This window comes from Lemur catta, chromosome 6, assembly GCF_020740605.2.
Source record: "Lemur catta isolate mLemCat1 chromosome 6, mLemCat1.pri, whole genome shotgun sequence".
Classification (NCBI taxonomy): domain Eukaryota; kingdom Metazoa; phylum Chordata; class Mammalia; order Primates; family Lemuridae; genus Lemur; species Lemur catta.
Window position 1 is genome coordinate 80842423 of NC_059133.1, and position 144179 is coordinate 80986601.

The window sequence follows — 144179 nt, forward strand, 5'->3', positions numbered from 1 at the left end:
AGAAATAGAACTCTGATCCACATTATAGGAATTCTTATAATGGAATTATCATCAAGTGATACTATCTTCAGAGTTGCAAATTTGAGATCAGGGTTTGAGAGAAAGCAAACAGTAAAAGAATTTAAAAGGGAAGACTCTCAGTTTACTTTGGGGAGTGAGACTTAACAGTGCTTTTAGAACCCAGGATACATTTCTGAGGATGATCTACAAACCCTGTCTGTAGACCCTCACTGCCTGTGCTTTTATGAGTTTGAACCAATTTGAAAAAAATAAACAGTTTAGTTCTACCAGGCATTCAGAGGTTATTTTAGGAGAGCTTTGGTGGTCTTTGGACATATTTTTCTTCATTCTGTTTTTTTAGGATGGAATGACAAGCTCACTTTTCACAGTGATTATGCTCTGTCTTGTCTATAAGCACATGGGTGAACACACACAAACACACACACAGTCAAAACATCTCCATAGCTTGCTACCCTGATTCATATGCTTGCCTAGAACTTTTACTTGACATCTTATAGGTCCAGTATCTTTAACATAATACTGACCACACTGGATTTTCATCAACAGAGAAAGGGAGTGGGACATTTCTTTAGTGGGCAGTTGAGGGTCATTGGTGGGCTTGGCAGCAAATTGCAGAGGAGAGCACACCCAGGTCTTTGGGTACAACATTATATGTGATAAGAGAGTACTGAAAGTCAAGAAAGCACATTGAATCTTACAGTCAGGGGATATGAACAAAGGGAGCAGAGGGAGGATCAACAGTGACAACTAAAAGGATACTGTATTTCACTGCTGCTCAGGGAGGAACGATTACCTAGGGGTAGATATTTATTCAAAGAAGAAGCATTGTTCCTGATTAAAAAAAGAGGGAGCCAATAGAAACAAAGAAGCAAGAAAAGAATGTCTTGTTTATGCCCAGGAGACAATTATCAGTGTTTTAAAAATACTTTCCCTATAGTTAATAAATTGTTGTGCAATAACAGTTATTTTTGTCTATTTGGAGCAAGTTCATCTACATCACTGGTAAATTATTTTGTGTGAAAATTTATAGAATAACTAAAATACTAGAGGAAATAATCTGGTGCCTTAACTACTGGGATCCTTTACCCAAGGAGCTGCCACAGAGTTTTCTAAACATTTCCCTTATGGAAAGCCATCCAGAAAACTTGGATCAGTAAGTCCTTCAGCCTATCTTCTGAATATAATTGGAATGTATTCAGATATTTACTGCCAGTGCCACCACTTCTATCCAAGCCATCGATAATAGCTTGCCTGGACTATTGTAGTGACTGTTTGGCTCTACTCTTCCTTCCCCGGGGCCAGCCCTTTCTCCATATAACCACCAAATAGGCCTTTTAAAAACACAAATTTGAATAACTTATTTTCCTGTTTCACACCCTCCAATGGCTTCCCATTTCCAATAGAATACAATCTAAACTCCCTGCTGGGCATACAGTGCTGTACATGACTTTGCCTCTGCTCAGTGCTCCAAGTACATCCTGTTCCCTTTGCCCTCAGCGAGTATAGCTTCCCTTCTCCAGCTATGCCTTCTAGTTTTCTTTCACCCTGGGGCTTTCGCACTTGCTGTCCCCATGCTTGGAGAGCTCTGATCTAGATATTCACACAGTTCCTTCTTGTAGTTTGAATTGCAGTTCAGGCATTAATTATTCAGGGGTCTTCCTAGTCCACCAGCCCCCAAAATGTAAACCCCTGGGGACCCCCAATGCCATCATTCTGTTTGTTTTTCTTCATAGCACTTTTATCTTCCTGAAATTATTTTGGAATAATTGTTAAATTGTTTCAGAAGCCTTGGATGATCTTGGCAAGAAGATGAAATGGGGAAAGGAGGTGGGTGGGGGCAGGAGGCAGGCATGGGTCTGGGGTGCTTTTGGACATACGCAATGTGATTATTTTTTCTTTTGAGAAAAGATGGGATATATAAACCAGGTTAGGTTATTTTTTTTTTTTTCCAGAGTATGGTTCTCTAAGGCTTTGAACCTTCTGAGAGTTTATACATACTGCAACAAAAGAAGGAAAGAGAACATGCAATTCTCTACAAAATTATTTTAAGGCTCTCTTTCTTACGTGTTTGCTAATTTAACTGCAGGTATTGAGAGGCAATGTAGTGTAGTGCTCTGAAGCTGGGCTACTCTTCTGCTTTCCAGCTGTGTATGTAAACTTGGGGCTGTTAAAGCCTGTGTTTACCTAGGTGTCCTGCTCCTTAAAAGTGGGACAATAAAAGTACCCCTCTCAAAAATTTGTTGAGAGGCTTAAATTAGTTAATACATCTATGCTCCTAGAATGGCCTGCAGCACATAATAAATATTCAATAAATGTTAACTATCATTATTACCAGGGAATAAAAAACAACCCTGTCTCTTGGGGCCAAGAGAAATGAAAGGTTGGAATTCCTATTTCTACTCCAGATGAGGTGCCAGGAGGGAGTGCAACCTGCCCCTCACTTTTGAAGCAGTTCCCGGGGTTTTGTCCACAGAGCTTCTCTGTGGGCAGACATTTTGGGGTCTGTCCTTCTTCAAGCTTCTTAAATAGTTGAAAACAATGAGAGATGTCTCACCAACAGCAGCTGAGGAGTAGTACAAGTAACATCTGGGACATATTAAAAGGGAGTGTAGAAAAAAATGTTCTAACTGATTTGGTTGCTAAGTGTTCACTCTCTCAAGTGCCCCTCGCAGCATTCTAAATATATGTGCTAACCAGACCCAGCAAAGGAAAAGGATTCCCTCTTAATCTTATTTGTTGACTTGTTTATTTTCCTTCTTTCTTCAACCACAACAAACAAAATTCATGAGTAGGAATCTCGACTCTTTTTTATTATGATGTCTCTAGAACCTAGAAAAGTATTTGGTATAGGATGAGCACTCAACAAATACTTTTTTTTTTTTTTGAGACAGAGTCTCACTCTGTTGCCTGGGCTAGAGTGCCATGGCGTCAGCCTAGCTCACAGCAACCTCAAACTCCTGGGCTCAAGCGATCCTACTGCCTCAGCCTCCCAAGTAGCTGGGACTACAGGCATGCGCCACCATGCCCGGCTAATTTTTTCTCTCTATATATATTTTTAGCTGTCCAAATCATTTCTTTCTATTTTTAGTAAAGACGGGGGTCTTGCTCTTGCTCAGGCTGGTCTCGAACTCCTGACCTTAAGCAATCCTCCCGCCTCAGCCTCCCAGAGTGCTAGGACTACAGGCGTGAGCCACCGTGCCCGGCCAACAAATACTTTTTTGAATGAAATAATCTGAGCAAGTCTTTGAAGTAGGTGCTGCAATTATCCCATGGTACAAATTTAAAAACTGAGGCTAATGAATGTGTTCAAGAGCATAACTAGTCTGTGCTAGAGATGGCTTCAGCCAGTGCTTTTAAACATCCCATAGCATCCCATCATGCTTCTGCCTTTAAAATGTCAATCCAACTGTTTTTTCTACTCCATTCCAAATTCCACCTGTCTATGACCACTTCATTACTTTACACAGCCCCCAATCTATCACTCAGCCAATCCAGCTAGAAAGTTACTGATAGAATAATATGTAGACATTGGTTTTCTCACATCAGTCCACTGTTCAAAAATGTCAGTGGCATCCTATAGAAATGAATATTCTTGTCTATGTCAACTCTGTTCTCCCAGGTTTATTCTTGTTTTGGTGAGATCTTTTCTTAGGTTATTCAGATATGCTGATAATTGAACTCACGCTTAAATATATATGCATCTTAATTTACTAAATGAGTAAATTAATATGTTGTTCTTTGCTTTACAAGAAACTTGTTAAAGTCTTCTTAATCATGAAAGACAAAAACTAAGAAAACTGGGGTTCAGCAAAGTTAGGTGACATTAACCGAGATTTTTGGTAGTCTTTTGATAGGATATTACAGTTGGAGCCAAGGTCACATAAGAGTTAACTTTTAAAAAAAATAGGAAAAGAAACAGAAGGAGGAGCTTTTGGTTCCAAGTGACTACAGTAATCTTGGAACCTGTTTCCAAGATTAAAACCTGTTTCATAAAACCCTCAGAGCCAAAGAAACTACCAAAGGATTAAAACTTATGTAAACAAAGATCTTTTTATTTACAACTCCACTTCTCTGAAGAACAAGAAGCTTCAGCTTACACATTTGCAGTGTGTTATTCTTACTGATTACTCAGTATGTAATTTTTTAAAAATCTGATGATTTTACTGTGTAGAAGCAACAATGAATGGAGCTGTTGGTGAATGCTAAGGTAAAAGTCGTTCATTTATTTGGGTTGTTGTGGGTTGCATTCCAGTCAATTTTGCTTGGAAAAATACAAAGTAGATCTAATATGGATAAAGTTATGAATATAAGATTCTTTCAGTTTTCTAATTACCTTGTCTATACTTTCCTGATAGCAATGGCAATTCTATTTAAAGCAGGATGTGTTTTGTGCAGTAGTAATAATATTGTTTGATTACTCTGACACACAGATATATACTTGGAGTTTTCAAATATGTATAGTTGTTACAAGTGCTTTGGAGTTTTAGAAGTCCCAGAAGTGAGCCTAAATGATTCTGGATAATGCTGTTTTCCTCCTGCTTTGTCATTGGCCTAAAAGGTCCCTTTTTGTTTATCCAGTTCTTCCACATTCATCCTTCAAATTCTGATCAAGCCCCATGTCCTTGACTCCAGAAATCCTAGAGCATTAGTGTCAGATACATACCAACACATTTAGCACTCACATGTACACATTTCATTGGAATTTTCTTTCAAAATTAAAAAATGAGAGTGTTATTTTAAAATCAAGTAACACAAATATTAAAGGAAAAACTCAATTTGGTGCATATCATTTAATGTTTTTTCCTATGCTCATGTAAAACATATATAGTTATGTGTAGTTATATACGTATATTCCCCCCTACTTTTATTCACAATCATAGGATCATCATTAGAGACATGACTTGTTGCCGTATTCATTTAACTATGAACTATGGACATCCCTCCAGGTCAGCATGGATATCTAAATCATGCTTTGTCCATATTTCCTTAGATAGGAACATTGATTTCTATAGAATGGATTTTCAAAAGAGAAATTACAGAAACATTGTCCACTGCAACTCACAGCCTCACTGCTTCTCCACCCCATTCCATTATATGTTATAATTTTTAAAAATGTTTGTTTATTATATGAAAAAATAGGGGTATTGTATTATTTTCCATTGCATTTCCTTGGCTACTAGTGAGATTTAGGATCTTTTATTAAAAGATTTAAAAAATTTGTCCATTTGCATTTCCTCTTTTACAAACTCCAGTTCATACATTTTACCATGTTTGTTCTTCTCTTTCCAATTTGTAGGAATCCATTTTTTTTTTTTTTTTTTTACATTAGAGATAGAAACCTTACCTCTCATATATGTTTAAAGTATTTCCTCTATTTTTTTTTTTTACCTTACGGTATTTTTTGCCTCTGTGTAATTTGTATTATTATAAAGTAGAGTCTTCAAATTTTTTTCATTATAGCTTCTGTAGTTTTTGTTTTTAATCTTTTGAAAGAAGTTTTTCCTTACCCTAACATTTTTCTAATGTGTTCAAAAAAATTTTTTTATGTTAAAATCTTTAATCCATTGCCCTGTTTATATTTGCACATGGTATTAGGCAGGACTATTATTCTTTTTTTCTTGCCAGATGGAGATCTAATTACGATATCAAGATCATTTATTAAATAAGTTATACTTTTTCTGCTGAACTATTATTGAAGAATTTTATCATATATTACATTTTAATTTATACTAGATCTAGTTATGGACTCAGTTCTGTACTAGCAACCTGTTCGTCTATTTTTGTGCTCACAACATGCTGTTTTAATCAGATTACTGTCACAAAGGTTTTAGTATCTCCTATGGCATGTGCCTACTATCTTCAATATTTTTAGGCAAATCTTACATATTTATTCTTCCACATAAATTTTAAAATCATTTTGTTTTATTCTAAAGTCAAACCCCAATAAAAACCAGTACCTTAATGAAATTATGATTCAAATTGCATTCAATATTTATATTTATTTAGGAAAGATTAAAATTTTAATAATATCATTGGGGTTTTTTTTGTCCAGTAAGTATGGTGATTTTTCTTAATTTATTCAGGATGTCCTTCGATATACAATTTTGTAATCTCTTCATACAGTTGCTGTCCATCTTTGTTAAAGTTTTACAAGGAATTTTATAGTTTGATTGTTATTGTGAATGAGATTTTATTTTTATTTTAATATCTGTATGGTACTGCTAGTATAAAGAAAAGCCTTCAGTTTTGTGTATTTATTTTGTATCATGTCACTGTATCAAATTATTTCATTAATTATAGCATAAGAATTTCTTCCTGTGTTTTACAAGTAATAATAATTATCTACAATGAAAGAAATTTTATTTTTTGATTTACAATATTTACGCATTTATTTCACTTTTTTGCCTTCTTGCATTAGCTAAAAATACCAAAACAGTGCTGAATAACAATGCTACTAGCAGGCAAGCTTTATTTGTTCCTGATTTTAATGGGACTAGCTAAGTTATTTCACAGCACATTTACGGTACTTTGCAAAGTGCCTGCTGTCTTCTGTTATCATATTCTTGCCAAGATGGTAAACAATTGCTAGCACAGTATTAGTGGAAGGATCTGTTATTGTATGTAAATCATCTTTTCAGCCACTGAATAGCAGGAGCTTGACTGTACCATCCACTTTAGATATTAGAATTGTTTAAAAGTTTGAAGAAAAAAATACTGTGTTACATACACCTCTTGCTGGAATAATTTACTATTGCCCAGAAACAGCATTCTAAGCACATCTCCTTTGTGCAGAGCTGCATTTGTAGAGGTGGCCACATCATCTTGTTCAGGCTCAGCTTGTTCTAGCTGTAGTATGTCTCCCTGAAGAGAAGTCATACATTTCATATTGGTTCTGGGCCACGAAGGCACCTGGCCAGAATGGGAAGGAAGACTCTCATAGACTCGGTCACACAGATAGAATTGTTTCAAGAGGTTCTAAGGATTGTTTCACTGAGTTTTAACGCATTGTTTTGTGCATGTGTCCATGCTTCTTTCTTGAAATCTACCATCACCTGATCTAGAAAGACAGAAACTCTATCTTTTCTCTGTGAAGATCACTGAGCAACTGTTGAACCATGGCTGTGCTCTACTTATTGCTATTGGTACAGAGTTCATTATCAGTTCTGTTATTATTTCATAAGCACTAAGAAATATTTTTACATGAGGATGTAGACGAGGGAAAGTTTTTATTATAGTAATGTAACTCAGTTATTTGAACTCTTTATATTGATAGTTATATGTCAAAAATCAAATAATGTTCTAACACCAAAAATTACTATCAATTGACAACTTGATTTTCCTTCACATTTGTTGAAAGCAATTAAAATTTTTACTGAATTTGTTACTGAGCTATTACAATTATTCACTTTGTTGGTTTCTGAGAAATATACCTAACAATTTTATCTAGACTTATAAAATGATTATTAATTATTCCAGTTCTCTTTTACTTATAGTCACCTTATTTATGAAGCTAAACTTAGATGATATTGACTTAAGATAGGAAACATTAAATTGGGCATTGTTTATTGCATAGGCTGAGCAGAGATATATTTATCTTTGCCAAAGTTAAAATTTTTAATCTGGCTGGTCTCTAAGAGGTTTCAAAAATCTTGACAGATGGACAGAAAAATAGATTTTTGAGAATTTTATATCTATATTGATTAGAAATTTCCTTTATGATTGAAAATGGTTATGTTTCTAATTATGCACTTAATGTAATTATAGAGTTTTTTATCCTCTTAATAGGAACAATTGATCCTAAATAAAGAAACTGATTTTCTAAGGTTTAGGGCATTGTTACCTAGATCACTTTTTGGGATTATTTTGCCCTTCATCTGTATATAAGTAGATATTCTGATTTTAAGAGTGTAATAAAGTCTCCTGTAGGAAAACTAACTGGAAAAGTATAAGGTATTTGGCCACTACTAAGCAGGAGACTTAGAGAAAGTATAATCTCATGGGATTCTACCCCAGGAGGAATGAATTCTTTGATAACGGTAGGGGAGGATGGAATGTGCCACAGTAAGAATTAGGGTTGGTGAGAGGTAAGCCTTTTCTTTTGCGATTGGAAAAAGAAAGTATACAAGGGCAGGTGGGAAAGAAGGACTAGCCTGATGCCTAAACTGCAGTTATATTTTCAGATGGATTGGTTTTACAAAAGAGTCTATCTGGAAGATGAAAAACTGAAAGTGAATTCCCTTAAAACTATTCATGCCCACGTTCCCCTTGGAAAATTTTGTGCACTCTCAATATTCACATACCTTGGTTTGGAGAATACTGCTCTAGACCACCTATGAACTTGTGAAAGAGATGTGCGAGAACATGTTTTATGAAGATGTTCATTGCCAGCATGTCTACAGGTTGCATAGAGAGCTGAGCTGGAGATAAGAGGGGAGAGAGTTGTTTCTTTGGAGAGAGTTGTGGTGTGTGTCCTGCTCCCACCCCCATGAGGGAGGGGCAGGCTTGTCTTTCTCCTGACCTCAAGCCTAGTGAGCAAGACTTTTTTTTTTTTGAAATATATATTTTTTTATTTTTAATTTTTTTTATTCCAGCATATTATGGGGGAGCAAGACTTTAAGAAGTTTGCTCAGAGTGCCTTATATTTGTCCTCTGCAGTTTGGAGGACACAGAGGACTGTTGTCCACCTCATGCTAAGACATCTAAAAGGCAAAAGGCTGTGGCTGGATCCACCTACCAGGTGGCAGATTCAAGAGAGGGCTACATTTTAAAAAGGAGCTGCACTCCATTCAATGGTGGGTTAACCAGAGCTAGTTTGACGTTGGCTTAGATCTAGAGTGATTGGGTCATATGGATTGCTGACAAGAGTTCTATAGAAAGAGGGTAAAAGTGTATGGTGCATGTCTAAAGTTGTAGGGAGAAATTGCGCACGATTCATCAGAGTAGCTGTGTTTACCCTGCCAAAGATACTCCAGGTGGCAGATCAAGAATGAGGGGTAGAATCTCCAAAGAATCCACAAAAGTGGCCATGAGAGAAAGTGTTACTTTTAAATATCTGCTCTGGCCAGGGGCAGGGATGAATTTCTTACCTCGTTAACTCCACTTACCTAAGTTTCAACTCTGGAGGAGATAGAGCAGCTTTGTTCAACCCTGGGAGAAGAAATAATGGGTAGAGACAGAAACTGGGATGGAAAATAGAGAAACAACATGGACCCTCTTTCCCAAATGTAGGCTTTGGACCTGATGTGGTTGGAGGGGAAGGAGATTTATTTTAAATAACGTGTAAAGTGAACTAGATATATTAATCCAGAAATGAGCCTTTTGATGAGACTAAAAGTGACCAAAGGGCTTTCTTTTTTTTCTTTTGAAAGTCAACAGAAAGTAGTGTGACCTGTTTGAGATTTCATTTAGTGTCAGGAAAAGAACTGGCCTTACGAAATGAATTGGATAGGCCATGGAGGAAGAAGGGGAAGTGTGTTTTCTGATATCACCACATAAATCCCATTTGTTCAAGGTGCTTGCACTTACAATCCATTTCAAATGTATATTTTGCTTGGGTGCACAAGAGTGGATTATTTCAACTTCAAAGTCTTTTTCAGTAACACACCCCTTTCAGTAAATACTGCCCTTCTACTCAGAAAGACATCAGTATTATCGTTTCTCCTTCCTGCAACTCTCCTTTCACTTTAGCATGCTGCCGCTAGTTTTCCAACTCACAGATAAATATTTTGCCATCTAACCTAGAGACAACATTATGAATCTTGGGAATAGATTTAGCTTCGAAGCATGCCATCAATTCCATGGGATGGAAATCAGTAAGGACAGTCAAAGCATCTGAATCAAATTTGGGCTACTCTATAAAAAAGGAATTTTGCAAGTAGAATTTATCATTTACAATAATGATGATAATTTCAGAAATTTATATAGCATTTTAAATCTTTCAAAATACTTATTTCTTGTAGGAAAGGAAATAAATGGGATTACACGTCCTGTATTTGAAATGAGGACAGAAAGTAGAAAATGTCTTGGGAGTTATTCCATACAGCTACTTAGAGGCAGAACAAGGACAAGATAAAGCTCAAACCTGACAAGTTTTCAGTTATTTTGTCTAGCAGCAGGAGCTACCAATTACTGAAAGTTACAATATGTTAGGTTCCCTGACAGGCACTTTATATTATTTATCTCATTTTTTATTACATGCCTATGTGGATATCTCGTCTATTTAGTATCTGGCCAAGGAAGATTTAGATATCTCCTATTTGAGTCAATTCCAGGAAGCCTAAAGAGATCTACTGAGATGGCCCCTTGAGCATCCCAAAGCAGCAGAAAGATTTAGGTTATTTTAGTTTAAAAGTTAGAAGTAATTCAGATGTGGCAGCAGCATGGGTGGCCCAAAATGCCATCCAAGTACAATATATGATTTAAATGTTGGCAAAGTGGGAAAATAATAGAAAAATGTAGACTGGGAAAGGTTGATGGAGAATTTAGAAGATGGGAGACAAGAGAATAATGTCTACAATCTTCCCTAATCTTCTGCACCACATTTTGAACACTTTATCATTATTTTAACTATGAACATATTTGAATTTCAAATTAAAAAAAAATCTATCTTTTACAAGTTTACATTCTTTTCCTTTTTGTGGACATTAGACACTCTAAGTTTTATGTGACCATGTTTGTTGAATAAAATGAAGTATGTGACAGTACTTTAGGAACTCAATGCTATATAAGACCATCTTTGGCTGTATGTTTTGTATGCCTCCTGCCACTTCAAATTTCTTTACATGACTAAAATTTTTCTGTAAAACTCTAGTAATACACAGTTTGGTAATATGAACATAGTTCACCAACATTTTTGTCTTAGAAACTATAAATTTTTTGATAATAACAATCTGTGATTTTATCCACTTTTATAAGAATATAACATGGTAATCTAGTGCAGTAATAGAAATTTGTTTGTATTTTAAAATGGAAAAACAGCACATGAAGTAGTATATGAAGAGTCCATAGGAAGCACTTCATTTTGAAGACGCAACTTGATAGTTCCCTTTCCTATCCATTTTCTTTCTTTTATCACCATGGGGGTAGAATTGTTTTCTTCATTTCCTAGTGGCACTTATGTTATTTGTGGGTTATGCACTGCTGTTCTTTATTCTATAAATTCTTGATGTTAAAACCCATGCTCATTGGGGCTCACTGATAGAGCTACCTAATATCTAAATTCAGTATGAACTATAATGTCAGAAAAATACACTTGAGTTGAGAACACATCTTTGATTTTGCTGTACTACCTTTTGTTATATTCACATGGGAGAATAAGTTGTTTATGTGCATATGGAAGAGTGCAGAGTTTAGACCATATTTTGAGTTTCTGTTTTCCAGTTGGGATACTGATCATTTGCTAACCTCTTAAGCTGATATTGGATCTTAGCTTGTTAATAAGTTTTACCTGCATAAAATTATGGTCACACTTGTGGGTATTTCTGCTGGCTAAATTAAGTTTGAAAGTTCTAGCCTGGAAAAGGCTAGAAAGATAAATGAGTGGGTGGTAATAACACAAGCTTTTCAGAGGCAAAATTCCAGATAAAAACATATAGTAAAATGTAATAAATGATAGTTATATTAAATAACTATTTTTTAGACAAGTTAACATTATAGCCTGATGCCTTATTGTTTTATAGACAGAAAAATAATTTACCTCAGATTACTGGTCACAGTGACCAAGCTCATATTTGGTAGTAAAATGGTGCATTATCCATTTTAGGTGAGTCAGCTCCTAAACTCAAATATACCAAAAGGGCAACATGTACTAGAGATGTGTGAGATTTAAAAGATATTAAAGTCCCTTATGTCTTAAAATAGTCACATCAAGCATTGCTGTATTATGGTGTTTACAATGGTGAAGTATGAAAGGGTCTACATTCAAATATACTCTGAAAGTCTAATCCTACACTTGTATTAATAATATTTTACCAGTTGTAGCTATTAGAATCTCCTAAACATCTTGACTTTTTACTTTTTTTCTTATTTTTAACTCAGAAGTCTTAGAATCAAGGAGGGGCCAAATATGAAAGTAGTGAGGTTGGTGTTAGGGACAGAAAAACAGGAGGTAATAGAATGTTAGGGACAGAAAAACAAGAGGTAATGGGATGATAGGAGCAGAAAAACAAGAAGGAGGAAACCCTTAAAGAAAAACAACAAGAAGGAAATAGTTACAGAAAAATAACCAGGGAAAACAGTTATTTCAGTCTTAAAAAATGGGGTAAATAGACCATGGAACAGTGACCACCAATCAGAAAATAGAAAAACACCATAAAGAGTGACTTTCCCCATCACACGTATAGGAGAAAGGAATGTCTAGAACATAAACTTTAAGTTACATCCATACCTGGAAAAATCCAGACCCCAAAACAGTGACGTATAGTTATGAATAATTATAACTAATCTTTACATAAACTAGCTTAATATAAAAGGAAAAACGTACAAGTAGACAGTGTCTTTTCCACTCGCTGAGACGGACGCATTTCCCCTTTGGAAATGTACCTTCACTTTACGCCCTTAAACTTTCCTTACAATAAATTCTTCACGCATACTTGCTGAGTGTCTGTCACGTCTCTCCATCACGTGGGTCAAGGCTTGCGATTTTTCCAAGCCAGGAGCCCAAGAACTGGGGAAACACTTCAAAGTCCAGCCGCAGACAGGACCGCGACAGTGATATAACTTTTTTTTTTTAATACTTCATGCTTTGGTCAATGCATAATATCACATGGTTCATAATCACCGCTAACATCTACTAAATGTTGTATTGCCAGGTATTGTTACATGCTAAATGCTTTTTCTACATTATCTCTTATCCTCATATCTCTGCAAGGCAGATATGGTTTTTTTCATATATAAATGAGGAAATTGAGGCCAAAAGAAGTTAAGAAATATATCCAAAGTTTTGCAAAAAGGGCCAGAATCCTAACAAAGTTCTGCCTGATTTTCAAAATCCTGTCTTTCCCACTATACCAATGACCTTACTATAGTGGCTTTCAATGTCCTATTGATTTTTTTGCTCTTCGACATCACAATAGGAAGTCCTTTAAATGCTTAATTTTACTGTAATATTATGAAAGTTGAATATACTCAGACAGTATCTCCTGCTGTAGACAGATAGTAATTACAAACTCAAAATCACATAAAGCTCCAAAAACTGAGTTTGAATTTCTGGGGACTTGAAGGACTTGGTTCTGTTTCATAACTTCTTTCATTTTTCAGTGGCATTTCTGTAGGAGGGGATCTGGAAAAATAGGATTCTTAAGCACCTCCTAAAGATTATCTTTAAAAAATTCTTTTTCTTTTTTTTTTTTTAATCAACTTGTGTAAAGTTGATGCTAAAGATCAAATACTGTCTAAGGAACCTGATGAAGCTTCAAGAAAACAATGTGTTTCTATTGTCTTGCTCCTTTCCCTGTCTTGTGCTGCCAGCCTTCTCCACTCCATTCCCCAGGTTAACAATGTAGGATCTTCAAAACCACAGTAGAATAGGTGCTTTCAATCCTGAACACACCCAGCTGTGCGGAAGAAAATGTTTGCAAACGTATGTGGGTCCCAAAGCCCAACCAGAGCCATAGTAAGGTAACCAGGACTCTTTTATGCCCCTGTCTCTGCTCCTTCTCCTTTTTACTTTCCTTTTACAGCTCACCCCTACCCTTCCCACATCATTTTTCTCACTGAAAGGGCCTATCTTGTTCTCTTAGGGGTTTGCTCTTTGCTGTTAACTAACCTCAGCTATTAGTTGATAATGATAAGGATTTCCCCTTTAAGAAGGATTTGATTTTTAATGAGGGACTCTTGAACTAAAAAGTGGATATCATGCACGAGAATGAGTTCCAAATTATAGAAAGTTAGAGGGGTTAATTCTGGACAGGATTTCTGCTTAAGACTGGTTGCTTGATGAGATTATTCTTATTTATGAACATGGAGCCGTGGATTCGATAAAAGGAAATGACTTATCACCAAGAAAAAGTTTTATCACAGTTTATAGCTGTACGTGGGACCATAGCCTCCTAGCTTTCATGTAACTTCATATTAATTTTCTCAGCATTTCATTTCCAGAGGTTCCATATTTAGGTGTTTATAGGATAATCAGCCATTATGTCCGGGAAGGTGAAAAAGGGTAATTTTTAAAAAATCTAAATCTATACATTTTTTGATAGATTTAATTTCCTTTTTATAATACCTGTCTATGATTTCCATTTTTAAAGTGTTTCATTTATTAATATGGTGTTTATTATATATGTGGTGAGATTTCTGCCTACTTAAATTCTATCCTTTTAGAATTTTAGAATTTCCTCCTACTTCTAATCTTCTTATAACCCAGATAAACTCTACCAGATGTGTTGTTTCTATATTGTCTGCTATATCCTTTTAAGGATTTGTGTGCCACTTCTTACTGATCATAACCTTTGTTATAAATAACAAAGAAAATGTTCCCACAGGGAAAAGGGTGAATTTTCAGAACCTGTATCTTGTTTGGTTCTGTTAAAATTTTGTAATTCTAGATATGGTTGCATAGTACAAGTGTCTTTGTGTCACTTGGTTATTGGAGCCGAGAAAGAATCTAATGATGCAAATCTTATTTAGGATTTGGGTAGATTATTCTCATCATGCTATTTCCCTTTTTGTTTATCTTTGAAACTTTTCCTGCATTGTTTTGTACCGACTTTTGTTATCTACCTTTATCTTTTTTTATTCTGTCTTTTTAAATCCTTCTAGTTAAAAACAAAAGTACCCATCATAATACCATATCATTCCCTTGTTTGTGTATAGTCATTATAGTTAAAATAGCTACCACTGATTGAACATCAAAGATATGCCAGATATTTTGCATATTTTATTCCAAATCTTTAATAAAACTGTACAAGGTAGGTATCACAATCTTATTTTACACATTCTATCAACTTCATCACATTGTGTTAAATCATAAATTTATATTAAAGTTCATTTGTTCATTATTCATAGAGTAAATGTAGTTAACCAATATACATTGAGCACCTGTTATGTGTAAGTAATGGGCTTACATATTATGGAAGTACAAAGATGACTCTTGTATCCTGACCTCAGAAAGCTTACAGGCTAGATGAGGAGATAACACTTGTGACTGCATAACCAAAAATGTAAGGTAGAAACTATGAACTTCTTCAAAGTAGTCCTGAAACTCCAACCACTAAGATTGAATCAAATGCAAAAGTAAGCTAAAGAAACATTTATTCAGTGACTGAGTGAATGGTTGAATATACTGATATTGGAAGAGTAATGCAGATAAAAGTCTCTGTAAATTCAGAAGATAGCTGAAAGGATCATGAGAGGTTCCATAGAGAGTGTAGCATTTTAGAAGAACCTGGGTATAGCATAGATCCCAGAGATGAGGAAAGGATATTTTCAAGTGAGCAAACTGTATGAGCAAGAGTATGGAGGTAGGTGAGCGTGAGGTACAAAATGGAGAGAAATTTAATGCACAGGGGAAGCAGTATTGATACCAGTGAAAATGTAGACTGGAGTCCCATGGGAAGGACTTTAAGAGACTGGCTAAAGGATGTGGGCCTATTCACTTGGCCAAGTTTTCGTTAAAACACAAGAGAAAGTTATCTTAGCTGTATACAGGACAAAGAAAATATGACAATCTCATCTGGATTTTGGGAGAAAAAAATGCACCGCCAACAATCTTTCAGTGTTGGAAACAATAAGTTTGTTGGATTTTTCCCCAACTTTTTTGTAGTTGAAACCTTAAAAAACAAAATAAAACAAGGCCAAAAACTGTCTCATACTGGGTAGGGTAAACATTGTTATTCTCAACATCAGACAAGTTCTTCACATTCTGAATAAATATTTTAGTCCTATTATTATTTTGCCTGACTTTCTTGTCCAGTTCCAAAACAAATTGATTTGGCATGGTCTGACGTATGATAAACCACAATGCACAGTGGAAGCAGAAAAAAATATTTTTATTTGTACATGCTATGGAGGAATTGTCTGGACTTCAGAGTCTGATAAACCTGGATTCCAATCCTGAATCTACCCTCACTAACTGTGTGATCTTGGATAAGTCAGCTCACTTTCTACTCCTTAGTTTTTTTCTACCAGTAAATGGTATAACAATCCCTGTCTCATAGGGTTTTGTGAGTATTGACAATAATATATGTATACATATACACATATATATATAAATATACAGTGCATGTAGATGTAGATGGAACTTAGAAAATAGTGACTATTTTCTCATAATTCTGTTCTGATTTATTGTTTTCCTAAAAATGTTTGTGATTTAGTTTATCCCACTATGGAAGGAAACGGCAGACTTTTACACATTTCTTGGGTTGGGGAAGTGGTATAACATAGTGGCTAAAGGCACAGCTCTGGTGCCAACCATCACCTCAAAACTAGAAAATAGTTCCATGAAGAAGGAGGGTTTGTCTGTCTGGCATACTGAGGCATCCCGAGCACTTAAAGAGTGTCTAGTTGAGAGCAGGTGCTCAGCAAATACATGAAATGGTGAATATTTGGGTTAATATTTTGGGTCCACAACATACTAGCTGTTTGACCTTGCACAGATCACTTCACCTTCTTCTGCCTTTGTTTCTTCATCTGTACAATAATAATAATGTTTATTTATTTTTTAGGGTTTTGTGAGGATTAAGTAAGATAATACATGTGAATGAGCTTAGAATAGCCCCTGGCGCATAGTGAGCATGTCATAAATGTAGCTATAGATGGGAAAGTGATGAGTACTAATTAAACTGTAACAAGTACAAATTGGGTTGGATAAACAGATTGGGGCCAGGCGAGGTGGCTCTCGCCTGTAATCCTAGCACTCTGGGAGGCCGAGGCAGGCGGATCGCTCAAGGTCAGGAGTTCAAGACCAGCCTGAGCAAGAGCCAGATGCCGTCTCTACTAAAAATAGTAAGAAATTAGCTGGACAACTAAAAATGTATATAGAAAAAAATTAGCCGGGCATGGTGGCACATGCCTGTAGTCCCAGCTACTTGGGAGGCTGAGGCAGAAGGATTGCTTGAGCCCAGGAGTTTGAGGTTGCTGTGAGCTAGGCTGACGCCACGGCACTCTAGCTACAGAGTGAGACTCTGTCTCAAAAAAAAAAAAAAAAAAAAACAAAAATCAAAAAAACAGATTGGGACATTTGGGCCTAGGATAGAGTCTCTGTTATTAAAAAAAAAAAAAAAATATATATATATATATATATACTCTCTCAAGTACCTTCCAAGCGTCACAGTGGGCAGATTTCTTCTTTCTACAGTATGTGGCCCAATGCCATTCTGCCGTGGCAAGGTGGTCCTTGTGGGGCCTATTTTGTAGGGAGAAAGAGTAAGCTTCCTCTGCAAGGGAAAGGGAAAGGAATCAACTTTAATTTCAGGGCTGATTTGCAGCCAAAATCCCAGCTATTTTCATCACTGACATGATCTCATTTAATCTTCATAGCACTGAGTGATTTGTTAGTCTTTTATTGGCACATATGGGGAAACAGAGGTTTGGGGTAACTTGATCAAAGTCACTCAAGTCTGTGTGAGTCTAGGCTGCACAGCCATCCCTGCACACTGTGCTAATGAGCGTACGCACTCATGGGCTCTCCCAGCCCCGCTGAGGGGTATTGCTGTGTTATGGCCGTTCACCAATAGACTTACCCTTTTAGATTTTTTCTATCACTCAACTGAAGAATAATACCTGGTCCTATCTACCGCAAAGATCTTGTGATCCATCCCCTAAACTGTAAAGCCTTCTTATTATCTTTATGGCATTTATTGTATTCTTTTTATTGCCTGGTCTTCTTACAGAATTCTAATGGAAGGTGTTTGGATAGTGGAATATGGAGCAGCCTGTATGCAGAAAAGCTCTCTGAGTCTCCAAAGGAGAGATATTGGCTGCCATGTAACTAACAACCACAGTGTAGTTACTTAATTTTTAAAGAAATTATTTAAAGTTGCCCTAATTCTAGTCAATAAAAAGAAATTTGTGACAGTTTATATCCTTAAGGATATTAATTATAAGCTAAATGATAGAGCTATTTTACTAATTCATATGTTGCCTTGGAGAAAAACATTTGGCTGTTAATATGTAAGATCTTAGATCCTGTGTGGCTTCTAAATTGATAAATCTACTTGGCACAAATACTTGATCCATTTCTCTCTTGAGTGACAGGAACTCTCAGATTGATTATCGAGGCATGTTCAAACATCATGGGTGACTTTCTAATTTTCTTTGTGTCTTTATTTCCCCAGTTAGAAATACCAAAAACTATGACTATGTTCTTTGATATCTCATTATGTACTAGTAATAAATGCTTCAAAACAGAGACATTTCAGCCAGTACATATATTTTCCAAATGATCCAAGTTAAAGAGCAGCCTGTTGAGGGATGACCAGTGTATGCAACTATGGGTTCACAAAAGTGATCTAAAATTAAGTAATTTTAAAAGTTTAAGCAATAGGCAAAGATTTGAATTTTATGAAATTTGCTTATGAATTCAATGTATATTCTATATCAATAATAAGAGGAAAGGGAAGTATACAGACATATTTTATCATTGTTCAAATAAAAGAGCATTTTTCTTCCAATAAATTGAGAAACTACCATTTGTTCCTGTCTCAGTCTACTGGAAAACCCATTTTCATGAAATTTCATTAATTACAGTTTTGGGCATTAAGGATTTTTATTTCAATAAGTATTTACGAAATTTAAATATTTGTCTAATACTATTATATGTTTAGTTTATTAGGAGATATAATTCATTTCCTAAAGAGTTTGTTAACTCAAAGCAAGGCAGGAAAGCTATAATTAATATGCTCTGATATAATGAAGATTATTCTGCTATTGTTTGAATGTGTCCCCTCTAAAATTTGGGTGTTGCCAATGTGACACAATTAAGAAGGTGAGCCTTTAAAAGGTGTTTAGGCCATGAGGGTAGCTCTGTCATGAATGGGATTAATGGCTTTATGTTCATGCAGTCTTTGGCTAGTTTGCCCTTTTCCCTTCCTTTGAAGCAGATAGCAGAAAAGTGAACTTGCTTCATATGAAAACTGAATCTGCTGGTACCTTGACCTTGGACTTCCCAGCCTCCAGAACTGTGAGAAAATAAATTTCTGTTCTTTATAAATTACCCAGTCTCAGGTATTTTGTTATAACAGCACAAATGGATCCATACACATTCCATAGCAATTTAGCTATTCTTTTTAGTTACGTGGAAAAACATACCTAGGATAAAATGTTTGGTGCTTGCTTCTTCCATAGTTTATATGATATGTTTAAATAGCACAATTGTTTAATCTATTGTCAACAAAAAGATGCTTGTGACAAATATCAAGTTATTTTTAGAAGAAAAGAGCTATTAAGTTCTATGCCAGAACAATATCCAGAATAGAAGATGAAGACTCTTCAAGTAGCCTAATTTTCTCCAGAATGTGTAAAAAAACTTAAGTTTCTTGATTATGCAGTAGGAAATTTGTGGAACGGAGAACTGATTAAGTTTTAGTCTCTGCTCTCAGGAGCCTAGCAGTGTTGAAGAGAGCTACATCAGTTTCACAAATCATACAACAATAATATAACATTATTATATAGTATTTTAATATAAATAAAATACCAATAATAGTCTAATATCACATTTCTTTTAAATATAAAAAATGCTCTCAAAGTGTGATGAGAGCTCCGTGGAGAAATTACTCAGTAGGACAATGATAAAAGATTCTTGATGACTTTGTCATTGAAAGATTTCAAAACCCTACACTGAGGACAGTTGTTCAATTTGGAGGGAATGGATGGAAGAGACAATGGCTGGAAAATAAGAAAAAATGTGATGATATCCATTTAATAGAAACAATTAAAACCACCGATGAGTTTGGCAGGAGCATACGTATGTGACATGAAATGATGTGAGGTAAAGCTGGAAAAGAGGACTGGGGTTAACTTATGGAGGGACTTAAATGCCAATTTGAAGAATTTGACTTACTTTAGTAGGTAACATCAAGCCTTTGCAATCTTCTGTGTAGAAAAAGCACATAGAAATGTGCATTTGGAAACGTATTCTGCTATTGGTGTAAAATATAAGGAAAAAATTAGAGGTTTTTGGAGGATTATTGGCAGCTTGTCGTAGTGGTCCTGGCTTGCGGTGAAGAGTGCCAGAGTTAGGTTGTCGATGGGGAAAGAAAGGAGAGACGTATCTCAGCAACCAAAAGGCTTCGGAATATATATATGTGCTAGTAACTGATTTGAATATGTAAAACAAGAAATTTGAACAATCAGAGATAATTCCAAGATTTCAAGGTTGAATTGTAGAGGGAGAATGGTTATGCTATCATTAAATATTAATATAATGAACTCAGCAGGAGGAGCAGATTTGGAAGGTGGGATGAAAAGTTTGATTTTGGTTATTGTATTATGGGTGGGCTGTAGAAGTAAAACCACAAAGGTTTATTTCTTGGTCATATTGCACGTCTAAACAGACCAGGAGGAATATTCTTCTCCATGAAATCACTCAGGGACACAGACTCCTCATCAGGAACTTGAAAGAGAAAGATTGAAAAATTTGGCATAGGCTTTTTATCTACTGAATCAATCTGGAAGTGACGCCCAACACTTCTGCTGATATTGCACTGGCCACATGGCCCCAGCTGAATACAAGGGAGCTGAGAACTGAATCTCTTGTATGCTCAGGGAGGAAAGGAGATTGGTGAGCACTAATAAGGTCTACTACAGATGCGTTGACTGTAAATAAGATGAATCTTTCCATAGCTTTGCATAGTGTGTATGTGAAGGGAAGAATAATGAGTAGGAAAAGAATACTTTGTCCTGCTTTATATGAAAAGCCTCCCTCTGTACTCAGGCATCACATTAACCAAAGAAACTTTGGGCTAACAAAGCCTTTCTACTCTCAACTAAAAGGTATTCCGTAATCGAAGTATAATACTGCCTGGTAATGATACATACTTTACAGAGAAGCAAGAAGTTCATTGCATAATGTCTTCTCACAATGCTCAAGAGACTTTCTAGAAGTTTTATATGTGGTGTTACTAAATAAATTCTTTGTTTTGACTTTGTATTGTAACATGAAATAGAAAGAAATCCTTTGTATTTCGAAATGTCCAATAAAATATAATTTGTAGCATGAACTTGTAGCAAATAAGTACTTGGAAGCTTAACTCACTCTTAGGTTACTCAGGGGTACCTATGATTTCATGTACCATAGGCAAAATGAGAAAGGTTGAGATAAATGTAGTCACCAAAATCCTACTGTTGGTAACTCCAATTACCTTTGTCAAGTTACACTCATTATTATCTTCACAAGGTAATGTGAGAAACCAGAGAAAGTATTCAGTAAACTTCATGGCAGTAAGGCATTCTCAACCTTTACATATTTAGATTCCTTACTGACCTGCAAATACCAACGTAATTAAGGTAATAATGCTGAATGTGTTTAAATGTTTCATTTTGATAAGAAGTTGAATGAATAAACTCTAGAATAAAATCTACAGTTAATATCTGCTGTATCAACATAATAACCTCTTTCCTTCTCAAAAGTCTCCAAGTTGAAATGTTCTAATCCTTAGTACTAGAGGTTGCTAGGTTACTATACATTAATTCTTCTTGTTTAATTCTTGGCTATTGTGTGCTACCATATGCAATGTCTTTGAACATCATATGCACACATTAAGATTTTGTTAATACTTGAAAGATAGATTGGAGAGTTGAAATAAATTATAAAGCTAAATAACAAACCTGTATATATAATATTTATAAACCTAAATACAATATTTATATTATATCATAAATTTTGAATTACATATTAAATTATATATTATGTTATATATATTTATATCATATATAAGTATGATAAAACTTTATTTAGACTACTGTGGGAAAATTTTTAAATAATCATGTTTAAGAGATTGTAATTTAATTATATCTTATTCAATTTGAAATGTGGGGCATGAGTCCACTTTGAAAGAAGGGCCAACAGTTGAACATCACAAATAGGAATTTATATACTCATTTATTTATTTCAATATGTAATTCATAACATAAAATTTATTATAAATGTCTTTTCCTATCTCTATACACTCACTGAAACAACAGAAACCTCTATAATTAACAATCTAAGGCACACTTCATAACGGGAAATTTTAGTGTAGAAATCAAGTCAATAAGTCAGCTTCTCGTAAGATTGAGATGCTTCTTTTTTCTATGTTTTTAAAAATACAAGGTGTGTGCCTTTAGAAACAGCATAATGCAGCATGATAGCAGTTTAAATGAATTAATGCTACTTCCAAAGGTACGTAACTCACAGGGAAAAGCAGACACCTGTAAGAATCTGACTTAACACAAAACATTTCATCTCATCTCCAATACTGCAGCTGCCATCCAAAAAGGTGCATCACACACACATGTAACCTCTGCCAGAAAAGTCCAATTAATGTAACAAAGAAAATAAGTTGTTATACAGCACATAGTTTCTAGAAGTTTGTGGTCTTTTAATTGCAGACATGATTAATAGAACACAAGTTGCTTTTGCAATACCCTGAATAAGAATATGACTGAGGTTTGCTGAAAGCCACTTAGAATAAAGGGCATATATATTTAATAAAAGCTCACTGCTGATAATACACAATGCAACCCTCATGGACACAAAGTGCTTTTTTATTTTTAAATAACCTTTCAGTACCAGCACCTACAACAGAAAATAGAATTTTAAAAAATATTTTGACAGAGGCAGAAGCAGGATTTTATTTCTTTATTTTTTAGATAGCATCTTATGCCATTTCGGAAATCTAATGAAAAAAAAGGACTGCTTAATGAGGGTACTTAGAGTTGCGGGTTTTCTAATGTTCAGAATAATCATTTTACTGTTAGCTGTTTACAGTGTACCAACCTTCGAATTACCATTTTGTCTTTTGTTCTTAAACTCAGGTCATAAAGATATAGGCCAAGAAAATGACTTTTTTATTCTTAAAGTAAAAATTCATAGCAAGAACATTTCATTTTAAAAGATGTTGTCTTTTTATTATGGGATCTTAATTAGTACTACATTTGAAACAATTCTTTGATAATGTGTCTGTACTGGTAACACACATGGGATATACAGACTCGTATATTCACATGAGAAATGAAAAAGACAGTTAAATTATACAGGAAATCACTAGTGTATTTGAACATGAAACAATGAGAACTGTGAAGATACATTGATCTTTAACGGGGTAAGTAATTCAATGGTTCTTTATTTAAAACTTGAACTGCATTCCTCTTGCCGTAAGTATGGGATCCCACATTGGTAGGTGAGTGAACAGAACCAAAGTTGTTACTGGAACGAACCAAAAAATTTGCCAGGCGTGTTGCACATTTAGTAGTGTTGCATGTCTGTTTTTCCACCTGATGACTGGTAACATTGAACAAATATGAAAGATTAGAGACTTAGAAATGGGATTGGATACACCCATATGACACCAAATATCTCATATTGATGAAAACTAAAGGAAACATTTTCACATAAGTAACTCAGTGTTTGGTTTGCAGATTTTTTGCAGATTGTTTTGACACCTTGAAGAAGCAACAGAATCATTTTTGACTAAGAACTCATATAACATCTTCCATTATAGTTAACGTTGTATTTTCCAATACAATTCCTTATTTGGGAAATTCATAATACATTACAGATAATAATAATAATGTGTCTCTGTCCTGTGTTACTTTAAATCTTATTGATGAATTTATTTTTCATTATATAAAAAGTATTTAGAATGTAAAATTTTTACATAACCTGAAATATGTAGAAATTAAAAAGATGGTCATTTCTCACATCTTTCCAACAAGAATTAAGCAGTCGTAGTCAATTTTTGTTAAGTTCCTTGAGATCATTGATTCGGGACTGTTAAGAAAGCTGTTTTTCCACATTTCAAAAGTATTTACTTCTCTGGGTACTCTTGATGTGTCAATTTTAAGTGTTATATGTTGATATCCTATATTAGAGGATGACAATTCAGCACTTAACACCCATCCTCACATTTCTTCTCTACCATCCTTCTAAAATAAGTATCAGGTGTATAATTTTTGTCTTTACATTCTAAACTTTTTGTTATGGGAACTTTCAAATATATTTCAACAATTATCAACACATGATCTATCATGTTTCCTCTATATTCCTATCCACTTTCTTCTCACCCTACACTGGATTATTTAAAACAAATCCTAGAGAACATATAATTTTATGTACATTTTTAGTGTCATACCTATAAACAATAAGGACACTTTATACAACACAACTATGAAACAATTATCACACTTAAATATAAAATTTACAGGAATTCCTTAGTATCGTTAAATAATTTATTCAGTGTTCACAGTTTCCAATAGTCTAGAAAACAATTTTTAACTGGTTTTCTGGACTCAGGATCTAAACAAGTTTGCATTTGGTTGCTCTGTCTCTTGTGACCCTTTTAATATATAACTTTCTCTTCTTTCTTTTTCTTACCATTGATTTATTTAAGAAATTAGGTCATTTATTGTGTAGAATTTCTGATATCCTGGATTTTGCTGATGGTGTAGTTGTGGTACCATTTAATGTGTTCCTTTCTCACTTGCATTTCCTCTATAGTGGTAGTTTGATCTAGAGGTGTGATCTGATTCAGGTTCCATTATTTTGGCAAGAATATTTCTCACGTGATGCTGTTTATTTTCTATTGCATTATATCAGGGACACATAATACCTCATGAAATCTCTTTTATGATGTTAAGAATGATCAGCAAGTTCAGATGGCAGCCAGATTGTCCACTCTGAGTTCTCCATCAGCCTTTCACCCTTGCGACTACTGGTTGCAGTAGTTGTTGGTGATAATTGCTGGAATCACTGCTTTATTAGGGGTTGCAAGACAGTGATAGTCTAAGTCTGTTGTTCCTTTGCCATTTATTATTTGCTCTTCTTCAATAAAGGAGAACATTCCTCATTAACTATTTGGTCACCTTGAAGTAGTTTTAAAGGAAAGGCAAGATGTATGCTTTTCTCTTTCCCCTTATTGGCCAGTTTTCAGAATGTAGCAATGAGTTGCTTCCCTCGCATCCTCCAAAACTGACCACAATTCTTTTCTTTGATCTCATGAACCCATGTACTTCAGCATACATGTATTTTGATCTCCTTTTTCTTTTGATGTTAAAATGATCTCATATTGTACCAATAGGAATCCCTTCCAGTTGCCTTCTGTGTCTTTTTGACATTACCTCAGTACTGTAATAGCTTCACTGCTTTCTGATGAATGTGCATGTTTCTATGTCCACATAAACGCTGTGCACTGCTGAACCAAGTAACATACTATGATTATATTTCCTTTCTTTTTTTTTTTGTTTTTTTTTTTTTTTTTGAGACAGAGTCTCACTTTGTTGCCCAGGCTAGAGTGAGTGCTGTGGCGTCAGCCTAGCTCACAGCAACCTCACACTCCTGGGCTTAAGCGATCCTACTGCCTCAGCCTCCCGAGTAGCTGGGACTACAGGCATGTGCCACCATGCCCGGCTAATTTTTTTTTTTGCTATATATTTTTAGTTGGCCAGATAATTTCTTTCTATTTTTAGTAGAGACGGGGTCTCACTCAGGCTGGTCTTGAACTCCTGACCTCGAGCGATCCACCCGCCTTGGCCTCCCAGAGTGCTAGGATTACAGGCGTGAGCCACCGCGCCCTGCCTTATATTTCCTTTCTTAGTCTACCTTTTGTTTTTCTTCTAATTAATAATGGCCTCTTTTTTGATTGTTTTGTTTTAGATTTGCAAACTATCTCAAAGAATGGTAAAGCCATGCTTCATACAGATTTCCATTTTATTTTCAACTTCCTCTCTCCCTGCCCACTCGCATTGAGGTCTCTCTCCTGTAGTGTCTATTCTCCTCTGCTTCTCTGAACTGGTTGCTTTCTAGAATTATTGCACACTTATTCCTTCCCTTTGTTGTCACATTGAGAAATGCTCTCACCATTCTTCTGTTTTAAATACCCTAACTTTAGCTTTCCTGGTTTATACCCTTATTTGAAGGAACATATCCTACAGTTGATTTCATAATATTTTTCTCAAAGAGTGAATAAGCTTAGTTGACAGAAAATCAAGTTGAGGAAGGTGGTTTAGAGTTGAATTAATTTTCCCCATGTTTAATTTGGTGTTTCACTTCTTCCCTTTGCAGTGATTGGTTTCCAAAGGTCCAAGGTCTATCAAATTTAATTTATCCAGAGATTAAACTGTTTTGGGGTTAAGGAAAGGAAGTTACCTGGATGCTTGGAGGGAAGTACAGAGGGGGAGGGTGTCTCTTAAAGTCCATAGTCTTTAAGTACATAAAAATCCTCTAGCTCTTAGTCTTATCCCATAACCTTGCTTCTGAGTTATCTGGGGTCTAAAAATCACTAGACTTTCAGAGACACCATGGAGCAATTTGGTTTGCTTCATGTTAACATTGCCTTGTTAGCTAGGTGTAGAAATCTGAAAAGTAAGTAATGTCTCTCCTCAGTCTTTTTCCATTTTCTAAATATATGTGGATATATTCAGCCTGCTATTGTTTCCTCTTTCATTTTCTTTGTTCTTGTGTCCTTTTTATTTCTTTGCCTCCATTTTAATATTGCCATGGTTAAGTAAAGTCTAACATTACATGTTGATTCCTTTGGGAACCTCTCTGTCGCTTTGGTAGTTATTTAGACTTACATCCTAACAAACCTTGCTTTTTATTTTCCTTTTAATATTTTCAATATTGTTCATTTCTTTTTATAGACTTCTTTTCATGTTTTAAAGTTAATTTTTAATTATAAGAATTTAAAAATGAACCCAAAATTGAAAACTATGAACTACCGATAAAAATATAAGATACAAAATTATCTATGTATGAAGATGGAACTATATACAATATTTGCATATAAAAAAGAAAACAAAAATCATAATAATTTTTGTTAGAGTATTAAGTTATGATTGACTCTTTTCTCTTTTAATGTGGTTACATAGTTTTAAAACCATCTTGTTAATGGATTGCCACATGTAGTTTGAAAGTGGTATCATTGTTGTAACCATTTTCAGAGGACAAAAATGTGTTTTTAAATCTGTGCTGCTTGATATCAAACAATACTTTTTCTATTCCACTCCACCATGCAAAAAGCTACAAATTAGCAAACTTGGTGACTTTTCCAATACTGCTTTCATCTCTTTGTAACACAGAATCACTTTGCTGGAGAACAATCTAGAATTGTCATTGTTTTTTATTTTTTCTGTCATCCTTTAAAATGTAGCACAAGAATTTTTAAGTCCCTTAAGTGAAAATGCTGTTTCTAACACTCTCTTCATATCTGCTTTTACTGGATTTAAAACATGTGAGTAAAGTTTTGAGAAGAGACAGGAACCCACCTCACTCCACCCTACCCCACCCACCCCACTGGAATCTAGGGGAGTGTGAACAATGCCCTCTCACTTAGATCTTAATTTTTTTAGACTTTGGTGGAGAATTCAGTATTTAATAGTTTGCATCTTTATATTTTAAATTTTCTCAAGAAATAATCTTAACCAAGCACATATGTGTTTTTCTATACTGTTTTAATATATTGGGAAAAAATGTATTTTCAGGGACTTCTAAGATCCTGTTACTTCAGAGATACAGATTAGGAGCTTTAGAAAGGCTTATTGTTTCCCCCAAATAAAAACAAAATAGCACACAAGCAAATCAACAACAATCTCTGAGTTAGAAGAGAACTTACATATAATTTAATTTAACTCTCCTTTAATGCTTGAATGATTCATTCAATAATATTTAGAGCATCTCTTAGGTACTAACCCCCTAAGTATAGTTTAGTTGGGGATCTGGGCAACTAAGCAGGAAATAACAATGTTTCCAGCCTGCTGGAAAAAAAGTGCCAGAACACCGTGTGGCTTGTTAAACAACAGAAATTTATAGTCTCATAGTTGTGGAGGCCCGGAAGTCTAAGATTAAGATGTCAGCAGGGTTGATTTTTTTCTGAGGGCTGTTCCATGCCTCTTCCCCAGCTTCTGGTGGTTTGTTGGCCATCTTTGGTGCTCCTTTGTTTGTAGAAGAAGCATCACCTGATCTCTGTCTTCATTTCCACATGGCATTATCCCATGTGTGTCTCTCTGGGACTAAATTTCCCCTTTTTATAAGTACACCAGTTATGTTGTATTAGGAGTCCAAACTATTCCAGTATGACTTTGTCTTAACTAATTACATCTGAAATAACACTATTTCCAAATTCTGAAGTACTGTTTGGACTTCAACATATGAATTTCGGGGATACAAAATTCAACCCATAATGTTTTTTTTTCCTAGAAATTCTACAATTTTTGCTTGTTTTTATTCTTTCCTTTAACTCAATAGGTTTTGTTTTTAAATATTTCTCAGTGGAATTTTTTTTTTATTGTTTTGTGGTCAATGTTTTTTGTATTCTTGCTATTTTAGACTTTATTAAATTTTTCCTTGTGATCTAATATATGATCAATTTTAGTAAGAGTTCCCCAAGCACTTGAAAAGAAGGAGTATTTTTTATTTAAGGCACAAAAGTTCTCTATATAAATTATTTCCATATTATCTACTTTATTAAACTGTTATTTAAGTCTTCTAAATCCTTTTCTATACTTTTCATTTTGCTGTGTCTTGAATTTCAGAAGCAGAATTAAGCTTCTATTACTTGACTGTTTCTCCTTATTTATCTGTTCTTTTGAATTTTCTGCTTTATGAAAGTTGCTTTACTTACTGGCTGTATAAAAATGCACGACACATACATCTTCATGGTGAATTATTCTCTTGATGTCTTTAAAGTACCTTTCTATGTCATGTTTAATACTTTTTGCTCTGAATTTTACCTTGTCAGATATTATGGTCATGACTCACTTGTGTCCTTCCTGTCCCTCCCTCCCTTCCACTCACCAATCAATTCTTTCTTTTCTTTTTTTCCTTTTTTCTCCTTCTTTCTTTCTCTCTCTCTCTCTCTTTCCTTCTTTCTTTCTTTCTTTCTTTCCTTCCTTCCTTCCCTCCCTCCTTCCTTCCTTTTCTTTCTTTCTTTCTTCCTCCCTCCTTTTCTTTTCCTTTCCTTTCCTTTCCTTTCCTTCTTTCCTTTCCTTTCTTTTCTCTTCTCTTCCCTTTCCTTTCTTTCTTTCTCTTTCTTCTTTTCTTTTCTTTTCTTTCTTTCTCCCCCCTTCTGTACTGTCTTTTCATACACTGTACCCATTCTTTTATTATCTTTCTGTATAACTTTGTGTTTAGCATGTCTCTTATGCACAGCATAAAGTTGGGATTTGTTTTGGGAGTTAATCTGAAAGCTATTTCTTTTAGTTGGTAAATTAAACCTATGTATTTCTTGATATAGTAGATATGTTTGGGCTTAGTTCTATCATATTAATAATAATAATCATCTTATAATGCTTAATATAATCTGATTTTGCTCTAAGCATTTTATATATCTTTAAAATTTAATTCTTATATATAAATCACCATTTTGTGTGTGTGTGTGTGTGTGTGTGTATATATATATATGTATATATATATGTGTATATATATACATATATAAAATGAAACTGAGGTACAGAGAGGATAGTAAGACACCAAAAGTTGCAGAGGTTACTAGTGGTAGAGCTGGAATTCTGGTTCCTGGTTTCTCTTTACAACTACATTGTGTAGCCTCTTTATTTTATGCTTTCTGTGATAAATCTGGGTAAATTCCTAATATCTATTTTCTAGGTCACAATAATTTCTTTCATCAGTATTTGACATGCTATTACCCATTCAATACATTTTTAATATCAGACATTAAGTTATTTTAGTCCTAAATACTTCTTGGTCATTTTTGATAGTCTTTTCTTGGTTATTAAAATAATCCATTTTAAAAGTTTTTAACCATTTCATATATGGCTAGTTTATATTGTATATCTGATCATTTCAGCACATGAATTTCCTTGGAAATTCAGTCTGTGTTTCATTTCTGAGAACCCTTGGTTGCAGCGGTTTGATTTTTGTTTATAAGATCATATGTTTTTGAAGTTAATCTGTGAGAATCATAAGGGTGCATACTGAGGATGTTTCCAAAGAGAAGGTTTGGTGTCATCTGCCACTATCCAGAATCTGCTAACATCTGGGAGCACTTTAGCTCCGTGGAGGGTCCAGGGTAGTATAGGAGTATTAGCTCCCTAACCTTGAGACAGACTCAAAGTTCAGGGGTGCAAGATTCCAGGCCTTGTGTCAGTATTTTTTCCCAGGGCAACTTTCTCTCACTTACGGACTACTCCCTGCTCAGATTTCAGCACTTTGGCTACCCTCCCTCACACTTCGAGATTTCTTTTTCTTCTTCTGGGAGGGCCATAAAGGTATGTTTGTCTTGATTTACCCAAATTCTAATTGTTTTTTTAGTAGGAGAGCCGTTCATTATAAGTCATATTTTAGGAAATAGAAGTGTGTGTGCACATTTTAAAGACTTCTGAGCTATGTAGCCAAATTCCCATCTAGGAAGTTGTAATAATCTATTCTCCTCTAGAAATGTGTTATTGTGTCTGTTTATTCTTAAAACTGCCAAAACAGGGTATTATTATTCAAAAAATACACATGAATCATATAACAAAAGAAAGTAGTATCTTTTTATTAAGTTGATGTTTTTGATGTATAGTGAACCTTAAAAATTTAAAGTATGTTTTTGGATATTTATGCAATTTATTTTTTAATCACCTGGATTTGGATATTAAGATAGTTCTGACCTAGAGATGTGGAAAGCTTTGGACACGCAGTATGTAATCCAAGGACAGTCTATGCAACAACAGGGAATTAAGACAAAGGATATCTTAGGAAACATCAGAATTCATGAATCTTGCTGAGGCATTGGAGACACAGAAAGAGATGGGAGTGTTCAAAGATGATTTATTGGGAGATAAAAGTAGTGTCAGAAATCAAATGAAGAGAAAGTTTAAAGAAAAATGGGTTGGTATGAATGTTACATGATGTAGCTAAATCATATAGGATGAAAGCTAAAAAGTAGAAATTTGAATTTGGCAACTAAAAGTTTAGCTGATGACCATATCTAGGATACTTGTAGTGCCAGGTAAGGACAGAAGCAGGTACAGTGGGAAAGCACAACAGTCCTGAAAAGTTACTAATATAGATCAAGGGATCTTAACATATTGAGAGTCATGAGTCCTTTTGAGACTGTGATGGAAACAAAGGAACTCTTTTTTTGTTTCCTAGAAAATGCTCACATACACATATAATCTAAATTTTTAAAACAATATCCAGATATTCCTATTTCCTTTGGCAAACATCTTTCTATAGATTCTCCTACTGTCACCATATTGAAGAGATTTCATCTTAGCAGGAAGGAAAAAGACTAATACCTTCAGGAGAGGTTAGGGGTAGGTTAAAATAACATGTAAAAAATACCTGACACTTGCTAATTACATGTTCAATAAATGTTTACTGATTTTTCAAGAGCCAACAGGAAGGGGGATTTGGGCAAGACAGGAGAGAAAGAAGATAATTGTTGGCATAGTACCCCCAAAGAACCGGGAGGCAATGGGATCATGGGTGAAGCCAGGTGAGGTTCGTCTTGCAGGAGGAGGGAGGGAGGTTTTGGAAATGTATGTTTATTCAGAACCTGCTTTATTCCAGGTGTTGTATTAGAACATTTTTGTGCAATGTCTCATCTTCAAGCAACCCTGTGAAGTAAGAAATGTTGTCTTTTACAGATAAACATTTCAGTCTTTAGAGAGGATAAGTAACTTTTTCAAATTCATGTAAGAAAGTGGCAGGGAGAAGAATCTAAACCTACAAGTGTCACACACCAAAGCTGCCACACAGCTGGAAGAGTTTTAAAGAAGTTCAGGAATTATTATAACTAATACGTGAGTTCTAGGGGAGGTAAAATTAGGGAAATTTGAGTCTCAATTTTCATTGGCTAATGACAGTTAATGATCAGTTGTGAATGGCCATTAGCCTGGCCTTCTCCTCTCTGACTTGTCAGCAATGACCCTCTCGTCACCTGAAGGGGTGTCCACACAGATCTGTGGTCGTGTGGGGCAGCTTCCTGCTCCCTCTAGTTCTGACAGCATTGGAAGCTGGGATTGGCCCAAGCCTTTGGGAAAGAACCAAATTGTCCACAGGAGACTTTCAAATGTGAGCTAAATGAAAAGGGAGAACAGAAAGAATATAATCAGGTACATCAGAGCAATCTGCTATTTCTTATCAAAGCCACTGAACTTGGCATTTGCCTCTGAGCACCATCCAGAAAGTATAGAAAGAGGCCATGAACCTTCCATGTAATAGAAGCCTTCGGACTAAATGTTTTCCCCTCTATGCAATACTACTGTTCATATTGGTCCAGAAACTCTTTAGCTTCTTAAAATCCTGTTTATATATATTTTTGTTTTGCTCCATATTTAGGACACTTTAAATATACTATTACTTTCTGTTGTTTATATTTGAGTTGTATTGCAATTTGATCTCATGCTATGTAAGTTCTAATCTAAGTAGATGTGATAAAATTAACTGGCTCCAAATCTTAATTATAAATGCTTAGTTATGAACCCTGTGGTTGGCTCTAACTATAGATTGGGAGTGTAAGTCATAGGATGTGTAGTCAAATGGACTCTCTTTGGGAGTTGATTGTTTAAGCAGATTTCATACTTATTTAAAGGGGATACACTGTGATTTTGTTGTGGCACTGCTCAGAGAAGTAGCAAATAATTAAAATTTAAATCTAGCTGTTCTATAACCACTGTTAGAAAGTTTAATAATTTACGCCAAAAATTTCGTTAAAGATTAGTGGTTTCACTTAAGTGTAAATTGGTTGACAAAATTGCCAAGCTCCCTGGGATATTTTTGCATACACCCTCCATACTCCTCCCCCCAGCTCCCACAGGAACAATAATCCAACCAATGAACCAACCAAACACGTAGAGCAAGGAAAGAGAATTTTTATTTTAATGTTTACAGCATAAATGGATTGAAGATACTGCATTATGCTTTTGGCTGTGGGTGCAAGAGCCAACACCTATGTATTCTGAACAAATGTTTTGAGTTGCAGAGGCCCACAGTAACAAAATTTTTGTCTATAAACAACAGATGACAGGTAGAAAGTGGTGTTCATACGTAGGCAGGCTTGTAGGACTCTTGATTGATGGCTGGTGTTTTTAGATACACCCACACAGCTGGAGGAGCGCGCTTAACAGAAAGATTCAAATAAAATGTTCAATTAGGGGATTCCCTCAATCAGATGACCTTATTGACATCAGGTGAAAGGAGAGAATATGGTAATGACCCAGTTACTGCAAAAACAGAATGAGATTAATTGAGATTTTACTGACACTATGGAATTGGCGTTATCAGATTAAAGCCCTGGAGGGCTTTAAATGACTCAAGCCTTTTAGAATGTTGCCTAATTGCTGTCATCCATACCTCCTTGAATTTTCCTCCCTTTGCATATTGGAAAATCAGTTCTATTTGGGGATGTAGGTCTGGACTGAAATGCTTGGTGAGGTCCAATTCTAATCTGCCAATCTATGAAACAAAACAGCAAAGCTTTTAAGTTAGTGATTATAAGGCTCATGCAATTGGAGACCAATATTTTCCGCAAGACTATGAGTATCTGGAGGCCTCTTGCTTCCTTCTCGATTTGTCTTTCTGATTTTTTTCTAAGATTTCGTTTAGGTCACAAGCCGGCAAGCTTCCTTTGAAACCCAGGAGAAAACTTTCCTAAGGGCAATTTCAAATCAGTTTAAATGGGAACCCAAAGGCTCAGAGGATGATGGTGAGCTTGTGTGGTATTTATCTGACCTCAGATATTTGGGAACATAATAAAGCGTGGTCTTGGCACACTTCATATATTCTCTTTATCAATGGTTCATTCCTAAGCTTATAAAATTTTGTTAGTAATGTTTGTAAGTATTATACAGCACCCAAGAAAAAAAAAAAAAAAGCAAGTATATGATGCTCCTGGAGGTAATTTGAGCTCTTCTAAACTGGGTGAGATTTTGAGATTTTTCTTTAGTAGATATGCAATGGGTCCAGGAATATATTGCAGGTGGATTATAGACCACACTTTGAGAAACTTCACTAATAAAACACAACAGCTTGCTTTTTATTCCTAGCACACCCTGAGCTTTGTGACCTCCATGCTCATACTTCTCAGGTTGTGGTAGAACACATTTGCCATGACATGTAATTGTCTACATTTTTTACTTGTTCATTCTAAGCTGCTTCAGGGCTATTAATTGCTAACTTCTCATTTACTCAATGCCTCTTAGCATAGTGCCTTGCACACTTTCAGGCAACTTGTTATTATAATGTGATCATTAAGGGATAAGGCTTTGGAGGCTGACAAATTGGATTAGAATATAGGCTATGTGGCTGTGAGCAAATTAAGATCTCCGAATCTTTATTTCCTCATTTGTAACACTGGATAACAACAGCTATCTTGCCTGGAACATCATAAGCTTTCCATATGTTGGTAACAATTTTATGAGGAAAAAGTTTGTTAGCCACTATATGCTCATTAAAAAAACAAAGAAAAATGTATGTAAGCAAAATTATTAAAATAAAAACCAAACTAATCTCACCTCCCAGACATAATGAATGATGAATATCCTCCCAATACTTATTTTTAATCTGTATCTATTTGCATTTCAATTTAAAGTAATGTCATACCATTCATGCTATTTTTGTAATATGCCTTTTGTTTCTTAATAACATGCTATGAATACTTTTCCATGTCAATAAGTATTATTTTGTAATTTTAAATAGGCACAATTTTATTCTCATTGTATATGTATAAAAGAAACAATTTCATATTGTTGGACATTTAGGTTTTTTTGTATTTTTTAATTTTACTAAAACAAAGCTGTGGTGACTATTCCTTGTGTATTTTTTTTCTTGAGAATTGAGGTTAAGTCAAAGACTATATATTTTTAAAGATTTGATATTTACTACTAAATTGACATTGAAATGTTACATCATCACTGAGTGAAAGATCTTTGCCAACATTGAGTATCATAATGAAGAAACCTGTAACAATTTGATAAGTGAAAAATGGTAACTCATTTGCATTTTAAAATTCATTCTCAAATCAGCAAATATTAGTGAACATCCCTTCCATTCTAGGCACTGAATGATGGAAAAGGGGAAAGTGATTCAAAGGTGAGCAAGGCGGATATTAAACATGCAGTGATTAATGATACGATGAAGACATGTCTCAAAGATACGGTCTAGGGCCAGGGTGTTTGATTAGGCCTCCTGAAGTGACACTTACAGATGAGTTGAAGGGCACCAAACTGGGAAGGGAAGGCAGTGCAGGAAAGCACAGAAGTAAAATCTCTCCAGACTGGCTGATGCTTGAGGAACTGAAGCAGAGAGTTTGGCTAGTACAAGGAGTATGAGAGAATGACTCAAAATGAGATTTGAGAGGTAGTTAGCGGTCAGATCACATAAGGCCTGAAAGGCATGATAAGGCTTTAAGAATTGGATTTTTCATTTTCAAAAAGATAATTCTGGTTCGCATTTGGGAACAGATTACAGGAGAATAAGGGTACATACGGGGAGCCCAGGTGGGAGGCTACGTGGTGGACCAAGATGGCTTGCAATCTGTATTACTCAGAGCTCTCTGGTTGCAAGTGGTAAGAGTCTAACTCAGACCAGCTTAAGCAGAACGGAGAATCTGTTGACTTTTGTAACCAAATCATGAGAAGTAAAAGCCTCATCGGGGCATTAGAGACAGTAGAAACGCAGGACTCTAAAGGTTCTTAACAATCTCTTCATCTTTCCCTCTCCCCAACTTTCCTGTTCTCTTTGCTTTCACATCTTTTTCTGTGCTTTTCTTTACTCCCCAGACTAATTATCTCAGACTGGCTTCCTCCACGTGGCTAAAAAGCAAGGCCACAGGTGGCTCTTGTAAGGCAGATACTACTGCTTCACCATCTGCAAAGGACAGATCCCTCTTCTCTTTGTTTAATAGATTTTATTTTTTACAGGAGTTTTATGTTCATATCAAAATTGACTGGAGGTACAGAGATTTTCCATATATACCTACAGCTGGATAGCTTCCCCCATTATCAACATCCTTCACTGGAGTGGTGCATTTGTTACAACTGATGAACCCACATTGACACATCATTGTCACCCAAAGTCCACAGTTTACATAAGGGTTTGCTTTTCCTATTATAGAGTCTATGGGTTTGGACAAATGTAGAATGACCTATCTTCACCATTGTAATATCATTCAGAGTAGCTGAACTGCCCTAAAAATCCCCTGTGCTCCATGAAAGGTATTATGACTATTAATATTAAATGGCTGAATTGAAATGATATTAAATTTACGCAATAAAAAATGTCTTCTGGCTTTGATTCCTTGTGGTTGGTAAATGGCTCAAAATGAAGTGAGGGTGAAAGTGGTGTCATAGAAGCCAAGGGAAGAGAATAATTTTTTCAGACTATTGCCAAGAGATGAAAAAAGAGAAAAACTAAAAATTGGATGTTGGATTTAGCAGCACTGAGTTCACTGGACATCCTGACGAAGAATGTGTAGCACAGTGATTTGACCGGAAGCCACAGTGGTTGAGTAATGGGATGAGGAAATAAAGGTAATGATTACAGGCAATTTGTTCAAAAAGTTCTTTGAAGTTTATCACATTAAAATTCATTAATTGGCTTGCTATTTATTCTTTTGTGAATCTGCTTCTATTTTTTGTCTATGTTTCCACTGATGTTATCTTTTTTTTTTTGATATGCAAGAGCTGTTCATATAAGGCTATTACATTTGTCATAGATGATTCAGTTCTCTCCAGATTTTTATTTACTATTAATAGCCTTTATTTTTTTTTCCTGGTTGTCACCCTAAATTTTAACTTTTTATTACAATATAGGTATTCTGCCTCTGGTTTTATGTTTAGAAAGACCTTTCCCTCCATCATAGCCTATAAATAGTCACAAAATTTTTTTCTAGAACTTCCATAGAATTTTATTTGGAGTATGGAATGAAGTAGAAATTTAATTTTTTTCCTGATGATAATCAACTATCTCAAGGAAAAAATAAGTAGTTGAATTGATAATAAAAATAAGGGGATAAAAGAATAATGTGGCTTAATATGATTCTCAATGAGCATTGGGCCTGGGGATGGGGGATGACTTATGTGAATTCCCACTTAATCTGGCAATCTGAAGACAGGCTACAGTGAAGTGAGAACAGCCATTTATTTAGTTATATTTGATTTAGTTGAGATCCCTTGAATCATACTGTTTAGCATGAAATTTGCACTATCAGTGCAAATTCTTCTGAACGTAGTAATCCACCCTGGATCGTATCCTGTGCTCAGTAAAACTGTATCTGTTTGCTCTTCAGCACAACTCTCTCACCACAATTCCATGGAAGCTGGTGAATTCTTTAAAGATCAGGCACTGCAACCTACTTGTGGAATAGCCTATTTACTAAATTTACTAGTTTACCAAAAATATTGTTTCAAGGATTAATCTGCAAGAGCATAGTGAATGATTCTGTATATGGTTTCCCATAAACATATTTTATTGACTATATTAAATGAATATAAATATTTCCTTCCCAAATATGTTCAAGAACCTATTGAAGAACATATTCTATCTAAATATGTTCTTCATAAATTCATTCTTCCTAATCGTATTCTTCATGAATATATTTTTCACAAATAAGAATATATTCAATTAATTTATTCTTCTTGATTATGTTTATAATACCATTTTATTAGTACTTTTTAAAATTAATATATTTATATTCTAGAATATATTAAAATACTGGCATTTTATATATTCTAGAATTTATTAGAAAATATTCATAAAAACCAATAAGCCTAGGATTCAGCTTTTGAGAAACTATGTAAAACATATATAATGAGAATGTTTATTTAAAATAATATTTCTTATAAAAAGTTTTAGTAAATTTGCAAATTTGGTAAATTTGGCAATTTTGTCATTTGATAAATTGATGTGTGGCTGACCTCAGGTTTAATTCTATTTTCAATTTAAGAAGGCATAATTTGTGATTGTCTTTCAAGACTTGGAATGGAAAAACATGTTTGGGATTCATAAGTTTCATTAAACCTTGCCTACTTGGCTTCTATGATACATAATAAATGCTAATTTAAAATCAATTATAATTTTTAACATGGTACTATTCCCACAAACTGATAATGATTAGAATTTTTCAGGATTAGCTATTTGCCTGAGATGAATAAGCAGAGTTATTTTTTTCTGTGCCCAAAGGAAAATGAGATATTGTGGCCCTGCACGCAGATGAATCCATCACCCGTTCTCTGGTTCTAACATTTTAGTCTGGACCATTTTCAGTTTCTAGACTATGTTTATGTTATAAGCATTGATTCAAAGATTTGTAATAGTTTATTTTTCCCTCTGCAAAGACGAGGCAGATTCCATGTAGATATGTTACTTCCACCTGCTTTTAACCTTTGCTTTTGGAGATTTAGGTGAAGAAGGAACTGAATTTCCAACAAGTGTTAGAAAATTCTGCCATTTCACTTAGCAAAACCAAACACAAAACAAAAAGTGATCAAAATCAAAACAAAGCCTCAAATGCCCAAAGGTTGAAAATTAACCTGTTACTTTTAATGTGTTGTTATGGCTTTCAGGTTTTGTTGTGATAATAAAAAGTACCATTCACCCACTCTCTTCTATAGAGTTTATGTGAATAAATACTCACCTTGAATGAAAATAGAGAAGGAAAATTGTTCTGCACATGTGACCTAGGGATTTTGAAGAAAGAACCTTTATTGTCAATATTGATTTTACTAAGAAAATGTAGAAGCGGCACTAGCTAGTTATTAATATTTAAGAAATAAGGGCTTAGATTTACTAACATTTGATTTCAGTGTAAAGAAAAACTCATTCTAAACCTAAAACCCGAAACTGCTACCTTTCCTTTAAAAAAAAAAAATCTCATTTGTATGTAACTTGGTGAGTCAAATGCATTGCTAAAGTTGCATAGAGTAGGGCCTTAATTAAGATGTTCACTTTTTCTTGTCTTTCTCTTATGTATATAATTTTCTGCTACATGCATTCAGATAAGAAATTATAGCATTACATGAAGGGTTTTAAAACTTCCAGATCAAGTTTTGCCTCTTTGGCTTATAGAGTGCTAAAATTCCTAACATGTGAGCCCATCCTTTTAATTAAAAAACTAACAAAAGGTGCTATTTAAAATATGTATCTGCCTGGGAGGGGCATATTAAATTTGAAATTAAAAGATAGTAATATATTGGTATGAATTTATTAGATTAGTTTGCTGGCAACTAGAAAAGAGTAGAACCAAGCAAGTTAGGTGGGGCACCATAATTTAAGCCTTTATGAAGTCAAGTACTGGATACGCTGGGGGCTTATAGCATTGGATAACATGGTCTCTGAAACTTCTTATAATGTTGACATTTTACGGTTCTCTCATTACAGAAGTTCCTGAAAGGCAGTCAATATAACTTTTTAACCCCCAACATTAACGCTACATGCAAATGGTCACTTTGTAAATGAGATTTATCTAATTTTTGAAAATACATAAGTTTAGTCATGAAATTGCCAGTTTGCATTGCTCAGCAGTAATTTTATGAGATTTAAAGGACATGACCTATCAGGCAAAAGGAAAACATTTGGCCCATATGACTGCTCTGCTTTTCTTCAGCCATTGCTAGGCACTCCTCACACCGTCTATGACAGAACTGGTCCTGAGGGCAGGCAGAGTAAGTGTCCACCAAAGAGCTGTGATTTGAAACGTATTGGAAAATTTTGTCCTATCCTGCCGTATGTCCCTGCCAATGGAAATGTCCATTATTAACACTTTAACCCTAGCCGCGCATGGGGGCGCATGCCTGTACTTCCAGCTACTCGGGAGGCTGAGGCAGGAGGATTGCTTGAGCCCAGGAGTTTGAGGTTGCTGTGAGCTAGGCCGATGCCACGACACTCTAGCCCGGGTGACAGAGGGGGAGTCTGCTTCAAAAAAAAAAAAAAAAAAAGAAACACTTTAACCTTGCATGAGAAAAGCAAGGGAAGAGATTTCTCTTGTGTTTTAAAAACGTGCATTTTTTTTTTTTCTAGGAAGGAAGGAAGAAGAGAATTAGTTACCCCTTAATGAGAATGGTGTCTTAGGTTAGCTGATGTCACACTGAAAAGTAGCAAAATAAGGCAGTTAAGAGATATGGCTGAGGAGTTAGGGGAAAGGGAGAAAAGAAAATGGGACTGAATGTTTTCATAGTAGTTAATCTTTGATTTAGGCTGTCATTTATCATGTAGGTTAAGGAGAGAAAAATAAATGACAAGAACAATTCGACTCCTTCAAGATGACAGCTACCCATCATGTAGGTCTGTGCACGCAGGTGTGTGTATGTGGGTTTCTCACAGTGTATTTAGATATTTTACCTAATTACAGGTATGTGGTATAACTTTACAAGCTGTTAGCTGTATCTATTGACCAAGTGTCTTGCTATGCATAAAAAAATCTGATAGTGGCTGATATAGTATTAGCCAATCAACACATATTTATTGAGTCTCTTTTACCTATGGAAGTGCAATTTTAACAGGAACTCTTCAATGCTGTCTTAGAGAGGAGTACAGGAAACATTAGCCTTTTGAGGGTGATATTCTGAAGTTAGTTTACATGAAATCCCTTTGGGTAGGCAGCTACTTACTGTGGCCGAGAAAAAGGGGAAGAGTTAACAGATCACCAACGGATGTTTAATTAATTCTCTGTAGAGGGGCAGGACCAATGATATTTCAAATACAAAGTATAAATTATAAATTACATCTATTAGCTGGTCTTCTGTCTAACCAAAACCAAGAACCTTTTTGCTATTGTATGATGAATTTGAAGACAGGCACATTTCCACAAAATCAGAATTATGGCCTGTGAGTAATGAAAGTAATATACTATTTAGTTACACAAACCAGTGATTAATGAATCATAATTTATGACCTTTTATGAAAAACTCAAGAAAAATGAAGTCTTTGAGTTGCAGCCAAGCTGCATCACATTTCTTTCTTTAAGTTGTGTTAATCAAAACCTTTACTGTAACATAGCTAATTTGCAAGTAACTCAGATGATAAGATGAATTTAAAAGGGTTTCAACTCATATTTTAACACATCTATCTACCTTAAATAACGATACCATTAAGGGAAGTGCTTTAAAACTTGCTTGACTAACTTGAGGTAATACTTTGACTACTTGGGATACCGATTTCAATTCTAGGTAGTCCCAAGTTAAAGCCAAAATTGACAACTACCTACTAATTTAAGGCACAGAAAGCTTATATGAATATTTCAAAGGTATTTTTTTTCTAATTTTAACTTTTACTCACTTTTCTCTGTGGTTAAGCAATAATGTTTGTGCCTGACTTATTCACTTCACTTTGGGGTGCAGACTAGACTTTTATCAGCTCTGATTTCTACATATACAATAGCATAAGCTACAATTGGGTTGCACGAAACAATTCTTTGTGGTTCCACCTACTCTAAAAAATGCCTGGGGAATGACATGGAGTCTGGTCTATATGCTCATGCACCTTCCTTCTGCCCGCTAAACCTGCTTTCACTTAATGCTGAATGTATCACTTCTATCTTATGATAGGTTGCTGAAGGACTTTCCTTACATTTTATGATTTGGTGACTCTGGAAGAACCTACCTCATCATGGGCAGCTCTGACCACCTGGTCACTTGATGGGTCATAGTCGGTAACTCCATCTTTTCCAGGGCCCAGTAGCTGCAGGCAGCATGGCCTTTAGAAGATTAGGGGTCCCTGTTGTGATTCTCATACTGAAGCTTGCCATAACTTTTTGTCTTTTCCCACCATAGAAACCTCTGTAATTGTACACTCTTTTCCCTCCCACATAAATATGAACAATTTCTGCTTCTTTTTTTCTGATAAGAATAAAAAGTAATAGATTTTTCAATCAATGGTTGTATAACAGGTACCTGAGATCATGTTAATCTCTCCTAGAAAAGATATCACATCTAACATGGTAACTACAAATGAGGTTACTGCTAGGTTGAGTTTATGTGAATCTACTGTCATCCTCCAGGATTTTTCTGTTTATTGGAGGAGTCAGAGTGGTGCATTAAATGGAGGACAGGAAAGGAACCCCACATCTTTTGGGCTTTTAGGGTAGCATTAATCTCTGCTGTTCTTCATAGATCACTATGACAGCTCTTACCCCACAAGCCAAGGAACAAATGTGTGGGTTCTACCATCTTCCAAGTATGTCCATTCTAATTACTGGAGCTCACCAAAAATGACCGTGGTTGTCTGTGGACCCAGTGGACTCAGTATGAGCTAGACCTACACTAGGATATCTGTTACTTGCCCAGACTAAGAAGAGGGCTATAATAACTATGATGGTTTCTATATATCAATTCAACTCATACACCACAGATGACGACCAGACCCACTGTGGCAGCAAAGGGAGAGCAGAAGTAAGGGCACACACACACAAAAAGGGTAGAGGGTTATTGATCTCCACACCACTGAGGTGGGAGAGGAGCAAGGCAATTCATGGCTAGGTTGTGAGAGCCTGAAAGGCTTTGCGAAGCCTCCACAGGGCTCAGAATTAGCTTTTCCAGCCACCAGGGGGAGCTGCGGGTAGGAGGGTCAGGACAAGCTCTCCAAAACCGGAGGGCTGTTCACGGGAGAGGGGGCTAAATGCTTGCATGCTATGGCCTGGGGCTGGAATGTCCCCGCTCTTATCCAGTGGCACAGTTTTTCTGTGAGGAGGGGTAGGTGCTTCCCCAAATGGCAACTTCTTGGACCCCTACACACCCTGTGAGATTGAACCAGTAATTCCCGTAAAAGGTGTGCAAATTGACCTCCCTGTCAGTAGGAGGTGCTTGCTGGAAGGAACAAGCTGTAATGTTGTTTCTGGATCCTGTAGTCCCTTAGGAGAAGCACGTGACTGTCTCAGGTGGTGGCTGGGGCCCTAGAACTCACAGCCAAATCCTTACTGCCTGCCACAGCAGAGGCAGGTGGGGGAGTATGGCTGGGCGGGGCTGGGTTGGGTGAGCTTGCCTTCAGGCTCCACAAAAGCTGGCAATGGCAGGGGTCAAAGGTCTCCTCTAAGATTCTGGTCAGAGCTGCCAGAGAGGGCCTGAAGTGACCCCATTCAACCGGAAAATCTGTTGAGATTCACAAACTGGTAGTCTGCCATGGACTTCGCTCCTCTCCCCGCTCTTCTGCTCTACAGTGTCCCTTTGGTGTCTGCTGGCAGGCAGGGGCCCAAGCCAGCTGAGCTCCCTCTCGATTGTGCTGTGGGCCAGGAGGTTCCCTGCCCAGGATCCCAGCTTGAGCTAAAAGTGTGGCCCTCCCATGGGGGTGGATGCCCAGCGAGCTCACCACAGCTAGGACCCACACTGCATTCCCCTCCTAGATCATCCCACACAGGCTCCGTTGTCTCCTGAGGCCAAGAAAATCAATCCCTGACCATGCCAGGGAGAAGTATGCTGGCCCCAAGTCACCCACGGGGTGCCCAAGCAGGATCAATGTCCTTTTGCCTTGAGGTGTGCCCTACTCTGATGGAGCTGCTGGGCAAGCAGCACCAGGGAGGAGCTCACAGTCTGAGCACCCCTCAGTCTGCTGCAAGACCCCCAAGAGGAAAGGCTTGAGCCTCACTGTCTGTGGAAGCCTCGGTGTGGTGGCTCAATTGTCTCTCTCAGCAGCCGCAGTTGGGGGAGGGGAAGGGAGGAAAAGAGTCTGTGTGGAGGAAAGCTAGCACCCTGGTCATCTCTGACCCTCTCTCCGGGAGGCATTCCGCCCAGAATGTCAAGGCTCTGTAGTCATGCAGCAGATCATTTGGGACTCACTGGAGCCTTGTGCCTCCTGCAGTGTGGGCCAAAGTTGGGAAATGTCTGTGTGGGAACAAGCAAGACCAAACCTGAGGAGTTGAAGCCCCCTGGGGGGACAAAGGCACACAGTGGGTGGAGAAGCAACATTGCGCCTACCATCTCAGCTCGGGTCTGTGGGGGCGGGAAGTGCCCCAGGGGGCTGACAGCCTGGTGCCCTGTCCACCAGAAGTTCCCAGCTCACTGGTGGCAGCAGCCTCTGGGCTTGTGTGGGCAGAAAGTCTCTCCAGCATCTCAGGAACTCACCAACTATCAGAGAGATGCGAGGGAGGGAGAAACAAACAGCTCCACCTACCCTTCTCACTGGACTCCGAGCCTCCGGGGGAGCTGATCTTTGCCGATACCTTGCTCTTTCTTGTTCTGCACTGCAGCTTCTTCCTGTGGAGTCTCCTGAAGGCTCCGGCACCCTTCCTTCAGACCCATATCCGATCTATATTTGTCTGTTCATTTTCTCTCTTTCATCTAAAACTTCTCACTGAGATGCTTGGGTAGCTGGTGTCTCTGGTCAGCCACGTGCTTTTGAATTTAATAATGTGTTAATGCAATCTGAATTGGTGGCAGTCATGAAATGGCTGAAAATGAAAACACTTGTCCTCTCTGCAAACCATGGTGGTACGCTGGTGGCCAGTTATCCATTTGATAATGGTGCTCCAGCAACTGGAACATGACTTTCCTGGAGCTTAATTCCTGATAATGATGTTTTCCAATTTCTCCCACATATCTATGATTCAAAAAATCCCAATATGAAGAAAGAAAATCAGTGTCAAAATAAGATGAACTTTCCTAGTGGAGTTACAAATTGATACTCTTGGTATCCATTCCAAGGTGGAATGCAAGATTATAACTACATCTGGGCCCAGTGTTTTGGAATTACACCGGAGTAGTCATGTAGTAAATAGACCCACCAGGAGAAGCACCAATTCTTCTGGAATAACAAAGCCTCATTACATGGATATATACAACAGGTGCACCTAGGTGTAAAGGGTCAAGTTTTTGATGAGCATGGAAATCAATTACCCAATGTAACTGTGGAAGTCTGAGAAAGAAAACATATCTGCCTTTATAGAACCAAAAAATTTGGACAGTATTTGGAGGTATCTCATTCTCTTGCCTGGGTCATATATAATAAATGTTACAGTCCTTGGACTTTCGTACCTCACAAACGTGATTATTTCAGAGAAATCCCAGAACTTCAATGCTCTTAAAAAGGGCATTCTGCTTCCATTCAAAGGGCAATTGGAACAGTATCAGATCCTTCCTGCCCTGTGATTCCTCTATATAGAAAATTGCCAAGCCACTCTACAGTAACAAAGCATGGTTTATTCTTATTATTTTAGTGACTCTTTTGTAAATATTTTTCATATAAAGCAAAATGTGAAACTCAACCCCCATCACCACCTGGAATTAGGAATGAGTTATGCCAGGTTACTGCAACCCTAACTCCCTCTCAACTGGATAAACTCCATGGATTTCCCTAAGATAAAAAGCTGTTTACAAATCCTGCAAAAAACAATACCTGGTGATAATGAAAGAATACACTCTTGATGATGAATGGAAGACAACTACCTTCAAGTCTTTAAGTAATTTACATTTAAATTAATCTTGAAGTAGTCTTAGAAATTTGTGAGAAGTTAAACTCAAGAGGCAAAAAAAAAAAAATTCCTGCGAGAAAAAAAAGGAGTTAATTTTGTATACAGAGAGCAAGATGAATATAAAAAATGAAGATGAACATATATTGATCACCTGCTATACACAAGACCTTGCCATGAGTGGCATATATGAAGAAATAGTAAGTGCTGTCTATAACTAGTTTGCTAAGTGCAGGGAGAAATAATCATAGCACTGGGAATATTTAGTTGTGAAAATGTTCAAAGGCTATACAAGAGAAAATAGGCAACCATATCTCAGTGGCCCAAGAAAATATGGGTCTGATGGGATAACAAAGTTGTGCAAGGTTATGTTTACAGAACCCCAAAGTGACAGGTCAGTTACGTAAGTCTTTCCTCCCTCCAGAGCCAGAGTCCCTGCCTTTCTGTACCTGGATGTCATAGTCCTCTGTTATGCTGACGATTCCCACATGCGTAACTCTAGCCTCTTGTCTGAGCTTCAGACTCATGTCACCCCTCCCAGTGGACATATCCACCTGGATGAAACCCACAGGTCACACCTGAGCATGGTGTGAGCATGAGCATGCTCATGGCAAAATTGAGCATACTTTTCCCCCTTGAGCTGCTCTTCCTCTTGTAGCCTTTATCTCAATTCCTGATACCATCAAGCTAGAAACCTGAGAGTCATCCTTAATACTTCCTTTTCCTTCTTCATTCCATGTATTCAGTAAAGCATAAAAATTGTTGTTAATTGTAACTGTTGATTAATTCTCAAAAATTGTATTAAAAAATAGATGATTCTACCTTAAGGTGTTTTTATTTTTTATTTTTAATTATTATGGATAAATAATAGTTGTACATATTTATAGGGTACATGTGATATTCTGATAAAAGCATACGATGTGTAATGATCAAATCAGGGTAATTGGGGGATCCATCACTTCAAGCGTTTATCATTCTTTTGTGTAGGAGCATTTCAATTCTACTCTTGTAGTTACTTTGAGATACACATTAAATTATTAACTGTAGTTGCCCTGTTGTGTTACTGAACATTAGATTTCATTCCTTTTATCTAACTGTACTTTTGAACTCATTAACCAATTCCTCTTATTCCCCCCTCCCCACTGCCCTTCCCAGCCTCTGGTAACCATGAGTTCAATTTTAGCTCCCACATATAAGTGAGAACATATGACTAAAATGTCTTATTTTAGATTGATATGTTTGTACACAATTATGAAAATTTTTATAAACTTAATTATGGTATTGGGTAATATTAAGTATGAAAGATGAATTTATCTCACATATCATGTTATTTAATATGTGATATTCACTCTTTATTTTACATTCATGTTAAGAGAAAAGCATGGCCTATTAAGACATAAATTCAAAGATAACATTATGCTGTATTTGGTTTTGGGAAGCCATGTGCTAAAAGGTAGATTGGAATTTATTGTGTTAAGTTGTGCAAATAAAAAGCCGATTTTATGATATTTGGAATTTCACACTTAAAATATTTTAAAAGTTTAAAATATCAATAATCTTAGTTTTATGTTTGAGATTTCTGTAAAATTGAGGAATTAAGAAAGTGGTTTTATATTATCTTATTTCTCTGAGTATGAAAAGCTCATCTAGGTATTATTCTCCATTCTGTTATTCCTTTTCAAAAATTGGTTTTGAGACAACGGAACCATAAAATGAGGTACTAGGAAAAAATTTTGAATAGATGAATGAAATTTACTGATCAGATGAAGGAAATCTTGAGGGGAATTTATAACATTATTATTTCTGTGCTCCTCATTAAGTTATATTTTGACATCAGTGCACTTTACACTTCCTGTCTTTAGCCAATGGTCCATTAGAGGCATAATAAAACAGCATCTGAGCACAAATAAAGATAATTCTAAATCGTCTAATGACCTAAACCATTGTGCTGACAAATGATATTCAACTGAGTACTGGGTGGTAAACTGGAGGAGAGGCGAGTCATATACACAATCATCTGGTTAAAACTAGCTCCTGAGCACCTCACTTGGTATTTATTCAGAGCTCCAAACTGTTCCTTTTGTATAATTTAAACAATTATTTTATTTACTAATCCCAAAGTAAATAAATAAAACAAATATTTAAGTAAAAATAAAGTAAATCGATACCATTCTGACCTTTAACCAGATGCAGCCAACTGGGATCATTGGGGCCTGCTAGCTCTAACTAACATGCAGTGGCTACAGTCAGGAAAGTTAGGGCTGCCTCAGGCTGATTTGCTACGTTAAGCCCTAAATAATCAAAGAGAAGGCAGAGAAAGAGGACACTGGCAAAGTTCTTAGTGAGAACAAGAACTTTCAAGAAAAAAACAAGAAAAAAAAATCCAGAAGTAGTTAAGAACACATTGTCATAGATCAGAAGTACGTTGCATTCTTATTATGTTTTCAAAACAATCAATTCCAATCATTTTTGTTCTACACTTTCTTTAACTGGAAAAAAAAATAACGATCCTTGGGGAAAATATTAAAGAAATTTCCAAAGAAAAAACAAAATCAACCATAAACCTATCCAAAGATAACTACATTTAAGATTCTAGTTTAGGTCCTCTAGTGTTTTATTTAAGTGAATAGATCAGTGGACACACACACACACACACACACACGCACACTCCACAGTTGTGGAGGGGTGGCTTAGGGTGACTGTTACAAGCCTGCAGGGCCAGACTTCCTGAATCCTGCTCTGTGTCCTGGTTCTGCCACTTAAAGGCTGTATGACCATGCACAAGTTACTCGACCTCTCTGTGCTTTAATGTTCACATCTTTAAAGTTGGGATAATAGTATTTCTGTCATAGAATTTTAGGAGAATTAACAGGCTAATATCTACAAAACTCGTGCTTGGAATATAGACAGCAGTACATAATGTTTATATTTTTATTATCTCCAATCATATATAGTTTTACAAAAGATGATATCACATTGTATTTGATATATATTATATTAGAGCTTGTGTCTTTCCAATCTAGTGCTAGTCCTTTAGAAAAATCTGTTTGTTCATGCTTTTCTTATATGTTGGAGTCTTTGAGGGTGTCCAGTAAATACCAGCTTTCTCCTCCAACCCTAATTGTAAATCATTTGAAAAACAAGACAGACAAATGTGGCACATGGAGTCCAAAATACTATTTTTAGCACTAAGCATGTTAATATGAGGGAATGTGTTTAATTAAAGAATCCATTGGCAAGCACATTTCCTAATACTAAACTTCCAAATAGACAGACTTCCCCCATGGTCACTGATCATGTCAGCCCTCCCCACGTGCATAAGTGGGGTATGCACAGAAGAGAGGTGTGTTATGCTAATGGAGCTCCATCAAAATAGAAGAGAATAGTAAGAATGAGGAATAATACCAATATTATCCTTTTCTCGTTTTTATGCACCCTTTTTTAAAAAAATGTTTTAATGTGCCATTTTTAATCTGGCTGTTGAAGCATTCTAACAAAGCACTTAATGATAACCAAGAATACATATATATCATCCACTCAGTCTCTTTGGACATTTCCGTGCCCCCACCCCGCAAAACCTTAATAAGCAAACCGGATATACATTGCTGCATGAAGATTTGGTGACTATGGCTGTGTTTACATGAGGTGAAAGTGATTAGTTAATGTATTCAGGTCAATTAAAAATTGATTTGATGATAAAATCATCTTATTTGGCATCACAGAGAGATTGCAGTGTCTATGTACGTAAAGTAAGGAGCTGAACACTATACAAGTAGTTAAATTTCCTGAATCTTTTATTACTGAGAATAAAAAGAGCATTGAGGACTAAAAGTTTATTACCCAATAATATAAAAAGCTACCGTTCATTGAATGTTGACTGTGTGCTAGTTTTATATTACACATTTAACATCTCCTATCTACTTCTGCAATGATCATGGTTGTGTTGATCATTTGTTTATCTGGCCTCACATCCATTCATTCCTATTTTACTATCTGGACCTTGACAAAGATAGATGCTGTCTCCATTTTGTAGATAGATTAAGTGACTTGTACAAACACACAAAGCTAGTTTAAAAACAGGCTTTCAAACCAGTTGTCCCTAATTTAAAAGCCCAAGTATATCAATTACTATGCTGCATCCAAATGGTAGTTCAGATGAATATCTAAACGAGTAGTTTTCATTAATCACCTCTTATTTAGCTCAACTTGGTTGCATTATGGCATTAACTTGCTATTATCAAGATTTAATTAACTATCTCTCCCAATAGCTTATAAGACCTCTTGAGAGCAAACACGTATATTATTCTTCTTTGTATTCCTAGTACCTATATCTGTGCTTGGAATGTAGTAGAGCCTTAATAAATATTTGTAGAATGAATGAATAATATTCATTTGTACAATGAATAATAATCACTGTTATCGACTGAGTGACTATTTTATTTTAACAACCATGCTAGGGGTCTTATGTACATTTTATAACTCAATCTTCATAACAATCTTGCAAGGTAGGCATAAATATTTCAAAATCATAGGTGAGGAAAAATAGGCTCAAACAGTTTAAACAACTCACAACTAATCTGGGATTAAACTCAGGCTAATTGGTTTCCAAGGTCTGACATTTCAATTATATATAGCTACCTATCTACATCAATAAATGTGACTTTAAAAAACACAAATAAATGGATTGGGAAAAAAATCTAAGCATTTTATTGAATTTTCAATTATTTTTGGAGCTTTATAAACAGACAAAGTCTTGTCTTTATGAGAAAAAGGAGCAGGTTAGTATTTATTTGCCATAAATTGAATGGTGGTACATATTTTTATATCTAAAATTATGTCTATGCAGACAAAGAGAAGAGAAGAATTGGGATAATAATCTTAAGAAATTAAATATTTATATTGCTGTCAAAGAAAAATCAGAGCTGGACAGAAAAGTGGTAAAAGATTTTATTCAAAAACAACTGCAATGAGAGAAGAGAGACCTCATTATAGAATGGGGCCCAATTCCAAATACAGTATGGACAAGGAGCAAGGCAGGGGTCAGTGGATGGAAAATTGCTAAGAGAAAACATGAGGGGTGAGGAAGGATTCTGGATAAACCATCTTGACAGGATTTTTGTTGAAGACAGGCTAGGGTGGTCAGATTTCACCTGGGGAATGATCGGGGATGAGGAATTTAATCAAATATCTAGATCAGATATCAAGGGTGAGGAATTCTCTCTAAACTGACCTAGCAAGATTCTTGTTGCAACTAGGCAGTATAGGGTTAGACACCAGTTCGAGGAGTAGAGGGATTAGGGGAGCCTGACTAGGCTTAGGTTAAGGAGGGCATCTTGTGATCATCAGTGTGGAAAGCATTGGTTACTCTCATGATTATTTCATTATTTTCTAGAATTATTTGGTTGACAATATTCACAACCTGTTCCCCCAAAGATAGAATTGAAGTTTCAACTTTATGTTTCTGTTTCTTGGTCTATTGTCTAGAGTTATCCAAAGTAATAGGGTAAGTATTTTTACTGGTGAATGGCTGATGAAGGTTTTTGCTTTTGTTTCTGTGAGTTCCAGTCTTTGCTTTGCATGGAAAAATCATGTGCATGAATACTTTGTTTCAGTTAAGTTTCTCCCCTAATTTTTCCTAGAGTAATGCAATCCTGGTACCTTCCTCTCAATGTAGGGAGTAAAATAATACCTGCATTTTTAAGGCTGATTTGCAGAATCCATTATTTTATTCTTTTATTTCTGATAAAAATGAACCAATAGAAGTAAAATAATTTGGTAGGCATCATACAAAAAAGTCATTGTTGATTCTACATGTGCTTCATTGGCACGTACTTGCTTGGTTTGGTATTGGTTGACGTTGTTTCAGCTGAATACTGCCAAAGAGGCTGTTTAGGCTGTTTTCTCACAGGGCTAGGAGCCATTTGAAGATCCAGAAAATAAGTGATTTTCATAAGATTTTTGTGTGACTCTCTTTTTTCCCTGGGAAAGGATTGTCTTCTAAGGCTTCTTCATGTATGGACTACTAGCTTTGCCATGATAAAGTAAGGCCTTTTTTTTTATTAATTGAATGGTAGAGAATGATGTAAATTAAATGCATTCATTTTTCCCAGCTGATTTCTACTAATCATAGACTATGTCAATTTACTTAACACAGGGACAAGAGGGCAAACAAGGCTGTTTATTGTTCTCTTGTGATAGAGACATATTATTAAGGGCTGGCAGCCAACAGATCTCAAAAATTTCAGAGTATTGCTGTTCAATTGGTGTAGAGTTTCAGTCATGCAAGATGAAAAAGTTGTAGATATCTGCTGTCCAACAATGTGTATATAGTTGACAGTTCTGCACCGTGCACTTAAAAATTTGTTAAGAGGGCATATTTCCTACTAATTTTTTTAAAATCACAAACAAACAAAACAAAGCAACCTAGAGCTGTGACCAGTAGGCATGGAAGAAACTGAACCACATTTGTGTGAGAAAGCATATAAAAAGCATTACTTGTCTCCATTTTAATGCTGAGAAGGAGTTGGAGAAATAAAATGATTCTCCACTTAATAAAACTTCAGCAAGTTGTTTTCATTAGCAGCAGTGACTGATAGGAATTTGTCAGTGACACTTTGTGGTCCTGGGAGCAAAAGTCACTGTGTAAACAAGACTGTGCTAACAAAAGGGGACTGTTCACATGGCTGGCACTTGGACAGCCTCGAGAATATGAAGAAACAACACATGCAGTTCTCTGAGTTGAGGCCAAAATGGTCAACAATGACTGTAACATTAACCATTGGATCTCATGGATTTTGTCAAATAAATGGGATAGATTTTGTTAGTTCATTTATTTTTTTTCCACCATGAAAATGTTTGAAATATATCTGAAAACAAAATGTTTCACTGTATAGATTAACAAATTAGAGAAATCTTAGGGTTAATTTAATCACATTTGGTTCTTTCCAAGTGTTTACCTTTAAATACTACCTCGTACTCCAGTCAAGACAATTGTTTATAAAACTTCTCTCAAATAGTAAAAACATTTGAAATAAGTCTTTAAGACATGGTGATGAAATCTTCTTTAGATAGTCACTTCGTGTCATTATTCATGGAAGAAATTATATAGAATTCCTCTATGTGGTGATTTTCTCTGTCACTTACTCCAACCTCTATGCCCTCTGGCTACATATGAAAAATAGGCATGTACATTACAGAGGGAGGAGATGGAGAAAGATGGCCAAACAGAACCTTCCAGTGATCATTCCCTTGCAGGAATACCAAATTGAGCAACTATCTACACAAGGAATTATGTTCATGAGAATCAAAAACTTGGTGCAGTCCCAGCTGCAGTAGCCACAAGGGAGTGCTCACATAACCCCTTCCACAACTCCAGGCAGCCCAGCATCAGAAGTGAGATTCCTTTTGTTTGAGGAAACATGAGGGAAGAGAGTGAGAGACTTTGTGTGGTAATCCAGGGAATTCTCCTGTACCTTACTCAACTCCACTAAGTTGGTACCACCAGGAGTATGCAAGAGTCATGGCATTACTGGGCTTGGGGCATCCTCCAGTACTGATATGGCTGCTGGGACCAAAGACTTATGTAATAACACTCAATTCCCTTTGAATACCTGGAAAGACTTCTCAAGGAGGACAGATACAGAGAAGCACAGACTAAGATTAGAAAAAATACCTAACCCTTGAATGCCCAGACATCTGTGAACTTCCACAGGCATCATGAACATCCAGGAAAACATGGCCTCACCAAATGAACTAAATAAGGCACCATGACTAATCCTGAAGTGATGGAGATATGTGACCTATTAGGCAGAGAATTTGAAATAGCTGTTCTGAAGAAGCTCAATGAACTTCAGGACAACACAAAGAAGAAAGGATCCTATCAAAGAAATTTAACAGAGTGATTGAAATAATAAAAAAACAAACAAAAATTCTGAAGCTGAAAAGTTCAGTTGATAAGCTGAAAATGTATCAGAGTCCCTCAATAGTAGAATTGATCAAGCAGAAAAAAGAATTAATGAGCTTGAAGACAAGCTATATGAAAATACACAGCCAGAAGAGAAAAAGGAAAAAAATGATAAAAAAGAATGAAACATGCCTACAAGATCTAGAAAATAGCCGAAACAGGGCAAGTCTAAGAGTTATTGGCCTTATGGAATAGGGAGAGAGAGAAAGAGAGATTGGGGTAGAAAGTTTATTCAAAGAAATTAGAGAACTTTCTGAACCTAGAGAAAGATATCACTATTCAGGTATAAGAAGGTCATAGAACACCAAGCAGATTTAACTCAAATAAGACTATACTCAAGGCATTTAATAATCAAGTTCCCAAAGGTCACAGATAAAGAAAATGCCCTAAGAGCAGCAAGTTAAAAAATGCATATATATATACACACATATATATAATATGTAAAGGAACTCCAATATACCTGGTATAAGACTCCTCAGTGGAAACCTTACAGGCCAATAGAGAGTGACATGATATACTTAAAGTGTTGAAGGCAAAAAACCTTAATCCTAGAATATTATACCCTGCAAAAATATCCTTTAAACACGGAGAAGAAATAAAGATTTTCTCAAACAAATGTTGAGGGATTTCATCAATATCAGATCTGCCCTACAAGAAATAATAAAAAAGTTATTCAATCTGAAAGAAAAGGATGTCAATGAACAATAAGAAATCATCTGAAGATATAAAACTCACTGATAACAGTAAGTACAAAACAAATATGGAAACTCTATCACTGTAGCTGTGGTATAAACCACACATATCTTGGGTAGGAAGACAAGCCTATCAAAAATAATAACTACAACAACTTTGTAAGAGATAGATAATATGAAAAGATATAAATGGAAATTACAAAAGGTCAAAAAATGGTGGAGATAGCGTTGAAGTGTAGAGTCTATTTTTTTTTTAGCTTTCTCTCTGCTTGTTTTCTAGCAGAGTTAAATTGCCATCAGTTTAAAATAATTAATTATAAGATTTTTTTGCAAGTGTCATAGGAATATTAAATTAAATTCCTACAACAGATACACAAAAAATAAAAAGCAAGGAATTAAAACATACTACCAGAGAAAGTGACTTTTACACAAAGGAATACAGGAAGGAAGGAAGGAAGGAAGGAAGGAAGGACTAAAAACAACCAGAAATCCAATAACAACATGACAGTAGTAAGTCCTTATCTATCAATAATAACATTGAATGTAAATGGACTAAACTCTCCAATCAAAAGACATAGAGTGGCCAAATGGATAAAAAAAGCTAGACCTAACTATATGCTGCCTAAAAGAATCTCACTTCACTTATAAAGCCACACAGGTTAAAAATAAAAAGATATTCCATGCAAATGGACACCCAAAACAAGCAGGAGTAGCTATATTTGTATCAGATAAAATAAATTTTAGGACCAAAACTCTGAAAAGAGACAAAGAAGGTCATTATATAATGATAAAGGGGTCAATTCAGCAAGAAGCTATAACAATTGTTAATAATATATATGCACCCAACACTGGAACATCCAGATATATAAAGTAAATATTAATTAGAGCTAAAAAGAGAGATAGACCTCAATATAGTAATAGTTATGGTAATATTTTCAACATTGAACAGATCATGCAGACAGAAAATCAACAAAGAAACATCAGACTTACTCTGCACTATAGTCCAAATGGACCTAATAGATATTTACAGAATAATTCATGCAATAGCTACAGAATGTACATTCTTCTTCTCAGAACATGGATCATTCTCAAGGATAGACCACGTGTTAGACCACAAATCAAGTCTTAACATAGTCAAAATACTTGAAATACTATCAAGTACATTCTCTGACCACAATGAAATAAAACTAGAAATCAGTAACAAGAGGAACATTGAAAACTATGCGAACACATGGAAATTAAACAATACGCTCCTGATTGGCCAGTGGGTCAATGAAGAGATTAAGAAGGGAGTTAAAATTTTCTTAAAACAAATGAAAATGAAGAGACAACATACTAAAACCTGTGGGACACAGTAAAAGCAGCACTAAGAGGAAAATCTATAGCAATAAGTGCCTATATCAAAAAAGCAGAAAAACGTCAAATAAACAACCAAATAATAATACATCTTAAAGAAAAACAAGGAAAATGAGAGGAAACCAAGCCGAAAGTTAGTAGAAGAAATAAATAATAACAACCACAGCAGAAATAAATGAAATTAAACAAAAAATACAAAAGATCAATGAAATCAATGAAATGAAAAGTTGGTTTTTTGAAAGATTAAACAAAATTGACAAACCTTTAGCCAGACTAAGAAAAAAAAAGAGAAAAGACCAAAATAAATAAAATCAGTGATGACAAGGAAGACATTATAACTGATACTGCAAAAATTCAAAGGATGATTAGAAACTACAGAAAGCAACTATATGCCAAATTGAAAAACTTTAGAAGAAAGAGATAAATTCCTACACACTTACAACATACCAAGATTGAACCAGGAAGAAATCCAAAATCTGAATAGACCAATAAGAAGCAATGAGATAGAAGTAGTAATAAAAAATGTCCCATCAAAGAAAAGCCTAGGATCCGATAGCTTCACTGCTGAATTCTACAAACATTTAAAGAACTGATACCAATCCTACTCAAATGACTCCAAAAAACTGAGGAGGGAATGCTCCAAAACTTACTTTATGAGACAAGTATTACCCTGATACCAAAACGAGACAAAGAAACAACAAAAAAGGAAAACTACAGGCTAGTATCTCTGATAAACATAGATACAAAAATCATCAACAAAATATTAGCAAACTGAACTTAACAATACATTAAAAAATTATACATTTTGATCAAGTGGGATTCATCCCAAGAATGCCAGAGTGTTTCCTGTATAAATCAATCAATGATATATCAACAGAACAAAAGACAAAAACCATATGACCATTTCAACTGATGCTGAAAATTCATTTGATAAAATTCAACATCCATTCATAATAAAAACTCTCAAAACACCGGATATAGAAGGAACATACCTCGACACAATAAAAGGCATATATGACAGACACACAGCTACTATCATCCTGAATGGGGAAAAACTGAAATCCTTTCTTCTAAGATCTGCAGCAAGGCAAGAATACCCACTTAAACCACTGTTAGTCAGCATAGTACTGGAAATTCTAGCTAAAGCAATTGGACAAGAGAAAGAAATAAAGAACATCCAAATGGGAAAGGAAGAAGTCAAATTATCCTTGTTTGCAGGCAATATAATCTTATATTTAGATAAACCTAAAGACTACATCAAAAAACTATTAGAACTGATAAATTCAGTACAGTTTCAGGATATAAAATCAATACACAAAAATCAGCAGCATTTCTATATGACAACAGTGAATAATCTGTAAAAGAAACCAAGGAAGTAATCCCATTTATAATGGCTATAAATAAAATGAAATTCCTAGGAATAAACTTAATCAAAAATTGAAAGATCTCTACAATAAAAATTATAAAACATTAATGAAAGAAATTGAAGATGATATAACTAAATGGAAAGATATTCCATGAGCATAGATTTAAAGAATCAATATTGTTAAATTGTCCATACTACTCAAAGCAATCTACAGATTCAATGTAATCCCCATCAAAATACCAAAGACATTCTTCACAGAATTAGAAAAAAATCATCCTAAAATTTATATGGAACCACAAAAGACCCAGAATAGCCAAAACCATCCTGAACAAAAAGAACAAAACTGGAGGAATCACATTTGCTGTCCTGTGGAGATAGGACAGCTCACCTGTCTTTTTTTCTTTTTTTCCTAAGACAGAGTCTCACTCTGTTGCCCTGAGTAGAGTGCCATGGCATCAGCCTACCTCACAGCAACCTCAAACTCCTGGGCTCAAGCGATCCTCCTGCCTCAGCCTCTCGAATAGCTGGGACTACAGGCATGCACCACCATGACCGGCTAATTTTTCTATATATATTTTTAGCTGTCCATATAATTTCTTTCTATTTTTAGTAGAGATGGGGTCTTGCTCTTGCTCAGGCTGGTCTCAAATTCCTGAGCTCAAACAATCCGCCCACTGGGCCTCCCAGAGTGCTAGGATTACAGGCATGAGCCACTGCGCCCGGCCAGCTCACCTGTCTTGTTTGCTATTGAATTCTAATGCTTAGCATAATGACTGGCACATGGTAGACTTTCAATAAATATTAAATATTTGTTGTATCTGTGAGAGAATGAGTAATAAGAACTAAACTCATACATAATTGTGCAGTGGTTACTCCCCTGGTGTGTGTATTTGGGATTCAGCAAATTTGCAGAGGTCAAGCAGTTAGGTTTTTAAAAATTAGTGCCATTCAGGATCACTTTCTAAATAAATGTTATTTATGGAATTTTAATTAATGCTGAGATACTGTTAAGATATTCTGGAAACTAGAATAAACATTGTTAAAGTGAAGTACTTTGATATTAATACAAAATATTGTCGTAGTTTCAAGATACAAAATAAACAAAGAATTTGACAAGGGGTTAGTAGAACTTAATAGCATTTAAACCAACTTTTTGTTTTACATATAAAAATGTGTTCCTATATATTTGATATACATATAGATCCACAGATATCTATACCTATTACACATATCTATATGTAGATCTCCATTTATATGTTTGATCTTTTCTTAAACCTCAGATCTTAACTTATAATTGTAGGATTCTTTTCCAGATCATAGAATTGTTTGTTATTTTTACTTAGGCTATTTCCATGATTAAAATTCCATGTCTCCCCAGGTTTCCATGAATCAACAGTGCCCCAGAAAGTGTTTCCCTTCCTGAGACTCCAGGGAAGTCTTGGAATGCCAAGAACTTGAAGAGGGAGCCTGGCCAAATAGAGATTTTTGAAACTTGGTAGGCTTGCTGAAGCAGATTTTTAGCACAAACACAAATCAAAGTCTTGTGTTCTTAAAAGCAGCAATTTTCCTGTAAGTCCAACGAGCTCGAGCTCACTTTGGTTCTATTTGTTTTGGCTAAAGAAATGAAAAGCTTTGTTTAACAACGTGATCATTATTTTGCAAGGGGATCTTAACAAATTTCTCCAGTACCTTTAATCTCACTGAAGAGTAGCTACAATTATTGATGTAACTTTTTCAATAGAAAATGACCAGATCTTCTCTAATGCCATTATTTTCTCGATCTGAACCAAAAGCTTCCTAGGTATTTTTGTAATACAATAGATTTCCATTATATTATTCACAATAGGTACTTTCTCCAAAAGAATAATGATTTGTGATTTTGTCAGTAATTTAACAGATTTTTGTTTTTTTCAAAGGGTAGAACTAAGTCACATCAAGATTTAAACATAAATACCTTGGAATATTCAGAGAAGCAACATGGGAGAAACTGAGAAAAGGATTGAAACCCATAGAATAAGATGTCTTTCCAAGTTGAAGGTATGGAATTTTTGTGTGGATATTTGTGTGTGTACAGTATTTTAAAAAACTGAGATAGTCCTTGTAAAATTGCTCATATCTGTATGGAGTAATCTATTATTAATGTTATAGTCCTGATCTATTGATAATTTATTGCTTTAAAAAAGTGGCTTTATAATTGAGGGTGTGTCTAAATATGATTATTGATTCAGGTAATTTAAGATAATCAGAAATGGCTTTGATGGACTTAAATGGAAGATAAGATCTTAAAAAATGTTCAAGCATACTTTATGCTGTGGCAGAATTTATTTTCCTGGATCAAAAGCCAATTTAATGCTCATCCTTCTGGGGCTTCTAACCCAGAGACGTGGAAGTCACTTTTGGAAAACAGCTCTTTGGACAGAAATGCTTTGGTGATTTGTATGCAAAGCTTACTTCCCAATGTCCCAGTAAAGCAAATACATTCTTCAAGCTTTGGCAGCATAACAATCATTCTCTACAAGAAAAATGCTCATTTTTTCAGCTGCTCTAGTGGTTTTGAGTATTTCGGAGAAAATCTTTTTTCATAGCTTCCAAGTCATTTTACATTCAAACAAAATTTTAATCTATTTTAAACCAATGGATCTGGGTATTTGCCTTGATTCTACAGCTAGTACCTGCAAGTGGTTTCCAAACTAAGACACTGTCACCCATTTTCCCCCTATCAAAAGCTTATTTCTTCCTCGTATATGTGTAAGGGAAATCTATACCAGTACACAAAAGTGGAGAATTATGATATAGATCTAGAAAACTCTTTTGCCTGAAATGCCACATTAATTATGAAATTTTTTTCTCTTAAATTATCCCTTAATTCTAATGCCCTTCTCTTGTAAGTGAGTGGATAAAAATAAAGATCTAGGCTCAGGCTTTCTGGGTTCCTATCTGAGTTCAGCTATTTACTTGCTGTGTGACGCTGGTTAAGTTGGTTAACCTCTTTGGGTTTCAGTGTTCTCATCTGAAAAAGGTAATAATAATATTCCCACCTTAACAGGATTTTTTTATGCTTGAAACAATGATTGAAATATTATATACATTCAATAAATATTGGCTATTATTGTTAATAGCATTTGTGGAGAAAAATCAAATTAGGTGTTATTTATTAACAACAGATCTTTAATTTTTGATTACTTTGGAGTTTAGCAAGATTAGACATTGATATGAACGTTTTGACAAAATGTTGCAAACACAAGTTTATCAGTTAAAAGTGAGAGGCAATGACTTAATAATTAGTTAGGTTTCTCTGCTTCTCTGAACTTAGAAATATACTCATTAAACAAAACTCTTTGGTAAGCATTAAAACATTGCCCTCAACAAATTTGTTAAATTTATTTTTAAAAGCTAGTAGGACTAGCTTTATAAATATAGAGGTTATTTAGCACTAGACATGAGTCAGAAGTCAGAAGCCAGTAGCCACTGGCTTGTTTCACTGTGTAAATAGAACCAAAGAATTTAGGCAATCTATTTAGGTGTTTTAGGGAAAAGTACTGGGGTAGCTATCCATCTTTTCTTAAAATGTTAAATAGAATAAATTATTTTACTAACTCTGATTTGTACTTGATTTAGTAGAACTTCCTTGTTCTACTAAATCTTGCTTTTAAATAAAAAACCCTAATTATGAAAACATGTAAAAATTGTTTACTTTCAATAATATTGTCTGTAAAGGTTTATGGGGGGAAGAGAGACAGAATTTCCACAAGTGGTACTTAATATAAAAGATAAATATCTAGAGATATAGCTATACTATCTTGTAGCCATATTATAGTTTTGACTCATTTTAAGCTTACTGTTCAAATTTCCAGGTCGTTTTCACATAAATATCTATTCAGATTTTGCCAAACTATTAATGATTGATACAGATAACTTTTGGCTTATATGTATTATGGTCTGAATGTTTGTGTCCCCCTCAAATTCATATGGTGAAATCCTAACTCCTAAGGTGATGGTACTGGGAAGTGGGGACTTTGGGAGGTGATTAGATCATAGGGTGGAGCCCTCATGGATGGTATCAGTGTCCTTATAAAAGAGGACTGAGAGAGATTCCTTGACTCTTCTACCACATGAGGATATAATGAAAAGATGGCTGTCCATGAATCATTAAGTGGGCCCTCACCAGACATCAAATTTGCCAATGTCTTGATGTTGGACTTTCCAGTCTCCAGAACTGTGAGAAATAATAGGATACAAGGTACAATACTCTGGTGATGGGCACACTAAAAGCCCTGACCTTAGCCTTATACAATTCATTCATGTAACAAAAACACTTGTATCCGCTTAATATTTTGAAAAAATATTTCTGTTCTTATAAGCCACCTGGGTTATGGTATTTTGTTATAGCAGCATGAATGGACCAAGACAGTGTATTTAATCCTATTATATTTCATCTTATTTTCAGCTTTGACTTTGTCAAGATGTTTTTGATACTTACTCTGTTATTAACTCAATAAACTTGTATTGGGTACCTACTATGCATTAGGCACTTATGAGGCACCAAAGGCACAAATGACAATAATATATGGCTGCTAGTTCTGAATTGCTCACAGTGTACAGAGGGAGGAACCTATAAATATCCAAACACATAAATAAAGTGTTCTGTGATAAGGCCTAGAATAGAGGTAGGCACAGAGTATGGCGGGAAGATAAAGAGTGAATGGTCAAGGCTCTCTGGGGAGCAGAGAGACAAGGAAGGCTTCACAATAGAGGTGATGAATGAACTGAGTCTTGAAAATTGATTATATATTTACCAGATGCACAAGGGAAAGAAAGGTTACAAGTAAAGGAACTTCCTATTAAAGGCACTGAACTATAAAACCTTAAAACTGTAAAACGAATTCAAGGAAGTATGTGTAGGACATTATATCTAAGGGCAAGCAACAGATGATGTTAAGATATAGATTAGATTTTTTTTTTTTTACCATCTAAAAACAGCAAGAATTTTTGCTGGGAATTACTGAAAAGTTTTAAGAAATGGAATCACATGCTAACTCTATATTTCATTAATTCATTTGATGAAAAATCAAGCTCCAAACTAGTGGTGGTGACATGTGGAAGAGAGATTGGAGGTGGGTAAGACTAGAGGAGACTAAAAAGGGTTGCAATTTTCTAAGCCAAACTGTGTATACACATGAAATATTTCAGCATATGGGTGGTAGTTAAAGCTATGAGCATAAGTGAGACTTCCTACAGACACCATGCATAGAGAAAAAAGTAGAGAGTACAAGACAAAAGCCTGAAGGAGTTGTCCAAAGAAGAGAAGACTAAGTAGAAAGAGTCTAACAGGTAGGCAGAGATAAAGGTATATGTGGGACAGAGGTAGGAAATTTCAGGAAGAAAAGAGAGAAGAATGGTATCAAATGACTCAGAGTCATGAAGGAAGCTGATGACTGAGAAGTAGCTAGTGGATTTGGAAATCAGTAAGTTGTTTATGACCTTATATGGAGTAGCTTCAGTAAACCCCAGACTGTGGTTGACTGAAGGGTATATGGAAGGCTAAATAGTGTAGGCAATGAGTCTAGACCATTCTTCCAACAGCTTTATGGTAGCTAGAGCAGCTACCATCAGGGGTGAGGGAAGGAATTTTTTTCAAAAGACAGAAGTACCTTGAACATATTAATAAGCTAGTGCAGAGAGAGGCAGTACAGAGTGTGAGGTTGAAAATAGAGAAGAAGGAGCAATAATCGATGGATTGGGATTTCAGAAATGGGAAGAATGGATTCAAGAGCATGGATGGAGGAATTTCAGTATGCGGGAAAAGGGACATCTATCATTCTAAAATTATAGGAAAATTAGAGAAGGCAGAGATGGAGGTAAATTTGCGGGTGAAGTTGCTGATATTATTCGCTGGTCATGAAGAGCATGTTGATACTAAGAAACAGAAAAGATTTTGAATAATCTTAAAGGGAATGTGTGAGGTAGAAAATAAATTGTGTGGTTGGCTCAAGACTAGGGGTGTGGAAGATGTATGGGTGAGGATTTTAGGGATTTGATTGTGCTGGCTAAAGAGTAGGTCAAATGGTCTCTCAGGATGCAAGTATCATCAGAAAATATCTTTAGTAGGGCCAAGGAAAAGCACCATGGCATGCAGTTCTCCACCATTTAAGCCAACATACAGCTATAATTTGTTGAATCGAAGCAGTAAGTAATCTATCTAACTATACTATTACCCAATGTGTGATGTTCCTGTTTTCAAATTTCTTACTAAAAGCTAAGTGTTTTTTTCTGATTTAATAAACTTATCAGAATTTAACTTTTCACATTTTTAGTGAAAGCATATTAACTTCTGGTGATCACAGTGGTTCTATCTGTTAAGTCATAACTGTTGTTTATGGGTTGCATCAACCTCACTACTTTCTGCATCTATATCAATACATAGGACATGTAATTGATTCAACATATGGAAATTTGTAATATGCATATTAGCTTGGCCGCAAAAATAAACAATAACTTATGATCCACGCGAGCTGGTTCATCAAGGCTCGGGAAAGCTGCCCAGAGTGGAGTCTCATCTGTACATGGTCACCCCTTTGCACTGCAGCTAAGGAACCCTGAAAAAAATCTGCCCTGAGTTTATGTACCCTGGGAACCACTGGGATGACTGAGCTCAAGTGTTGCCGAGAATCCTATTCTGGGAAAAATGAGACTATAGCTCAGATTGTTCTGGACATTTTCTCCGTTACTGAGAATACAACATCCTGCATTCTCAGTACATTCTGCCCAAGTATTGCAAGCAAGAAGGGTGAAGAGCTGGGTTGACCAAGGTCATCTGGGGACCTATTGTCCTGCAGAGAGAACTTAAGCAAATTTGCTACAGAGACAATGTCTTTGTGTAATTGTGCGTTCCTTCTTTTCACTAAAACGTGTGTATGAATTCTTTTATACTACAGATAGCATTGTAGTGCTGAAGACCTATTTGAATCATCAGCTATGGCTTACTTAAAATGACAGTTTGTTTCTATGTATGTGCAAGGTATGCTTATTAAATAATGAGGCTACAATTACCTACAAAATTAGTCCCACTTTGAGTTTTCATGGTAGGAGACATTTTGTCACCAGACGGTAAATGTAAATTTAAAAATAAAGTTTTCTATGTTTTCTCATATTTTCTTCCCTAGATGTTTCTGTTGGCAATAACATGTGCATATGTATCCAAAACACTATCTGGATCTTATATGAATTCCATGCTCACACAAATAGAGAGACAATTCAACATCCCAACATCTCTAGTTGGATTTATTAATGGAAGCTTTGAGATTGGTAATAAATTATTGTTGCATTCCTCCTTTTATATTTTGTTTTATATATGGAGTTTGTCTGAATTTTATTCTCCTTATTTCCTACTTCAGGTCATTTAATCTGAGTGCCTTACTTGTTTTCTAAAACTGATTGAATAGCCTGGCTTTGCTTGGAATATGCTTAGAAATAATTTATTTAAATTTTACCTTATAAATGACACCTAAATATGGCCACGTATCCGCTATTGTCGTTTTTGACCTAATAGTTTCTTGGTTACCTAGCATGGATAGCAGATTATTTATTTATATTTAAATCTATCATTTGATAACCCTAAGGGAAACTAAGGGCTCTATCTTTATATTTAGAAGATATTGTGGGAGACCAAAGGAATCTGTTCCACAAATGAAAATGCAAATATTTTTCTTCTGTTGTGTCTGGGAAGTTGACGATTCTCTTTTCTGAGTGCAGAGGGAAGAAGAAATTGCTTTCATGTCTCTCTGAATTTATTTCAGAAGCAGCTTCTAGGGAAGAACGAAGTCTATTCTTAGGTTCTGATTTTTGTGGATAACTGGGAATATGTGAGGAAAGGGGGAGAGAAAGGTTTCCTCTGTGAACACATCTACATGGAAATATGAATGCCACCCCTTTCTAAGTTTTATTTTATTTATTTTATTTTCTTCAAGATGAAAATTGCTTTCAATATATTTAACCAATATTTGAAAGAAAAATCAGGATTGAGGAGAGGAAAAACTGAAACAGACGATGCTTCATCATGTCTCCTAGTGTTCAACACCCTCAGATCTTACTGCGTACCACTTGTGTGCTAGATCTTGCTGATGGAGTTAGAACTAACTTATATTATATATTCTTATATTGTCTTTTCTTAGGCTCAGTTCACAGCCTAATGGAGGGTATAGATGCAAACAATAATTTTAATTTAATGCAGTTAAGTGTGGTGGCATGGATATATAAAAGGTCCTATAGGAACAGAAAAAGGGAGACAACTTCATTTATGGGAGATGGGCTCTTAAAGGATGAGTAAAAATTTTCCAGGTGAATAAATGGGGTTAGGTAAGTGTGAAGGGAATTCTAATAGAAGAAGAAATATAAGAGTGAGGCACCATAGTAGCTTGTGAGGGGAGCAACATTCAGCTCAGTATTATTAGCCAGCCAAGATGAAGGTAGAAATTACTAAGATATGAGCCTAGAGAAATGGGCAGGGGTGAGAAATGGGCAATGGAGAGCTTTGTGTGCTTGCCATGGAGTTTATTTTTATCCTCTAGGTGAGGAAGAGTAACTAAGGATTGGAAGGGTTATTAATCTTTCTGTGCCAAGGACCCCTTTGGCAATCTGATGTTATATGATCTCAGAATAATAATTTTAATTGCATAAAATAAAAACTGTATGCATACAAGGAAAACTAATTATATTGAAATGAAATTTTTAAAATATTAAAGCAACTTGTAATATAGCAATATTTGTGCTTTTTGTCAACACATTAAGATCTAGCATTAATTTTCAAGTAATTATTGTGTCAATATTCTGAGATATTTGCAACAACTGTAATGTCATCTGCACATATCTGTAACTTCTATTCATGACAGTTGATGACAAAATCATATGTCCACATTGCAGGTATGTGAGTCTCATGCATTGGGGAACTGTCTGTGCTAGAGCTATTGATTAGTGAGTAAGTAGGTATTTGTTAAAACTAAAGAGGAGACGAAGTTATTCAGGGAGAGGTTACAGGGTGATAAGTACAATAGACAAACAATTGATCCTTGAGGTGCACCAATGTTTAAGGCACAGATGGAACAAAAGGAGACCATGAAAGGGTTAAGAGAAGGAATGGACAGAGAAATGAGGGGAACCATGACAGAATAGTATTATAGGAGCCAAGGGTGTAGAAATTTCCAAAAAAAAAATAGAATGTACAACAGTGTCAAAAGCATTAGAAATATCCAGTTAGATAAAGATGAAAAACTATTCCTTAGGTTTTATAATATGAAGATAATGGCTGATCTTTGCCAGGGCACTTTAACTTTTAGCAAATTTAGAAGCTAGAAAGTAGTGGAGATAGCAGTGACTTCAGGAAAGAATGAGAGGGGAGAAAAGTGGAATGTGTGGAAATAGATAAATGTTCTGGGAAATTCGGAGAGAAAGTAAAGAATATCTGTAGACTCTAGTTCAGTAGAAAGGCAGAGTGTTAAAATATATGTGGGAAATTTTAGTTACTGGAGTAAGTTGCTGGAGAGACCAGCAGTGCCCGGGTGGTGCGTTTGGCGTTGGGTGGTCAGATGGGCACCACGACCTCTGGAACTGAAGGAAAATAGCAAAGCCATAGGATGGAAAACTCAGACACGATGGTCAGTCATCATGTCTGATTGCCCAGAATGTCTTGATAAAGTAGAAAATATTAACTATTTCTACCGCTAGTGGGTGGTGCTTGGCTGGAGAAGAATGAAGATCTGAAATAATATTGAGGAGAAATAGAGAGGTAATTTCCAGATGCCAATAAAAGTGTCAGCTAGCTTACATTTCCCAGTCACTTTTACAGGCAACATGCTCCATCTCCTTGACAAAAACTTGCCCGTCTTTTCTGTCCTCTCTCATGGTGATTATTTTACTGACAGAGGAAAGCAATTTGAAAGATGAACTCACTCTTGTGTGAAGAAGGAATGTTCTTCCCTTTTTTCCCCCCTCTAAAAAATAGATATGGATTTCAGACAATGGCCCCTGGGGACACCGCTTTCAACATGATGGCCTGTACTATGGGATTTTAGGAATCTAGAGGGGCCCATGTGGCCGATGTGGTCTTAGAGGTGGGGCACTCTCCATATAAAGTACTGTACAGGTTGCTATCTCTTCAAATACAAGCCATACTAGAGAGAAACAGATTGAAAGAAAAGTCTTCAAAATATGTAACAACACTTCTAAAATTATTAACTCCTTGAGGAAGAAAGTTTTTGAAATTTTTATAATCCTTGAGCTCATTACAGAGGCTTTCCTTTTATATAGTGGAAGCAAGGTAGATATTATTTTTTGAATTAAAAAACGGATGGTTTGGCCGGGCACGGTGGCTCACGCCTGTAATCCTAGCCCTCTGGGAGGCCAAGGCGGGCGGATCACTGGAGGTCAGGAGTTCAAGACCAGCCTGAGCGAGACCCCGTCTCTACTAAAAATAGAAATAAAAATTATCTGGACAACTAAAGATATATATAGAAAAAATTAGCTGGGCATGGTGGCTCATGCCTGTAGTCCCAGCTACTCAGGAGGCTGAGACAGTAGGATCCCTTAAGCCCAGGAGTTTGAGGTTGCTGTGAGCTAGGCTTTCGCCACAGCACTCACTCTAGCCCGGGCAACAAAGTGAGACCCTGTCTCAAAAAAAAAAAAAAAATAAAATAAAAAAACAAAACAAAGAAAAAATGGATGGTTTGAAAAGAACTTATGTATTCGTTTTTTTCAACTCTTTACTCCATACTCTTCAAGGGCCTGAACATCAGAACAGGGCTACTCCGATTAGTTTCTTTATCCTAAAGCTTTATCCTAAGACACAGGGATAAATTTTTCATTGACTTTTTTACTTCTCAAATCCAGACTTAATGAAGTACCCAGTAGGAGAAGTGGGCATTTACTACTTTTTTATTCTTTTTCTTTTCTTTTTTTTTTTTACTTAAATGAATTATCTAATCTAAGGAAAGAAGTAGAAGTAAAAATAGATCTCTGGCTTGGTCATATTGACCAATATGAAGTTTTCTTTGAATAATGAGTTACAAAATGTGGAACTATCTGAATTTGACTTTCACTTCTCTTTTTGAGCATCCAGGAACATTGCAATGTTCTGTGGAACATGCATAGAAAGGCCAGAGGTAACATGCAGGCTGACACCTACTTTTGCATCTCATTTTCCAAGTCGAGATAATCACAAATAGAGCTTTTAAAATTTCCTAGAACCATTCTTTCATCCCTTCTATTGGCTTATCTTCCTCCTTAAATGTTGGTGTTCCACAGGTACCTCTTTATGTGTCTGTCTATGTTGCAGAACAGAGCTCTTCCTAAGGGGAGTGATGTGTCTTAGTCATTTGTTTAATGCAATCTGAGCACAAATTTCAGTATTTGATATAGTTGCTGTACAATAAATGCTAGAGTATAAATGATTGAATGAGGCTGTTAATTAAGACTTTGTTCATACTTATTGAAATGAATATTCTCAATTTTTTCCTAGGAAATCTTTTGTTGATTATATTCGTGAGTTATTTTGGGAACAAACTGCATAGACCTATAATGATTGGTGTCGGATGTGTGGTTATGGGCTTAGGGTGTTTCTTACAATCGCTACCTCATTTCCTCATGAACCGGTAAGTATTCCAGTTTTTGAAGATTTTTTAGGTTCCAGTTTCACTTGTAGGAAATGAAGCCTGTGCTTTTTCCTCTGTAGGAGCAATGATAACTAAAAGCACAGGGCACTGTAGTAGGAGAAGCAAGACGTGGATTCTGTTCCACCAGTCTGTTTTGTATTCTTGGTGACCTCACTTCCACTTGCATAGTCACATTTTTTCAATTTATGCAATAGAGATTTGGGGCAGTTCTTTTATGGAGTTGAATTTGATAAAAAGATTCTTAGGACCCTCCAAAATTTGGGATTACACCCTTCTCAGGATTATTTAGACACTTCTAAAGATAATGAGATTCTCTTTAATTGTAGGTTGCCAAGAGGTGGACCAGTCTGAAGGTTTATTTTTATTTTAATTTTTACCAATGTAATTTAAGTGCAAAGTTGTAAAAACACAATGATATTAAAAAGTCTGTATTGAAAATGCCCCCTTTATCACTGTTTTCCAGAGGTGACCACTTGCAACTCCCTTAACTCTTTCTTCTATTTGCCTCCATATTTCTTTCTTTTTTTTTTTTTTTGAGACAGAGTCTCACTCTGTTGCCCAGGCTAGAGTGCCGTGGTGTCAGCCTAGCTCACAGCAACCTCAAACTCCTGGGCTCAAGCGATCCTACTGCCTCAGCCTCCTGAGTAGCTGGGACTACAGGCGTGGCCACCATGCCCGGCTAATTTTTTCTATATATATATATTTTTAGCTGTCCAAATAATTTCTTTCTATTTTTAGTAGAGATAGGGTCTCGCTCTTGCTCAGGCTGGTCTTGAACTCCTGACCTCGAGTGATCCTCCCACCTCAGCCTCCCAGATTGCCTCCGTATTTCTACATAAACATTTATCCTGTTCATTTTTAATACTGGCATACCTTGTTTTATTGTACTTCATAAATATTGTGTTTTTTTACAAATTGAAGGTTTGAGGTAACCCTGTGTCAAGCAAGTCTATTGGCACCATTTTTCTTACAGCATATGCTCACTTTGTGGCCCTATGTCACATTTTGGTAATTTTTGCAATATTTCAAACTTTTTCATTATTGTTATATTTGTTGTGGGAATCTGTGATTAGCAGTATTTGATGCTTTTATTGTAATTGTTTTGAGGTACCACGAACCATGCCCATATAAGATGGTGAACTTAATAAATGTTGTGTGTGTTCTAACTGCTCAATGGCCCAGCTGTTGCCCCATCTCTCTCCTTCTCCTTAAGCATCCCTATTCCCTGAGACACAAATATATTGAAATTAGGACAATTCATAATACTACAATGTCCTCTAAGTGTTCAAGTTGAACGTCTCTCACTTTAAATTAAAAAGTAGAGATGATTAAGCTTAGTGAGAAAGGTATATCCAAAGCCTACACAGGCTGAAAGTTAGGCCTCTTGCACTGGTTAGCCAAGTTGTGAATGCAAAGAAAAAGTTCTTTAAGAAAATTAAAAGTGCTACTTCAGTGAACACATGAGTGATAAGAAAGCAAAACAACCTTATTGCTAATGTGGAGAAAGTCTGAGTGGTCTGGAGAGAGGATCAAACCAGCACAACATTGCCTTAAACCAAAGCCTAATCTAGAGCCAGGCCCCACCTCTCTTCAATTCTGTGAAGGCTGAGAGAGGTGAGGAAGCTGCAGAAGAAAAGTTTGAAGCTAACAGAGGTTGATTCATGAGGTTTGAGGAAATAACTCATCTCCATAACATAAAAGTTCAAGGTGAAGTAGCAAGTGCTGATATAGAAGTGGCAGCAAGTTATCCAGTAGCTCTAGCTAAGATCATTGATGAAGGTGACCACACTAAGCGACAGATCTTCAGTGTACATGAAATAGCCTTCTACTGGAAGAAGATGACATCTAGGAATTTTTGCGCTAAAGAAGAGGAGTCAATCCCTGGCTTCAAAGCTTAAAGAACAGGCTGACTCTTGTTAGGGGCTAATGCAGCTGGTGATGATTTAAGTTGAAGCCAATGTTCATTTACCATTTTGAAAATCTCAGAGCCCTTGTGAATTATGGTCAATCTACTCTGCCTGTGCTCTATAAAAGGAACAACAAAGCCTCCATGACAGCACATCTGTTTACAGCATGGTTTACTGAATATTTGAGGTCCACCATTGAGAAATACTGCACAGAAAAGATTCCTTTCAAAATATTACAGCTCATTGACAATGCGCCTGGTCACTCAAAAACTCTGATTGCCATAGCTAGTGACTCCTCTGATGGATCTGGGTAAAGTAAATTGGTAACCTTCTGGAAAGTATTCACCATTCTAGATGCTATTAAGAATATTCATGATTCAAGAGTGGAGGTTAAAATATCACAATTAACAGGAGTTTGGAAAAAGTTGATTCCAGCTCTCATGGAAGACTTTGAGGGGTTCAAGACTTCAGTGAAAGAAATAACTGCAGACGTGGTGGAAACAGCAAGAGAATTAGAATTAGAAGTGGAGCCTCAAAATGTGACTGAATTGCTGCAATCTCATGATAAAACTTGAATGGTTGATGAGTTGTTTCTCATGGGTGAGCAAAGAAAATGGTTTCTTGAGATAGAATCTTCTCCTGGTGAAGATGCTGTGAACATTGTTGAAATGACAGCAAAGGATGTAGAATATTTATACATAAACTTACTTGACAAAGCAGTGGAAGGGCTTGAGAGGATTGACTCCAGTTTTGAAATAAGTTCCGCTGGGGGTAAAATGCTATCAAACAGCATTGTGTACTACAAAGAAATCTTTTGTGAAAGGAAGATGCAGCAAATGTCATCAATGTTCTATTTTAAGAAATTGTCACAGACACCCCAACCTTCTGCAACCACCACCCTGATCAGTCAGCAGCCACCAGCAAAAAAATTATGACTCTCTGAAGACAGATGATCCTTAGTAATTTTTTAGCAATAAAGTATTTTTAAATTAAGGCATGTATATTTTTAGACATAATGCTATTGCATTCTTACTAGACCACAGTATAGTGTAAACATAACTTTTATATGTACTGGGAAAAAAAAAATCCATGTGACTAGCTTTATTGCAATACTCACTTTATTGTGGTGGTCTGAGACCAAACCCACAATATCTCTGAGGTATGCCTGTAATTTGTTATTATGTATAATAATATATACTGAATTCCACTATAAAGTCATATTCACTGTTTACATTTGTATGACTATGTAAATATTTTTTCACCACTAAACCATGCTGTTGTCAATCTTTTCTTATATAACTTTTTATTTTTCCTGTATTTAATGATCTCATTTTTTAATTTGATTAGCTTTCTTTATATTTCCTGCTAATTCATCACCAAAATCTCTACTGGGAGGGCAAATGTCCTCTCAATATACTCATCCATATCAGAGGATACCATTTTTGTCTTGGAAATACCTCTCATATCACCTTCAATTCTCCATCTGCCTTTGAACTGGGAACTGTGTAGGCTTGCTGCATTGCTGTTTCCTTGAATTTTCCCTCATTATTATCTTTGAGAATCTGCTTTACTTCTTTCTTGAGTTCAGTTACTCGTTTCCTGGGTGTCACATCTTTTGCTTTCCTTTTTACTTTCACTTCATTTTTCTTTTTTTGTAGAGATGGGATCTTACTATGTTGTCCAGGCTGGTCTTGAACTCCTGTCCTCAAGCAATTTTCCTGCCTTAGCCTCCCAAAGTGCTAGGACGACAGGCATGAGCCACTGTGCCCAGCTCTCACTCCTTTTTGTGGAGAAAATTTTCTAATAGCTTTCTGAGAAAGTATGCAAGAGAAGTATAAAATTTAAGACTTTGTACATCTGAAAATATTCCTATTCTACTCCCACACTTGACTGATAATTTGGCTAGGATGAATTTCTAGATTAAAAATATTTTTCCTAGGGATTTTGAAGACATTTTTCCAATGTTGTCTAGATTCAAATGTTATTATTGAGAAGCCTATGTCATTCTAATCCCTGTGATCAGTTACCTTTCTCTGGGAACTATTGGGATTTTATTTTAAACTCCAGAGTCCAAAATGTTTAATAATTATCTTGATGTAAATACTTCTTCTCCATTGTGCTAGATGCCTTCAATCTGGACATTTGGAAAAGTTATTTATGTATTTCTTTGACAATGTCTCCCCCACACCTCTTCTTACCTTACTGTTTTCTGTTTTCTCTTTCTAGAACTTCTACTACTTGAATATTGGGCATCCTGGATAAAGCTTATGTTTTTCTCATCTTTGTGTCTAATTTTCCATCTTCTTGTTACTTTATGGAAGATTTAACTTTATCTTCCAAACCCTTGAATGGCTTTCTAGCTTATGTGATCATATTTTTAATTTCCAAGTACTTTTGTTCTTTGTCTCTTTAAAGGAACGTTTCATTATCAGGAATGCAATGTCTTTTCTCATTTGAATTTTCTTCATCTGTCTTCTTTGTTTCTGGCTCCTTCAAATACACAATTTTTTGTTTGTCTCTGTCTTTACTGTTATAGGCTCCTCTCATATATCTAGTAGTCCTTGGTTATCTATTTGTGTTTAATAGGAAGGAATAACAACAACAAGCTAATTGGAAGTTCTGGATACATGTGTAGTGCTTAGTTAATGGAGGATTCTTTGTAGAGTGATTGTGCAGGGACTGGCTGCTTTATAAATGGCTCAGAACTGCATATAACCTGTGAGTTATCCTAGCCAGAGATTCTCCAATCTGTTACCTGGGATGTAGAAACTTGGCTACCAGTCAGACAGAAGTGGCAATCTCACTAGATTTTTTTTTAACTTAATACCCCCAGTTTTTAGTACGGTTTCCCTATCCTCAATGTACTTTTCCAGACCCTAGAGTCAATGGGCATTCTCAGTTGGGGTGGCAGGGGATGCCTCTGGGAGTCTACCTGTTCCTTGAACATACTTTAAACCAAAGTGTTTAAACTCTTCTGTTTTGTGGACCTTGTCCACTTTTGCATTTATAGGTATCTTGCTGGAAACTTTCTAGTGATGTGTGGCATGTGCTTGATTGCTCCCTTGTGGGCACTTACGGTCGTGTTTCTCATAAGATAGGATTCCGTGACAACTCACTTATCTACTTTCCCATTTTCAAAATCTTGTTGAACTCTCTCTTCTCAAATCTCCCACTCCCTTTACTTTTGTGGAATTATGTCTTTCCTCTCTCTGTTTTAAAATCCATTCACTGTCATTTTTGCTGGTATTTTCAGAATGAATGGACTTGAAAGGAGTTATTGGATTTTAAGTGGATAAATTAAATGAACAAATGATATTTTATCCTTTCGGGTACTTTTGAAGGAATCAGGAGTTTCTAGACAAGAAGTTTTTACTTTTAGGTCCTATCTTATTCAAGACTCTATCAAGTAATATTTAGTTATTGTTTTACAATTCTTTTCACCATCTACCAAAGGTGTTATTTTTTTGAGGCTGCCATATCTCACGGTACCACGAGTATGGTGGAGACAGCAGCCTTTGTCCGCAGTTCACAGCCAAGCTCTGTGAGCATCACTGGGCAATTGTCCTAAGGGTATTTTACCCATTTTATTATGTCCTATAGCATAGAAATTAGGACTGCTGGTGGCATCCAAACATAACACTCTTTAGCTCATGTGGACCTCAGAAGTGCAAGTTTCCTTTTGGCTTTTCCTTATTGAATAAAAACATAGAAAGCAATCTGGCATAATCTCTAACAAACAGAGACTTAGCTGGATGTATTTTCCTCCATTCTTGCAGCCTATAATTTATTTTCTGAGAAAGGACATGTGGCTTCTTTTTTTTTTTGTAATTTGCCCAAGGTAAATGATCATATTCTATTAATCCTTTTGTTCTTACAAGAAGAGAAAAAATCACTACATTATGCTGTCATCATTATTGAGATTCTCCCAAGGACTCTCTCATTATGGGGGCAAATATTTCATTTTTCTTAGGGGTTAATGAAACACATGAAAGAATTATTGTTTGGATTCTCAGAAAGTAAGAGTTATGCCTCTTATGAACAAATCCAAAGTTGGAGACTTGTTTTGCTGTTATTTCCCCTAAAGCCTTTATGTTCTTGATTACACTTTATTGAATCTAGTATTTTTCTTGGTTTTTGTTTCTTATCCCACAGTAATTATTTCCAGAAAATGATCACCTAAAAATGACAGAAGGTTGATGTTAGATAGTCTAAAAGTGGATCACCCACAGGCAGATTACTGAAAGCTAACTATGAAAGGATTACACATTTATAATGAACAGCAAGTTCTTTTGATGATAATAATTTATGAGAATTAGAATGGCAAAGATGAAAAGATATTTTTGTTGGATTTGTTGTAGCTTAAAAGAAGCAGAAGTCAATAATCTACACATTGCCCACATTTTCCTCATTAGCTTCTTAACATGAACGTGTTTTCCCTGTGTTCATACAGATACGAATATGAATCTACAGTTTCAGTTTCAGGCAACTTGTCCTCCAACAGTTTCTTGTGTATGGAAAATGGAACCGAGATTTTAAGACCAACACACGATCCATCAGGTTGTCTACTTCACTTTATTGCTTTCTATTCAGTGAATTTGTAACTGAACACTTTCTGCTGAGGGGTTTTGAATGAGATACTGGGTTTGGTTAAGTGAGTAAGGTGATGAACAGAAGATATTTTCTCTCTTCAGGGATTTTGGAAGGGCTCACAGGGGTGAATAGGAATGACTAATAATGCAGAATGTCATTTATCTTATATTTGAATGTATTTAGTAAGACTGCCTTTTCTATTTATTAAAATGGTCATTTAAAAATGAGTCAAAGACATCTACCCATGGACCACTGTAGAGTTGATCCCACAGAGGAAAATATCTTAGAAGGATGGATTTGGTCTTTATGATTATGCAAATAGGAAATAGAAACAAAGTTCAAGGGATTTGTGTTATGTCACTGATCTTCATAGCAGGGAAAGCAGGCAAATATGCTATAGTTCTGAATTACTATACTCCCTTTCTACTGAACTAGTTTTTCTGCTCCCCTTTTCCTCTTTACTGGAAATGCTACTTTACAACCCAACACTAGCGGTGCTGTTTCTAGCTTCCTGTAGGCCCAGGCACCTACATACTGGCTTCTGCCCCTTCTTATGCTAAGGAACCTATAGAATCTTCTGGTGATACCTAGTCTGGAGGTGACTCTGCAGACTTACCTCAGCCCAGAACTTCACTTCCTGTGATGAATTTATGTCAGTGGAAGTTGCAGTAGATTCCAAGACTGGGAATTTCACTGCTACTGTTGAATCAGAGGGAACCAAAATAGTTTCAAAGAGTTGAAAAATAGCTGTCTCAGAAGCTCTAAGCCAAAGAACATCCCCAGGAAACAAATGAAAATTGTGACATTGACAGTGGCTTGTGTTCTCTTTTTGAGCTGGCTTTTGCCAAAGACAGATCCAGGTGCCAGTCTTCATCACAGTGGATATATCAAAACCTTATTCTGGTATATCTCCAGGAAAGTGCATTGATACTTTCATCACCTGATATTTGCAGTTTTGCCCTAGAATAGGCCTAGAGTTTGCCTGTGATCCCTATAAGCAAATCATTATACTCATCATACAAAAAAATCTGAATAGCCAGGAAAGGAGAGTATGATTTTCTGGACTGGGAAAGACTGAGAGATAGACCTCATAAGAAATTCGTGGACCCAGATGTGCTCAGGACCCACTTGGGTGGCACCTGGCCAATTTAGAGGAGGTGAGAGTACATTGTCCTTCACTTCCCTGAAAACAGGATTCCTCAGAGCTTATCAGCAATTTTGGCTTAGGACATAAACGAAAAAGGGGTAGATAAAAGTCTTCAGAGCTCTCCTTATCTTTCTCACTTCCAGTTACCTTTGACCTAGTCTTTGTTATTCTACTAAGCAACGCTGCTCCAAAGATTGGGGTGGATTTCTTTATTGAAAGTTATTTGGTGGTCACAGTATACTATAGACTTTACAGAGAAAATACGATTACTACCCAGTTAAATATTTTTGGCTTTTATAAAGTAATTAGAGATTCAGAGAATTCAAACTCTAGTGAGACTCTTGTTTAAATCTTAAAAATATAGTATCAGTTCCAGGGAGAGATGTGTGCGTGTTTTTTTTCCCTCTCCCCAAAGTTGTATAAGAATTGGGTAGCATTTGTAGAATCTAACTGGGTCCAATAGTTACTGGTAAACTGAATCTCTGGGATAAATAAAAGGCCTTGATTTTTAGTGTTTGCCAATATACTCACATCAAACTACCTATGAGTTGTCACTAAACACTGGATTGGGAAGAGGTGTGTATACTAATCTCTCCCAACCCAGTAGGAACTGGCTTCAGCATAACACTTAGAGTTGTCCAGACCTAAGTACTCTGTCAGAAGATGCAATAGGTGTGGCCCAGTGATTCATTGCTGGGGTAGTAATACAAATCATTGACAAGGTCACATAAGAACTGTGAAATCCCTACAGAAAACTTAGAATTAAGTATCACTAACACTCTACTATCAAAGCATTAATGCAATGTCTTTTCTTTGTTTGTTTTAATGCAGAGTGTACGAAGGAAGTTAAATCGTTCATGTGGGTGTATGTACTAGTAGGAAATATTATACGTGGAATGGGCGAAACTCCCATCATGCCTTTGGGTATTAGCTATATAGAAGATTTTGCCAAATCTGAAAACTCTCCTTTGTATATTGGTAAGTTTGAAAATCTGCCTTAACTCCTTTTCAGGGTAATAAGTTCCTTGAGGGTAGAAATTAGTTATATTCTTAGTGATTTTCAGAATGATGAGAGCAGAGTGCCTTGGCACAGTTGACCATCATTAAAAGTTTGTTGAATGGAGAAGTTATTTGCCAACTCCAAATGAGCCACTTTGTTAAATCTGCTTTCTGCTATTGGAAATACCACAAATCTAGTGCCCCTGGAGTTTTCTTTGACTCCTTCCTCAACACCATCCTATATCCAATCTGTTGCCAGATTTACTGGATTTTTCTCTAACATGTCTCTTGTATTCAAGATCTTTCTATTTTCACTACCTCTATTTTTGTTCAGGTCCTCATTACTTCATCTGTAGGTTATTATAACTTTTTTATTGGTCATTTTATCTTTTTTTTTTCTGATTTAAGTATGTGTGTTTATTTTTTTATTATTATTATTATTTTTTAAATTTCAGCTCATCATGGGGGTACATAAGTTCAGGTTATATACATTGTCCATGTCCCACCCATCCCCCTGAGTCAGAGCCTCAAGCGTGTCCATTCACCAGACAGTGCGCCTGGCACTCACCATGTAGTCATACCTCCATCCCCTCCCCCCACCCCCCACCTCCCCGAGTCAGCACCCTCAAGCATGACCATTCCCCAGACGGTGCGAAACACACTCGTCATGTAGGCATACATCCATTCCCCCCCCCGCCCCGTCTCAGTCTGATATCCAATTGGTATCCTTCCCCGATGTGCATTTAGGTGATGATCGGGGAAACCAATTTTCTGGTGAGTACATGTGATGCTTGTTTTTCCATTCTTTGGATACTTCACTTAATATAATGAGTTCCAACTCTCTCCAGGAGAACCAAAGAGATGTTGTATCACTGTTATTTCTTATAGCTGAGTAATACTCCATGGTATACATATACTACAGTTTACTAATCCATTCGTGGATTGATGGGCATTTGGGTTGTCTCCACATCTTTGCAATTGTGAATTGTGCTGCTATAAACATTCGGGTACAGGTGTCTTTGTTATAGAATGGCTTTTGTTCTTTTGGGTAGATGCCCAATAATGGGATTGCTGGATCGAATGGTAGGTCTACCTGAATCTGTTTAAGGTATCTCCATAATGCTTTCCACAGGGGTTGCACTAGTTTGCAGTCCCACCAGCAGTGTATGAGTGTTCCTGTCTCTCTGCATCCACGCCAACATGTGTTGTTTTGGGACTTTTTGATAAAGGCCATTCTCACTGGAGTTAAGTGATATCTCATTGTGGTTTTGATTTGCATTTCCCTGATGATTAGGGACGTTGAGCATTTTTTCATATGTTTGTTAGCCATTCTTATATCTTCTTTTAAAAAATTTGTATTCATGTCCTTTGCCCATTTTTTGATAGGGTTGTTTGATTTTTTCTTGCTGATTTTCCTGAGTTCTAAATAGATTCTTGTTATCAGACCTTTATCTGATGTGTAGTATGTGAAAATTTTTTCCCATTCTGTAGGCTGTCTTTTTATTTTCATGACTGTTTCTTTGGCTGTGCAGAAGCTTTTTAATTTAATCAGGTCCCATTCGTTTATTTTTGTTGTTGCTGTGATTGCCTTAGGGGTTTTCTTCATAAATTCTTTGCCTAGACCAATGTCTGTGAGAGTCTTTCCTACATTTTCTTCTAGAATTCTAATAGTTTCCCCCCTGAGATTTAAGTCTGTTAGCCACCGTGATTTGATTTTTGTGAGAGGTGAAAGCTGTGGGTCCTGTTTTAGTCTTCTAAATGTGGCTATCCAGTTTTCCCAGAACCATTTATTAAATAAGGAATCTTTTCCCCAGAGTATGTTTTTGTCTGCTTTGTCAAAGATTAGATGGCTATATGAGGATGGTTTTATATTTGGATTTTGTGTTCTGTTCCATTGGTCTGTGTCCCTGCACTTGTGCCAATACCAAGCAGTTTTAATAATCACAGCTTTGTAGTATAGTTTGAAGTCTGGTAAATTAATACCTCCCATTTTGTTTTTGTTGTTTAAAATTGCTTTTGCTAAATGGGGTCTTCTCTGGTTCCACACAAAGCGTAGAATTATTCTTTCTATATCTGTGAAAAATGATGTTGGTAATTTAATAGGGATTGTATTGAATCTGTAGATAACTTTGGGCAGTTAGTCATTTTAACAATGTCGATTCTTCTGATCCATGAGCATGGTATGGTTTTCCACCTATTTACATGTTCTGCGATTTCCTTCCTCAGTGTTTCGTAGTTCTCCCTATAGAGGTCCTTTACCTTCTTAGGTAAATATATTCCTAGGTATTTTATTTTCTTTGTTGCTATTTTGAAGGGTATTGAGTCCTTAATTTGGTTCTCCGATTGACTGTTATTGGCATATATGAATGCCTCTGATTTGTGTGTATTGATTTTGTATCCCGAGACTTTACTGAATTCATTTATCAATTCCAGGAGTCTCTTGGTTGAATCCTTGGGGTTTTCTAGATATAACATCATATCATCAGCAAAGAGTGAGAGTTTGATCTCTTCTTTCCCTATTTGGACTCCCTTGATTCTGCTCTCTTGCCTGATAGCTCTTGCAAGGACTTCCAATACTATGTTGAAAAGTAAGGGGGACAGTGGGCAGCCTTGTCTGGTTCCAGTTTGAAGTGGGAATGCTTTCAATTTTTCCCCATTCAGTATGATGCTGGCTGTGGGTTTGTCATATATGGCTTGTATCATTTTTACATAGGCCCTGTCTATGCCTATTTTGTTAAGTGTTCTTATCATAAAAGGGTGTTGAATTTTGTCAAATGCTTTTTCTGCATCTATTGAGAGGATCATATGATCTTTATTTTTGCTTCTATTTATGTGGTGAATTATGTTTATAGATTTGCGTATATTAAACCATCCCTGCATCTCTGGGATGAAGCCCACTTGGTCGTGATGGATTATTTTTTTGATAAGCACTTGGATTCTATTTGCTAGGATTTTATTGAAAATTTTTGCATCTATATTCATAAGGGATATTGGTCTGTAGTTTCCTTTTTTTGTTGCATCCTTTCCTGGTTTTGGTATTAAAATTATGTTGGCTTGGTAAAATGTGTTGGGGAGAATTCCATCTTTCTTGATATTGGAGAATAGTTTATGTAGGATGGGCACCAGTTCTTCTTTGTAGGTATGGTAAAATTCAGGTGTGAACCCATCTGGACCAGGGCTTTTCTTTTTGGGAAGGTTTTTTATTGCTGTTTTGATTTCAGATCTAGATATTGGTCTATTCAGGAATTCTATTTCTTCCTGGTTGAGCCTGGGAAGGCTGTGTGTTTCTAAAAATTGGTCCATTTCCTCCTCATTTTCCAATTTGTGTGCATAAAGATTTTTGTAAAATTCATAGATGATGTCATGTATCTCTGTGGCATCAGTCGTGGTTTCTCTTTTCAGGTTCCTGATGGAGGTAATTAGAATTTTTTCTTTTCTGCTCTTGGTTAGCCTAGCCAGAGGTGTGTGAATCTTGTTTATGTTTTCAAAGAACCAACTTTTTGATTTATTAATCTCCCTTATGGTTTGTTTGTTGTCCTTTTCATTCAGTTCTGGTCTGATCTTAATAATTTCTCTCCTTCAGCTGGTTTTGGGGTCGGTCTGTTCTTCCTTCTCCAGCTCTTTGAGTCTATTCATTAGATTGTCTATTTGTAAGTTTTCTGTCTTTTTGATATAGGCATTTATGGAAATAAATTTTCCTCTCAGGACTGCTTTAGCTGTGTCCCACAAATTTTGATAAGTTGTGTCTCCATTGTTGTTTAATTCAAAGAATCTTTTGATTTCCATCTTGATTTCTTCATTTATAAAATAATCGTTCAGGAGAAGGTTGTTTAGCTTCCATGACGTTGAGTAGGAATGAGAGTTTCTGTTAGGGTTCATTATTACTTTTATTCCTCTGTGATCTGAGAAGATGCATGGTATAATTTCTATTTTTTAAATTTTTTTAAGACATGCTTTATGTCCTAAGATATTGTCAATCTTGGAGAATGTCCCATGGGCTGATGAGAAGAAAGTATATTCAGTGGATTTTGGGTAGAATGCCCTGTAGATGTCGGTCAGGCCCCTTTGTTCTAGCATTCTATTTAAATCCTTTGTTTCTTTGTTTATTTTTTGTTTGGAGGATCTGTCCTGTACTGTCAGTGGTGTGTTAAAGTCTCTGACTATCAAAGTACTCTTATCTATCATTTTGTCCAAATCAAGTAGGGTTTGCTTTATGAATCTGGGTGCACCTAAGTTGGGTACATATATATTAAGTATAGTTATGTCTTCTTGTTGAATGGTACCCTTCACCAGTATATAGTAACCATCTTTGTCTTTCATTACTTTTATTGATTTAAAAACTAAGTTATCGGAGATTAAAACTGCCCCGACAGCTTTCTTTTGGCTTCCATTTGCTTGAAATATCGATTTCCACCCTTTTATTTTGAGTCTAAATGTATCTTTGCAGGTTAGATGAGTTTCCTGAAGACAGCAGATACTTGGCTTGTATTTTTTTAACCATTGGGCCAGCCTATGTCTCTTGAGTGGGGAATTCAATCCATTCACATTTATTGAGAGAATTGATAAGTGAGACTGATATCTGTTCCTCATGTTGGCTTGAATTTCATTATTCTGTTTTCTCACTTGAGCCATTGTGATAACTGGGTTTTTTTTCTTCTCATGAGTAGTTTTATATTCGTGCGTCTTTCTTTTGCTGGTCCGTGTGTAGCCTTGTTTTGAGTACTTTTTGGACAGCTGGTCTTGTCTTGGTGAATTCTCTGAGTTTTTGTTTATCTGAGAATGTCTTAATTTCACCTTCATATGTAAAGCTGAGCTTAGCTGTGTATAAGAGCCTAGGCTGGGGATTATTTTGTTTCAGAAGAGTGAGAATGAGGCCCCAGTCTCTTCTTGCTTGTAAGGTTTCAGCTGAGAAATCTGGTGTAATTCGGATGGATTTTCCTTTGTATGTAACTTGTTTCTTCCTCCTTACAGCTCGTAGAATGGCCTCTTTAGTGGAAATTTTTGTCAATCTGATAACTGCATGACGTGGTGTCTTCCTATTTGGTATGAATCTTCCAGGGGTTCTTTGAGCTTCTTGAACCTGTATATCTAGAGTTTTGGCAAGGCCTGGGAAATTTTCCTCAATTATGTCTTCAAATAGCTTATCTAGCCCTTGCTTATTGTCTTCTTCATCCTCAGGAATGCCGATAACTCTCACATTAGGCTTCTTCACATAATCCCACATTTCTTGTAGGCTCTGGTCATTTCTCTTATTTCTTTGCTCCATCTCTGTGACTGACTTATTTAATTGGAAAATGTTATCTTTGATCTCTGAGATCCTTTCTTCTGTTTGATCTACCCTGCTCTTGAGACTTTCCACTGTGTTTTGTAGCTCCCTGAATAAATTCTTCATTTCCAGGAGTTCAGTTTGATTTTTCTTCAATACTTTGATTTCTTTAGTGAATTTTTCTTCCAAGTTCTGGATCTTTTTTGTGGTATCTTTGTGTTGGTTATCCATTTTTTCTTGCATAAAATTCAGCTTATTTATGATCCATGATTGAAATTCTTCCTGTGACATATTGCTATTTCGAGTTTGATTTGTGTCAATTGGTGGAGAATTAGTAATCTTCGAAGGCGAGATTTCAGCTTGATTCTTTATACTCCCCAAGTTCTTTCACTGAGGCCTTCCCATCTGGATCAATCCTTAGGTCCCTTCTTTCAACTAGCTTTAGGCTGGACAGAGGCTCTCTGTGGACGCTGATCCTGGGCTGTGCAGCGGCCCAGGTAAGCTGCCTCGTCTGTCACTAGGGGGAGCCCTTCTCGTGTTGTTCAGGATTTTGCTGCCTCAGCTGCTGGGCTGCTCCTGTTGGGTCCAGCCCCAGAGAATTAATTTGGCCCAAAACCGGTTTGAGAGTCCCATCCCTGGGCTGATTTAATTGCAGACGGAAAGCGACTTTTTCCTTGCCTTTTCCTCTCCCGAGGTGGTTTCTGCCTCTCTCTGCGCGACAGACAGCAGCTGGGGGGAGGGGGGGTGCCCATGTTTGCCCAGCACCCCGGCTGCTGCAGCTCCCGGGGGTGATGGTCCCCCGCCCCAGTGTCCGCAAGGTCCATGCTCCACTCCCTCGTGACCGGGGAAGCCCTCAGTGTTCAAGCAAAGGCGGAGTTCCTAGTGGGGGGCCACGGACCAGGGGATGGAGCCGCCCAGTTCCCAGTCACTCTGCAGCGGCTAGGCTGGGGACCCCAACAATGGTGGTTCCGGCCCGCCAGTCGCTGGTGCTGGGGGCGAATGTTAAGGATCCGGCAGGGACTGGGGGAGCCGGGATTGCGGGAGCCTGGCCGCCCGCGTAAAGGAGACAGTTTGGTGGCCCCCAGGTGTCTTTCGCTGCAGCCCGGCGTGAACCCTCTCCCCCGGGTTGCAGTCCGCCCACAGGGCTCCAGGGTCCGAAATGCCTCCCGCTATTGTCTCCTGTCTGCAGAGCCCGCGTCTCCCACGGTGATTCTGCACCAGCTTCAAGCAGATCCCTAACTGAGTGGGAGTGGGGGTCAGTGGGGAGACAGCCCGCTTTCCTGTGGGGCTGAACCCACCTCACTCGCTGGTGAGGTGGGTACAGCCGACCCATGCTCCCCTGTCTATTGTCCGTCCCGCACTCTCCAGATTTTCCTGATCAGATTTTCCGTTCACCTCAGTCTTTTCTTGCTCTCTGTGTCCCACACTGATTCTCGTGGATTCACACCGCTGTTCTGGTGGGGGAGCGATCCTCTAGCGCTGTGGCAGACTGAGATCCAGGCCTTCCTCTCTGGGAGCACGAATCCAGGAGGTCACCTCCACTCTGCCATCTTTCAGCCCCCTCTGGTCATTTTATCTTTAGTATTTTCTTTTATCAATTTCTTACAAACATTCTTGAAGTATAATTTTTCTCAAACGTTTTTAATCATGTCTTCTCTACTATGTTCATGACACATACAGACTCCTTATTTATTAAATCTTATCTCTCCATGTATTACTCATTGCTCTTCACCCCATTTAGTTCTTTAGTTTCTATATAGTTTCTCTTCTTCACAATCTCTCCATACTACTCAGACTTCTTTATATTATCACAAATATCTGCCATCATCTTTTTGGTTATGTTTCTTTTCTTTTTCTTTTTTCTTTTTTTTTTTTGAGACAAGGTCTCACTCTGTCACCTGGGTGAAAGTGCAGTGGCCCGATCAAAGCTCACTGTAGCCTCAAACTCCTGGGTTCAAGTGATCCTCCTGGCTCAGCCTCCTGAATAGCTAGGACTACAGGCATGAACCTACCTGCATCTGGCAGGTTATGTTTCTTGAAATTACCTTAATTTCACATATGTCATCTGGCACAATAGCCAACCAAGACCCACCTTCTTATGTTGTCTTCCGATATCCTAAGTGTTCTTAATGTACTATGCATGGCTTGCTTATATCCTTCAGTTATTCTATCCATAATTGGTCATAAACTCATAACTTTGAATATAGGGTAATTTTTCTATTAATAAAGATATATCCTTTAAAAACCAGAAAAGTTGAAGAGGATGAGAGAAGACAGGAATAGACTTATACATAATCAAGGTGGATTAAAATATTTAGGAATCATTACCCCAAATAACTCTTGGCACTTTTTGGTGACATATTGATTTTACAATAATCTTTTTCAGTGTTTTTCAATTCAGTTCTTTCAAATCCCTTCACATGGTTATATTGAAAAAAATGCAAACACTCTCTTATAATAAATGAACAAACACTTTTTTATAATATGCATTTCCTTATTCAACAAATACTAGGGTGTATAATACAAAAAAGTAACTGTGATAATCTCTATATGTATTAAGATGAATAAGCATGGTCCATATAAGGTTAGTAAATAAATAACTACATGCTTATGGGTATTTTATATATATATAATGTATGTGCACACATGTGTGTATATAATCAAATAACTATAAATCAAATTGATATACATCAAGAAAGTAGTTCCATGTATGGTTCTGGAGTGTAGGAGAGAACATAAAAGCTAAATAAAAATGTCTGAGAATCATCTATCCAGAGATAATAAATGAAATCAAGAGGAAGAAATGAGGTTGCCATGGAATGCCATATATCCATTGAGAGATCCTAGGATAAAATACTTGGAAATACTTCTACTTAGTGAGTAGGGTAGGAAGAAGAAAAATCAAAGAAGGAATATTCATAAGGGAAAAAGTGAAATGATAAATATATAGTTTTGTGAAAGTCTTAGGAGGAAAATGTCAAAAGAGGAGTGGGCAGCACTGTCAACCTAGAGAGCTAGGAGAGCGAAGGCCAGAAGAGGATACTGGATTAGTGCCAAAAGAGATCACTGGTTCTACTTGAGAGTATTTGGAGGATAAAGTGGAGGGATTTGAGTAAAGTGAGAGGTGGGGAAGCAGAGGCAGAGAGTATACTGAAAGGAAAGAAAGCAGGGCGGATTTGAGATGCTGTAGAATCACTGAATGGGGAGATGGAATAAGCACAAGAGAAGGAGTGTTTGGTAGAACAAGACCTCAGAGAAGATAGAAGGGGGTGACAACAAGAGGTCAGATGTGTATAGCGTGGACTTCTCTATGGAACTGTGCAGAAGGCAGAGACAATAGGCAAAAACAAATTTTGGAATGAAAAAGAAAAAAGTTGAAGAAGTTTGTGTCTGGATTTTCAGTGAGCAGGGAGGGCTTAGCATAGACTCTGAATTGTAGACAAGTCATGAGGCAGCTGATGACAAAGTTCCAATGAGTAAGAATTCAAGTAGGGACAGAGAGGACTGATGGAAATGGAAAATAAGAATGGAAAAGATAAAAAAGGAGAGCACGATAAAACCAAAGAGAGGTATCATAATTATGAGGGCATAGCCAGAAGGAAGCTTCAAGTTGGAGATTTGAGAGTGGAGCTTTTCTGAGGAATGTGCTACAAGAAATTCATCATAACATGCTACAAAAATCTTTACCTGAGACCCAACATGAAAAAGAATTTGGAGACCTAGAGAAAGCGCCTTTAAATTCTGAGGCCTCTTTTTCAAGACTTACAGAAACAAACGTTGCTAATGTGTACATCAAATAGAATATTTAAAACAAAACAATTCAATCTTCAGGCTTTTCATGGATCCAGAACTCTTTATATGGGTATATAAATATAGTGTAACTTTATATTTTTGTTTATTTTTAGGGTTTATAGAAACAGGAGCTATCCTTGGCCCTTTGATTGGACTTTTGTTAGCATCATTCTGCACAGGTGTTTATGTAGACATTGGATCTGTGAACACAGGTAATCAGTAAAATCTGTTTATTGAGTACTGAGAGTATGCAAAGCATCTCTAATGTATTATTGATATCACGGTAATCATTGCCTTAGTTGAACCTCAGTTAAATAGATTATATCCATTTCACAAGTAGCAAATCGAAATAGAAGAGTTTAAATAACTTTTCAAATACTTCATACCAGAAAGCAGTAGAGCTAGATAAAATGCTGATCTAACTCAAAATCCAAGCTCTTTTGACTACTGCACTTCAACCATATTTCTTGGTTTCAAAAGCTTTAAGCACAGTGGTTTCAATTGCTTTTAATCAAGCAGTGATTTGTGGATACGTAAACAGACCTTTTAGTTACTTAGTAAGTACCTATTTTTAAATACCTTACATGTTAGGACTGATAATCAGACTAACTTATTATTAGACAATATTGTAACAGCACATATTGTCAGACAAGTTTCATGGATGTTTGAATTATATACAAATTTTATACTTAGATAGACTTGAGAATTATAACTTTAATGATTTTCTACTGTTTGTACAGGAAATAATGACTTGAGCTAATAAAAATGCATATATTTCTTTACAGATGAACTGACCATATCTCCCACTGATACTCGTTGGGTTGGTGCATGGTGGTTTGGCTATTTGATTTGTGCAGGAGTGAATGTGCTCACTGCCATTCCTTTCTTCTTTTTGCCCAAAACACTTCCAAAGGAAGGATTAGAGGATAATGCTGACATAATTAAAAATAACAAAGAAGAGAAACAAAGAGAAGAGGTCAAGAAGCAAAAGAGTGGAATCACTAAAGGCAAATATAAACATTTTAAATACTATATAATTTATTGTTTATTTTATATAGCTATGTCTGCATTTTAGTCCAACACTATAATATGCTTTGTGGAGACATTTCAACTGCCATTAACAGTCACTAGTCCATAATGCCTAACTAGTCTAATTCTTCCTATGCTACTCCTTGAAAATAAACAGTGTAATTTGGAAGCTGAATTACCTCAGACTTTTTCTATATTTGGTCCCATTTGCTTTAAAAAATTTGCTTTACAGAGAACATAGTTCTAATTTAAAAAAATAAACCAACAGAAATTCAAGCTAAGAATTAAAGTAGGAAAAATATATATTAATCCTAATAATCTATTTGTATTAGTTCTGTAACCAAAATGTTAGCTTAACTGTGAGCTTCCTGGAAGTTAAAGCAGAGAAAGAAGACACGATAGGTGATATAATTCCCTACATTTGACAGAGGAAAGAAAAATAATTTTTAAGAAGAAACTGTTCCGGGTGATGTGAAGGGGTAATGAAGAGGTGTTGGTTAATGGATAATACTGTTAAATAGAAGGAAAAAGTTCTAGTGTTTGATAGTGCAATAGGGCAACTATAGTTAAAAATAATTTATTATATTTCAAAATAGCTAGAAGTTTTCAAATGTTCCCAACATAAAGCAATGATAAATGTTTCAGGTGAATCATGTCCCAGTTACCCTGATCTGAACATTATATGTTATATGCTTATATCAAAATATAACATGTAGTCAATGAATATCTACAATTATTATGTATCAATAAAAAATTTTAAAAAATCCTTACCAAAAAAAAAAAAAAAAGAAACTGTTCCTAAAGTAACAAATTATTAAAAAAATTATCATGTGATGTATGATACAGGCAATATTGAGCCATTTAAAGGTTTTTCAGTAAACTGCAGGGGCATATTTCATGTAGCTTTTTAAAAATATAGATCCTCAATTATGCTCAAAGCATAATTTACAGGTCTTTCTATGGGAGACTAAGCTAAGATAGTCTATGTATTTAGTATTCAAGATTCTCAAACTTGGCTGAACATTGAAATCACCTGAGAAATTAAAAAAATTACTGATGCCTGGACGTTCTGTAGTATTTCCAGAAGGTCTGATTTAATTAGTGTGGGTGTATGTCCTGGGCACTGGAATTCTTAAAGAGTGTTTATTTGGAGGATGGGAGTGGCTCAGTTTCTTTGTCTGTAAAATGGGCATAATAATAGTACTTATTATAGGATTGTTGTGTGAAGATAAAAGGATTCTGACACACATTACTATTAATATTATTACTGCTACTAGTATATTTATTGTTGTTGTTGCTATTTCTATCACCATCCATAAATTATAATATCAACTTGCACAGAATTTTTGTTAAAAACTACAAATTCATTTATAACACAATTGAACATATTTTAATGTGTCTTGGCTTGTTAGGAGCCAATTCAGAATCCTGCAAATTCTCGGAATCATCACGATTATGTTAACAACTCTTCTCAAAGGCTTGATATGGACTGATAGACCTCTTGTGGTCTGCAGGATCAATTCAATTTTCAAAACTAGGAAAGAACTTAGCTTAGCTAAGAGCTTAGCTCAGTATTAGACACATAGAAAATAAACTTGAACTACGAGAGTCATCTATTAGGACAGGGATGTCAAGAAACGTGTGATTTAAAAAGCTCCAAAGAGCTCTGACAATTCTTTCTCCTGTCATGTACCTTATTTGTAAAAATGATTTCTACAATTAGAATTCATTTCTTTGTATTAAGCTGTGCTGCTTCTTCTTTTAGATTGTTCATTTACTGATATTTTGTCTCAGAATGAATTTTTAGGCAGTTTACTAAGCAAACCAGGATAGTACAAAATAAGGAAATCAAGGCAGGGAACTTGAAGACAGGCAAAGTGAAAAGAAATTAGAAATGAGAATTTGAGCTGAAATGGCAGCAGTGTGACCTGGCACATTTATTAGAGAAAGGCCACAAATTTGGCTCTGTGCCTTTTCAAATAGGGAAAAGTTTTAATTATGTCATTTACAAGGTTCTTAGAATGTACCAGATGAACCAACATCTCTGGGAGTGGGACTTGGGTGTTGGTATTTTAAAAAATATTTCCAGATGGTTCTAATGTGCATCTTGTTGTTAAACATTGGCAAATCCACCAAAATGTTCTGAAGGAACAGAAAGATTCCTGGTACTCAAACCAAATTATATCCCATTAATTCCTGCATATGTCTTCATTTTAAATGTTCAAGGAGGGATAAAAATCAGTATTTGATTGTGAACTTATTTATCAAATTTATTTCCTTCCAGGCTTTAGAAGACAGAACAAGCATTTTTCATTCCAAATGATCTCTGGAGAAAAGAGTATATTAACAGAAGGAAAAAGAGAAGAACAAAAATGAAATGTTGGGGACACAGACAATATTTTGGTCACTTTAGAGTTTTGCTTTAAGACATAATAGTGACTTACTGAAGGCAAAACTATTGTGTTCTGATCCCTACCCAGTCAGCTACATAATTGACTTCTGGAAGCTACTAAGGGAATGCTATAACTTTAGTTTTCGAGGGATTAAAAGAATTAACAAACATGTACACATTACAAAACAGAAAAAAAAAATTTATAGGGGAGGTTGATGTTTCAGAAAAAGCCAGTCACAAAATACAAAGCCAAGTTAGTTTGACTCTGTTGTCATTCTTTCATTTCAGATTTTTTACCGTTCATGAAAAGTCTTTCATGTAATCCAATTTACATGCTTTTCATACTTATAAGTGTGCTACAGTTCAATGCATTTGTTAATATGTTCTCCTTCATGCCTAAATATATGGAACAGCAATATGGAAAATCATCTTCGGAGGCAATCTTTCTAATTGGTATGTTTGCTTTTCTCTGTATTAGCAGCACACTTTTTTTTTTTTCATGAAATGGTGAACAGTGTGATGTCAGGTCTAGGAAACTCCTAAATTGAAGTCTTTTAGGATATCTCTGTCTCTCTATATTTTCCCCTTTCACTCTCCAAAAAAAAAAAAAAATCAAGAAAGGGTGGGGAAGGGAAGAGGCCAGAAACAGCCTGACTTTCTTCTCTTTTCTGCTCTCTCTCTCCAGCCAAAATGCAAATTCATAATACTTATCGAAATCTTGGGGAATGCAAAAATTAGACACAATTTTCAAAGAGTCAATCTATTATCTTATAAAGGAAGACAGAATTAGTGCCTCAGGATTCTGTTTTACTCCGAGATTTTACTCTTTTGGCTTCAATTCGTAGATTCATGTTCCTCTTAACTTAGATTCCTGGTCCCCCTGGTGGTTTTCGGTGTCTCTGCAGCCACGTACATTCTGCTTTTCCACACCGACCCTCGTGGTTGTACCATACCTTGGATTTTTCCTGGGATCTTTCCACTGTTTTGAAAAGTCAATATCCCAGGCTACTTGAGGTCGTATTATCTAGAGTGCTTGTGATAGGTTCAGATAACAGACCCCCTCAGACGTGACATACTAAATCAGACTACAGTGTGTGGCTCTGGCATGGATTTGTAACAAGCTCTCCCAAGCATATGATTCAGTGAGCCAGGTGCTGGCATTGTATGAATGCAACACAGGGTTTCTTTTCCTTTTTATTTTCTTTTTTCCTTTTTTTGGGCGGTGTTGAGAGAGGAAGAGTGCTGGTCAGTGAAATGTATGTACACTTGACAGCAACAGGCTTGGCAAAGTGTCCCTCTGAAGTACCTTGAGATGAGTCAAATTCTGAACAACTGGAGGAGGAATAAATAACTGAAAAATTATGTATATCTTCCAATCCTACAGAATGGAGATTAATAAATTAGTAAATTAATAAATTACCGGTCAACTTTGCCACTACTACCTTTATCCTAGAAAAAGAAATATTGGTCATGATCCCCATCTAAAAGAAATTTATAACCTACTGCAATTAATTAAATGAATGACAATAATAATAATAATAATCTTCCAAAGTATTCTTTAGCCTTATGGGGCATTTCAAAATGTCCCTGTATGTAATGTGTAACTAAGTGGGGATCAAATTAAATCATTGTTCTTCACTGAGAGTTGGACCTAAATAGTTTCTTATGTATAAGACATATTAGATAAAAGTAATAAGCCACTTTGTAAATAAATATTTTGCTTGCACTTATAGGTGTTTATAACTTACCTCCAATATGCATTGGATATATTGTTGGTGGTTTAATTATGAAGAAGTTCAAGATTACTGTCAAACAAGCTGCCCACATAGCATGCTGGTTATCCTTATTTGAGTATATACTCTATTTTTCAACTTTCTTCATGACCTGTGATAATTCTTCAGTTGCTGGCATAACTACCTCTTATGAAGGGTATGTTATTTTCTACTGAATCTCATACTCTTTTAACAGTTAATAGTATATTTTCTAAAGTGTTTAGATCATTTGCTTAGTAGAATTAATGGCAGTGATTGATGGTCTTCCTGTATCTTTCCTCTATCTGTCAATCATAACCCAATCCATTCAAGCTCTAGGCTTATTAAGCAGGTTAGGAACATATCACAGGGTGAGTTTATGATTATATACGTATGTGTGTGTCTGGCTGTCTTTGTGATATCCTTGTGGACATTAAAGTGCATATCAAAGAAACAACCTATAGTTTTGGGTTGCATTAGGATATGTTATCCATATATTTTATACTCCTATAAATGAGTAAAATTAAGAGTTGACTATACAGTCTAAATAGCCTTTATATGTTTCCACTATGGGCTTAAATTTAGCATAAATGAATTCTAATACATGCGAAATTAATAAATTCATATATTTCATTTGTATAGTTATATCTAAAGTATCAAATAACTTTAGATTTTTGTATTTTGAGAGTTATCTGGGTTTATTGAAAGGTTTTCCATAGTGATGCAAATCTTAAAATTTCACTTGTAGGGCATATTTAGATAATAGAGTCATCAGATGAAATGAAGAATACCCTAAAATATTCTTCCAAATCTCAAGGATTATAAGAATAGAACATCATTATAAGATTGTCATCAAGGATTATAAGGCTGGAAAAATTTCAAATATAAAATCATAAATTAATTTTATATACATTATTTGATTGAGTCTTGCAAATTCCATTTAAAATAGGCATTATTATCTGTTGAGGGTTAGGGTAGAGACATGAGAACCCCAGGAGTGGGACAGGACTTTGCCAAAGAGCAACCAGTGGACATGTCAGTTCACTGAGCAAAAGCTGCTTGACCTTGAGGGGGACATTCCACCAATCAGGGATGTCTGCAAACACACCCCGCCTTCAAGCCTGAGGGCTACAGCCTGGATGTCTGCAATGGGACCTGAGCTTGGAATCCAAAGGCAGAGAGAATGATCAAAGGATGTCAGCCTAGCAGATAAGAGCAGTTTGCTATTCTAAAGCCTGAGGCAATGTTCCTATCTCTCTCCTGAGTTCATGTCTCAGTAAATGAGGAACTAGATAAAGTAAAAAGAAGTACGTGGTCTCTTTGTTCCCATTTAGATTATATATTTTACCATTAACCCATGAGCTTTTCACGTGAAATCATTGTAATCCATAACATGAAAAAGATAATAAAAACGAGTGCTAGACTTAAGTCAGTACCACCTGGCTCACGGGAATGCTGGTGGTCCCCCGACTTCCCCACACCCTTTCACCTTACTTTTTGTATCCATGTCTTTGTCTCTCCCATCTCTTGCAATGCACACTGCCAGGGGACCTGGTTATATCTGGGGCGTCATGAACCCCTGATAATTATCTCCATTTTACAGATGAAGAAATTGAGATTTCAGAGGGATTTAATGACAAAGGGAATTCATGGCAAACCTCTTCAACTACACCAATATAGAAACATAGGTTTTAAAATTGTAAAGAATCTTAAAGATTTTCCCCATCTCCAATCATGCTGATTCCCAAAGAGAATGTGCAGAAAGCCACACTTGGATCTAGTCACAGAGTTAGGACTTGAATTCAGTCTTTAGACTTCCATGCTAATGCTCTTTCAATCATATTGCAAGTGCTGGACACTTTTTCTACTCACAGAATGTATTTTTTTAACTCAACAACCTATGTTGCTGGAGCTAAATGTATTTTCCACATTATAAATGGAACTTGCAGATTTTGATCTTCAAGTTAGCTCTTTCTTGTTACTTTTCATCTTATGGATCGACCACAGAGATTAAGTCATCTTTATTTTTGAGTTCTAATAGTATCTGGAAAAATGCATCTCACGTTTTAGGCATTCAGTTAATGTTTGCTTATTGCCTATATGTTATTCTGAAATAAATCATTAACAATGTGTCTATGTGGTCACTGAAGCAGATATCTTTTGTACCAGAGCTACAGTACACAGATCACATTGAAGGTGGGAAGACTTGTGTTTCTATTTTGGGGAGGAGAGGAAATGTAATTGGGAATGGACATGAAAACTAGAGAGGGTGGGGAAAAAGGCTGAATAGTTTTTTAATATACATGGCATTATTTTAAATCATTTCAGAATTCCAAAAGATTTATATGTGGGAAATAACATCCTTGCTTCCTGCAACATGAATTGCAATTGTCCAGCTAAAACATGGGACCCTGTTTGTGGAGACAATGGGTTATCATATATGTCAGCATGTCTTGCTGGCTGTGAGACATCGGTTGGAACAGGAATAAACATGGTAATACATTCTATTGGCCTTTTTGATAAAGCTTTTGTTCACTGTGTTGGCACTTTCCAACTATGAAATGGACCTACATATAATACAAATAAAATTGGTCTTTCCTGAAAATCAAATTTTGCTGGTGTGTGTGGAAAAATAATGTACTTCCTATATGTTCTCTTGATTACCTTTTATTTTCTAGATCTTACACAAAATCTTCATAGTGCCTGAGCACTGATCTGTAATTTTCAAATGGTTTAGATTATTACTCAGATAATTCAGATTAAAAATACTCCAGACTAAAACATTTTTATCATTGAGATAAAGTTGGCAGTTCTGATTTCAATTGTTCAGCTAATTGCTGTGTTTTTTTTCCTGTGTATATGTATACATGTGTTTTCTATGTTTTTTACATACTGACCATTTTTTTTCTTTTCCAACAGCTGACAGTTTTTTTAAGATGTTGGAGTTAGAAATATTTTCTTGCCTCTAAAATATCACAATAGTTACAATGTTGGATGGTGATCAAAGTAAAATATAAATTTTGATTCTTATTAAGACCTGGAAACATAAAACAATTTTAAAAAGGTTGAATGAACTCTGTTTTTAAAATAAACTATATGTTTTTAACAAGGCCTTATTTCTAAGCATCTGTTAATATTTCAACTGAGAACTCTGAAACAGATTTTGTCTGTCATACTTAGTGTTGTGAAAAAATAGTATTTGTTTTTTTTTTTTAAAGTATGCCATTAGGATAGCTTAGTTATTGCAAATTTACTCCATATATTTACACAAAAATACCATTTTTCTGAAACTATCCATCTCTGTTTTATTTTATGCAATAAACCTGAAAGATACCATAAAGGATATGGGAATATAGGGAGTAAGCAGTCTCTATCTTGATCCAACTGGCTATGTCAAAAATAGTTGAGATTTGAGTTCAAGATTTTTCTTCCTAAAATAGAATACTATATTATTTTGTTTTCTTTCTTTTTTATTTATTTATTTTTTGCAACTGGTTGTTTCTTTATTGAATGCAAGCTCATTCATAGAAAACGGAAATGCAACCATAGCATGAATATTAATGCTATTTTATTTTTTGACAGGTGTTCCAAAATTGTAGCTGCATTCAAACGTCAGGAAATTCATCTGCAGTTCTTGGGCTGTGTGACAAAGGACATGACTGTTCCATGATGCTCCAGTACTTTCTAATTTTGTCAGGAATCGGCAGTTTCATTTATTCTTTAGCTGCCATACCTGGATATATGGTTCTCCTGAGGTACAAGAATTATTTTCATTATTTAGATTTCTTTCTGTTCATGTATTAGCATAATTTTTTTCTAAGGAAGCCACTTGGAGCCCATATTATCTAAGAACTCATTGCTTTATAATACCATTTTTTAAGGGGTTTGCATTAAGCATTGTAGAATTTTACACAAGTTTAAAGTTAGTGATATAAATGTTCATCTGTTCATCATTTCCCTTCCTATCCCTCCCTTTTTTCCTTCCTTAATTCTTAGAGCTAAATAAGTGGACCTCTCATTGTGCAACACAAGAAGAGACACATTTATGTCTTAGGGTAAGCCATATGAAATGGTCATTTTGATAGGTGAATAGTTAGTGCCCATTTCCTAGGGTTCAACCTACAGGACAGCAGAGTGCAAAGCTGTTCAAAGCCCCCATTTCACCAAGGTCACTTGATCTTTCTGAGCTCCATTTTTCTTTAATAAAAAATGAGCATAATAATAAATGTTCAACTCCTTACAAGGCTATCGTGAAACACAAATGATGAAGGGCTTTCTAAAACTAGGAGGCTGCAGAGCTAAGTTTCAAACTTAGGTACACTAAACATGTATTCTTCCAATTATAGCACTCTTCACGCCTTGCAAACAATCCTGAACACCATTTGCATTTTTTTTTTCTTTTCTCTTTCTTCTACTGGAACTCGGGAGCAGAGTTAAGTTAATCACAAGGCTCAGTTTATAAGGCCGGGGCAGGGATTCTTTCTTGTTTTATTTTACTTTCTTTTCTTTATTTCATTCCCTACTTCCACTCACCAGAGGCACTCACTTAAATATAATAAATATGTCTTTAAATACACATTTTCCTTTGTGAAATATTAAGATTTGTGTGTGTGCATATGTGATTTTATAGTCACACAGATGGTGACGTGCTGTAAGTCTTGCTCTGGTTCATAGGCACATGCATAGGTAAATCCATCATCAGTCCTGCTAGTACTTAGAGTTTTTTTCATACCATCACTGCATGAGAGTTCTCACCTCCTTACATCCTCACTAACACTTGGAATTATCTGGCTTTCTGATGTTGACTATTCCAATGGGTGTAAATGGTGATTGTGGCTCAATGATATTTTAATATGTGATTTCCTGATATAGTGAGCTTAAGCATCTCTTCAAACTATTTTTTAGCTATTTAAGCCTCTGCTTCAAAATGTTTATTCTTTTTTTGCCCATTTCCCCATTATGTTTCCTATCTTTTTCTTGGTGATTTTGATGATTACTGTGTAAATTATGGATATTAATGTAATACTATTTACATGATGCAATTCTTCTCCTAGTCTGTCATCTTTCTTTTAACTTTTTCACAATATCATTTATGAAATGAAATCCTAAATTTTGTCATACTGAAATCTAACAATTTTCTGGTCTTAGGGTTTGTGTGTTTAGGATGAAGGGTCAAATGTAAAAAGTATTTCCGCATTCCTAATTTAGAAAAATATTCCCTTAGATTTTATCCTTCTGCTTTACAGCTTTATCTTTTGCATATAATTCTTTATACCATGTCAAATCTATATGTAGGTATTGTAGGGAGATAGATATCAGTGTTATTTTTCTCCATATGATAAACTTGTTTTCCCAATAACAGGTTCTTTCTTCCTTGATTTATGGTTCCACCTTTATCATGTCTCAAGTTTTTATATAATATAGGTCTACTTTTCACTCTTATTCTGTTCCTCACATGTATTTGTCTGTTCTCATACCAGTGTCACACTGATTTTATTACTTTACCATTGTGAATGTTGATATCTCATAAGATAACTCTTCCTCACCCACCTGTCACTTTCATTTTTCCTTTATTCTTTTTTTCCCAAATTGATGTAGCTATCCACAGATCTTTATGCTCCCATATGAATTTTGATGGGTTTGTGTGGATTCCATAGATCAGTTGGAGAATCTCTGATATCAAATATTGGTGAATGTGGAATATTTTTCCATTTATTTAAATTTTCCTTTATATCGTTGAATAGAGTTTTTGAAATTTCTCCATAAAGGTGACATGTCATTAGGTTGCTTCCTAAATGCTATGTATAAATTATACACACACATATACAGATATATACACACTGTGATAAAAACACACTGTTTCTGTACTCACATAGAATCCTTCTGCTAACCAGATGTGGTTTTTTTCCCCACATTCACCAATTCTCCAACACCAGCTGGGTGTTCAACAGTTTGATTCAATTCTAGCACTATCTGCATGAAGTTAGCATCAGATCCCACAAGTTAAAGGACTCAGTCCTACAAGCCTGCCCTCATTCTCCATACCACTCACAAGTCTGGGCCTCCCAGCTGTAAACTGGGGATTCCTAAGTCCCCTCTTCATGTTTGATAATTTGCTAGAATGCTTCACAGAACTCAGGGAGGAAACGCTTTACTTATATTCACTGTTTTATTATGAAGGTTATTATAAAGGATAGAAAGGGAAGCCAGCGGAGGTTTGGAAGGGTCCCAAGAGCACAAAAATTTCTGTCCCTGCAGAGTTGGGGTGTGCCATCCTCCTGGCATATGGATAAGTTTACCAACCCAGAAGCTCATCAGATTGCCTTTTCAAGAGTTTTTAGAAAGCTTAATCTCCACCTCTCCACCGTCTATTCACTTGGTCTTTGGTCTTTCCAGGTCGTCTGTCCCATCCTCAGGCTATCTAGGGGCCACGCCCTAAGTGATTCATTAGCATAAACTCAGACTTGATCAAAAGGGGCCCCTTAAGAATAGCAAAAGACATTACAATTACTCAGGAAATTCCCAGGGAAGTCTAAGAGTGCCAAGGAGTTTGGTGCCAGGAGTTAGGGACAAAGACCAAAAATATTTCTTATTATAACACACACACACCCCCTTACACAAAATGGTACCATTCACAATCACACATATTTACATATACACATTCATATGTAAATATTCATGATTAGAAATTGATTATAAATATATTTACCTTTATATTTGTATTATTACAAATATATTAGTGATTGTAAATATAATTGTAAATGGTATCTTTTGGTAAGCATATGTATAAATGTATATGTGTATCTTTTTTCATATATAAATATATAAATTTTATATTTATATTACAACAAAATTAATTATAGTTATACATATAAAATTAAACTAAGTAAAATTAAATTCAAAATAAAAATATGGTTATGTAATTATATATAAATATAAATTCTTACATCATTTTGTATGTATATATACATATGTGCATATATATGTGCATGAGTACATGTGTGGTACCATTTTCTCTTATTTTTTCTAGTTGGCTGTTAGAGGAATGCTGTCTTTTTTAAAATTTACTTTTTATCCAGCATCCTTTCTTATTTAGTCTAATAAATTGTTGATTTTCTTAAGTTTTCTATGTAGATTTTCCATGTGCAAAAATAGTTTTATCTCTTTTCTTTACAATCTTACACATCTTAGACTTCTAAAATTTTCTTATAGCATCAGTACTTCCAACTATGTTAAATTATAGTAGTCATAGTGCGTATTCTTGTTCTCTTCTAATCTTAATGGGAACTATGTACAATTTCTCCGTTAAGTATGATGCTTACTGCAGATATTTAGTATATGGTTGTCATCTAGTTTCTGAGTTTTTAATAACATTGGTATTACACTTTATCAAATATATTTTTCTACATCTGTGAAAACAATTATATATAATTTTTAAAGTCAGGACTTTTTAGCATAGTGAAATAAAGTAATAGGCTTTTTAAAGTATTTTCATGTCTGAAAAAAGCTCATAATAACAAGATTTTAATGCATGATCTGTTTAAATATTATTTTATTTAAAATTTTAGCATCTATGTTGATAAGTAAAATAGATCTATTATTTTCTATGCTTTTTCTGTTTTGGACTCATTTTAGTCCCACAATGTAGATTGGTAAATTTTCTATTTTTTAATTTCTAGAACTATTTGCATGAAATATCTGTTTGTTGAAAGTTTTGTAAATTCACGTATGAAAGCATTTGTACTTTGGGGCTTGTTTGGACAGTGGTATTTTCTTATTATTTCCATTTAGTGTTATTGTGTATTCATATTTTTTATTTTTACTTATACCTGTTGTATATAAGTGTTCATAATATTCTTTTATCATTCTCATATTCTCTGATGTATCTAAAGGATTTTCCCTTTTTGTCTTCTGTATTTTGTTTATTTGCATCTTATTTTTTTCTTGATCAATGTTGCCAGAGGCCTGTTAATCTTATCTTTATGTCATGAATTTCTGCTTTGTATTACATCTTTTTTTTTGTTTCTTTTGGGCTTGCTTTGTTGTTCTTTAGTCAACTATTTGAGTTTAACACTTAAATCATTTATTTTGATTATTATACTTCTATTATTACCAGCACTTACTGTTACTCTTTATCTTTTAGTGTTTTCTTTTAGGGAATTCCATTTTGTTTCTTATTAGAGTTGCAATTCTAACTTTCTTGTGGTTCATAACATGTGTATTATATCTTTTTCCTTCCCTTTATCTTTAATCTTCCACTTTCCTTCATAGATGACTTGCTAGATCTGATTTTCTAACCTGAGATTGATGTGCTTAACCTATTTGAATTTTTTGTAATTATTGTGGTAGGGCTTTTTTTTTTTTTTTTTTTTTTTACTTTCCATTCTATAGATTGGAATTTCTTCTACTGCTTTGAAAGCTATATTTTCCCAAGTGGTTAACCTGATTATTGAGATTCTTAACTACATTTATGTCTTGCTTATCAATTTAAAAACTTTTCAGTATTAATATCTACTTCCTGATAAGACAAATACTTAATCATGCTCTCATTTTTCTTCATGTCTCTACTCTTCTCTCCTATCTCTTGCCAAGATCATATTGTAGAGTTTAACACCTGGATTTTGGTAGATATACATAAACTTTTCTCTATTATTGTGGATTCTCCGTGGATATCCTACCATGGATGGCGGAAGGATGCAACATCTATGTTTGTTTGCTATTTTTAAATAAGTATTGAATTTCGCTCAGCATTTTCTTTATAACTTACATTATAATTTTTCTTTCTTATTCCTGAGTTCTGGAAATCAATGTTCTTATCAATGCCAAGTAATGATAATGCTGGAGAACAATTTAAACTGCTTATAATTTGTGAGCTATTAATATCTCATACTCCTGTGAGATTATAAAGTACTATGTTAAAGATAATCAGAGGAGAAAAAAATGTTTTTTAAATAAAATTTAAATGCCCTATTTTCTGATTAAAAGGAAATCAGATTGATTATAGTCACTTTGTTGTGCTAACAAATAAATACAACTATCATGTACTCACAATAGTTAAGAATTAAAAAAAAAAAAAAAGGACATCAGGTGACCAAGAGGGTCATGCTAGGTCTCCTGGCTTTTTTATTTCCTTCTGAGTGAAATTATTGATGTTGTCTAAATAACCTCTCCCTCAGAAAGATAGTGTCTGGATCAACTCTGTCTTGCCTTATGAGGTTGTAGAATTATTCTATTTGGTAAAATACTTGTATCAAGAAATTACCAATAAAACGTAGTGTTTTCTGAAAATGTGCTGTATCCTTTTCCCTTTGTGAAGAAAATTGCTTTTATTTTTTCAACTTTGAGCTAATTGGGGAAGGGAAGAGAGCACAGAGGAGTTCTTAAGGTGAATTTTTCTTAAAGTGGCCGTGCTGATGCTGGAGTGAGTGGGACACCAAAGAGTGCCACTGGCGTATTATGCTCTTCATTTTCTCTTATAGGAATTTCAGGAGCCAGTGAAAGGATGGGGGGATTTTTGAAGAGAATGGAAGCAACTCTGTGCAACTATTGAAGTTAAACCAAATCACTTAAACTAGATTTGCTTAGGATTTTTTCCATCACTTTATTTTGAAAATTTTTACTCTTGCTTCCTTTCCTCCTTACATTTACTCATGTAAATTCTTAGCTTTTCTATGTTTTGTTCATACAAATAATCTGAATACAGCTAGGGTGGCATTGTTCTTGCTTTTTAGGCTTAAGGTTTAATCATGAGAATCAAGAACTACTGCTGTCAGTAGGAGGATACTGGGATAGAACTTGGATGATTTCAAATATCTTCTTCTTTGTTAACTTTCTGGTAGAAATGAATGAGCAAAAAGTGATGGGTAAAATGCCAATCACCAGAAATGAGGTCCTGGTATGGGCTATAGACTGGATAATCAGGCCCTGAATAACCAAGAGCTGAGCATATAAGGAAATTTTTTAAGTGCTCAGTGTGTGTTACTAGCATACAAACAGTTCTTTTAAGAAACTATGGTAGTTTTTAAATCTTTATTTTTCTTTTATTTATAAATTTATTTATTTTTTAGGTGTATCAAGTCTGAAGAGAAGTCTCTTGGTGTGGGAGTACATACATTTTGCACAAGAGTATTTGGTAAAAATAGTTATTTTTCCCAATATTCTATCAGACCAGTATTAAATGCTAAGTAAATGAAATAATTCTCTCAAAATAACAGTCTATATTTCTTCTGTTTATAAACGTCACTTTGTAATTATTGCAAGAATGAAGTACATGAAGAGGAGAACTTCTTTTATTTAAACAGGTCCTATCTGACCTTACTTCCACTTTTTGTCTATTAGAAGAATTGAAATAAAAATGAACAGGAAATGCTTTGTTGAAATGTACACATAATTGGCCGGAAACATTTCAGAAAAAATATAAAGTTCAGGATCTGTAATTCCATTTTATCCTTCAGATTACTTATACTTTATAATTTAGAAACTTTACCATAAAAGTGACATAATTTCTAAAAATCAAATTCAGAGCATTAGGTTCATATTTTGTTAAACTTTGTTGTGCAACGAGAGAAAATTGAAATATCTCCAAATAAAACAATGTATCTTAATTCTTACATTGTTAACAGATTTTCCTTTCTCTCTTACTTGTAGCTGGCATTCCTGCACCTATCTATTTTGGAGCTTTAGTGGACTCCACATGTTTACATTGGGGAAATTTGAAATGTGGTAAGCCAGGTGCATGCAGGATATACGATTCCACCAACTTCAGGTAAAGATAATAATTTTTTTAGCATTGTTTTCTAAGCACAGACTATGAGTAAAATGGCACCATTCATATCGAACATTTTCTCTGTCAAGTGACGTGAATACTTTTGGCTTTATTTTCAGAATAGATATTGATGTTATGTTCCCATTTCTTATTTATATATTAGAATTTTGTTTTTGCATTATTTCTAAAGTGCTTGATAAATATTAGCATGAATTGCTTCCCTAACCTAGCCTTTGAAAATGTTGTTTTCTAAATTGTTAGTAATCAACACATGATAGAAGGTAATAGCTGTGTGTGTCTCCCATCCCAATTATGTTGTCCTCTAAAGCCTCCTTGTTCCATCCTATGTCATTCCCTCATCTCCCTAGTCTGAAGCCTCACTTCCTCTCACCACCCATCTCTTATCTCCAAAATGATACTTGTTCTTCAATGAATCTTGCTGAAACGATATTCTTCATATTTCTTAATGCCTTATTTTTGGTTAATATAGGTATGATTTTGAACAAAACTCTTTCATTTTGCTCTTTCTGTTTTCATGTGCTTTTTCATCTGGAGATTTGAATTTTGTTTCAATTTGTATGAATTTCTCCTAATGGGGCAATAAGAAAACTCTTCTATTTACTACAAAAAAATAATTTAGCATTGTTTGAAGCATTCTAAGATCTTTATCTTGACCAGCAAAAGGATATATGTCAAGAACAGTGAGGAGAGCGGACAGCATGAGATTCAACTTTGCACCTGTTCCTTTTTCTCACAAAGTCCCACAAGGGCGATATGGAGACAGGCTTAGGCACATGCTGTACATACAGTGGGTTTGCATCACAGTTAAGGAACCTCAAGGGTCACTGTTGGAGGTTGGCTTCATCCTGCTCTTTGGATTCCTGTTGATAGCAGCCTTAATTAAAGGCTGTTTGAGAGATACTAAGTAGATTCGGTACCATCCTCTGTTAGATTAATGAAACTGGCCCATGAAGTGGTGTATTTATAAGATAATTTACCAGAAGCTAAGATATTATAGGAAAGAGGGGTAGATATTATTGGTAGACAATTCTCTGTGGTCGCCTACATTTCTGCATACCTTGTTAGCAGAGTCAGTGGCAGCTTTTGCTCTCTACTATTTTTTTTAAGGATGTTGAAACCTTGGTAGATATAGATAGTGTCTCCCTCTAAAGCACAACGCAATTAGTTTGCTGTCCAGGATGGTAAGAAAATGTCTCCCTCTGGGGCAAATGTTGGACAGATTTTCTTGCAGCCCATTTAAAAGATTGGGATTTCCTAAACTCAGGATTTCTTAGTTGTAACCCAATCCTGCTGTGTGCACAACGTTTACCTCTGTCTCCCTCTGTGTCACCACTTTGGGACTAGGGAGGTAGGGAAAATGAATCTGAACATGAAGCTGATGCTGACTGCTGTGCTGTGACAAAAAGTCCTTTGTCTCTAAACCAGGAGCCTGGTATCTTCTGCCAGCATCCCTGAAACCATGGCAGACTACCTGTTAATTTACAAGTCAAGTAAAATCTGACTGTAATAATTCTTGAGAACAAAACTACTGATTACCTTTAAATTTTGCCAAAAATATGAGAATGGTCACTTACATTTATTTCATCCTAATAGAGGGCAGAAAATGATTATGAAAAATACAGTGGGCATATGAAATAAGAAAATTAAAACACACAAAATAAGTTGAAAAAATAAACCTAAATGGTTTCCCAATAAATGTAAGCTGATAGAACTTGCTTCTTACAAGACAGTGGTTTTCATATTGGACTTTTCAAAAATTCTAACTATGTGTTGTTTATAAGAGACAGACCAAAACTAAGAAAAATTAAAATAAAAGAAAGATTGAAGATAAAGATTAGAGAAGACATACCAAACATATACTAAATCAATATCTGTAGTTATATTAATGACTGTGAGGCAAAATATAATTTAAAGGGAAAAGATTAAGAGAGTTAAAGAGAACTACTACTTAATGATAAAAGAAACACTCTACCAAGAATACGTAGCAATTATGAACTTATGTAAATCTATCAACACAATCCCAAATATATAAAACAAAAATTTTTTAAATTACAAAAAGAAATCTACAATCAGCATGGGAGATCTCAACACATTTGTTCCACAAATGACTGTTAAATATAGACAAAAATGAGGGAGGATGCAGAAATTTGAACCACCAAATTGTGCAAGAGTGATCTAATAGATATGTCTGTATACAGATATTTGTTAACCCAAATACTGGGACCTATGCCACTAAAAAAGTTTAAAAAAATCCAATATGTTGAGACCATAAATGAAAAGCTATACTTTTGAAAATATGAAAACACAATAATAATAACATTTGTTTGGAAATGCAAATAAAGAAATAGAGGAGGCACAAATAGACACTATTAAGAATTAAAGAGGGAATATAAATACAGATGCTTGTAATACTTCTGTACAGATTTCAGATATAACCCTTTGGAAACATTAAATAGAGAATTTTTTTGACAAATATATATAACCAAATTTTACTATTAATATATAGAAAACTTTAATATATTCATAACTATTTAAAAATGTGAATCTGTCAAAAAAGCCCATTTCCCAAAGGCACCAAGTGCAGATGTTTTTAAGGGAAGTTTTGTCAAACTTACAATGAATTGATGATTCCTACATTATGCAAGTTATGCCAAGAAATAGAAAAAGGGAAAAATTCCCAACTCATTTTACAAAGGTAGTACAATCTTAATGTTCACACTGGACATAGAAGAAAAAAATATTATAGGTTGATCTTATAAATATATATGCAAGAATCCTACATAAAATTAATAAATTGAATCTAATAATCTAGAAAAATTATTAGGGTTCATTTTTAGCATACATGGATGGTTCAACATCAGAAAAATCTATTGCTGTAATACACCCTATGAACACAATAAAGGTGGGAAAATCTTGGATTTTCCTCCAACTACATACAGAAAAGTGATTTGGTGATACTATATACATTTATGATTAAAACTTTGGGCAAACTCAGAATAGAAAAGGAGAACTTCCTTAACCTGATAAAGTTTATCTAAAAGAAATCCACAAGAGTATATACCATAACTAATGGTGATTCTTTGGAAGCATTCTTATTATTAAATACTGGAATAAAACTGCTATCATTGTCAGTATTAGATTTAAGGTAGAGGTCCTATTCAATCAAAAAATAATAAAAACAATAACAAAAGACTGGAAAAGATAAAAATAAATTTAGATTTTCTCAATGGAAAATAAAAAAAGCCAAATATTTTAACAAACATTGGAATTAATAAGAGAGTTCAGCAAAGTTGCTGATATAAGATTGACATGCAATACAATTAGTGGCTATTATCTTTATGGGAATAAAATATGATAAAGATATATAAAATTAGTTTGTACTAACCATACTGTTTATGTAAGATTTAATATGTTTTAACTTTTTTTTTTTTTTAAATAGCCACATTTACCTTGGATTGCCAGCAGCACTGAGAGGATTAAGCTTTCTTCCAGCCTTTTTAGTCCTCATTCTTTTGAGGAAGCGTCAACTACCTGGTGAAAACGCCTCTTCAGGAACTGAGCTTGTACAGACAAAAGTCACAGAGAAGGAAAATGAGGGCAAAGATTTACATCAAAATTCCAAGGTTTCCAATGATAATGAATTGAAAACTAAACTGTAATGCCCTATTTTACCATCCTTCTCAGAACTGGAGAACTCACTGTACAACCTGATTGTTTTAAAAATCAATAGAGTCACTACAGGTAACTTTTTCTTGTCTTTAAGAAACTCAAGAAATTTTTTTTCACTCCAGATAAAAATATTCACCGCTGGTATTTCCAAGGTATCAATAGCACTTGGGATTTTCTTAGGAGGGACATTTATAACAACCCACTAAACAAGATTTTAGAGCCAGCTTTATTGTTAAAACAGCAATTTCTCTTTTAGCTCACAAAGGTAAGGGTATATTTCCCCTATCTCCTGCTCTAAAAAGTTCTAAAAATTTTCTGTTATGAAAATCTATTTAATTCCATTTGCACTTTGTTATTGGGATTAGTCAGAGACTGAAATTCTCATCCCGTCTATGTGAACATTTCAATATTTTATTCAAATTTATCATGTCCATGTGAAAAAAGCCTACATCTTATTCTATTTAGGAATTGTCCTTAGCTCTTTCTATTCACTGCAGACATGACTCTTTTATAATAGATTACTCATTACTATGTCATCGCTTGCTTTTGTTCTTTCTCTCCTTTATTACTCATGTAACATATTTGGTCATTTTGTTCAGAGTACTGACAAATTTAACCAGGCTATTAAAAATCATGTAGCAAACATTGTTGGATTTTTTTTTCAGCAATTCAAATGTAGTGACTAAACTCTTTCTTAAAAACAAGTATCTGAGTCAAAAGATAAAAGGACAATATTAGAAAAAGTTTAGTCCTTAAAGGCTGTTTGTAGTGTCAGATTTTGTAAAAAAAAAAAAAACAAAAAAACACCAAAAACAAAAACCAAAAAAACCCATTCCCAGAGTCAGGAAGACTGCTGAATAGACCAATGTTTATGCCATCTATTGTGTCCAAAGTTAGAACACAAACACTAATTTTCTAAAAATAATCTTAGAGAATAAAACTTGTAAAAAGAAGCTTCTGTTTTGAAACTGAGGTGAATCAAGTTCAAGGTACATATTAAACACTAAATCTAATCTACTCATATTATTACTTCGTAACCATGAATAAAATCAAAGAACAGAAGGATTTTAGAGTACGGGAAGGTTTACTGATAAGATAGGGCTTCTGGTTTAAGAGAGTAGAATGAAAAGACATATTTCTGTTTGTCTACTCCTTATTCTCCCTGTTATTGAAATGATAGTCAAAGTACAAAAATAACCTAAATCCCTAATGATGAAGAGAATGCAGGAAGGTTGGCAGAATACTATGGTTATTTTTGCATAGTATAAAGAGGATGAGAGTGTTTGTAGGGATAGAACCCAGTGGGGGAAGTTGTAATCCAGAATGTATTTAGAAGCAGCCTGGAATGTAGGCAGGAAATGAGTTGCCAGTGCAGAGAGTATGAGTTGGTAGCTAGACAGCAAACAAGCCAGTTAACCAACGGATTTTGTACAGATTATTTTACAAGCTAATATGATTTCCCAAATGATTGAGTGTGTAATATAAAAAGAAAGCAACTGAGATGAGAAAGACTGGGTAAAACAGGTTTTGGGGGAAGGATTAAGAGTTAAGTTTTAAGCTTGTGAAGTTTGAGACTTCATCTCTGGGTATATTAGAAATAACTAAGATTCAAGATTGAAACATGAGCAAGGAGCTAACATCATTGGAAAAGAGGGGTAGATACGACTGCAGCAGTGCAGTATAGTGTTAGGTTCTGATGATGTGAAATTTACAGCTGCTTTTTTTTTTTTTGGTGGGGGGAGGGAATGAAGAGGAGAGAATGGTCTGGAAGCTAAAATGAGAAGCAAGGACTTAACCCTAAGGTTCCAGCGAAGCAGATTTTGCTTAGTGTGCAGTGGTAAAGAGAATGCTCATTTAAGAATTGGAGTCTGAGAGAAAAAGTAGAGAACAGGAGGTGTATGGGAATTAGACATGGAAATTAGAAGAAGGGGAATGAGAGATAACTTGGAATTCTGGGTTTTTTAGGTGACTGACATAAACAGGAGCAAAGGCCATAATGAGATTCGTTTTGATGGATTCAAAGAAGGTAGTAAATGTCAAAAGCAGGAGAGGTAGTGAATGGGCTCCCTGGTGATGCCTCATCATGGAGGCAAATCGAAGAAGCTGAAACTTACTTGAGTATTTGGGGCCACTTCTAGTCCCCTATTTGAGGTGATTAGAGAAAGTTGAGTCTTACTCTGAGCACAGTTCACCCACCTGAACTCCCTCAATAGAGAATCATAGGCCCAGTTTGGAACCAGTGCCTTGGGTTCTCTATTATCCCTTCATGGGGGAGATGGCATTTTACTGAGCAGAGAGTTCTCTCTTGACACTTCTTGGTGGGGGAAAGCAGGTCAGAGAAAGTGGTTGTTGGAGTGCGTTGGGATCCCTCATGACCTCCGTTCTTGGTGTCCATGAGGCCTGGGGAGATCAGTTCTTATTCTAAGCACTTGCTCTATCCTATGAGAACCCTTCCTATGTTGTCTTTCATCCCTGTGCTTGTTGCCTCCTGGCTGCAAGATGGCTGCTGCTCCCCAAGGCCTGATATCCACAGGTCAGGAAGGAAGAAGAAAAAAGTCTTTTTAGAAAGCTTTGTCATTTTATTTCAGAAAGAAAAGATGGCATAGCAGACAGATGTGAAGGAGAGGAACAAGAGAACAGGTCGTGAGAATTTGAGGGTTAGTAATTTTCTTATTTGGTATTGTCAGAGTCTAAAGTTAATGTAATTACAAAAAGTGGCTTAATATTTATAATTCTAAAACCAATATTTTCAGAAACTTAAAAAACTAACTTCAAAAATCAAAAATTAGGAAAAGAAATATAAAAGGAAGAATAATAACTATTCCTCATGTTGTATAGCATGGAGTTAAAATGTGTTTTAAACTTGATGAATTAAGCTTAAATGATATATACATATTAGCCTTATGGAGTTGACTACCAGAGGAACCAGATACAGAACTACGTAAAAGTGGCTGCCTCTGGGGTATTGGACTAGCTGTGTGGGAGACCAAAGAGCAATACATTTGTCTTTCATTTTAGTTCCTTTTGTGCTCTTTGACTTTTCTTTTGCCCATTGAGGTAAAATATGATTAAAAATAATATTTTATAAAGAATTATTAATTAGTGAAAACAACAATAATAACTAAAAAATAAGATAGTGAATTTTATAGAAGGAAAAAAAAAACTGAGTCCCCAAATTGTAAGAGTTGTTGAGGATCTCCAACAGATGTTCATGCAACGATCGTTTTCTCATTTCATTTTTCATTTCATTTATTGGTTCTAGAGCAGCAGTCCCCAAACTTTTTGGCAGCAGGGGCCAGTTTCATGGAAGACAATTTTTCCACAGAATAACGAGTAGGGAGGGTTGTGGTAGTGGTGCTGGTGGTGGTGGTTTTGATATGATTCAAGCACATTACATTTATTGTGCATGTTATTTCTATTTTTATTACATTGTAATATATAATGAAATAATTATACAACTCACCATAATGCAGAATCAATGGGAGCCCTGAGCTTGTTTTCCTGCAATTAGGCAGTCCTATCTGGGGGTGGATGGGAGATGGTGACACCCGAAATGTGTTGCTTATGTCCAGTCTACTCTATAATCTCGTTTTGGTTGCTGTCACGGCAGAAAAGCCTGCTTCACAAAGATAGGATGTTGGAAACGGAACCAGGCTTTTCAGTGCTTTTGTGGCAATCTCAGGATATTCTGTCTTGACTTTAATCCAGAATGTATGGAGATTTAAAATTGTCTCCAACATACTTTTAAGGTCACTGTCATTTGTGATCTCAAGCAGTTGATCCTCTTCTAGCACGGACAAAGTTGATTCACCTGCCTTATTCACAAATGGGTCATGGGTCCACTCCTTCCCAGTTCAGGGGTCTTTTGTGGTTGTAAAGTAATGCTCAAACTCTTTTGAAAACTGAGAGAGGTAATCATGCACCAGCTGGGAGAAAGAAGGCCCTGGCTCAGTCTCTTTCAAAATCTCTGCTAAAGTTTGAAACATGTCCAAAATCCCAATGTTCACTCATTGCCCCCATAATTCCAGTTTGGCTTTCAATGCAGCCACTTTATCTGCTGACTTGAACACAGTTGTCATTCTCCCCTGAAGTGACAGATTGAGTTTGTTGAGCAGGTTGAATATGTCACACAAGTAAGCAAGTTTTGGGACCCATTCTGTGTCACTGAAATGTGCTGCCAGTGGTGACTATTTTTCTTAAAGCAATCTCTGGAGTGGCTCTCATAACTCAAAACCTCTGGCCAGTGATCTTCCTTTAGGAAGCCGTCTCACTTCTGTGTATAAGAGAAGACATGTGTGCTCTGCATCCATTTCCTCACAGAGCTGCACGAACAGACGTGAATTAAGGGCATGTACTTTAATAATTTTAATCACATCCTGCAAAATGTTGTTTAGTTCAGGTGACATTTTTCAGCTACCCAGCATTTCTCTATGGATGACACAGTGTGTAGATTCACATCCAGAAGCTACCTCCTTGACCTAAGTAGTGAAACCAGAAATCCATCCAGTCATGACAGCTGCTCCATCCATGCATGTACTGACACAAAATGACCAATTCAGTTTTTCCTGATGCGTACTTATTCAAAAACTTGACTAGTTCTGCAGCTGCGGTGTTAGTCAGCAGCAAAAATGGACATAACATATCTACATGCACATCTTCCTGAATGATATCACACAAAAACAAGCATAGTTGCCTTGTCAACATCGGTAGACTGATCAATCTAGACTGTGTACCATGGTGACTCATTAATCCTCTATAATAGTTGTGCCTCAATATTCTCTGCTATTTCACCAATTCATCCAGTTGTGGTGCTAGCCAAAAGAGGAACACGCACCACCTATCAAACTGTAGCCTGTCCTAAAAGTTTACAGCACATGTCCTTAGCAGTAGACAGGATCAATCCTTCACCAATAGTAAAGGGCTTCTTAGCTCTAGCAATGCAGTTAGCCACTAAGAATGATGCTATCAGTGCAGACACATTTGATGAAGTGGTGGCCTTTAATAAATGCTTCTGTTCTCTGTGTTCACATTTTTTTTCTTTTGAAAACTCCAAAGGCTTGTCTTTTAATGTAGGGTGCTTGATCTCCATGTGGCGAAAAGGTTTTGAAGGTTTCATGGCTCCATTGGATGGCCAGTCACTGCCTATTATACAAAGCAGCTTGGAGAATGTGGATCACCTGTTGCAATGAACCTGTAATTTAAGTAGGACTCCTGGTATTTTCTTTTAAATGCAGCTTTCATTTTGTTGGCAGTCTTAGAGTTTTCTGCTGTCTCATGATTGGGTCTTTCCTCCTTTTCAAAGAAGCTCTCCAGTGATGTTTGTTTTTTACTCATTTTTGCTAGGGTTAGCTTGTGGGCTTACCAAAACTGTGACTGAGACAAGTGCACAGTGTGGGAAAGAGGTGCGGATGGAAGTGGTAAATAAAATAACGGGTGGGCCACGCGCAGACTAAAATAAGTGTCAGATTCTGACTTAAAGCCTGCCACTATATGCAGCTGTACAATTGAAATAAGATGCTCACTTGCCACTATAAAGCCTGCCACAAGATGCAGCTTGTCACTTGCCACTCACTGATAGGGTTTTGCTGATTCTGCAAGCAGTTGATTTATTATGGTCTCTGTGCAGTCAAACCTCTCTGCTGAGAATAATCTGTATTTGTAGTTGCTCCCCAGTGCTGGCATGACTACCTCAGCTCCACTTTAGATCATCAGGCAATAGAATCTCATAAGGAGCATGCAACCTAGATTTCTCACCTGTGCAGTTTACAATAGGGTTCGTGCTCCTGTAAGAATCTAATGCCCCCACTGATCTGAAAGGAGGCAGAGCTCAGGCCGTGATGCAAGTGATGGGGAGCAGCTGTAAATACAGATGAAGCTTCCCTCGCTTGCCTGAAGCTCACCTCCTGCTGTGTGGCCCGGTTCCTAGCAGGACACACTATTGGTCCATGGCCTGGGGGTCGGGGACCGCAGTTCTAGAGGATGTGCCTGTTGGTGTGTGTATGTGAGGAGGTTGGTTACAGGTCGCAGAATTCAAGTTGATGTCATTTTATAAGGATGAATAAATATACATAGAGAACAATTACAGAACAACAAATAAAAGTACTAAGTAATTTCAAACATTATTGATATGTGGTGAGCCACTCAGTAATCAGAGTATTTTTGCACAAACTTTCAAGACACGTTTTGGTGGGAAAAGATGACTCTGGATTGATGAGAAAGAACAAAATCCAATCCTTCTTGATGGAATAGAAGAAGCAAATATAAGAATGTCTTCTTTGCTGCTGGCCATAGTCACAGTAGTTATAGTTTAGGCCAATATAGCTACAGGCTGGCTAATTGGGAAGGAAATTCTTTCTGAAATAAAACAACAAAGTGTTCCAAGAAGACTTTTTTCTTCTTCCTTCCTGAACTGTGGATATTAGGCTTCAGGGAGCAGCAGTCATCTTATAAGCAGGGGGCAACAAGCACAGGGATAAAAGATAACACAGGAAGGATGGGAGAGCTGAAGGTTGCCTGTGCCACGCGAGGCTGAACACCTGCCACCAGCAGGGGCACAGCTAAGTGTTGTGGAATTTTAAGCTTATCAAATTTGAAGGGAAGGCCTATATAAAAAATTCAAAATTATATGTTCAAAATGAGGTTAAAAAGCAAATATTTACTTAGAATGAGAAAAAATATCACAGCATATTTCATGTGATATATGTCAGGACGCAATAATAATTTTAGAAAAAACAAAACCTGACAGCAAACATGACAGTTAAATGGAAAATATTAAAAGCTTTCCCATTGATGTCAGAAGAGAGAAGATAAAGTCCACTATTACCATTTCTATTCAACATTATACTGGATGGCCTAGCCAGGGAAATGGCAAAAAAGAAAAAAATAAAATTTATAGAGATAAGAAAATGAATAATAAAATATCAGTGACATGTACATGTGGATAAAAGGAAAGTTATTATATATAAACTATCAAAATTAATAAGTTAATTTTAACAAGTTAACTGCATACATGGACATTATACAAAATCAAATGTAGTTTTTCACAAATGAGTAGCAGTTAGAAAATTATATTAGTAAAGTATACTACTTGGTGTAGTATATAAAAAATATTGGAATGCAAGGAACAAATCTCACAACAGGTAGGTGTCCCAGACTTCTATGCCCCAAATATAAAACATTATTTAAATAAATTAATACCTATATCATATTCATTGGTGGAAAGACTTGATATTATAAGGATGTCAGTTTTCCAAAAATGTATTGATAGGTTTAATGAAATCTCAAAAAAAAAAAAAAACAAAAAACCCAATACTATTTTCTTTTCTTTTTGCTTTTTTTCTTTATTTTTTCAATTTTTTTATTTCAGCATATTACCGGGGTACAAATGTTTAGGTTACATATATTGTCTTTGCCCCACCTGAGTCAGAGCTTCAAGGGTCTCCATCCCTCACATGGTGTGCACTGCACCCATTAGGTGTATATATACCCATCCCCTCTTCCCCCACACCTGCCCGACACATGATGAATGTTACTACTATATGTGCACGAAAGTGTTGACAGTTAATATCAATTTGATGGTGAGTACACATGGTTCTTGTTTTTCCATTCTTGGGATACTTCACTTAGTAGAATGGGTTCCAGCTCTATCCAGGATAATACAAGAGGTGTTAAATCTTCATTGTTTTTGGTGGCTGAGTAGAACTCCAATGGTATACATATACAATATTTTATTAATCCACTCATATATTGACAAGCACTTGGGTTGTTTCCACATCTTTGCAATTGTGAACTGTGCAGCTATAAACATTCCAGTGCAGATGTCTTTTTTATAGAATATCTTTTTTCCTTTGGATAGATGCCCAGAAATGGGATTACTGGATCAAATGGTAGTTCTAATTCTAGCTTTTTGAAGTATCTCCATATTACTTTCCACAGAGGTTGCACTAGTTTGCAGTCCCAAGAGCAGTGTATGAGTGTTCCTATCTCTCCGCATCTACACCAACATTTATTGTTTTGGGACTTTTTGATAAAGGCCATTCTCACTGGAGATAAGTGATAACTCATTGTGGTTTTGATTTGCATTTCCCTGATAGTTACAGATGTTTGGAATTTTTTCATATGTTTGTTGGCCTTTATTCATCTTCCTTTGAAAGGTTTCTGTTCATGTCCTTTGCCAACTTTTTGATAGGGTTGTTTGATCTTTTCCTCCCTGATTTTCCTGAGTTCTATATAGATTTTAGTTATTAGCCCTTCATTGGATGTATAATATATGAATACTTTCTTCCATTCTGTAGGTTGTCTGTTAGCTCTCATGATAGTTTCCTTGGCTGTGCAGAAGCTTTTTAATTTGATCAGGACCCATTTATTTATTTTTGTTGTTGCTGTGATTGCCTTTGGGGTCTTCTTCAGGAATTATTTGCCTAGGCCAATGTCTAGGTTTTTCCAATATTTTCTTCTAGAATTCTTATAGTTTCATGTCTTAGGTTTAAGTCTGTTATCCACTATGAGTTGATTTTTGTGAGAGGTGAAAGGTGGGGATCCTCTTTCAGTCTTCTACATGTGGCTATTCAGTTTTGCCAGCACTATTTATTGAATAAGGATTCTTTTCCCCAGTGTATGTTTTTGTCTGCTTTGTCAAAGATTAGATGACTATATGAGGATGGTTTTATAACCGGGTTCTTAGTTCTGTGTCATTGGTCTATGTCTCCCTTCTTGTGCCAGGACCATGCTGTTCTGGTTACTATGGCCTTGTACTATAGCTTGAAGTCTGATATATTGATGCCTCCCAATTTGTTCTTTTTGCTTAAGGTTGCTTTGACCGTACAGGGGTACAGAAACCAGGGATATCCTCTGGTTTCCTATAAAGCATGGAATTATTTGCTCTAGATCTGATAGCAATGATGTTGGTATTTCAATAAGAATTGCATTGAATCTGTAGATCACTTTGGGTAGTATAGATATTTTAACAATGTTGATTCTGCCAATCCATGAGTATGGTATGGTTTTCCACCTATTTATATCCTCTGCTATTTCTTTCCTCAGCATTTTGTAGTTCTCCTTGTAGAGGTCTTTCACCTCCTTAGTTAAATATATTCCTAGGTATTTTATTTTCTTTGTTGCTATTGTGAAGGATATTGAGTCTTTGATTTGGTTCTCAGTTTGACTGTTGGTGTAAAAGAATGCTACTGATTTCTGTACATTGATTTTTTTAATCTGAGAATTGGCTGAATTTGTTTATCAATTCCAGTAGTCTCATGCTAGAATCTTTGGGGTTTTCTAGATATAAGATCATATTGTCAACAAAGAGCAATAGTTTGATCTCTTCTTCCCCCATTTGGATACTCTTGATTCCTTCTCTTGTCTGATTGCTCTGGCTAGTACTTCCAGCACTATGTTGAATAGAAGCAGTGATAGAGGGCAACCTTGTCTGGTTCCAATTCTAAGTGGGAATGCTTTCAGTTTTTCCTCATTCAGTATGATGTTCACTGTGGGTTTGTCATATATGGCTTATATAATTTTTAGGTAAGCCCTGTCCTTGTGTATATTTATCCATTTGGCCAGCCTGTCTCTTTAGTGGGCAGTTCAAGCCATGAACATTTATTGAAAGAATTGATAAGTGGGGCAGATTTCTGTTCATCCTGTTGAGTTGAATTTTGTTGCTTTGTTTTCTTCTTGAGCCATTGTGGTATCTGGCCTTTGGCCTTTAGCTTTTGGATGATTTTACATTAGTGAGTGTTGATTGTGCTGATATATGTGTTACATTGTTTTGAGTACTTCCTGGAGGGCAGTTCTTGTCTTGATGACTCCCCTCAGTCTTTGCTTTTCTGAGAAGGTCTTTATTTCTCCTTCATATAAGAAACTTAGTTTTGTCAGGTACAAGATTCCAGGCTGGGCATTATTCTGTTTGATAAGAGTGAGAATGGGGCTCCAGTCTCTTCTGGCTTGTAAGATCTGAGTTGAGAAATCTGCAGTTAGTCTGATGGGTTTTCTTTTGCAGGTTACCTGCTTCTTTTGCCTTACAGCTTGCAGGAGGGCCTCTTTGTGGTTATTTTGGCCAGTCTGATCACTATGTGATGTGGTATCTTCCTGTCTGTAATGAATCTCCCAGGAGTCCTTTAAGCTTCTTGTAGCTGTATATCTAGATTTTTAGCAAGGCCTGGGAAATTTTCCTGTAGTATATTTTCAAATAGTTTATCTAAGCCTTGTGTATTTTCTTCTTCACCATCAGGGATGCCTATAATTCTCATGTTAGGCCTCTTCACATAATCCCACATTTCTTTTAGTCTTTGCTCTTTTCTCTTATTTCTCTCCTCTATGTCTGCCACTCACTTATTTAGTTGAAAGGTTTTATCTTCAATCCCTGAGATTCTTTCTTCTGTTTGATCTACACCCTGTTCTTGAGGATTTCCACTGTATTTTTTAATTCCTTGAATATATTCTTCATTTCCAGAAGTTCTGTGTGAGTTTTCTTTAATATTTCAATTTATTTCAATTTCTTTTTCTTTCTTTCTTTTTTTTTTTTAGTGAATTTTTCTTCCAAGTCTTGGATTTTTTTTTTTTTTTTTGTGGTTTCTTTGTGTTGGGTATTCATTTTCTCTTGCATATCATTGAGTTTTCTTACAATCCCTATTCAAAATTCTTCTGTCATTTTAGGGTTCTGAATTTGGTTGATATCCATTGCTAGAGAGCTGGTGTTCCACTCTGGGGGTGTGCTTTCAGTTTGGTTCTTCGTATTTCCAGTGTTCTTTTGCTGATTCCTTCCCATCTGGAATTGCTGTTGCTTCTTACCTTTAGATTTTTGTTTAGATAATGACACACCCAGTTTAGTCTCTGAGCCAGTAGGTGGTATCTGTGGATGAGATTCAACCACACCCTGTGTGATGAGTCAGTAAAAACAGTAAAAGGGAATGCAAATCGACCTCCCTGTCAGTAGATGGCCCTTGCTGGGAGGAGCTAGCTGCAATGTTTTTTGGTCCTGTAACCAGCTGTTGTTCCTCTGGAGAGGCATGCCAGTTCCTCAGGTGGTGGGTGGAGTCCAGGGATTTCCATGTGTGTCCTTATTCTCCACCTCAGTAGAAGGAGATGGGGGACTGAGGCTGGGTTGGGCGAGCCTGCCCTCAAGCTCCACAAGTGCTGTTAGCAGGCATCAAAGTTCTGTTCCCCGCTGCTGGGTAAAGCTCCCAGAGAGGAGCTGAAATGGTCCCACTAAGCCAAAAAGTCTGTGTGTGTGGGTGGGGCTGCCTGAGACTGGTAGTCTAGAGAAGGCCTTACTCCTTTTCAGCCTCTCCTATTCCTCAGTTTCTCCTGGGCCTCTGCCAGCAGGCAGGACCTCAAGCCAGTGGTGCTCCCCTGACTGTGATGCGAGCCAGGAGGTTCCCTGCCCAGGATCCTGGCTTGAGCAGGGAGCATGGCTCTTTTGTGGGAGGAGGGTTTCCTCTTGAGCACGCTGCAGCTAGGACCCACTCTGATCTACCCCTGAAGGCACACACACCTCAGTAGACTAGTTCACAAATATCCCTTCTGTGCCCCTGGGCAATTCAATCCAGACCTGGTTGTATGGGATCTGGCCTACAGGCCTGTCCCCTTGGCACTGAAGATGAATCAGTGACCTTGCCAGGGAGAAGAATGCTGTTCTCAAGTCACCCACAGGGTGCGCAAGCTGGATCAATGTCTCTCTGTCTTTGGATTTGTTCCGCTCTGCTGGAGTCACCAGGCAAGCATCACTTGGGAGTGCTGGGGGGTAGAGAGCTCACAGTCTGAGTACCCCTCGGTCCACTCTAGGGCCCTAAAAGGAAAGGTCCCATTCTCTGCAGATGCCTCCAAGTGGTGGCTAAATTGTCTCTCTCAGCAGCCACAGGTAGGAGAGGAAAAGAAAGGGGAAAACGAAGCAATATGGCACCTGCCAATCGGCTCAAGTCTCTGGGGAAGGTCATGGCTCAAGGGAGCTGGGAGCCTGGTACCATGTCCACAAGAGTCTCACCACTCACTGATGGCAGCCATCCCTGTGCTGGTGGTGGCAGGTGTCTCCAGCAGCTGGGGACCTACTGATGCCTTTCTCCTTCCAGTTCTGCTCCACAACCTCTTCCCATGGAGTCTCCTGTAGGTTCAGGGACTCTTACTTCTGACAGTCATCCCATCTGTGATTCTCTGCCTGTTTGTTTTTTTCACATTCATCTAAAATCTTTCCTTCTTGCAGAGACACTCTGGCTGCAGGTTTTCTCATCTGCCGTCTTGTCTTTTCCCTGGCTTCTGAGGTTTTTGATGACAAATCTGATGATTGTGTGGGGTAATTATGATGACAGTTATCGTCCTGGCAGCTCTATACTGTTAATAATGGGACTTATTTTGTATCACACACCACAGAAGACATTTTGACAGTATCATGATGTCAGCTATGTTTTAGCATCACTCTGACACCAATCAGAATTTAAAGAAAAAGAAATGGCATATTTCAAGTATAGACATTTTGAGGTCTTTAGGAGCCTAAAGATATCAAAGATTTTCAAACTGTAAGGAAGGCCTTGCTGAAATAACAGGAAAATATCCAAGCCCCTAGTTTTCTAATGACAGCTAAAGATCAATCCTATGAACTCTCTGCTGGCAGGCAACCTGCGGGGACTCTGTTTTCACAAACATCAGAAAAGAGCCAAAAGAAAAGAAATGTAAATCTTTCTGTCCATATTCACCATCTCACAGCCTTTAGAATTTGTTTCTATAGCCTAAAGATGTTCCTGAGAAAGCTCCCAGACCAGAGGGCAGGTGAGTTAACTCCAGGCCCTCATTTCCTGCCCTAAACCATATCTCAGGGGGAAAAATCACATCCCCTGTGATAAGTCTGACTATATTTCAGAGATAACCAAGACTCCAGGAACAGAAGAAACAAGAAAGACAGACAACTCGATGTCTTTCCATTGCCTGCTAATTACTCCACAACAATTACTATTTTTCCCTTTGTCCCCATAAAAGCAGAAAGCCACTTGGCCTTGCTTCTGGCATCTCCCTTCTCTTTCTTTGGGATGCCACTTCATCTCTCTGCTCTCTCCTGCCACTTTCTCTCTTTCTCTCTCTCTCATGCTATCTGTCCCTCTAAAGCATAAAATAAAGTTTCTTTACACTTATATCTTAATTTCTGCATGAGAAATCTTTCTCCACCTGCACCATGAGGTCCTACTAAATGAAAAGGTCCCTGAAGCATTGTATAGGTTTAAATTTCTAATAAACTAAATATGAATCTCCCATCCAAGTTCAAACCAGACCCAACACTACTCAGATTCTGAGATCAGACAAGATTGGGCACATTCAGTGTGGTATGGCTGTAGACTTTAATATCAGTGTCTATAACCATGTGAACAAAAAACACTTGTTTTCTTTAAATAGGAAAATGTTCTTATGACCAAAAAAGGGACAAACCACTCTGGGTTATCCCCAGCCCTGATTAGCCCATTTCTGGCTCTGACCTCAGAAAGAACAATTGTTATGGAATTACTAAAACCTAAGAATTATTAAAACCTAGGGTTAGCCTAGGTTTTAGTAATTCCATAACCAGTCCCCCCCCTTATCACCCAGAAAGCTTCTGGTGACTTGTAGAGTTTGACCATAGTCAGACTTTATACTTAGCATTGTTTGTGTAGTTAGTACAGTTAGTATTGTCTGTCACTAGTGTAAGCACAATGTACTTAGTATTGTGAGCATAGTTAGTATCAGTGGTATTGTTAGCCTGGTTCATATAGCTAGTATTGTTAGTATTCCTAGCCTAGGTAGTGTAGATGCTAGTGTTCATTAGTTACTTAGCATAACTACTGTAGAGTAAGCATAGTTAGAGGTGACCAAGCAGCAGGGCATGGCCTCCAATTTGTCCACTGAGGTGCTTGACAATTATAAGCTCCTGAAGAAAATTTGCTGATGCAGCTTCACCAAGGCGATGCTGGCCCAGCACCTTCCTACTGGGACCCAGGTAGCCATCAAAATCATGTCCAATCAGAGCCTCTATGGCCTAGAAAGTGTCAATATGGAGGTCAAAGCCATGAGGAACCTGAATCATCCAAACATCCTTAAGCTGGTGGATGTCATTGAGACTGAAGACATCCTCTATTTAATAACAGAATGTTCTAGTGGTCAGACTTTTTCCAGCATGTACTGTGACATGGCCAAAGTGGGGAGAAGGAGGCTAGGACCAAATTCTGACAGATCCTGGCGGCCATGCAGTAGAGCCATGAGAACCAGATTATCCACAGGGACCCGAAGCCCCACATCCTACTTGAAGACAATGACAGTATCAAGTGAGCTCACCTTGAATTTGCCATGACATTTAGTGAAGGGATCGAGCTGATAAGCTTTTGTGGAACTCCCTATTTTTGTGCCCAGAAGCTCCTGAATGAGGACTATATGGAACCAAGGTAGATGTGTGGAGTTTGGGGGTTGTGCTCTACACTGTGACAGCCAAGACTCTGCCATTTGGTGGCGAGAACTGAGGAGACCTTAAAAGCAACATTATACATGGAAGGTATGAGGCACCTATTTTCTTCCAGGAGGAATTGAAAACATTTCTGAAACAGTTTGTGACCCTTGACCCCAGAGAGAGTTCCATCTTCCTTCAAATTATGAGGGGCATTTGGATCAATGGGCAAGAGATGCCAGAGAAGACCAGGAAAGCCACAGTGACTGCCAGTCCTCTAACCAGCCTACAGATGAGTTCTGATCCAAGCACAACCCCCCAGCATGCCCCCATGGCCTCCCCTCCACCCACAGCACCAGCAGCCATGGGGAAGAACATGGAGGACACACCTCTCCCCAGGAAATATCCAGGGAAGCCAGCTCTCTCCAGGCTGGGCAGCCAAATGGGAAGACCTCGACCTCTCCCTCTGAGGAGGGCCAGGGATAGAAGTGGCTTGCTAGGAAATTTGCCAACTTTATGTTAAGAATCTGCTATATTCTACTGGCTGGAAAGATCTGCCACAGACGGCTAAACAAGGTGGTACCAAGGAATGCAGACAGCTGAAGCAGCTAGAGCAAGTATGTGGGGCGGTTCAGCCATGCTTCCTGCATCTATTTTATTTATTATGGTTTTACTGATATTAGTTTTAATAGACAAGCCATAGTTGCCTACATGTATGGGGTACAATGTGACGTTTATATACATGTGTACTATGTGGAATGGTGGCATCAAGCTAATTAATTTATCTATCACCTCAGAAAGGCAAATGCAGCATGATGTCACTTACGTGTTGAATCTGCAAAGCTGACCTCATAGAAGTACAGTAGCTTGATGGTCACGAGAGGCTGGGGGATGGCAGAGGAAGGGAATGGGTCATTGGTCACAGGACACAGAGTTTCAGACAGACAGAAAGAAGAAGCCCTGACATCTGTTGCACAGCAGGGTATAAGAGTCAATGAGAATGTACTGCACATTTCAAAATATCTGAGAGTATTTTCATAACTGTCCTTCAAATGTCTCCTTACCTTCGGAGTGGAGAGTAAGAAGACTCAGAGCTCCCTGGATCCTGACAACATGGAGTAGGACGTCAGCCAGGCGTGGACTCTCAGCTCCGGGTGGGACCCGACAAGAAGCAGCCCGCTACCTTCAGAGGCATCTGAGCCACAGCAGAGTGAGCTGCAGCATGGCCTGTAGCCCTGGAGACAAGAGGGCCCCTCCACCCCCACCGGTCCCCTTTTGCCCCAGTGTGGATTTTATTGACTCTTAACAGCCCAGTGAGCAGTCACCCAGTCCTGCTGTCCCTAAAATCTGACTCGGGCTCTTACCCATTTAGCAATGCCTTTTTAAAATTTGGTTTTCTTATGTCAACACACATTATGATCCAAATATGGGAGATTCAAATACATTTGAATTATTTTGTGAAGTAACTTAATTTCTAGGGACCCATAGTTCCAATTCTCTGGAAGCTTTCATCCTTCTGAGCTCTTCTGGACTTGAAAGCTCCTCATTAGGTTGGCTGACCTACATTCCTGGCTCATTTTTGCCTCAAGGTCTCAATAGACCATTTTGTTAAGGACATAGAACATTCCAGATTGGTATTCTATTGCCTTTCAGGACTTTCTTATGAATCGATGGATGTTGAAGGATCATTAAAAGCTGTCTTGCCTTAGTTGACTTTCTGCTATTTGCAGAGCAGAAGACACAAGGTGGAGACTGAATCACACTGTCCTAGATTCTGAAGTTTCTAGTTATGCATCCTTGTTGTGCCAACCAGGAGAAAAAAGTGAGTGAAGAACTGACTGTATTTTAGTCTATTGCTTTATTTCATATTGCTTTAATACACTGAACAATTGTGAATGGCATATTCTCCTTGATTTAGTGAGAAGTAGTGTGAGCATTCTCTTTTGTCTAGGGTAATAACCAGTTTGTGCAGAAGGGAATCTCTGTGAAATCTTGTATCATTGCTATCAATTTTTCTGATCACAAAAGAGACAAAGGGAAGATTTGGAGGAGGGGAGTCTCAAATTTTGAAAATGATAATTTTTCTGTTGTTTTGCCTTTGGTTTTAATGCAGTGTTTGTGTACGTGAAGATAAGCATGCACAAAATAGTGACATAGAAATTGACAATAGGGCTTCCTTGGGTAAAATAAGAAAGAACTACAATGGATAATGGGATTTACTTATGTTTCTATTGAAAAATTTATTGTAATAGCAAACTATAACATTTTTAAAGACTAAAACGTGTTGTTCTTAAAATTGGGAAACCTACAGAACGGGATTATCAAAAAGGCAAAATGAGATTTTCCTCAAGGTTTAGTCTGATTAATTAGACCAGTTGATTTTGATGCAAGTGCACATTGATTTACACTGTTTATATTTTTTTAAAAGAGCAACTGAAACCAATAAAATATGACTTTCTAGACTTTGAATATTGGATTCTATACATTCTTAGGTTCAGCAGATCTAAGTCTTTAAAAAAAATCAAAATGCATGAAGACAAAGCAGGAACCATGACATCCAAATAGTTTTCTAGCTCATTTTTTCTACAGATGCATGATTGATTTGGAATAGGCGTGTTTGGGCTGTATCCATCATTCATCACATTCATCACAGTACATGATCAACATAGTGAGAACAGTTATAATAGCAAAACATTAGTAGCCATCTAAATTTGTCCTTGAAGTGAGAATTGAAATATTCTCCTGGTTCCCAGCCTCTGCTCTTATCCATGTGTTTATATGAAAATTGGCAATATTTTACTTTAAAGTAACTTGATTTTCACCCTAGGAGGTTATCATTTGTATTTTAAATTTTCCCATGGCAATTTTATTCTGTATGGGAATAGTTTTCTGAAGAACAGACCTTTTACTGGGTTGAAATCAGATTGGGTCTCAGTCGTACTACCTATGAATGTGAGCATGTTTTTTCATCCTCCATTTCTGAAACAGGGGAAGTAATAACTGTCCTGCCTAAGTAAGATAATGCTTGCAAAATGACTGCAGAAACTTACAGAAGTGGCAGCTATTCTTTCTAAGGGTAGCATTTTAAAATAAGGGGAGAGGGAAGAAATTACATTAGACTACCCACTAAATGCCACAGCTTTTGTCAGGCATTTTACATATATATATTAACTCCTTTAATCCTCTGACATAGGCATTGTGGTCCTCATTGATAAATGAGAAAACTGTGATTCAAAGATATAAACTAAGACTTGTCTGATGTTCAGCTCTAGTAAATGATGGCACCTGGGCTTGAATTCAACTTTAGTCCAAAGCTTATACCTTTGCCAGTATCATGTGCTGTCAAAGATTTATAAAATATCTGATACAAGGTAGATTTCTGTTATGTTCAGTGATCCGAAATACAGGTTGGAAGTTAGGTCTTGAGAAATCTTTAAAGAGTGACTTACTGGCCACTCCTGTGTTTCACTTAATTCATGGTCATGTGACTGGAGTAAGACAATGCCACCAACCCCTGACAATAAATGATTCCATCTGGAGCCATTCAAAAGTAATACTCAACAATTCATAGTGCACAAATCTCACTGTTAGATAGAGCTCCTAAAGGCTACCAGCTTTCCTTTTGTTCTGGAAACTTAGCTGAATCAGTGATGACTTTAGTGTCCTAATATATTTTCTATGATAGCAAATGCTTGTGTAGTAAGGGGCAGTAACATTGTTAAGAGGTTAGAAGCACAGTCATGAGAGTGAAACAGAGGTGAGTTGAAATCCCAGGTCTACCACTTACCTGTCTGGTGTGTGACTTGAGTGAGTTATATATGTAACCTAAGTAAAACTTAATTGTTCATCTGCAAAACAAGATAAATAGCTATACCCACTTTAAAAGGCTGCTGAGAGGATGAAAGTAACACATGAATGACTTAGCCCAGTGTCTCGGCTGTTTTTAATGCTCAATAAATGTCAGCTAACATTTCAACCTTATAGACTTAGGGTTAATTCATGGGACCTGATACATAGTAATGCCAGATTAGGAAGATGTTATTTGGTGAGAAATCTTGTGGCTTATTGTACCTATTATCTACCTGTCTCTCTATCCACTATCATCTGTATCCACCTATCTTTTACTAAGCAGATGGAAGAGAGAAAGAGGAAAGTTTCATTTGGCATGTAGACACTTAAAACATGTCATTTTAGTGTCCCTGTACCAAGTACCCCCTGGCTGCTAACCCAGATAACAAAAGTAAAAGGCAAAGCAAGTTATCCTGGCTCAGGTTACTTTGTGTTGCTGTAGTCTTGGGAAGATTCTCACAACAGAACAATATGGACTAACTTTTCTTTATCCTAAAAAGTATAAACAGACGTTTCCTGGAAGGTATATATGGGGGGGGAGGTGTTCATGTGTTTTTGTTGTGTTGAGGGATTGGAGTAGGGAAGACTAAATGAGAAAAGTTAATATTAATACTTGATAGATAATATTAAAATTTGATTCAAAATGAAAAAACAACTATGCTACCAGAAAAAATCTATAAATTAAAGCAATGAAACAAATTCTCAAGATAATTGGGAATATATTCCTGTCAGGTCAGTGTTGAGTGTGGAATTATAGTTAATAACATACATTTTAAATTAATTATAATTTTTTAGACAGTCATAGTTTCCATCTCTTGAAGGAGCACTGGTGATTTCTGCCAGCTTTCCCCCCCTGCTTTAGGTCAACTGATTGGCAGGTGATTGTTTTGGGCCAGAAACAGGAAATTGGCCAAGTAAAAGTGTGCAAGTATTTTGTATTTGGTATTATTAATAGAATCCTTTTTATGTTTAGACTTGCTTTTCACTGCCAATATAGGTTACAAGTGCTTTGTAAAGTGAAAAGCAATATATCAATATTAATTTTTGTACCTTGAGTTGTGAAATGGAAAAAAGTCTTCATCATTTGAAAACATTAATTTCCTAAAATACTAATTTATGTAATTATGGAATGTGCTGATAATTTTTTTATTATGACAGAAACAAAAGCAAAACATCTTTTTAAAAAGCATTTTCATCCATTTGACATCAGATCTCTCCGGGGGAGTCTCTTAGGGCAAGCGGTTGCATAGACATCTCTTTACATCATGCAGTGAAAAAAAAAAAAATAGGGCAGAAGAATATACTCAAAAATGCAGAAGGAGATGAGCCTTTGAGGAGACAGAGGTTGTTAATATTATCTAGATACCTCAACTGCAAACGAGAACGTTCTTACTTGAAACATGTCCTGGAGTGCAGTACTTACAAATAATGTCAGGGAGGAAACTATAATGACTTCCTTTTTCATGTTGCAGAAAGCAGAAGCCACCGGAGAACAATGGCCAAGAGACAGACCTAAATGGGTGCATAATAAGATACCATTGATTTCTGGTTTTTTTTGTAAAGGAAACTTTCTAGTTTTTTAAAAGAGAAAAGGTGTATTAATTAATCACATGAATTTCTATGTTCTGGTTTGATGAATCTTTGAAAGGGTTAGGGCAAGTGACAAAGTGTCACCACTTCTTACCATTGGGCTCCAGGTGTTTACTCAGAACACTCTCCTCTCCTGAGGTGACTCCTTTTTCTTTCTGTTATCTACATCAAGAGTCTCCACTCTTCCTTCAAAGCAAGTAAAAATGAGGTGACTTGTTTAACAGGTTGAATAACTAAAGTTCAAGGGTACAATGAAGCCTTCTGAACTGATTACAAATGGTCATAAAATTCAGATGAAATGTGAATGAGACAATTTTTTTTGTTTTCTTCCCCCCTCCCCACTGAACCACCCCCCCCCCATGGCTTTGTTTTGGACACATCTCATTGTCTAGGTGGCTTCTGTTTTCTTTTTCACATTGGCTTTGTTAGGAAGTGAGGGTTTAATTTGCACTTTTTCTTGCTTCCCTTAGTAATCACTGTCTATGTACTGATATTACAGAAAAGTTTCATCCACAAAAGTGCACTTTGTCCCACAGGCACACAGATCCTCTGTCTGTTTTTTTTTTTTTTTTTTTGAGACAGAGTCTCGCTTTGTTTCCCGGGCTAGAGTGAGTGCCGTGGCATCAGCCTCGCTCATAGCAACCTCAAACTCCTGGGCTTAAGCGATCCTCCTGCCTCAGCCTCCTGGGTAGCTGGGACTACAGGCATGCACCAGCATGCCCGGCTAATTTTTTCTGTATGTATTTTAGTTGGCCAGATAATTTCTTTCTATTGTTTAGTAGAGATGGGGTCTCGCTCTCACTCAGGCTAGTCTCGAACTCCTGACCTCGAGCAATCCACCACCTCAGCCTCCCAGAGTGCTAGGATTACAGGCGTGAGCCACTGTGCCCGGCGATCCTCTGTTTTTTGAGGCCAAAAATTCAGTGATTGCTGCAAGACTTCTGTGAACTAAAATAAAATCTTTAGGCTTTGCCTCCCTCTGGCTGACTGAATGGATGCCCTCCTGGCCAAGGGCGTATCCTAAAACTAAATTCCCTTTCACAAGAAGGGAGGTCAGACATGCCTCGTCTTGCCCCCTCCCTTCTTAGAGACATCGTTTATAACCCATTAACAGGCTTAAGAGTATGCAAGACACACCTGTAGGTCCTGAATTTACACAACAAATGCATGACCAGTGGCTTGTCTCTAATTAACAGACTTACTTATCTTAAAACATTCCAAACCTTTAGACAAAGCTGCATGCTTTAACTAATTATAAGTCAAAGAATCTTTAAACCCACCTATAATCTCTAAGCCCCTGCTTTGAGATGGCCCACCTTTTCGGGTCAAACAAATGTATGCCTTCTATGTACTGATTTATGACTTCACCTGTAACCCCTGTCTCCCTGAAATGTATAAAACCAAACTGTACCCAACCACAGTGAGTTCACTTGCCCAAGATTTCTTGAGTGTGGCTCCAGGTCTCGGTCCTCACATTTGGCTCAGAATAAATCTCTTTAAAATTATTTTACAGTGTTTGACTTCTTTTCCATTGACAAGATTGGTGCCCAGGTGTGGGGCTCAGAGAAGACTCAGGACTGCCGAAGGAGTAGCCCAAACTTGGTGCCAGGTACTGACATGGTCCCTTAGGCCCTGCGGCTCTGAGCTTCTTTGATGGAACTCGTAAGTTCTCCTGAGCTCCAGACCTCCAGTTTTTGGTTGATCGTGTTGGTTTACTCTGAGCTGGTTCTTTTCCTAGCAATTGTTTCTTGGGATCCCAATTGAAGATTTGAAGGTACATTGTAAAGGGTCTTCGCTGTCGTCTTTTCATCCTAAATTTAATCCCAATAGGCTTTTCTGTGCATTTGTGAAAGAAGACACTGAACTGTCTTGTCTTTAGAAAAATTAGAGACTGACTTTCATCCCTCCAAAGACAAGGGGCATTTTACTCCTCCCAGCCAAAAGGCAGCCCTGCATGACCATGGTCCTGTGTGGGAGTTGCCTGGGGTGATTCCCCAAGTCATAAGTGGTCCTATAGGGAACCCCAAATCAATTAATTGAAATAATGCTCAGCCAGGAAACACATATAAGAGCTGATTGCTCCACATTTTGAGCCCTCTCTTAGGTACTAGACTCCCAATGACAGAAACTGAGACATGTAAGAGAATGAGACCAACTCACTGGTGAAACATTGATTAGCCTCACTTACAATCAGCACATTGTGATCCATGATATGTAACCCTAGAATATAGCTTGGTGGCTTCTTTTAAAGAAAAATGGAAATAAATCCTTTAAAAATGAGGAAAGATATGGAGAATGACCCCCTTCAGGTACCTCAGTTGGTTTAGGCACCTCTACTTGCAACTTTTTTTGTAAATGAGAAGGTTCAAGGCATACCAGGTTTTCTAGGTCTCCAGATAGTTATAGCCAATTCTTGTGCACAAGTGTTTATGGAAGGGCAAATTATATCAAGGAAAATTCAGAGCTCAAATTGTTGACTTACCACTATAAAATCAAAAAGTCTCTCATGCTATTTCACTTTTCTTTTCTGGCTACTCTAAAACCTGCTAACTTTTTCCATTCATGTTAAGATAACTCATTGTTTATAGTATTTACAATTGAAAGTCTACCTGGAGATCCTGCTGCCAGTTTTAGCTAAAATGCAAACACTGAAAACTCATTTTGAACTGAAGAAAAAACAGGATAAAGGAGGTTTTTTAAAAAATAAACTGGCATGGAAACTGCTTTTCCCAAAACTTTGATCCACAGACCTAATTAGGTTACCTATCAGGGCAACTAAAGTTTGCCACATGAACAAGTTCTAGTTTCGTGAGAAGAAATTTGGATCCAGCTGTCTTTTAGAGACTGGTGAGTTGTGTTACCATCTCATGGCTAGAGTTCTAGGGTAAAATCTATTAGAACTTTGTGTGTGTGTGTGTGTGTGTGTGTGTGTGTGTGTGTGTCTCAGTGTATATGTTTAGGTATGTTGTGTGTATGTCCATGTATTACATGTTTGTGCTTACATAGTTCTGGACTGCCTTATAAATAAGGGAGTGCTAATAAATTAATTAAACAAACCCAAATGGTTCATGTGAATTTAGTAATCTTTGCTAAATAAGCTGGATTATTTTTAAAAAATAAAAAGCTATTAGTAAAGTAAAAGTAAAAATGTTTTCAACTTGCCAGCATACATTTGTTGTTGCCTGAGTTTTACCGGACATTTTTTAGGTTCTTGAGGTGTCAATATGTGACATAAAGGTTATAAAACTATAAACTCAGCCAAAGACAAAATGATCTGTGTTTGTATGATTCTTGATAAGTAAGGTAAATTTAATATTTGGTCTAATCATAATCACTAAATCTGAGTTACCTGACATTAGACTGAAAAAACATCAGCACCAATCCTCAACATCTCAAACATGACAGAAAGCTGTAATATCATTTTTTTACATGAAGATCAAGATTAAGCCATTTTAAAAACAATCTAAATAGTCTCAAAACATTTTTTTCTGAACTTGGGTATAAACTCGAGTACAAGCACTTTTTCTAAAGATTAGGATTGTTTTGAGATTCTCTTTGGATTTTAACAATCATTCACTTCTTACCTTAAAATAAATTACTATACAAAAATTAACAGTTTAGGAATTTTTTTCTAGGCAAAAACTTTGTTACAGCAACATAATATACACATAACTGGCTAGCCTGTAAAGAGTAAGACAAAAATGGACAAGACCAAAGGAAAACTGATGCTTCCCATTTAAGCTCTTCTAACTACAACTTCTAGGACAACTTTGAATCTCTAACAGTATAGTTAATACCAAGTGATAGTGAGTTAGAAATATGTTTTATGTACCTTTCTACAGATATTGAATCAGTGAAAAGAAACTCTATCTTCAGTTTAAAAGGATTAAAAGACAAAAATCAAAATATTTTCATAAACCTTTGACCCTAAGTTTGTTTTTCTGCTCTATCTACATGGTGTTTTATTTATTCTAATTTGCTGACACTTAAGGACATTTACAATTTTAAATTGAAACACATAGGCATTTTGTGTTGGTAACTCAGATTTAGTGATTATGATTAGACCAAACATTAAACTTACCTTACTTATCAAGAGTCATATCAACACAGATCATTTTGTCTTTGGCTGAGTTTATAGTTTTATAACCTTTATATCAAATGTTGAAACCTCAAGAACCAAAAATGTGCAGAAAAACCCAGGCAAAAACAAATGTATGTTGACAATTTGAAAACATTATTACTGTTACTTTACTAGTACCTTTTTATTTTTTAAATAATAATCCAGCTTATTTACCGAGGATTACTAAATTCATGCGAACCTTTGGGTTTAATTAATTTATTAGCGCTCCCTTATTTTTAAGCCAGTCCAGAACCATGTAAGCACAAACAGTAATACATGGACATACACAAAACATACCTAAACATATACACTGACACACGCACAAGCACACAGAGTTCTAATAGATTTTACCCTAGAACTCTAGCCATGAGATGGTAACATAGCTCACCAGTCTGTAAAAGACAGCAGGATCCAAATTTCTTCTCACGAAACTGCAACTTGTTCACATGGCAAACTTTAGTTGCCCTGATAGGTAACCTAATTGGGCCTGTGGATGAAAGTTTTGAGTAAAGCCATTCCATGACAATTTGGTTTTTACAAAAACTCTTTACGCTTTTTTTCCTTTAGTTCAAAATGAGTTATCACTTTTTGCATTTCAGCTACAACTGGCAACAGGATCTCCAGGTAACCTTTCAATTGCAAACACCATAAACAATGAGTTATCTTCACAGGAATAGAAAAGTTAGCAGGTTTTAGAGTAGCCAGAAAAGAAAAGAGAAATAGCATGAGAGACATTTCAATTCTATAGTGATAGGTGGACCATTTGAGCTCTGAATTTTCCTTGATGTAATTTGCCTTTCAGTAAACTCTTGTGCACAAGAATTGGCTATAACCAGCTGCAGCCCTGGAAAACCTAGCATGCCTTGGAACCTTTTCATTTTCAAAAATACTTGCAGGTAGAGGTGCTACAAACCAACTGGGGTGCAAGAGGGTGGTTATTATTCTTGTCTCTCCTCATTTTTAAAGGATTTTTTTCCCATTTTTCATTAAAAGAAGCAACCAAACACTGTCATAGATCACAGTGTGCTGATTGTGGGTGGGGCTAATCAATATTTCACCACTGAGTTGGTCCCACCCTCCTATGCGTATCAGTTTCTCTCTTTGGGAGTCTAGTACCTAAGATAGGGTTCAAAATGGGGACTGAACAGCCCTTATATGTGTCTCCTGGATGAGCCTTCTTTAGTTAATTTGTTGTGGGGTTCCCTATAGGGCTACTCATGCCTTGGGGAATCACCCCAGGCAACTCCCACACAGGACCCTGGTCACGCAGGGCCACCTTTTGGCTCGGAGGAGTAAAATGCCCCTTGTCTTCAGAGCTGGGAAGCTCAGTCTCCCATTTATCTACAAATAAGACAGCTAAGTTTCCTCTTTCACAAATGCATACAAATACCAATTCAGAGAAATTTTAGGATGAAAAGACAGTGGAGAAGATCCTTTAGAATGCACCTCCAAATCTTAAATTAGGACCCCAAATGACAATTCCTAGGAAAAGAACCAGCTCAGGGTAAAAGAAGACCATCAACCAAAAACTGGAGGTCTGGAGCTCAGGAGGACTTACTGGTTCCACCAAAGGAGAAGCTCAGACTCTCAGGGCCCAAAAGGGCCATGCCAGTATCTGGCACCAAGTTCAGGCCACTCCTTCAGTGGTCCTGAGTCTTCTCTGAGCCCCACATGTGGGCACCAATCTTGTCAACAAAAAAGAAGCCATACTCTGTAAAATAATTTTGAAGAGATTTATTATGAGCCAAATTTGAAGACTGTGACCTGGAGCCAAGCCAAAGAAGCCTTGAGCAAGTGGACTGACTGTGGCTGGGTTACAGTTTGGTTTTATACCCTTCAGGGAGACAGGGCTTACAGGTAAGGTCATAAATCAATATATGGAAGGGAGACATTGGTTTGGCTCAGAAAGGTAGGCCATCTCGAAGCAGAAAGGGGAGTGGTGCTTCGTGGTTATAGGTGGGTTTAAAGATTCTTTCACTTATAGTTTGTTAAAGACTTGAAGCTTTAATTAAGGCTTGGAATGTTTTGAGATAAGGAGCTATTTATCAGAGACAAGCCACTGGACATAAATTTGTTGTATAAATTGAGAACCTGAAGGTGTGTTTTCCATACTCTTAGGCCTGTTAATGGGTTACAAAGGATGTCTCTAAGAAGGGAGGGGGCCAGATGAGGCATGTCTGACCTTCCTTCTTGTGACAGACAATTTAGTTTTAGGATACCCCCTTGGCCAAGAGGGGTCCATTCAGTCAGACTGTGGAGGGGGGAGCCTTAAGATTTTATTTTAGTTCACAAAAGTTTTGCAGCAATCACTGAAATATTTGGGCTCAAACGATACAGGATCTGTGCACCTGTGGGACCAAGTGCACTTTTGTGGGTGCAACTGTCTCCAATGTCAGTACATAGACAGTGATTACTAAAGGAAGGAAGAAGAACTGCAAATTGAACCCTTGCTTCCTAACAAAGCCAATGTGAAAAGAAAACAGAAGCCACCTAGACAATGAGATGTGTCCAAAACAAAGTCATTGCGGGGGTGGGGGGATAGGGGGTGGGAGAAAGGGTGAAAGTTGTCTCATTCATATTTCATCTGAATTTTATGACCATTTGTAATCAATTTCCAAGGCTTCATTGTACCCTCGAACTTTAGTTATTCAACCTATTAAACAAGTCACCTCGTTGTTGCCCCCTTTGAAGGAAGAGTGGAGACTCTTTTGATGTACAGAAGAGAAAGCAAAAGGAGTCACCTCAGGAGAGGAAAGTGTTCTGAGTAAACACCTGGAGCCCAATGGTAAGAAGTGGTGATACTTTGTCACTTGCCTTAACCCTTTCAAAGATTCATCAAACCAGAACATAGAAATTCATGTAATTAATTAATACACCTTTTCTCTTTTAAAAAACTAGAAAGTTTCCTTTACAAAAAAACTCAGAAATCAATGATATCTTACTATTCACACATTTAGGTCTTCCTAAATGTTCTCCAGTGACTTCTGCTTTCTGTAACATGAAAAAGGAAATCATTATAGTTTCCTCCCTGACATTATTTGTAAATACTGCACTACAGGACACGTTTCAAGTAAGAATGTTCTCGTTTGCAGATGAGGTACCTAGATTATTTTAACAACCTCTGTCTTCTCAAAGACTCATCTGCATTTTTGAGTATATTCTTCTGCCCTATTTTTTTTTTCACTGCATGATATAAAGAGATGTCTATGCAACCCCATGTAAAGGATTTTAGATGACAGGATCAAAGTATTTTAGACAGGTTTGCCACACTGTAAATGTTCTTGCAGTTATTCAAAGTATTAGATATAAGTGCAAAATTACACCTTTTCTTCCACCTTCATTCTTAATGACATTATTTGCTATATTCATTATTAGTTGTTTAGGGAACTCATATTAATGAAAAGATCATGTTAAGAGTATAGGAGATATCGCTAGGAGAATATCAACAGAACCCTGAATGCACAGGTACCAGGGATAAATCTTTGGATAAAAAAATACAGAGTTATTAAAACCAAACTTACAGTTTTAAGAGTTTCTAATCTTAAAAAAAAAAAAACCAACTGAAAACATAGAAGAAATTCAACAGAAAACAAAAAGTCTTCTTGCCTAATGACTTGGGCCTATGGAAGGAGTTGCTTTAGGAAACATATTTCACAGTAGGTATGCTAATAATTGTTTACTGAATAAATAATTTATTAGTTATTAGAGAATTTATTAACCACAATAGGTGAGGGAAGGGGAAAGCGGTACTCTCAAATAATTCAAATTGCTCTTGGAAATTTATGAAGTTAATTGAAACATATTTTCATCTATATCAAAGGAATAAAACAGAGACATCCACTTTCAGTCAGAGATGCAGAGAGTAGGAAAGAGTGTCTCACCCTCACACCCTTACAATAAGAAAAAAGCTGCATAAAATGCAAATTATAACTTTTCTTAAAGCCATCAGTGAACTGATGTTACTGGGTGGACAGTTAGCTGGGTATGTGAAGAGAAACAGACTCCTGGAGGTAGAAACAGGAATTGAACATATATTGACTTGGGGCAGAAGCCATCCAATGCCGTCTAAGTCAGTTATACAATAGGATAGAATTTTTAATGAGTTGCTAAAGATCAAGTGGGGGTCGGCCTGAGAAAGTGAAGCCCCTGAAGGCTGCAGAGGTAAGGGAGTTTGCACCTATGGCAGCTGATTCCTCCATGAGGAATCAGGAATCTCAGGGAAGATTAGAGAAAAGCTCCAGAGTCCCACTGGTACTGGCTGAAGGAGGAGAATAGTAACTACTGCTCAAGGTCGGCTCAAGACCAATCTCGCCTTTCTCCCCTAAGAAACAAAAGGCTTCTCTCCAGTGGGAAAGAGCAGTAAAAACTATAGGTTGAGGGTGCTGATGCAAACCCCTGCAGCTGGGAAAGGAAGCCAGAAGGAAAGCTCCCTGCCTCACGGAAGGCCAGGTGGGAGCACTCTATGGTGTTGCTGAAATCTCATCACCTGTGTAATCATCGCCTCACCAAGTTCCTTCTTGGTTTCCAGGCAATAAGCACAGTCTGTTCAGGAAGGGTAGAAGGCACACAAATGGAAAGTGACAATGGCCATTGCCAAATTTCTTAGCATTAATTCTCAGGAATTTTGTTTTGGTAAGATCTCCAGAAGTATATATGTTGACATTAAAACTGAAAGATTAGTATGGTCCCTGTGAATGAACATAAACATTTTTATTCTATTGTAGTATTACAGTGTATATTACTATATAATATGTTACAGGCCTATTTCTCCACCTCACTTGTGAGCTCCCAAAGGGCAAAGACTTAAATGTTTTTATCCCCTATGCTTAACAATGTTCAAAAGACACTTTTATTTTCCTACAATATAGATTTATTTTTTCATTTTAAAATAAAGAAAATCTTCAAAACATCTGAAACAATTACTCCCAATCTCATGATTTTAATGCAGCTATTTTTGCATGTTGTTTTCGGTTCTTATTTATAAAATTTATATTTTATATGATTGGCATTTTTGGAATTCACTTATTCACTTAAAAATAATTAATAAAGCATCTGCTATATGTCAGGCACTAAGCTAGATGCTGGGAAGAAAATTGATAGGTCTGGTGGTTAATTTTAGGAGTTAATTTGACTGGATTATGGGATACTAGAGAGCTGGTAAAGCATGACTTCTGGGTGCGTCTATGAGGGTGTTTCCAGAGGAGACTGGCCGTGAGTTGGACTGAGTAGGCAAGATCCACCCTCAATGTGGGTTGGCAGCATCCAATCAGCTAGGGGCCTGGATAGAACAAAAAGACAGAGGAAAGCTGAATTCTCTCTCTCTCCTCTCCTGCCCTTGGACATCAGAACTCCAGGTTCTCTAGCCTTTGAACTCTAGGACTTGGACCAGTACCCACAATCTCTGCCCCCCCCCACCGGGTTCTCAGCCCTTTGGCCTTGGACTAAGAGTTATAGCATCAATGCATCAGTTTCCCTGGTTCTGAGGCCTTTGGACTTGGGCTGAAACGCACTACTGATCATCCTGGGTTTCTAGCTTACGGATGGCTTATCTGGGACTCCTCAGCCTCCATACTCACTTGAGCCAATTCTGCTAATAAGTACCCTCTCATCTATCTATCTGTCTATCTATCTATCTACTTATCTATCTATACATCCTATTGGTTCCATTTCTGGCAAACCTTGATGAATACGGTGGGTAAAATCAATTCAATTCCTACCTTTCTGGAGCTTATGACTAGTGGGAGAAACTGATAGTCATCAAATGATCATAAATAAGTGTAAAATTACCATTTTGATAAATGTTATGGATATAATTGGAAAATTTTTACCAGTGAAGAAATCAGACATGTTGAAGAAATGCTGATTAAGCATAGATCTAAATGCTGAGCAGACGTTCATTAAGTGGAAAAAAAAGAGTATTTCAGGAGAAAGCAGCATCATTGTGTGAAAACGAATGGGGTGCAAATAACGAGACTCTAATCTATGTTTATTTTTCTTCATCACAGGAAGGCATACTTCCATTTTGTGTTTGCTTAATGCTTCTTTTCCAATTCTGATTTCTGTCTCAAAAATATCAGATTTCTTCAGCTGGTGCTTAGTTTCTCCTCTAAGTCCTTCTTTCACAATTTGCCTCTTTGTCCTTTTCTTCCACATTTTCAGAAATTTTCAAATAAAACTTCTTCATTACGAGGCCGGGCACGGTGGCTCACGCCTGTAATCCTAGCACTCTGGGAGGCCGAGGCGGGTGGATCGCTCAAGGTCAGGAGTTTGAGACCAGCCTGAGCGAGACCCCGTCTCTACTAAAAATAGAAAGAAATTATCTGGCCAACTAAAAACATATATAGAAAAAATTAGCCGGGCATGGTGGTGCATGCCTGTAGTCCCAGCTACTCGGGAGGCTGAGGCAGGAGGATCACTTGAGCCCAGGAGTTTGAGGTTGTTGTGAGCTAGGCTGATGCCACAGCACTCACTCTAGCCTGGGCAACAAAGTGAGACTCTGTCTCAAAAAAAAAAAAAAAAAAACACTTCTTCATTACTAATTTTATCTTTTAGCCATTGTCATATTTTAACCTTATCTAATGTATGTTTTAATTATACTCATACAGTTATTTTACTTTCTTGAAAACTTTCCTTATCTTACTTTTCTCTCTATGGAATTTTTGCTTTTTTCCCCACAATAATTTATAATTCCTGTTTAATAAATGTTGTTGGATTAAGGATGAACACTTATTCTGGATTCTTGGATTCTGCAGTACATCAAATAATTTGGGATATATTTTTTAATGTTCTTTCTTTCACTGCATATATCATATTTATAAATATGTTTATTATCATTTATAACATTTTATAATTTAATTTTATTAATATTCTTCTGCACCTTTAAAGTGTAAGCTACACAGAGAAGTGTCCTTTTTCATTCTCACATTTCATTTTGCCTGATAGCTAATTAACACTCAGTAACTGTTAAATAAATAAATATTTAAGATGTTGCCTTTATTTTCTTTGTAGTCGTTTGAAAAATAGCTTCATAATTTTCTTCTCTATAATTTTTACTGAGACAAGATCCCAGTAGAGTTTATGGTGAAGCAAAGTGGCACAGTAGGTATCTCCAGTTATCATCCCCTCACAGAAACATCGATTTAAACTGTCCACGCATTAAATTACCTTCGCAAGAGCTAAGGAAACCTGATCATTTAAGTGAGGCTCTGAACCCTCTTTGGACCACAAAAATGAGTAAAATCATAATTGGATGCAAAGGGGATCTATTCTCTGGAACATGGTGCCCCTCGTCCCAAGCCATTACAATAACCCATGTGGAAAATTTCCTCTGGACTTACAGTTTAGATACTGGAATAAGTGAGCTCCCTTACCATCCTGGGTCCCTCCACAGGAGACTCACTCCTGCATCAGCCCTTAGGAATCACTGCAAGAACTGGTGAAACTGAACCACCAAAATCCAGATAGGGACAAAGAGAGAGGGTGGGGCTAATGGCAGCCAGCATGTGGAACTTAGCAGTGGCTGTCCTTCCTTGCCAGAGGAAACATCACACCAAAGAGGCTGTGTATGGGTGTCATGCTGCAAGAAGAATGGTTCACAGATCTTCCAGACTTGAGGGCCTGGCTGGCTCACCCACTTGGCCTAAGTGCCCTCTGTGGATCTCCCATGGGCCCATCCATGTTGGGCATTGCATTGGCAGTGGAGCCATCAGGATACTTGTATCTAACCTGATCTTAGGACACCCTCTAGTGCTGAAATGGAATACAATAGAATGCTCAGAATTTCTAAACAAGCCTAGTGAAATGGAATGTTCACAAACAAACCCAGACTGTCCTAATTCATCAATATGTAGCCAGAGATGCACATCTCCAAGGAATAAGAATAGCCTAGGAAAGATAGCTCCACCGAATGGACAAAACAATGCACCAACGACTGATCCAAAAGACATGCACTTGAACAATCTGGTAGATAAACATTTCAAGATAGCTTTTTAAAGAAAACCCAGCAAATTTCAAGAAATCACAGAGAAACAATGTATAAATTTATCAGAGAAATTTAACAAAGAAATTGAAATTCTGAGAAAAATCAAACAGAAATCCTGAAGCTAAAAATGATGATAAACAAAATTTAAAAATGCAATAGGAGACAACAGCAGAATTTATTAAGCAGAGGAAAGAATCAGTGAACTTGAAGACAAGACTGTTGAAAATATATAGTCCGAAGAGTAAAAATTTTTTTAAAATGAGAAAAAAATGAAGAAAATTTTTGGGATCTATAGGACACAATCAAAAGAGCAAATATATGTGCCATTGCCATTAAAGAGAGACTAGGGAATGACAAAGAGATAGAAACCTCATTCAAAGAAATAATAACAAAAAAATTTTCAAACCTGAAGAAAGATACAAATATCCAGGCACAGAAAGGTTAAAGGTCACCAATTACATCAACCGGAATAAGACAACCCTAAGACATAACCAGACTCTCAAAAGTCAAAGACAAAAAGAGGATCCTGAAAGTATCAAGAGAAAGGAAGCAAATAACACATAAGGGAATTTCAATATGACTGGCAGTAGACAGGCCAGGGGAGAGTGGGATGATGCAGTAAAAGGGCTGAACAAAAAAAAAAAAAAAAAAAAGGAAAACCAAGAATACTGTACCAGCAAAGCTGTCCTTCAGAAATAAAAGAGAGATAAAGACATTCCCACTCAAACAAAAAAATGAGGGAGTTTATTGCAACCAGATTTGCCTTACAAGAAATGCTAAAGGGAATTTTTGTAACTGAAAGAAAAGGAGGCTAATAAATAACATGAAAACATCTGAGGTATACAAAACACAGGTAAAAGTAAATATCCAGACAAATTCAGAATACTCTAACATGGTAATCAGGGAATGTAAAGCACTTACATAGTTGATGGGAAGATTAAAAATCAAAACAAATAAAAATAATAACAACTACAATGATTTGTTAAAGGGTAAACAACATAAAAAGATATACACTGACAACAAAGGACCAAAGCAACTATTAAACAGCTAAGATTTAACTGGAGTGTCAAAGGGAGAGTGCTGGAGTGACACAGCAGAATGGAGATGCACCTGTGCTGATTGGAAGTTCAGGAGGGCAGTGTGGAGGCATCTGGCCTCTGTTGTTCTATCTCCCCTCCCAGGATGGGATCAGCCCAGAGAAGGAAGGACTTCCCATTGCAGGGAAAAGGTAAGCAGAAGATTCCCACCAGCCCCCATCATCTCCAAAATCACCTGCAATTCTTACACCAGGAGAATCTCACAGTCCTCACAAACCCTGAGGCCAGGTTGGAGAGGTGCTGGGAATTCACACAGCCGCATTGCTCTGGATTAGGAACACAGACGTGCACTTCCAACCCCCTGTGAGCCAAGCTGGTGCAGCATGGCACCATCTTGAGACCAGAGCTATGTCTGGAGGGCGCCCTCCTCTGGGGGCCAGTAGCCACTGCACCTCTCCAGCACTGCAGCTTCATCTTCATTATGCCAAGCCCACATGTGTGGCTGAATACCACAATCCCAGCTGTGTGGAGATTGGGCCCAGGATCGGCTGGAACTCTGGTCCTGCGTGGCAGGGAAACAACCCCTCACTGCCACAATTCCGGATGGAGGGACAGTCTGCCAGTCCCACCCAGGGGAAACTTGCCCTTGAGTGGGCCAAACCACTGTATGCCCTCCCCCAAGTGAAAGAGGCCCCTGAGCCTCTGAGCCGCTGATATATTCCCAGGCCAACAGAGTGGCTATGTGCCCACACTCGTGACCTGAGAAACAGCCCTGCAGCACTGCTGTACCTCTGAGACATGCTTCTGGCTTACCCAATGGCCCTGGATCCTCAAAAGGGCCTGAGAAACAATTCTAGGCACACCCCCAGGAAAGCCAAGCACCAAAAGCCCACATCCCCGGCCTGAGAAACAGCCCCACAGACCACCCGCAGCAGATATGCTCCTGAGCTGGCCAAGCAGCCTTGCACCTGTGCCTAGACCTGAGAAACAGCCCCATGAGAGCATACATGCCTCCAGACCAGCTGAGCAGCCATGCACCCACATCCCAAGTCTGAGAAACAGCCGTGCACCCTGCACCTGACAGGCACACTCGTGAGGGGGCTGGGCCTAGAAGAAAGGATGGATGGATAGAAAGAATGTGAGCAGAGCAAGTGAAGGGACAGGAGAAAATGCCTACCCGAAGCTGCTTGTTTGCTGTGTGCAAAGGTCACCTGAAAACAGCTGACCGTGTATGGATGTTGTTTAAAAATTTAGCAAATGGCCCAGAACTTTGTCCTCCAGCTAACTCTCTGTTCTAAGAATTATTAGCTGACAGCTGCACATCTTGTTCCTTCTCTCCAAAGAGCTATGCTTGCTTGAGTTTCCACATTCTTGTGTACTCCCTGACCACCTGCAGGTATCCTTTGTAATAAATATGGGAAAGAACTTAGCTGAGGAGGCCATTTTCTCCTTTAGACTTTGGTCTCTCCCCTTCTCTCTAAACACTATGTGTTTCAAGTAATTATTCCTTCACTTCCGAGCACCAGAGGGAAAAGCTGCTGCTACAAGTCGTGACCCGGACAAGACTCAGGAATCCGCCTGTCCAGTGATTGTTTTCAGCGGCCGGACTACAAGGGGAATCATCTCGGTAAGGGACAGTCCCGCCTGCTGCTTTGGGAAAGGGACCGAGGCCCGTAGTTCAGAAGGGGGTTTCTAACATGGGGTAAGAGCTGACGACAGATCAGAGAATGTATCTGCGCACTTTGCTGCAGCTCTTAAAAGCTGCTCAGTGTTCTGTCAAACCAAAAGCTTTGCAACAACTCTTATGTGCAGTAAGACGACATTGCCCCTGGTTCCCAGATGAGGGCATGTTAGATTTAGAACTCTGGGAATAAGTAGGGAAGGTTTTTATGAAAAATTTCAGGCAGGGGATTCCAGTACCCCTTGCCGTACTCACCACCTGGAGTCTGGTGCAAACAGTGCTGACTCCCTTGCATGTTCCTAAGGATTCTAATCTGTTGGAGCCCTCGCCCCCCCTCACCTCCGCCTTCTGCTCTGCCAAAGGCCCTTCCAGCTATAAAATTCCCAGAGCCTGAGCTGTTCTCTTTACCACCACCCTCCCTGGCTCACCCGGAGGAACAGTTTCCACCTCCTCCCCCTCCTCTTGAGGGAGACCTTTATTCTTCCCCCAAACCGTCCGCTTTCCAACACTGTTTAAGAGAGGGGCAAAGCCAGGGGGACACATGCATTTTCCCGGCCGCATGATGTTATGGATCGTCTCGTTTCCTACCATGTATATTTCACAAGTGCCTTTAAAAATGCTATCATGTCCCATCAGTTCTTTCACAAAAATGCTCGAACGCTTACTAAACAGTCTCCCATTACCCAGAAACAAGCTCATCACATAATACATGCCTGCTCAGCTTGTCAGGCTGTACAAGGTGTGCCTTTATCACCTGGGGTTAACCCTTATGGCTTAACTCCTAACTCACTCTGGCAAATGGATGTTACTCATTTTCCTGCCTTCGGGTGCCTTCGTTATCCAAGGTTCACTGTTGACACTTACTCAGTAATGATCCATGCCACTCCATTTTTGGGTGAGTGTGTCTCCCATGCTATCACTCATTTGTTAAACTCCATTGCTTATCTAGGGCTTCCTCATACTGTAAAAACTGATAGTGGATCTTATTACACTGCAGTTGCCTTTCAGACCACTTTACAGGACTGGAATATTCACCACATCACTGGCATTCCACATAATCCTACTAGACAGGCAGTTGTTGAGTGGACCAACCAAACCTTAAAAGCATTATTTAGGAAAACAAAAGGGGGAGTACCTTGCCCCTCCACAACAAAGAGTAGCAAAAGCATTATACACTTACAATTTTTTGACTTTGTCCAGTCTCCAGCTGTCTTCCGCTGTGGTCCTTCATCGTCACACCCCGCCTTCTAGATCCCAATCTGACCTCCTACGGAAGGTGTGGGTGTGACGATGGGATTCTGCGGGAACTTGGAATGGCCTGTTTGGTGTGTTAACATGGGGAACAGAATATATTTGTGTTCAAACCTCTACCGATCCCGAGTGGTTCCTGTCCAGATGAGTCTCCTGTTTGTAGTTGGTCAACAGTTGCCCATTTTGACAGCGACCAGTTTGTATTATACCTTTAACATTACCCTTCCAGCCCGGTATGTAAATTTTCTTTCCTACCACAATGTGACAACGTTTAATTTGACCTATGTGCTGCCATTAAGATGGCAGGCTCAAATATGGCTTCTGGTTAATCTTACCTGACCACGGCAGGATTCTTCTGCTGTTTATGCCATTCAGCAGGCTTTTGGAAAGTTTCGGGCTCCCTGATATCTGTTTACCTCAATTGCCTTCCTCATTTCAGCTGTGATTATAGCCACTGCCACCATTGCTTCAGTCTCTTTAGAAGCTTCTATTCATATAGCTAAAGTTGTTAATGAAGTAATGACTAATGTCACTAAAGAAATGATTCAACAAACAGCCATTGACAAAGTTATTCTCACATACCTCCAAGCGGGAGGCGGCAGTAGAGTGGTTAGGTGACCAACAGCAAGCTTTCTCTCTCTGACAAAGGTTGCAATGTGATTGGGAACACTCCCACCTTTGTGTAAGTAAGTCCATTACCTTACAATCAGTCTCAACATTCTTGGGAAAAAATAAAGCTACATCTACATGGTGTTTTCAATGCCTCTTTGGAAAAGAGAGTTACTGACTTGACTTCTGAATTACAAAGACAATTAATTACCATTCAAAAGGAAACCCAAATGTCATATCTTCAGGATCTACAAAAGGATTTTTCATGGATAAATCCTAATAATTGGTTTTCAGGCCTCAACTTATATATGTGGTTTATTGTTGTGATTGATCTTGTCACTTTCTGTCTCTTTTACTTTCTAGGATGGTGGATCTGCCAGTTGATGACCTCCCAACACCATCATGAAAAGACACTGGCTGAAACTTACATCTCTCTTTCTCCTACTCACACTATGTCTCTAATTTTAAATAAACAAAAAGGGGGACATATAGAGGCTGGGCCTAGAAGAAAGGATGGATGGATGGAAAGAATGTGAGCCGAGTGAATGAAGGGACAGGCGAAAATGCCTACCTGAAGCTGCTTGTTTTCTGTGTGCAAAGGTCAGCTGTTTTCATGTACAGATGTTGTTTAAAAATTTAGCAAATGGCCCAGACCTTTGTTCTCTAGCTAAGTCTTTGTTCTAAGAATTATTATCTGACATCTATACATCTTGTTCCTTAACTGCAAAGATCTATGCTTGCTTGAGTTTCCACATTCTTGAGTACTCCCTGACCTTCTGCACATATCCTTTGTAATAAATACGGGAAAGAACTTAGCCAAGGAGGCCATTTTCTCCTTTAGGCTTTGGTCTCTCCCCTTCTCTCTAAACACTATGTGTTTTGAGGAATTTTTCCTTTGTTACTGAGCACCGGAGTGAAAAGCTGCCATCATACACTCCCAGGCCAGCCAAGCACCCTTTACCCTGCATCCCAGGGTAGAGAAACAACTCTTTGGGATGCCTCCAGCAGACATGCCCTCAGGCCAGCTGAGCAGTCTTGTGCCTATGCCTCAGACCTGAGAACAAAACCTGAAAGCCACTCCTGGCAGGCACTCCTCCACGTTGGCTAAGCAGCCATGCCTGTGCTCCCAGTGAAAGTAACAGCTCCATTGTTCCAACACCAGCAAGCTAGACTCCAAGTTGGCTGACTCACTGTGTACCTGCACATGCCCCCAAATGAGAAATAGCCTGGCAATTCCATCCAGTTTGTGACCACCATGGTCACAAACTCTCTCAGCCTAGGCAACTGAGGGACTTGCAAACACCACTAGTCTAGATTACAGCTGAGGAAACTATTCATATGTGGATACTATACTACTGTGTCCACTTAAAATGAAGGAAATCCAACTGAACCCAAACTTCAAGACTCATTCATAAAAATAAGCCTTTTCCTATGACATCTACTCCATTAAAATGGAAGAGGTGACTTTTTCACCAGATTTGTAGAAACAAATGTAGGAACACATCAACCATGAAAAGGCAAGAAAACATGTCAACTACAAAGGAAAACAATAATTCTCTATTAGCAGACTCCAATCATATGGAAATGTGAAATGTCAGAAAAAAATTCAAAATAATAATCTTAAGGAAACTCGGTGAGATAAAATAGAATACAGATAGACAATTCAACAAAATCAGAAAAACAATTCATGATTCGAATGAGAAATTCAACAAAGAGATAGACGTACAAAGAACAAAACAGAAATCCTATAGCTGAAGACTTTGATGATTAAGATAATAACTATAATGAAGAACTTCAACAACAGAGT

General features: G+C 36.8%; 1 protein-coding gene, 1 long non-coding RNA gene and 1 pseudogene across 4 annotated transcripts; all 3 read left to right on the top strand.

Moving 5' to 3' along the window:
- The first annotated feature begins 44162 nt into the window (after positions 1-44162).
- Positions 44163-45239, top strand: LOC123640583 (annotated as a pseudogene).
- Positions 45240-58597: 13358 nt separating this feature from the next.
- Positions 58598-106495, top strand: SLCO1A2 (solute carrier organic anion transporter family member 1A2). 3 transcript variants are annotated; one of them, XM_045554229.1, is made up of 15 exons: positions 58598-58669; positions 58785-58905; positions 64032-64173; positions 68378-68510; positions 74889-74995; positions 77007-77153; positions 86346-86444; positions 87018-87239; positions 89942-90106; positions 91387-91582; positions 93733-93898; positions 94987-95159; positions 101472-101536; positions 102052-102169; positions 105630-106495. In XM_045554229.1, exons 2-15 carry the CDS (start codon positions 58846-58848, stop codon positions 105847-105849), a joined length of 2013 nt encoding a protein of 670 aa, XP_045410185.1. In that variant the 5' UTR covers positions 58598-58669; positions 58785-58845; the 3' UTR covers positions 105850-106495. The 3 variants fall into 3 exon arrangements, with proteins under 3 accessions (XP_045410185.1, XP_045410186.1, XP_045410187.1); XM_045554230.1 differs by having other exon boundaries at positions 58790-58905; positions 105630-106475; XM_045554231.1 differs by lacking the exons at positions 58598-58669; positions 58785-58905 and adding an exon at positions 63876-63886 and having other exon boundaries at positions 105630-106475.
- Positions 106496-140143: 33648 nt separating this feature from the next.
- LOC123640680 lies at positions 140144-143234 on the top strand. The gene is made up of 3 exons (XR_006736020.1): positions 140144-140227; positions 140358-140458; positions 142736-143234. It is a non-coding gene; the product is annotated as an uncharacterized LOC123640680 (long non-coding RNA).
- Positions 143235-144179: the final 945 nt, after the last annotated feature.

Excerpts from the sequence above, each read along its gene's own strand:
- SLCO1A2 (XM_045554229.1), top strand. The coding sequence starts at position 58,846 with ATGGGAGAAACTGAGAAAAGGATTGAAACCCATAGAATAAGATGTCTT. Across the intron at positions 93,899-94,986 it reads TTGGAACAGGAATAAACATG|GTGTTCCAAAATTGTAGCTG; the intron begins GTAATACATTCT and ends ATTTTTTGACAG. Across the intron at positions 102,170-105,629 it reads TACGATTCCACCAACTTCAG|CCACATTTACCTTGGATTGC; the intron begins GTAAAGATAATA and ends TTTTTTAAATAG.